Consider the following 144179-nt stretch of genomic DNA (forward strand, 5'->3'; position numbering starts at 1 on the left):
ATTAAATGGACCCTTGGTCTGAACTAGTAAAAGTCTCTTCAGCAGTTTTGTGTGTGTGTGTGTGAAGTTAAAAATTCACTAAATTATCTGCACTGTTTATGTTCTAAAAACATTTAGGGGCAAAAAAAAGGGATTCTGGTTCTAGTTCTAAAGCATCTATCTTGCTCATAATCCAGCTGCTTTTTGTTTCCTGAAACCCCGAATACCTGCAGATGGTTTTATCTTTGGGAGTCGTAACTTTGCTTATGGATGCCACCTCAGATCTGAGGGTTGACTCATTTTGCAATTATGGCTTGCATGTTACTTTTTTCTTTGTGTTTCTCTCTGTCAGGCAGTGTAACAAATTGTTCCAGTTTCTATACATCTGCAGATGCACAGCCTGTACTATGTTTAGTTTCAGCCATGATTTGAAAAACATGATATGAGATTTCAAATAAAGGTGCTGACATAGTTATGATTGTAACACTGTGTCTGGAGGGCAATTCTTCAATCAAATGAGTAGAACACTAAAAAAAGTCTAATTTTCTAAAATGTTTCACATACTATCTAGTTTGTTACAAGTTTCTCAGACTGTAACTTTAAATCATTTTTGTTTAGGAGGAGTGTAATGTGTTAGGAAAAAATAGTGAATTATCTTTTTACCTATAGGCTTCGGTGCAGGAAAAGATACCCAAGAATCATTTCTTTTCTTTTGGAAGCCAGCTGTCACTCCCTTCAAAGCCTGTGCTGTATAATGATTCCATTAAAATTTTTGTGAAGAAAATGTAATTGTTTCTTCCTCTTGTGGCAGAAGTTATTTTGTCTTTACCTAAAACTGAGCAATACGGATGCTATATATATCATCAGTAGAAATCCTCCAGTGGACGAAAGGGAGTGATGGAGCGGCTGCATGGTGCTTAGTTGCTGGCTGGGGTTAAACCATTACATATATACATAATGAAACTGTTGAAATCACATTCTGTAATGATACTCTGCCTGGCCTTTGCATACACAGGTGGAGGAGAAAATCCTACCCCATCTAATCTTTGTGAGTCTGGTTTTTCTCATGTAAAAATTGTCTTTTTTCTTAAATTTAAGTAGGAGAGGTTATGCTTTCAGCAATGAAAGATGTCACATTAATATGATGTCTCTGGACACTGAAGTACTTCAGCACTTAGGTAATTTTAACTACAGAAGAACCACAGCCACACTTGTGTTTAGAGTTTAGAGCTTTTATGCTGTCTATGTGATTTAATATTTGGTTGATTAGCCACAAATTAATTTTATCTATCAGGGCTTTTTAAAATTCAACTTACTTCTACAATACCTGAATGCTTCAATACCTGAATGCTTTCTGTGTAAAATCAATAATAAAAACTATTCTCTAAATAGATTTTGGGGGGTCTGACACCTTTTTCTTAAAATAAAAAATTGACTGGAACAAAAGGTTATAATTTTTATCCTTTCATATATTTCTACTATTCATTTCTACCACTTGTTTTTTTCTTTTTGTTTTATGAATGGTCACCTGAGTGGTAGAAATCAATATGATAAGTGTTTTTGTGATGATACAAAGATATTATTTTTATTTTTGAGATAGAAGTTTTTTTCCTTTCCTTTTTCAACTTGGCTTATTTGGTGGAGTGTAAAGTAGTTTGGCTTCATAGATTCTAATTTATTTGGAATGTATAGTTATTGTGTTCTCTGGCAATATTTAGTATATCTGGCAAGGAGCCAGGAATGAAAAAATACCTATGCTGTTAGTCAAGCTCACACTTGAGCTGTCCAAAGAGGTTTTGACTTTTTTTAAACTGCATTAGATAAATGTTATACATTGTACAGTTACTTCCTTGTATCCATGAGCACTACATATCCCTGCAAACATAATTTGAACTTTTAAATCTGAAAAGTAAATTCAAATAACAGCCTAATTTCCAAATTGCTCTCTCTGTCTCTGTCCCATTTTGGATTGGTTTTGTGTTTCTTGAAAACCCACCAGAGAGCAATTTGTGTTTCCATACAGATAATGGACATCAAACCTGTTTTGCATTTTGTTTGTTGTGTTTATGTTTATTTGTAGTGTTTCTGTTTATTTCTTTGTATAACACATTTAAGCAAAAGCTTTTTTAATCCCATTTCCTGTATTCTCCCGGGGAAATGCAACTTTGTCAAAGGTGGTTTTGGGGAAATGTGACTATTTTAATTTGCTGCATCAGCTCACTGTGGCCTATTGAAATTATGCAAAGTAATTTTATTTCAGATGTCAGTATGGACATGTTGTAGTTTTATTAATCTTCTGTGTAGCACTTGCACTGATGATCTGCCTTCTTTGCAATTGTCTTACACCTTGTGAAACAGGCTCTGTAAAGAACTAAGGCATCTCTTTGACCTGTAAACCAGTCCATTTCACTGAACCTACAAAATACACAAATACATGCCCTTGACCATCTCTTTGTGACATGTTTTCTAAGTTATCAACAACAGATTTGTAGACATGGAGCCTTGTAGCTGCCCCTGGCTGCTCTGCTGCCTCTCCCACTCCCTGCCTGACCTACTGGGGAGCCCCCATAGCCCTTGCAGAGCCCCAGCAGTGAGAGATCTGCCTATAGTAATGTCTCCATAGCAATGGTGCACTTATGATGGACTTCAGTGAGCCAAATTTCACTCTACACCTTCATCAATGAAGGAAGAAAAAGTCAATAATATAAATGACTTGGCAAACAATAATAAACCCAATAACAACAAATCATGAAAAAAAAATGCAGAGGGAAACTAGTACATAATGAATGTAAGCAGGGCATAACAAGTAAATCATTAATGAATTGCACTGGGTAGATATTTCTGGTCTAATGAATTATCTTTATTCAACAAACAACAATATGTGAACAATTCATAATTCTAGAACATGTTACTTGCTTCCAGTGAAACAGTTGTATCAATATTACATTACGTTACTCATGCTCTTATTCTGATAATAGTGTTTTCTCTACTTGCTAAGGCACAGTGTCTCACAAGGGAGAGTTATTATGGGGCTCTCTGTTAAATATGCCATGCAACTAACCCAGATCTGAGGAGCTAATTATGTTATCTGTAATATTATTAAATGATAATAGTACTTGAAATGGGGTCAGAAGTAACAGGACATCCATGTAATGCAGCATTCACAGTTCATATGGAGAGCTAGCTTAAAAAAAAAAAAGAAAGAGAGAGAGAAATTAGTGCATGTAGACTTTAACCCATTTACTGCTGTTGTCCATGGGTACGCTCACAGCTAACTTGTATTTGCAGTTTCTAGATTGTTGCTACGTACTGGTTCTGCAGTCGTTAGTCTCAATGTGGTCTGGAAAACTGATAACCACTTGTCTTTTATTAACATTTTAAAAGCTTTTTCTGGCTTCTTGGCTCCCAGTTTTTCTCTTCTCTTCTCTTCTCTTCTCTTCTCTTCTCTTCTCTTCTCTTCTCTTCTCTTCTCTTCTCTTCTCTTCTCTTCTCTTCTCTTCTCTTCTCTTCTCTTCTCTTCTCTTCTCTTCTCTTCTCTTCTCTTCTCTTCTCTTCTCTTCTCTTCTCTTCTCTCTCCCCCCCCCCCAGTGGGTTTGATCACACACAGACTATCTTCTGAGACAAATTCAGTGTAGAAAGTAGGACATGATTTCCAGGCGGACTTTACTATCCACCTTGAATACTGGTGATAAATGAGCTGCTGGAGAGCTAGTAATTCTTGCTTTGCTAACTTTGTAGCTATTTAAAGGGCTCTAGCTACACTTTCTGTCATGATTGTCATTAAAATACATGTCTTCACAGGAGTTACACAAACAGAGAGAATCAACTATAGCAGATAAAAAGTTGTTTTGAAAATGCTGACATTGTAATACCATTTGCTCTACACCATGTCTTTTGATTGTGTGTAGCTTCCTGAAATCTACTGCAAACCTCCCTCCTGATGAAATTATACAGTCCTAATATTTTTAGCATGATTATATAATACCAACATTGTAATATGTCTAATGTAATATATAAATCACATGTAGCACATAGTACATGAAATAAATTCCCAGTTTGTATCAAAAATTTTTAAATAATATATAAAATAATTAAACACAGGGGTATTGTTAGGATGGTATACCACACAACAGGATCATCATACCACATGAATACACAAGAATAAGTTAGAAGAGTGCTTACATGTGTTCCCACTTTGCAGTCCCAAACAGAGATATTTTCTTCAGCTGTGGTCTAAACTTCATAATGCTTTGTGCTGACTCCTGGAGTTCACAGTCTCTTGTCACCAGCAGACTATGGGAATTCTTGCACTGAGAATTTCTTATACAAACATTGCTAAACCTTCATTTAAAAGCTGTATTTGCCCTCTTTTTCTTTTAGTATTAGCAACATTATTTACTGTGCTGCGTCTGGCTGGGGTGGAGTTAACTTTCTTCATAACAGTCCCTATGGTGCTGTGTTTCATATTTGTGACCAAAACACTGTTGATAACACCATCACCACTTTTGGCTGTTGCTGAGCAGTGCTTGCACAGCATCAGGGCCTTCTCTGTCTCTCTCTCTGCCCCTCTGGGGGTAGGCTGGGGGTGGGCGAGAGGTTGAAAGGTGACTGTGGTGGGTTGACCCTGGCTGGACCCCAGGTGCCCACCAAAGCTGCTCTATCACTCCCCCTCCTCAGCTGGACAGGGGAGAGAAAATAGAACAAAGGGCTTGTGGGTCGAGATAAGGACAGGAGAGATCACTTACCAATTACCATCATGAGCAAAACAGACTCAGCTTGGAGAAAATTAACTCAATTTATTACAAATCAACCAGAGTAGGGTAATGAGAAATAAAACCAAATCTCAGAACACCTTTGCTCCACACTTCCTTTCTTTCCAAGCACAGCTTCACTCCCGGATTCTCTACCAACACCCCCAGCAGCACAAGGGGACAGGGAATGGGGTTTATGGTCCGTTCATCACATGTTATTTTCTGCCGCTTCATCCTCCTCAGGGGCAGGAGTCATCACACTCTTCCCCTGCTCCAGCGTGGGGTCCCTCCCACCGGAGACAGTCCTTCAGGAACTTCTCCAACGTGGGTTCTTCACAAACTGCTCCAGCATGGCTCCTTCCCACAGGTTGCAGTCCTTCAGGCACAGACTGCTCCAGTGTGGGCTGCAGGGGAATCTCTGCTCCGGTGCCTGGAGCACCTCCTCCCCCTCCTTCTTCACTGACCAGGGGGTCTGCAGGGCTGTTTCTTTTATATGTTCTCACTCCTCCCTTTGGCTGCAGTTGCTGTTCCACAGCATTTTTCATTTTGCTTCTGAAATCTGTTATCCCAGAGGAACTACCACTATTCCTGATGGGCTTGGCCTTGGCCAGTGGCGGGTCTGACGTGGAGCTGGCTGGTGTTGGCTCTGTCGGACATGGGGGAAGCTTCCAGCAGCTTCTTACAGAAGCCACCCCTGTAACCACCACCCTACCCCACCCCCCGCTATCAAAACCTTGCCACACAAAGCCAATACATTGACACAGCCAGGACAGCTGACCCCAGTTAACAAAAGAGAAATTCCATGCCATTTAACTCTATGATCAGCAATGAAATGGAGAGGATGGGCATTTAGGTGGTTTACCCATCTTTTGCTCAGGAACTGGCTGAATATCAGTCTGCCCATGGGAGGTGTTGAGTGATACCCTTTGCATCACTTATTTTGTTTTCTTTCTTTTTTCTTCCACTTCTCCATTTATTAAACTGTATTTATCTTAACCTATCAGCTTTCTTGCTTTTACTCTTCCTTTCCTCTTCCCCTGTTGCACAGGGGCTGGAGGTGGGGAAGCGAGTGAGCAGCTGTATTGTGCTTAGCTGCCCACCAGAGTTAACCCACAGCATTTCCTGAAAACCGAAAGTGCAGACAGAGCTGGGCAGACTTCACAATCAGTGAACTCTACCAAGACCATCTATTTATAGATGTGTGAAAATTTACTGATGTTTCATTGAAGTTAAATTGCACAACAAAGTGAACGCTTGTTGTGAAACTGTGGAATACTGTTTGTTATACAGTCTGAGTTAAAAAAACATTGTGTTCAGGGAGTTATACAGAAAAGCCATATATTCAGGTTAAGAACCGAGGGCTCTATTCACAAGGAAATGGATTATGCAGACTTAAGTCCCCAAAATGCACATTTTGTTTTGCACACGAGACAGCATGGCATTATTCCCTCACAGAATTATTTCAGCCAGTATAATACTTCTCATAGACACCATGTTATGTCTAAGCCAGTTCAAAGGTGAATGCCAAAAATGGCGGGGACTCTCTTGTGGGGAGAAGCTGTGCCTCTGAACACTTTGTCTCATAAACATTAATGTTTCATTTTGCAAGCACAAAACCCTGTACCACTGAATTATCCACAGAAAGGGAATAGTAAATTTGACTAAATGCAATATTAGAGACCTTTGGCAGCTAATTACCAGGTTGATCCTCTTGAAGGCAATGCTGCTGTTAGAGTGAGTAGGTGCTCAGCAATGCATAAGATGGGTTCACATTCTGGTCCTACATCCTTACGGCACTGTATAATGTCATTTTCATGTAAGGAAACAGGCAATGGTTCATATACAGGGATCTGAATGTTTTTGAGACATTTCTGATGGGTAAATGCCTGGCCTAATAAATTATGTGAAATTGAAAATACAGTCTGTTTAGATGAGTTACGCTTAATCATATGGGAAAAAACCATGTTTTTCAGCTTATGCCTGATTAAAATATTACAGTGGTCCATATGAGAAACTGCTCTAAAATATGCATTAAAAGCAGCATTCTAAGATGTTTCAAACTGTATGTTCTTTTATATTAAAAAGAGATTACTTTGGGTTAGAACATAAAAATAACAGGAGCTTATGATTTTCCCCATTTTGCACAGAGTAATAATTCAGTTAAATTAAAAATAAGGAACTGGAAGGACTAAATTCATTGGATATTTCAGCAAAGTATCTTCATTGTTAATTCTAGAACACCCAAGTGTCAAATTAAAAGGCTGCATATTTTCCAAGAATTGTGAAGTTATAAGCAATATACAACTGCATCCTCCTTGAGGAGAATGTATAAAGAACAATTTACTCTGGGAGGAATAAATCATCCTTTTGGAGATGTGGATCACAGACTATTTTCTCTCCTCGCACTATCCTTCTTTGTACCTGATCATGAACAAAATCACAACATATTGGTGATGTTTTCCCACCCAGCTGTCATAAAGATTGTTATGATGTCACAAAAAAGTTAAATCAGTTAGATTTATGTGTATAATTGACCCTTTAGTTTTCTAAGTTTAAAATTTAAGCTCTTGTAGCTTTCTCAAGACTTACTGCTCAGTTGTCCTCTGTTTCTTTGACTAAGATTTATCTACACCTTGCAGTGGAGTGGGAGGAAGAGGGATGATCAAGCTACCAGTCACCCACGCTAATACATTTACACAAGGTGTAACTGAAAGTATCACAAAATAATGGAAAAACAGCTTCTGTCTGAAAGCAGCACAATCACCCCAGTGCAGTAGTATATCATCATAGCTACTGCACCTTGCATTATGGTTACCATTTTCTCAGAGTATCTTTCAATGTCATTGCACCTATGGTGAAGAGGTTTCTCTGCTGGGGAACAAGCAGCAGCTTATCCTAAACCATGTTAATTCTTGGGATGTTCAGAAGTAGGCCTGGAACTATACATTCCATTATAACTTCTTTCAGCAAGGCCTGGTCTGATGATTGCACAGGGTATTTTCCACAAGCCAATCATCATGGGTATAGTAGTGTTATTCCTCTCTTACCTGGGTATGATATCATTCTGCCATGTAGTATGTCCTGCTAAGATTCTCCTGCTGAAGCTCTAACTTTCTGGGGAAAAAAAAAATAAATTACTTGAATAGAAGTGTAGGAGGGGAGGGAGGGAGAGAGATTGAGATGATAGTCTGCAGATTAACTCTGTGAATTGAGAGGTCAGAAGTAGGTACCTGTACTCAATCACTTGAAACTTAAATAATCATCTAAAACCAGCACCAACAGGCTAGAAGTGTCTCTCCCCAGGGATTCCAAGGTCTACAGGCTTGGAATCCTCTTCTGTTGTTTATGACACTTTAGTTTCTATTCCTGCTCAAAGTCAGCATAATGATCTGAAAATTGATTTCCCCAATTTCAAATCAAGGTCCTACCTACTGGATCCTCATCATATATTGCTTTCCATAGCTTTTATAGGAAACATCTATTCTACATGCCTAATTCTGGGATAAAATACATGGTTGGCAGCTTGAGTGAACTGAAACTTTGCCCCAGGCCAGCATTAAGCATTTAATTACATTTGGGGCTGCGAGTAGAGTCCTGGAGAAGTCTCTATTGGCTGTTTAGGTAGATCTCCAGCCGCTAGCAATGAGGAAACTCCATTTTAGCACCTGCTGTCTTGCTGTCTTGCATGGTCTACAGCCTCTGAGTAGCCCATGAGCTACTGTTCAATTTGGCATGGAAGTGCATCAGGACTAGTTCCAAGAAACCTCTTCATTGCCTGGGATTTACACGTTGCGGTGTTTCAGTTCAGGTATTCAGCCACCAAAGTTGAGATTTGAGATTTGGATTAGAGGTTTAGGCTGTAAGTGTGTAGCACAAAGAAACTTGCCCTCTTCTAAGATGCAGTTTTGTTTCCTGGAGAATTTATGGTCTCAGCCTGTCTTTAGTTGTTTGTCACTAGAAGAGAAGTGGTGAAACACAACTCAGACTTAATAAATGTATCCTGGTTTTCCACTTTTTGGACAATCAGTCTAGACATGTGACCTTGTGTAGAAATTTGGCACTGTTTCACAGCAGTGTCTTGTGCCTGCATATGTGTTGGGCATCCTCCATGCTCCAGCCATGCTGGTGGGGGCTCCTGGTATGTCCTGTCCAGACCAACATCATTGTGCAAGAAGTATTCCTGGCTCATATTGAGACTGGTCTTGATATGTGAAGGAATAAGATTTTAGTGCCCCAAAGAGTTTCATGTCAGGCAGGGAAGTAAATACAGATAACTGCAGTGTTATTTAGTGGCTGTAAGAATGTGGTGTGGCAGCTTACAAGACTGTGTGCCTCAGCTCAATCTGAATTCTCTTTCAGGTACCCAAGCTCTTACTTCAGATGTTGGTCTCTATTTCTTTGTTGCTTTTGTCCAAAATGATCATCATGATTTACTAGCATATTTAATTATATAAAGTACATTAATTAAAAGGGCTAGAATAAATGGGTGAATAAGCTAGAAAAATATTCAAAAATGTTGTTTCAAATTATTTAAATTTTCAAAAATTATATACATTACTTATTTGCATAGTAGAAAATTCTTTTTTTGCTAGTGCAAACTACTTTTTTTTTTTTTTTTTAATTTCCATTTCAGGCTTGAGATTGATTTGTTAGTTCTGGTTTGTGTATAAGAAAACAAAATTTTAAGCTGCAAACATCTAGTTATCCACTTAGATATTAAACTTTAGAGTATAGTAGCAGTCTCAAACACATTGATCATGTGTTTCCAAGTCAAATAAATGCACACTTTACTTCAGAATTGAAATCAAAGTCTTGAAAGGTCTTCCAGTTTGTTGGTAATTATTTGAAATAAACCTGTTGGAATATTATAACACTATAACATTATTATAACACTGTAACATTCTTTTAATATTTTAACTTGTTCTGTAATATCACCCAAATGCAAGTATATCTTTCCAAGAAACAGAAATATGACTTTTTTAAAGCCAAAGAAATGATCTTTTCTTTACATTGTGAAAACAGCTGCTTATGGCAGTGGCACTTGCCAATAATGTTTTTGATAATAGTTAGCTAAATTATTTTTGTGGGATATTTCCCTTTGGTATCAACAAGTTCTTGAAGATAGGCCAAAATATTCAGCAGAAAAGAAAATATCTGTAGCCATAGCAAACACTGATGCGAAACCAAAAGCTATAGAGTGACAGACCTCTCAATGGGCATTTGTAGTTTAAACATTGACTGAGTCAGATGTGACAGTCAGTATATGTAGCTGTTTTGATACTGTTGGGTCTACAGCTACTGAAAAACAAGTCTTAATCATGAGGACCATGTAATGCTAAAATTCAAGCCAGCTATAAAACAGTTGTGGTTGCAACTGAGTGGTAATAATACAGTGGGAAGGAAAGATTGTGTCGTGGTTTAACCCCAGCCAGCAACTAAGCACCACGCAGCCGCTCACTCACTCCCCCCCATCCAGTGGGGTGGGGGAGAAAATCAGGAAAAGAAGTAAAACTCCTGGGTTGAGATAAGAACGGTTTAATAGAACAGAAAAGAAGAAACTAATAATGATAATGATAACACTAATAAAATGACAACAGTAAGTAATAAAAGGATTGAAATGTACAAATGATGCACAGGGCAATTGCTCACCACCCACCGACCGACACCCAGCCAGTCCCCGAGCAGCCAAAATCCCTGCCCCCCCCCTTCCCAGTTCCTAAACTAGATGGGACATCACATGGTATGGAATACACCGTTGGCCAGTTTGGGTCAGGTGCCCTGGCTGGGCATGAGAAGCTGAAAAATCCCCGACCATAGTCTATTCACATACTGAACTCAAAACATAGCACTGCACCAGCTACTAGGAAGACAGTTAATTCCATCCCAGCTGAAACCAGGACAGATTGCTAAATGTCTCATTCTTTTACATATATCAAAATACTTTGAAATACATTTTTATTAGTATTTTTCTCTGGAAAAGATGGTTTTACTCCCCCCCCCCCCTTTCATATTTATCTTTATGTCTAAGTAGCAGCTTAGAATTGTATTGCTAGAGCTATTAATTCTGTTGACTGGTCTTATAGCCAGTTATGTATATTGAGTGTTCAGCTATTCTCCTTCTTCCTCACTGGAAGGAAAGGAATAAAACACCAATCATATTTCAGAATATTGAAAAGGTCACAGCAGTGTATTGCACTATTAATTTATTGAATGTATGTTGAACTATAATTTTTGAAATCTCATTTTAATAACCAGCACAACATTAATCTGATTTCATTAGTTAACCACTTTAATCAAATGAAAAATAAAAAAAGTTGGCACACTCATAACAGTTTTTGGATGACAGCTTTATTATGTTCACCTTTAACTAAACCCCCCCAAAAAAATTAAGATTTGGAATAACTGAAAATTCAGTGGAAGATTCAGATTGCCAGCTGTGCAGATGAATCTACTATCTGAGGTTCATGAATGCTTCTTTATGTTGCAATATGTTTAAATAGTTAAGAATAAAAGAAACTCTATCGCAAACCTGAAACTGAATGACAGTAACATTGCAGAAGGAAATTCTGAAATGACAGCCTCTGTGAATGATTCTTTCTACTTTGTTGCAACTGCCTTTTTAAAAATTAGATTTTCACTGTTTTTAATTTTCAGAACTGAGTCCCATCTTTTCACTATAAACTATAAAATGTGTTGATGCTTCTGTCTCTTTGATCCTGACAATTCACGTTCAAAAGGGTCAGAGTCCTTTTTAATGTTCTATGTTCCTTAAACTTTTTTCTTTTTCTCTTTCTTTTTCTTTTTTTTTTTTTTTTTCCACCAGGTAGTCCGGAGTAGTTGCTATATCTCATCTCGTTCTGCTGAAACTCAGCCAAAGGTCAGTCTGTGAGGAAGTGATACAGGATTAATCTGTCAGTAATTGTTCATCACTAGCTGACATGAGAAATAGCTAGACTGACAGAGTGCTGGCAGATGAGCTTCCAGCTAAAGGAGCTTTCAGCTAAAGGGGATTAAGGCTCAAGTTAAGCCTCTGACTGCCAGCCTGAGAATAAACTAAGACAACGTACTTTCTTTTTGTCAATTTGCATACTATTTTCTCCCAAGTCCAAATTTATTTTGATGAGTTCAAGTCTTCAGTGATACTTCTGGTGAGAAAATTTTGTCCAATAGAATTTTTCTGTGGTAGAATATCTGAAGGCAATAGTCTGTTACCTGCCAATATAAAAGAGAATTATTGATCTTCCTCAGCTTGCACTGCCAATTAGCCTGTAATTATTGCTGTCAGTACCCTGGGAGCAAAGGTGTCAGTGAAACTGGTAAAAAGCCTTTTTTGTCCTTTCATGAAAATAATTTGTTTTATTGTACGAGCATGGTCTTTCACCAGTGTGGCGTCAGTATATAACTTCTATGAGGGCAAAAGAGCTGTTCAGCTGCTTGCTTTTTGTTTGCTACCAAACATAGAGTAATGTGACTGAGACAGCACAAGTTACTCAATGGATTTAAGACCTAAACTGCAACATACTCTAACCATCCTTTTCTGTGAGCATTACTATAGGTGAAACATTAAACTATCAGGCAATAAGAATACAGTCATCACAGCGTAAGGCAACACAGACCCATGCATGAAAACACTGTTAAAGTAAAAAAGCTATAAAAGTGGGATGTGCATTTCTTATGCCAAATATATTTTAAGAGCTACAGTATGATAGTAGGGGTTCTTCATGTTCAGGACCATTTAAAGAAATTAACTAATTGATCCTTGTAACACTAATGCTTTAGGGTGAGTTATTTCAAGCTGGTTATGAAAGGTGGGTGAGAAGAATTTTATATACCAAAAAGGTGAACCAGGGATCCAATGCCTTGTGTAGCATTGTAGAAGTCAGTAAAAGAGAGCTGCAAATCTGCTCTGAACCAAACAGTTCCTACTGAGCTATGGTGTAGGTTGTAGAGGATGGATTGATTTCTACCAGATACAAATTCCTAAAAATTCTAAAATCGCAACAAAGAACTCACTTATCTTCAGCTGTTTCCAGAAAGCAAGAATTTCATGTGCAGTGGGGGGTACAGGAGCAGGAAACTGTCTGATGGAGACTATACCATAGCTGTGACTTTGTGCAATAGTTTTCTTAACAAATGTGTGCAATCATATTATTTGAGAATAAAAGCTTGTTAACAATTCCATTAAATATTATTTGCAAAGATATAAAATTATTTGAAATGATGCAAAGCAGCATCATCCAAAATCACTTGATGTTTTTTATATATGTATGTGACTGGCCAAAGAAACTGTACAAGTTTGCTGAGGGCCTGGATTAACACATAGAGGAAATAGCTTTTATTATAGAATATATAAAGCTTAAAAAAAAAGAATCACACTTTTAGACTCAGAGCACCTTCATATGTAAATGGACTAATTTTGCTCACAACATGAGTTCTATGTTATTCATTACCTTGGAAATGAAAGACCTACTTTTTAAAGTAATTTTTAACAGTCTGCATACAGGGCAGGTAGTTGTGAAGCAGCAAACTCAGTTGGTCTTCCATAAAATTATTGAAAATTTATGTTCCTAAAGAAAGAGCATATTAAGTCCTATATAAAGAAAGATACAGACATACAATTATAAACTCAGTATTCAATATTACCATTATAGCTTACTACTTGTGTATTTTACACTAGAACTTTTTTACTGTATCTAAAGCAATATATTGCATGTACAGAAAAGAGAATTAATACATCTGATTACTGTTGACAAAAAGGTAAACTCAGATAATGAAAATTTGGCACACAGAAAAATGAAATAGGGTTTTAAACATTAAAACCACTATGAAAAAGGTGAGAATGGGAAGCTGATGCAACAACAGTTAAGGGTAGGCTGGAAGGAGAAAAGGCAGAAACTGTTTCAAGGAGCAAAGAAAGTGAATGGGACTTTCAACAGTGAGAATGGGGTTTTGAACTTGATAGTGAATGTGAGAAGAAATGAATGGAGGTATTCAGACACATGAAAAATTCTTACAGACACAAAGAGAAGAAACAGCCTAAGAATAAAATTTTCTCCTGCTTGAGGATGTAGAGGATGAAAGAAGCAGGGCAAATTTGAAGGCATTTTAAATTAAATATTTAATTTAATATTGCTTTATTGAGTGCAGAATCAGAACACAAAGTGTGGCCAGTGCCAGGGTTTCTAGAAGTTCTATTAGAGTACAAAAGTGCATCAGAAAAGTATCACTATACAACCAAGCATATGGCAAGTTTGTGAGACTGCATTTAAAAAGATGAAAAGCAATGGTTGAAAGACATGTACATCAAGCTAAAGATTTTTTCTCACCCCCTTCTACATCATGAACAGAGGTGACCCCAAATTGTTCAAGCTTCTAAGGGACAGTTTCAAACTTCTATGCTGAAATCAGACTAAATAATTTGAAAGATAAATTTAAGAAGAGATAGGAAGTGAAAAAGTTAAACAAAGCAAAACAACATTAACTGATCTCAAGAACATATGCAGATATTTCTGAAGCAAACTGGGAAAATACACTGGTTAATTCATTTAATTTAAGAACATCTGTTGAGCCAGAGAGACCGAGTATTTCATAAATACATAGAACACATCAGTGTTCAAGAGACAGCAGTCAACTTAGTTCCAAGATGTGTTTTTGAAAAGCTAAAAAAATGCAAACAAAACCAACGTATATCAGTGTGTGTCAGACGCTGTGGTCATACATGCTTGACTTTGAAGAAGTTAGCTAAGAATTCTGAGATATGTACAATGACAGTAACTCATTGAGTTTTTCTCTGGCAGTGTATTATCTGATGAATGTAACTTTTTTCTTTTCAGTTTTGTTAATTGTTCTTGGATTGTGTTTTTAATGAATGCATTTATGACTTCTACTTCTTTGAGCAGCTTGTTCAAACACATTTCAGCCAATGGGTGGAGTATGAACTCTCCCCTTTGACATTTTTGCTATTCATTAGCCACTGTGTACAAATGGCCACCTAAGCCACATGAGGTTTTTTCCTGTCCTCACCAAGGTGGATAAAATGTTTTGAACAAGAGAATAACATATACTGAATGGCAGATGGTTCCCTCCACCCCCTACCCCCCACACCATTGCTGTTTAAGAAGAGGAAGATACCATAACAGGAGAAAAGTAGAAGGAGCAGAGTCCTCTCCCTGAAAGAAATGGAGGTAGGGGGACATGTAGAGTGTACAAGACAAATGAGAAAATACATGAGACACTTAGGGAGACAGTGGAGAGATGTGTAATGATAAGCCTGATGGATCAATAGCCCAGCATCCATTGTGACAAACTAAAGAAAACTTGAAGAATGTGAAAGATCAAAAAGATGGGAGGTAAGTGGGATGGTAAAAGGGGAAGGCCATAGAATCAGACAGATAACTTCAAATTGATAGGAGGAGTACAAAAGCAGCAAGTAAATCTATAGGAAGACAGCAGTAAACATTATTGCAGATAATACAATGACAAGTAAGAAGGCAGCTGTCAGTGTGGGACTTTAAAGACAAATTTGAAGACAGTCAAAAATGTAGCAGTCAATATGGGGGATACAGGAAATTTATGCAACTAATAATAAGACTGAAATTAACAAGACAAGAAAGCATGTAGTCTGACAGGTGGTAAGGCACTAGGCAATATGGCAAATGAAAGCCACTGAAAGTTGTTCTTTTTGAGCTTGCCTAATTTGCACCTGGCAAAACCTAATCCTGAATACAGTTCTCTGCCTTCATGGTAACTAGTTAAAAGAGATAGACCCAGAGCTGTTCTGTGAATTGATGAGGTAAGAGTTATACTACAGGAACCACAGAAAGGTGTCTTCAAAGGCTATTGTGCAACACCTTATTGAAACTGCTTCTTTACTAAGATATATGATTAACTACGGAGTTAGTCAATAAAAGTAGTAAAAGGAGTAATAAAAGGTCCAAGGTATTGGATATGACCAGGTGAAAGTAGGGACACATTTAAAGAGAAGTGGATAACATTTATACAAAAATATCTGGCATTTAATTTCAGGATTTTCCATATAACTTCTGTTTATCAGAATTTCAAAGGCTCAGAAAAGTTTTACTTTGCTTGAAATAAGACAACAATCCCAAATTCTTGAATTCTCAGTTGTGTTCTCTGTTGAGCACTGCTTTCACATACCTGTACATTTAGTTTTTATTACATTGAAAGTCCAGGTCCGTAAGAAGCTGCTGATACCTAACAGTAAATCAGTTTCCTTAGTCAGAAATAATTAGTCCAACACTTATTTAGAGAAAAAAAAAAAAGAAGAAGAAATGCTATATCCTGTGGGTATGTGTGTGTGTGTGTGCTTTCCTTAAAAGATATTTCTCACTGAAGGTGTCTACCAAGACACTTATAAGTCCTACCTCCCAAGGGGAGAATTGTTGTCATACAGTCACAAATGAGGACACAGGTGGATGCAGCACATTTTATCCACTTTATCATGCTCCACTTTCTATCACTCAAATAATCTCAAAATAATGTGCTGAGTTCCCTATAGACATGGCCTTAATGCCTTCCTGCATGTTTGAGCAGTGCATAGTAACACATGTTCCATGCCTGTAGAAACGACTGCTGCAGAAATGATTAACATTAATGACTATACTATATTCCTGGCTAAAAAAAAAAAAAAAAAAAAAGAAAGAAAGAAAAAAAGAAAATCCAAGCCCTTGTGTTTTTGCTGGAATGAAGTGTGTTTGTTTTGTGGAATATATGACAGAAAGCACTGTGACATTGATAGGAGGGATACTCAAAAGCAAAGAGGTTGAAGAATAGAGATTTTCATGTTTTGAGAAAAATATTGGTAAATCCAATTTTTTGTTTCATTTATGTTTACAATTATACTTTTATAGAGGTTTCTGCTTGCTTTTGAGCAAGTGGTGTTATTTTTGTTTGTATATGCAGTTAGGGATCTCATAAAAATTGTGAATGCTGGGTTCATGCTGAAAATATATGCTATGCTTATGCTATACATCCAGGTACTTGGTAGGAAAACATGAGGGAAAACAGAATACAAAATATGCTGTTAATAAATCTGACATATCTTCCTTCACTCTGTCATAGAAGGGACCCTGTTATTCTCACATATGAAACCTCCATAGACAGGAAAATACAATGTACTTTCTTACAAAAGGGACAAGGAAAACAGATGAAATCTCTTCACACATCTCTGACCTCTTTAATTCTCATGTCCAGTGGCTTGAAGGTCTCCTCGGCTTGTTCTTGCAAATGCTATTGCCTTCACATATTTCACAGGTTGAAAGCCCAGGAGTACTAAGGCTCCTTATTCTGTACTCCTTTTACCTAAATCTTTTCTATCCAACTGCATCTGTCCTAACTGTGTTAGTGACGAATTTTGCTCAAGTGAAAACCCGCCCTGAGGTTGCTGAAGAAATACTTTACATAGATTGTTATTGGGCTTTTTTAAACAGTATCTCTGAGGTGTCATCTCTTCTCTGCAGTTAGAGCTGTTTGAGCATAATTTTTATTCTATTATTTACTTTACTTTGAGCATATTACAAAAAACCTTCAGTGAAACTTGAGCAGCTGAGTATTTGAACTTACTCTTATTCCAAGTTTCAGAGCTGTATTATGAAGAAGCCTGAGGTGCTGTTCCTAAGAATAGTTTTTATTGTTGCTAATCACATTGGACTGCCACACTGAAATGAACTATAGAAATATAACATTTCTGTTAACACTTCCAGTCCTTACATGCTTTACTATAGTATGAATGACACTATCTGGATAAGCAAATTTTATTAACTATTTGCAAAGTTCTACTGTTTAAGTAAATTGTCTTAACATCTGTAACAGTATTTTCATAACTTCTCTTTGATTTATTAATAATAAGAACTACGTGCTGGAAAGAATTGATATAACCATCTGTTTTTCATCTGATTTATTTATGTGGCAACCGTCATTTGCAAAACCCATATTTCCTTCAAGCACAACACCCTTGATAACATCTTCGGGAACACCTGCCTATTAAGTTCTCATAGTTAGCTGAATACACAGGGTTTTGTTCCCTTTGCTAATTTATTTCACTTAGGGAGAAGAACTGATAGTGGACAGGTATTGGCTTGATGTTATCCTGTTTCCCTACATTCAGGAGAAATTATTTATAAAGGACAGCTTCCTCTTTAGAAACCCAAATCTCTTTCTCCAGTGAGAACTCTGCTCAAAGGTAGCTCTGTTTCCTGGCTTCACCCCAGGACTACTGCTTGCTTGGCTTTTTGCTGTGACTCTTACTTACAGGCACAGGCAGCTGTAACACATCCATTCTGCAACCCCTCTTATTATTAATAATCAGTTACCAGGGAAACACTTTTCCTCATACAGCTTAGGTACTCATCAGCTGTACCTGGTAGTGTATCCCTATGGCAATAGCCTCCACTTTTCAGCTATCAGTGCACAAAGGTAGATTTAAATAGTCCTTCCACTTAACCTGAAAGTATGATGCTTACTGCAGCTGGTCACTTTAATCATCTCTATGACTGGCAGCATGTAGTCTCCTAATAGCAGAAGAGTAATACCAGACGAGTAAATGCATGGAATAGATGTCTTGAATGTGCTTTATATTAATTCTGCTCCAAACATGAAGGAGTCTTTGGTGTGAAGATTACTAGAAAAACATCCTGACCCAAAAAATTCTCTAAATAACATATAGGGGTAAGATAATCATGAGTGTAAAGAAGTGAATCTATTGCTCACAGCAAACTATTTGCTTAAACTATTTAAAAGCAAAGTTTCATTCATGCACACATTGAAGAGATTTATGTGTCTCTATCAAAATCAGTGTTAGACCTTTTATGTCTGTATTTGCAGAGTAGAAAATACTTACATGTTTTCACTTGTAACATGTTTAGCAAGTGTCCACACAATAACCAAACATATCAACTTTCAGTATAGTGATGGAGTATGAGTAATTCTCACCTTACATTAAAAATATGGAGAGAAAGAAATAAAAGTCAGGTTATTTATCTAATTGATTAATGTGGTAACTCCCACTGGTATGAGTGCCCTTGCTCAATTCATTACTAGTCTCTGTTCAGTGAATGACAAGGAGTAAGTAATGGTACAGTGTACCATTTCCAAGTTCTTTCTAAACACACTGTCTATTCTCTTAGAAGTACAGCACAAGATGCAGTCAGTTCCCAATTAGAAAAGGAAAATACAGTGTGTTCTAGTTAGAAGTACATCAGGTGTGAAAATAATATTTCTACAATTAACAGCTGCTTGTAGTCAGATAAGTTCACTTTCACATTAGATTTCTAATATACACATTGTCTTTATTGACCTACTAAATGTAATGAATAATAAAGGAATATCATTGCATTTCTGCTATTTTTCACTTTCCTTTCTTCCCCAGCATATGCTTCAAAAGACCCAAAAGTTTGTTTGGTTTTTGGTGGGTTTTTGTTTGTTCGTTTGTTTGCTTGTTTGGGAGGATAGGGGAACTTGAGCATTTTATTCACTGGTGTACTAAAGAGGCAGTTGCTTTACAGTCCTTTAAAATAACAGTCTTTTAGAAACATTCTGCCTTAAGCCATACATGTCACATACTCATTCCAAGGGTTTTCTGGACAACCTGTGTTCTACTATACTTCTTTCCTAATGGAGCAGTTAGTGAATCCTAATTTTAGATGTCCTGACAACTCTGTTGTACAAAGAAAGCCTCAATCCACTGCTCTTTCTGAATTTAGGTTCCTTCAACAGACCTCTACCACAACAATGCCTTCTTTGTTTTCTTTTTTCAATATTGAGAGACCTTCAGCACTTTGAATAGTAGAGCACATTTATACCTCTTTGATATAACATGCACTATTTTTTTCTTACTTTATTTTTCTTAAAGAGATTATATCCTTCTTTATTAGTATAATGACCTGTTATATCCTTCTTTATTAGTATAATGACCTGAACCTAGTCTTTTTATGCCAATTAATTTATAATTTTGCTCATGAACTTGCAGCTTCTTCTCTTTGTTCCAGATACATTTTCCAACAGTATATGGACTTTTGGAGCAAAAGTATATGAAATAAAGTATAGAGATCAAAAAGTATATGAAAATTTTGTCATGAGTTCTTCTCAGTTTTCAGTTAAATTTCCCATTACTGTTGTTTTCCACCTCTGGTCATATGCAGCTGGTTTGGTTCATAGATAATTTTCCTTTTCATTATTTTTCTCCCTTTAACACACAACTTTTATTTCCTCTAGGTAGTCAGTCAACCTCGACAAAGTGTCACATGAATTCTGTTTTTAAATTAGTTGTGTAACTTAGTAAAATAAATTAATAAGTTTTTTCTTTTTTTTCCAGTTGTTGTGAAGCACTTTAATACTGAGATTCAACTATTTGTTTCAGTATTAGTGATTGGATTTAGGGTATGTTGCAGCCGGTTTATCTCTTTTTGTCTAAACTGCACACAGAATCAGAATGAAAAATAGTCCAGTAAGAACTTGCAGCCAAGAACTTTCAAAAGTTGTTTAAGATTAGTTTCAGCATATTCTACTTTTATCTTTGTAGGATAGTTGTCTAGTCAACAGTTAATTCACAGATACACTTAAAAGAGGAATGGAACTTATATTTTATCTGCAAGGTATTTTTGAATTACATTGAAGATTACTTGCAGGTTTACCATTTTTTCCTAAGTATCAATCTATTATCAAATCATTCAGACTAATTAAATATTATTCAGGTTTAAGAAATGCTTTGCAAAAGTCTTTTCTTAGAGCTTTGAGTTAAAACAAGCCGACTAGGTCAGGAAACTTGATGGATTGCTATTGTATTCAAAATTTTCTTCAGATTTTATCAGCATGCTGTATACAGGAAAACTGTTATGGAAACTTCTCAATATAGATTTTAAATTTTACACAAATTAATCAGCATTTTTAGACATTAAATACTTAAGTTTAACTTTACAAGTATTTTCTTTAATTGTTTGTTAGTGGATTAAGTTCCTGAAATGGAAAGGGATGATGAAGCAATTAGGCACAAGCAGTGTAGTTTTAAAGTTCAGATATAAATCTGGCCTGGATTTCAGACAAAACAAATGAGTTTAAATCACTCATTTCTCCTTGTTGGAGTGTAGGTCCATGGCTGATAATTTTTCTTTAGAAATAACTTCATAAGGCTTCACCTTGTAATATATGTTTGGACATCTCTTAACTAGGAGTATACATTACTCTAAACCTCTGTTGATTATCTGTGGAGAGATTGATGTTTGAAGATATGTTAGTGTTAATGAATTTCTGGAAGAAGAAAGTTATGATTTAATTGGTTTAATGTTAAGCCATTGAAATAAAGAATTAAACAATGCTCCTGCTTCTTTTCATTCCCGTGTGGTACTTCTTTCTGTCATATGAACCTGTGAATTTCAATGCTAGTTTACAGTAATACATCACTTCTAAAGCACACATTATTAGCTTGGTACAGTTCTGGTGTCAGTTTTCTTTCAAAATCAACTGTTAGGAGTTGTTTTCTGGCTTCTAACTGGTCATACCACAGGAAACATTTAATACAGCAGCACAAATACAATTGTGTATTTGCTGGCAAATACAAAATACCTTGCGTATTTTCAGGTATGTTTTACAGGTAGCTGCAATGATGTCATGAATACTTGAATAGAATAGAATAGAATACTTGAATAGAATAGAATAGAATAGAATAGAATAGAATAGAATAGAATATTTCAGCTTGAAGGGACCTACAACAATCATCTAGTCCAAATGCCTGACCCGTTCAGGACTGACCAAAAGTTAAAGCATGTTATTAATGGCATTGTCCAATTGCTGCTTGACCACTAACAGGCTTGGGGCACCGACTAACTCTCTAGGAAGCCTGTTCCAGTGTTTGACCAGCCTCTCAGTAAAGAAATATTTCCTATTGCCAAGGCTGAATCTCTGCTGATGCAGCTTTGAGCCATTCCCAGGTCTCCTGTCACTGGATCCCAGGGAGAAGAGCTCAGCACCTCCCTCGCCACTTCTCCTCCTCAGGAGTCTGCAGAGAGCAATGAGGTCACCCTTCAGGACACATTCAAGTACCTTCACATCCCCCTTAAATTGTAGGGCCCAGAACTGCACACAGTAATCAAGGTGAGGCTGCACCATTGCTAAATACAGCAGGATAATCCCCTCTCTTGACCGGCTGGTTATCCTGTGTTTTATGCATCCCAGGATGCAGTTTGCCCTCTTGGCTTCCAAGGCACTCTGTTGACTCACGTTGAGCCTGCTGTCAACCAGGCGGGGTTTTTTTTGTGTGTTTTGGGTTGTTTTTCTTTTGGAGGGGGCATGGGGGCATGGGGAAGCATTGTTTTATTTTGTTTTCAGGTAAAGCTGTTGGAGCTGTAAAGTCTGATTTCCCCTTTCACTTTTGGAAATTTCAGACGATCTACTTCTGATACATTCCACTTCAGGAAGTGTCATATTTTGTTATTGGTGGAAGATTCAGATATAATATTTTTCACAAAATTTAACACTCTTTCATTATTTATTTTAAGAGTCCTGTTCCTCTTTCAGATGAGCAGTTAGAATAGAATAAAATAGAATAGAAAATTTCAGTTAGAAGAGTCTACAACCTGCTCTTTCATCCAGTATTTGAATAAATGAAAAGAAATATGGTTTTGTTACTATGGTGAAAGTTTTGTCTAGATGCCTACTATGGCAATATGACAAGAAAATGCAGTAACAGGCTAACTGAATAGCTTTATTTTTCTTTTTTTTTTTTATTAGGAGAGAATTTATATGCTTATTTGTGTGTTTTCCAAAGCTAAGTACTCCCAACTCCCAGACCACTAGAATATTCAGAGCAGTACAGAAAAAAAAAAGTTATGTGAAATACGAACACAGATCATTTTGGAGAAGTCATCTGGAAATTACAAATGTTTCTAGGAGCCTGGTGAAAATAATTTACTTCCTATCATTGACTAAATCAGACATGTATATTTGCATACTTTGGTATTGTCAAAATGCAAACGGATTTCAAAATTTGCAGAATTTCAGTATCCAGCTGCATTGGTTTTCTAGGCCAGGAAACTACTCTGGCATGGAAAAACAGACTACCACCTCCAGTGTTTTTTTTCTGGCAAAGTAGAAACACTGATAATAATATAGCACTTCTCAAAGAACAGGGAGAAGTATAAATACGTTTGGAATCAAGGCAGCGGTTATTTTGCCTGCCAGGCTACCAAATGCTCCTTTCTTTTACTTTCTCCAGTCATAACTAAGCAAGCTCAAGTGAGAGAGGAACATCCAGCTTGGAATAAAAGAATTGCCTGCCAAAGTGATGTGAATGGGAGCCTGTGGGTATTGTTTCAGCAGACAAGTATGCATAGCTCAAACTCAGAATTGATACTCCTTCCCTGGTGAGTGGTCAACAGAACTAAAAAAGATTACATGGTATTTGTGAGTGAACTCTCTGTGACTGTGTGGTGTATTCTGAGTGCCATAACTGAATTTCTCCATGAACTTTACCTTAATCTGGCTTGCTTTACATGATTTTGAAAACAACCAGACAAGAACAAGAAACTTAACTGATCTGCAAATTAAGTCTTTTGGAGATACTAACAAATATCCTAATTACTAATATCCTTCATCACACTCAAAGGGTAGCAGATGGAATCCTGACATTAGGTGAAAGGTATGAGACTTAGCAGCACCAGGAGAAATCATTATCAGCATTATCAGACCAGGAAGTCTCACTGCTGTTCTACAAAATGCTCCTAAGTTTGGGAGAACCGACAGAATTTGTTACTCCAGAATACGATCACACCAGTAGAGAGGTGCTCACTGATCTGGGAGAACAGGCATAGTGCTGCAATACTTCTCATTCTTTTTTTTTCACACAGCAATAAGAAGACCAAAAATAGTTTTGCAGTGTAAAAGTGTTCTGTGTCAGTAAACTTGATGAGGCTTGAGCTGAACAAATGAAAAACACTGTATGTTAAGTGCATGAGAGATGTGTGAAAAGTGTGGCAAGTCCTTAAAGAATAAACCCTGTGTTTGAATACCTTTCTGTTAAATGGCAAAACCACAGGGTAACTGATTTAGGAAGGATTGCACTGAAGCCGGAATTTCTTTCTGATTGTGATAGGTTTATTATTTGGGTTTTGGTGATGAAAAACTTGAAATAGCATTTCGCACATCAAATAGTATGAAGATACTTTAAAGCAAGTTTTTAATAGAAACAAACAAATCAACAAAGGATTTGACATTTGCAAATTTAGATGTTTCAGTGAAGTTTGCTGGACAAACATGAAGTATTTATGCCTATGTTTTGGATGTCAACTTATATTCCCCTGAGTTTCTGCAATGCCTTATAGGATTTGTAGTCTAGACTAGAAGGATGGCTCCTAAAGAGAATGATGACATAGACGCATGTATTAAACCTACCATAACACTGCAGGAGTATTCAGCAGTATTGATGTTCAATTGATTTGCCTTGAAATTAAATAATAAATTCAGTTTGCTTAAAGATTATTTGCCTGAGGATCCTGCAGAGGGTAATATACAGCCTGTGTACATCACAGCTCGAAGTACGATACTGCACAAAGAAAATACCTTGTTCTGGGTTATCTCATTGTTCTCTAATGTTAAAAGGATTTCAACCCTTCAATTATAGGGGCAGCAATAAAAATAGAACTGAAAATCTGTACGTAGCTTGGCATAGAAATTAAAGAAAGTAATTTCTGTCTTCTATTTATTTATATGTCACAAAAATTAATAGAAATATCTTATATACAGGTTTCTTTCAGGTAGCAGCCAAGTTTAATCAATGTAGAGACCCTAACTACCTTTTTTTTTCCCCCCTGAATTATCTCAGTACAGAATTAAGCATAAAGCAGAGAGACATGTCTATGAAACCACATGGCTGCCTTTGTGAAAGTGCTGGCTTTAGGTAGCACCAGTAACTTGCCATTTTCCTGTAGTGTACTGCTCTCTCCAATAAGCTCAGAAGAGAACTATGTGAAGTCTGTTGGGGGTGAAGAAGGGGGAAAAGAAGGCCAGGGAATGGGGTACACCTGCATCCAGAATTGGTGGCAAAATTAATGTTAGCAAACGATGGCCCTGGTGGTGGAGGTCAGGAGGCTTTCATCATTGCTTTTCATGATATGGTTGCTCTGAGTAGTTAGATTTCAATTTGAAATAGGGACATTTCACTCCCTGTTGTTTTAAATGGGAAAGTGATTGTGTAGTTATGGAAAATTACTTTCAGAGCTATTCTCAGATTTCAGATACAGTAAATTACTTGAAAAAGAAAAACACACGTAAGCAATGCCTTTAGAAGTACATCTGAAGTCTACTCATAGAGTGGACTCAAGATCACAAAGAAAGGATTCAAACATTATCCTAATGGGGTGTTAATTCTTTGAAATGCAAAAACTGCGACTGGACTTTTAAATAGGATGAAGATGGATGCCTGCTGAGAATTTTTCAAAAGTTTATCTATAAATAAGATTCAGACATCATGTGCTGCTGAAAGCCCAGTTAAATAACAGTACAAATCTTTAAGCATTCAAATTACTTTAAAAATCTGGCTCTACGTGCATATCCTTCTAAAATCACTAAAAATTGGTCACATGAGCCCAGACTGCTCCCTGAACAAAAAGTTGAATTATGTTAGTTTCAGTCCTGAAGCTCCATTCCTCTTTTCTTGATGAAGATGTGCCTTTGTCAGCTACCTTATCCCTTTAGGTCTTATTTTGACACAGGCTGAGCCTGTAGGACAGTGATTTAAAGCTATTTGTTTGGTACCCAAAATCAAAAAGGATTTTGGCACCAAAGCCAGTGAGTAGCTTTCATTTTTACATTTTAGTTGGTGCCAAAAGAATCATGTTTTCCTTCAAAAGGCACTTCTTATTTTGGGAATTTGAGAGTTACCTTCTACCGTCCTGTGACTTAGTGCACCTAGACAGTCCCACAGCATAAGCGCTAAGAGCTCTGAAGCTCGCATGTTGGTAACTCCGTGTCATGACCTTTACTCATGTGGGTAGCTCCCTCAAGTGCAGTAGGACAGTGTTTTGTACACAGCAAGAGGCATGTTGCAGAGGTAATGATGGCCAAAGTTTTGCTGGAATGGAAAACTAGCCAGGTCCCAAAAGTATATACATGTATTGTACAAGAATACTGTATTTTCACAGAGCTCACAGAGTGGAAAGGGAAAAAGTGACATCAGAGGATTTCTGCCATCCCAGAGCCAACTCTATCACTACATAGATAGCTCTCCATGATGCTTCATTAGTTAGTGTAAATGGAATAACACGATGAAGCTGCTGTCTCTTTATTACTGTTAGCACAGCTCAGAAAAGGTTAAATGGGCAACTGCCATGCTATATGTCTCTGTCTCCCCAGAGAAAACTTAGGACACAGGAGCATGGAAAGTACTTAATCTCCCTTTCTCCTTTTCTCTTTCTTTTCATACATAGACTTCACATCTGTTCTAAAACATGCATGACAGCTGTGTAGATATACTGTTCCCTAGCAATAACCTTCCACTTTCTCAGGACAAGTTCCAATATTTTATGTCACTCTGTAAACAGTGTTAAAAGAAATATAAAAGCAACTTTTGTTGCATTAGCCTTTTCATCTACGTATATCCACCTCTTTTCTTCCTGCCTGAATTCTAACCTAAATCACATTTTACAAAGCAAAGTTCAAGTTTTGCACAAAAAAGAATTAGAGAAAATCTGAACTAGTATATTTTTGTATATTTGAAAGTAAATGGGGCAGCCTAAGATATTTTCTCCCATCTTCTACAGAAAATGAAAACAAAATTAGAAACTACAGCAGAACTGAAAGGTATCTCTAAGAGGTAACATTAAGCATATGGTAATACTGGTTATTTAAAGCTTGGTTGATATCTCTTGTACAGTAATACATAAAGTACATAACGGTAGTATTCCTGTACTCTTTTACAGTAATACTAGCATATAGTAGTTATATTTACAATGATTATTACTTCTTGCACTAAAGGTCAATAGAGGAGCTCCTGTGTGCTAAGTGCTATACAAAGGGGATGCCATTGATCTCAGTTTCCTAAGTAAACAAAGCTAAATCAAACCATTTTTTTGTTTATCCTCCAAAACCTTCTAATCTCATAGGCCAGTTTAAACCAAGCTGAGAAAGTTAAGATAGCAAGTTCTTTCAAATTTCATGAAGTGGTGAAGAAAAAACAAAAAGGAATTGGAATGTTGCTTTTGAATCATAAGTGCCTAGGTACATATTTTGTGTTCAGAGAAGGCACAGCAGGTACACTAGCCCATTGAGGTAATGGTATATGTACATATGTACACACGTATATGCAAAACATACAGTCATAAAACCAATGTAGTATTCTTTGACTCGCCAAACCCAAATAAAGAGCTGTGGAATATAAAGAACATGCCAATACCTGCACAAATCACTATATTCAAAGCTGAAATACCATTATTTGTGGGATATGGTGACGCTGTGGGATATGGTGCCTCTCTGTATCACCTGTGCTGCAGAATTTTTTTCTAGGAAAAAAACATCCTAAGAGTAAATAATAAGAAGAAACTGTGGCACAAGAATGTAATCATGTCATTCTCCAAGATACACTTGGGTGTTAGATGCTAGCTCTAAATGCGCCTTACATGGTTGCAGGTCATCGCCAGTGCTTTAAACACTTTCTAAAAGACATTTTTTATTTTTTTCAAATTGCTACAAATACAACCTGTAAATGATTCAAATTTGCTTCAGCAAATCTGAAGTTATTCATCATTTGTGGGGATGAAGGTTATAGGCTTTGGCAGCAGCAGAGATAAAACATCACCCATCATGGCAATATCTTTCTTTCATCCTAGTTATGAAATCAAGTCTTTAATAAGTTACAAGCTCTACCTTGAGAGTAAAGTCTGAATATTTCTTTTTTTAGTAAAGTAAAAATATAAATAAAATGTTGCATCAGCAATAATTGTTAGTTGATGTTTAAAGCCCTGTCAGGCATAAAAAAATTTTTAACCTTTTCCGTATTTCTTGATGACTAAATTCTGAGCCATGAACTGAAGCAGAGATGACATTTAGAGTTTCTGAATGTTAGTCAAAAACTGATGGGGACTGAAAGGGTTACCATAAAAATAAAAATAAAAAGTTTGCACATTCTGTCACTTTGGCAGAATGTGCTTTGACAGATAGGAGCAGCCCAGCTGAAAGAAATCTGTGCATGAGAAGCTGGGAACTGAATGACCAAGCAACTCTCTCCCAGTATGTGAAGAGTTATTAATAAACTGTGTATCTTTTCTTTTAATTTCCTTCAAGTTTCTCGTATTCCTTTGCTAGTCCCTCTCTCCCCTTCCATTCTGCCTTTTCTGTTTATTTTTTCATAGTACTTATTCATGCGGTGCCATTTCAGAAATGTCAGTTTTAGACCTTGCTACAGGTGACCTTAACTCTGATTCTGTCACTGAAGAGTATAGTGAAGCTTCATTTATAGTCTTAGAGTATTGCTTATATGTTGTGACATTTTGCTGGAGTGCTAAATTGGTAAAGGTAGGTGTGTGTCTGCATAGAGAAGTCTGTTTAAAATGAGTGAAAGTGAAACAAAGAAGTGAAAATTTGTGTGTGGATTGTTTTGCATAAGCAGTTACCTACTTTATGATTATCAGATTATGTGGTTATTATCTGGGCTTGAGTGAGATACAATAGGTCATCCTCCAGAAACAAAGATCAAGTAGAGATCAAGATAGAAGGGCCAAGTGCTCTTCTAACTTTGTTGTGGGGATGGACAGGCTGCATTAGCCTCTGAGGGACAATGCCTGGAAGTAACTCAATAACTGATTTTCAGTGGGGAGAAATGGTATCACGTGCAAAGAAAGAGAAAATTTTCCATCTATCATTGAAGAAGGTAGTTACCAGCTCAAAACCAACAGACTAGATATGGTGTCATCCTGTGGAAAATCTCCTTACCGTGGAGGAGAAATGGAAAATCAGAAACAGTCTTGCATCTGCTCAAGAAAGGAGATACATGAGAAGCTTCGAATATAGAGAGAACAGATTGGAGGAAGCTGAACAACCTGGGCTGAAACAAATCTTTTGGTAACTGGAACAAATCTCTTTATTCTGAGCTGGGGTTCACAACATTGACCTTATATTTCATTAAGGCTTCAAAGCAGCAGAAAACATTAGACTAGGATACGAGTCTGTGCTATTGGAACATGATGTTGGATCCAAAATGCTTAATGAGAAACAGACAGGTGTGTTCTTCTGGTGACAGATATATATCTGTGGACTTAGAAGTTTTTTCCGGGGGGTCCAGGACCTAGAGATGCAAACATTACTCTTTTTGCAAATATGGTATCTTAGCTTAGATATTTAGTTCCTTATATGGGGAACTGATGCAACATACAGTATAATTCTCAGATTCACATAACTATGAGAAGTAATATATAGTAATGCAGAAAAGCAAAGTCAAAGAATGAAAGACATGCTAAGAGAGACACATGTTTCTCTGTACAGCTTGTATCCTTAGTGTTGAAACTATTTGCTGCTTGAACATTACTTTCCTGTTTCACTGTTATGGTATGTTAGTATAACAGTTGCATTGCCAAACCCTCTCAATATGCTGAATTGCACAGTAACTTTGTAGGTAAAACTGTAATTTCCTCATTAGAGGACAAGATTTTCCTCATTAGAGGACAACAAAAAAACAGGTATTTAATAAGGCAGACTGAACTTTCCTTTCAGGTAACTCTTGCACTTGTTTTCAGTGTATTGTTGTGATAAACAGGTTCTCCTCAACTACCTGTGTTCTGACATCATGATATAACTCAAAACATTGGAAAGTTTTTTTCTATGTTTTATTATTTTTTTCTATCTATATATCAAATATCTTGTTGTAAAAACAGTTCTTTGAACTGCTTTAAAAATCTGATTTCAACTTCCATTTTTTTTCTTTCACCATATCCTTTCTACACACTAGAAAAAATGTGAAGGAAGGAAAAATATAATAAAAGTAGAAGAAAAAAGCTGTCTCATGATTTTAATGTTTTCCTAACAGAAAAGGGAAAAAGTATCAAAGTACTAAAAAAAAAAATCTAATCTCAAATTATATGCTTATTTTTTTAACCTTTTTTTTAGTAGGAAAACATTATCTTCCCTTATAAATTTTTGTTTTCTAACTGCAAGAAGAAGGGAAACAAAATCAGAAAGAAGCCAATACAATTTCTAAAATAAAAAACCAGTACCAAACACACCATCGGTATTGAAATGAGAATGGCTTTCTTTTTTTTTTTCAAAAAAAGCTGTAGAAAAAATGAAAGATTTTGCACATGGGGACCTGAAGTGAGACCGTTTTTTCATGGGGAACAAAAAACTCATACACAACTGAGTGTCCCTTTTTTGATTTTTTTTTTTTTTTTTTTTCCTTTTTTAAAGTTCCAGCCTAGACTTCTCAATGGGTTTTGTGTCAAACATATTTTGGAATTGAAATTTCTCTGTTGTAAACTGAGGTTGCGTCTTTCAAGCCAAAGGCAATTTTCTGGGTTACGCCAGCTACAGTTTTGGCCCAAATTTGATGTGCTAAGCACATTTGCATCCAGATGTCTTTCTGAGAGGAAGGGATTACAAATGACTCGTATGCAAAGTTTGCTCCAGTTTGGAGCATTACATGAGGGAAATGTCAATTTAGAACTGATCCCTTTCTAGTGTTGTTTATGAACTAAGTAATACAATACTTTATTTGTTCTTAGAATATCAATCGTAAAATAAAATTTTAAAAGACAACATTAGCAGAGTAGTTACTGTTTTCCATGAAAAGTAATCTAGGGAAGAGACTTTTTCTTTATAGCTCATGTTTATTTATGTTAGTAAGTAGATTCAGATGCCTGTGTATGCTCTACTGATACTCCTTTCCCATGTGAAACAAAAAAGATCATGTCATGGCATTGCTACTGTTTGCCTACACCTACTTGGAAATTCCTTTGCTTTTGTTTGAAATAAAATATTACATTACAGTCCACAGCTGAAAACTCTGTGCTCCTTGTTAAAATTTATTTTTCTTACTGATGTTTTCTCTTACTTTCTGCTTTTCCTTTCATAATGTCAAAAAAAGCTATCTTAATTTAGCAAAGGATATATTAAAAATTTTCACTTTATTTATTTATCAGAATAACCTGGAGTGGTTTTTAGACAAACAATGATATAAACTTCACAAAGACTGGCAAGGCAAGTTGATATGATTTCATTATAACTTTTAGAGAGTTATAGGGTACTAGAAATGCTTCCATAACTTAAGGTACACAAGAAAAATAAATGAAGATATTTACTTTCATCTGGGTCTCTGGAAGCAAATGGTGAGAGCCAGTTGACTATCCATCCAGCTTAATGCTGTTTTATTGGTATAAAGACCAAAAAGAACTGCAAACTACAAGAAGAAAGAAAGGAGACAAATGCCTGTTGATCATATTGGAATAGATAAAAATAAATGTTTGGATCTGTAAATTCAAACTGCGTGCTCCACCTAAAAAGAAAATCAACTCACTTGTGGCACTTGAAATGAGAAAATAATTTTAGTTTAAAAGCTAAAGGTTCGATGTTGATCTCACTGGAGACAAAGGATACCATTGTTTTTATGCAACATTTTTTAACACACATAAATGTAAAACAACAGGCCCATCTTGCAATCAACAGAAGCAGAAATTAAATTGAAAGACATCTTCAGCTGTTAGAAAAATAAAGGTAATAAGATCTCTTATATTTTTCACAATATATATATATGACACAAATGCCAGGCTGTTGTAGTTCATCAAAAATGTTATGCTCTGCAGAGTTTTGTGGATGGAAATGTCTTCCTGCTGTAAATGCCCTGATAGATGTGGATATTGAAGGCCAACTTAATAAGAAATTGGTATTACATTAGGAGAGTAGAAATGCTGTTCCTGGTAAGGGAACAGTGTGGGAGAAAGTCAGGAAATACATTTGTGGGAGGACAACCCAAAGGAAGCACGAGGGCAAGCAGAGGTGAATTTTTTATTTTTTTCCATCGGTTTCCTCAGGAGAAGATCTAGACTGAGCCCCCCCACGTAACTCTGGTTTTGTGTGGGTGATGGTGGGTTTGTGTGCTTCCTGCAGCTGCAATCCAAGCAGGGTGTGCAGCATCCTACTGCTCCAGGGCAGCAGCTGGGAAGCAGGAGGGACTGGGGTATGAGAATAACATGCAGCTGCCAAGGAAATTTAGTTGTAAAAGTCCTTCCACTTTCCTAGAAGAAACTTTCCTGCTTTGTGGGTGAATGCCCAGTGCATCTGCTGCTGCTTACGGTACAAAGGCACCCTTCTCCTACGCTCCTGACTGTCCACCCAGCTCAGTTTTCATATGGAAAAGTGGCTTGCTTGTTAATCACACTCCTATCTCTGTTTTTTTTTATTCATTAGGTGTTCCAGCTTACTAACAAAGTAGAATAAACATTAGCAGGATTATTTATAATATAGCATTTACAAAAGTATATGATATGTCTAGGAGAAGTAGGACATAAATCTGATAAATAGGAGTATACTATATACTGATGGTTGAGGTAGGTTAGTAGAAATGGATAAATTCTACTTTCTATATTGTCAACCATTTCACTACAGTGCCCAGGCTCCCAAAGTAGGTGATTTGGCACTTATTTTAGTAATGTTCCTATGAATTTATATTCTTATTAATTTCAGAGTTGAGAAGAGGTTTAGTCTATTTTCATCACATTGCAAATGCACAGGTAGCATAAGCTTCGAAAGGCAGTTTGTTGTAAGAAGAATTACATCTACAGGTTTCAAAATTACAGATTTTCTTGAGCCAATAACCCTGAGATAAGTCACCAGTGGCCTGGTAGGCACAATGCCATCAATACTTGTGAATGTGCTTGCCTCAATGTTGTCCAGGGTTGTTACGAGTTGTGGGATCTCCTGATATTTCTGGAGAGCACAGAGGAACACCATTTCCTCAGTTTATGGGGTAAAAGCTGGAATATGACATAAGCATATAATATGAAGCATAAGTTTCAAAGTGAAGGCAGATGGGAGGTGGTAGACATAGGTGCAAAAATAAGGACTGGAATACAATACAGAAGGGTTGGGGCGGAGAAAAGCAATTCAAGAGAAGAAAAGAGACAGAACAATTTATGATACCAGTTGTGCACAGTGAGGGTAGCTGTGGGAAAAGAAGAAATCTATTGCTAGCCCTTGGATACCAGCAATATTTGCTGGACTGTAGTTCACATAAATTCCTGTCCAAGCTGTAGGTGTCTGTGAATGACAGGGTCTGCAAAGGTGAGGTCATTTTTTTCACTGTGGTCCCAGCTGAGATGCTCCGATATAGTTAGTCTGTATATACTTCTCCAGTAACTCAAAGAAAATACGTCAGTGCCGTCATGTTATAATTAATGTTTCAATAATTCAATTCTTGGCATGGACACCTGTGCGCAACCTAACCACTGTAGAAGGAAAATAATCACTACAGGGATAGATTTCAGTTTCTCTCTCTCTCTCTTCTTTTTTTTTTTTCTTTAATCCCTGTTATTAAAAAAACATCTGTAGGCAGAGAAATAATATATAAAACAATGAAAGATACTTTCACGAGACCATTTTAATGATAGTGGTGTAGTGAAACACCTCTATGAGTGGCTTTAAAGGACAACCAGTGATGTGAGGATGAGTTTGTATAAATATGGGAATGACCAAAATACTTGGGCTATGGAATCTGTTTGGCTCCTGGGGAATTAACTTGTCATGCTCATCTGAAAATGTTCTATATCACCTGTTAACAAGTCTTATTTGTGACTCTAAGCAGTGTCTGATCTTCTGTCTGTCATGCAATGGAAAACAATTGTTTCAATTAACCCATAAGTTGAGAATTCAAGAGAAAAAATGCATGGATAGTTTCCATCCTGCAAATTTGCTTTGTCCCAGTGTTCTCAAATACACCTTTAAAGCAAACTATTTTTAAGTTGCACTTTTGACAAGCCTCTTGCTATTAATTGAAGACTGATTCTTCAAATATGCAAGCATAAAACTGTTAACTGTGTTGGCATGCATATTACTGTTTGCAGCAGTGAGTTGAGACACTAAGTGAAAATGAAGAAAAGAAGAAAAAAAGAAAAAAAAAAGAAAGAAATTCCAGAGTGCGTTCCATGGGAATTTAAAAGGTTTCTGGGCTACTTATGTGCAAATGAAGGCATTTAATTGCAAGGTGTCCTCAGTGATAAATGGTAACAAAAATATGCTTGAATAAGTTCCCCACTATAAAATGAGAAATTATATCATGACTTTGCCCTTTTCATCACTCCTTGAGAAAGGTGAACCTCTCTAAAAAATTTATACCACCAGAGCTTCAGGACTTTTGCACTGCTAATGACCTGAGTAACTGACAAAACAACACCTCTGCAATTAATATAAATGCAGAAGCTTGGCTTCCTGGCAAAAAGAGAGAACAATGAGGGAGACTTTCTAAATTATTAATGTACTACCTAAATAAACTTCGTAAAACGTCTATTTTCTAAACAATTCAGTCCTGCAAAGAACCAATCATCACTGTTAAAAAGTGTACAAAAAAATGAATGTAACTTATTTCTCAGTGGATAGAAGATATGAAACATGCACTTAAAGTACATCTCACCATACCTCTTTGAGTACGTTCAGTGGATGCCCTTCTTCAGTTCAGTCCCAGCTCAAAAATGCAACCTATGGTAAACTTAGGTTTTGTTAGCTCAAAATACCAAGAGGCACCGCAAGCTATGAGGTGTTACTGAGAGACAGCAGGGCAGCATCTTGCCAGTGTCTTATCCCTGTACAACAGCAGGAACGTTGCCAGATGAAAATGCCTACATTCTTCTGCTAAGGGTATGCTTGCAACTGTGATGGTCTCTGGATGAAAGAACAGTTAGATTTGTGGGACAAAGTAGTATGTTTTATTAGCCTAGATGGCATAGTTGAAGAAGTTCTAGGTTCGCAGTGCTTTTCACACATTTGTAAAGATGATAATCCTAGAAAGAGAACCATGCCCTGAACAGGAGGAAATAAAAGAGCAAAAAAGCACAGCAGTCTCTCACAGTCTGTCAAAGGGCAACTGCTTGCTGTTCCCATGCCCAGCAAACCACCTGAGAATGTAAGATGTGGCCAAGAGGCCCTACTTGACATTTCCATCTCTAGCATCACAAGGCAATATGTTGAAAACCAGTTACATTATAGGGAACAAGCCCTTTGTATCATTGTCCAACTCCTTTCGACTTTTGTGCTTTTTCAATCAATGCTGCAACTTGCTCATGTGGCAAATAGCAGTCGTCCCAGATCAAAGAACGTCTATGTGGAAATGGCATTTCAATGACTGCTTGAATGGAAGTGTAAAATAAACTTCAGCCAATATTCCATTGTTCAGAAAAGTTGCCATGACTGTTTATCTATCTATTGTAGTTCTGGGAAATGGGAAACTATGTACTGTGAATACTGGCTGTTTGTCCTCATTCACACATGTTCTATTCTGCATTAATGTACATAGGAAAAAAAGTCACTAGAAAGATCTTTTTTATGATAAAGACTGCATCCAAATTAAGTTGTTTTCAGAAAAAAAAGGTCATTTGATTCAGTACAATTTCCTGCAGTGCTGTATGTGGAGTAGGTTATCAAACCTCAAAGTAATGTTTATCAATGATTTGCCCATTGTAAATTTTTTGCTTCCATCAGCATATAAAATGCTGTGATGGTCTTTTTAATCTGAGCATATTAAACTGTAAGATGCATCCACAGGAATAGTTTACAGAACTTCTTGTATGACTACAGCAGGTTTGTTCCAAGAATACATATTGCAGATAATCTTTGAATTTGCTGAAAGTGTTTGACTATGGAATATAATAAAAATCAATTGTAGAAAAGGAAATCGACTGCAGCATTGCATAAAAAGACTCTTGCTTTGGAAAGCTAAGATTTTATTTTCTTGCTGTAGGCTAAGGATAATGTTGGCAGTGGTAAATTCTGTTTTGCAGTAAGTTATACTGTTCTGTGTAAATAGATCCAGATAGTGATGTCTCTGACTAGATGGTATTAGTTTAGGTAAATCACAAAAAACTCTTATAAAAAAAAGGTTTGAATAGGCCATGCAAAATTAATATTAAATTTCCTGTCGTCTACCTCATTACCTTGTTAGATGACTTGTATTAAAAGCAGTGAAGCAAAGAATCAGTAACCTGGGCCTTTGCCATTTCTGCAGTGCTGCAGATACACATATCACACAATTTATACAGAAATTATGTATGTTGAGTATGCTTTCCTGGAATATAAGTGCATCAGACTAGAAATTATGACTTTATTAGGATATTTCAAGGTTCTGCTTTTTTAAATTAGCCCTGAAAACCATTGTTATTAAGATGCAGGACTGGTGGGTATCACAAGAAGAATTCTTGTTTGTACATTATCCTTAGATAAGGCTGTATGTCTACATTTATACTGTATATACACATAAACCTGTGAATACATAAACTGCTATTCACAAAGACATGGAAACTGTATGTGACTGTATCTGAATAATACAAATAATTACTGTCTTCTAGGTTTTTTTAGAACAAAAACATTAAAAAACATTCCCTTTATCCAGGTTAAAAAAAAAAAAAAAGAGGAAAAGAGGATTATAAAGCAAAATATTTTGACTGCTGGTCTTGTTAAAAATGAAATTGCTGGAACACAGAGTCTGTCACTGAGAATATAATTCAAACCCAGCTTTGGCAACCCATGGTCTTGCCGAGCAACCTCATTAGAATTAATGGAGTAATTGGGGGAAAAAGGTTTGTAGGCCAGAGAAGGTAAATACATCATGAGACACTGGTTTCAGTGGTGAAGCTTTAATAATCCCTGGAACTCCTGGAACTGTAACTGTTCCTGTTCAGCCAAACCCATATTTCTGCCAACTGAACTATTTGTGGAGCTGCATCATAAAACAGGTAGGAAAAGATCATCTAAGTGTTGGATTGTTTCACTTGTTTTGGTTGACCTGTTTTCATTGTCATTTTGGCCCTTCTGAGAATTATACTGCTATGGCAAGGAACATGTAAGGTGGAGTCATGGAGGACCAGGAACTTCTGTTATCCACCTTTGCCAAAAGCTTCAGACTCTTACAAATCAATACCCTCAGAACAAAACCTAGCCCCCTAATATATTTGACTTTGAAGCTGGAGTTGCATTGTTATTCATACTCCCTCATTTTCCAAACATGGAAGGAATTTCTTTGGTTGGTGACTTAAAAAACTTAAAACATAATTGTCATAATATTACAGTTTGGGGGATGGGGAGAAATACTCCACTCTTCAAAAGCAAAAGAAACTTTGCAAATTACCTACAGATTTTTTTGTTGTTGTTTCAGATTAGAAGAAAAAAGACATAATCTGATCTGTAAGACCAGCAATTATAGATACAAGTACAAATCCTTCTTACTGTAGAGAAAAGCCAAAAAAGTTTAATGTGAATTATAAGAGAGAGATTTCATTCTTTTCTTATTGCTGCAAGTAGTAAATAAGACACGGTGAGAGGTTTCTTATTTCTGCTGGATAATTATGGTCATAGGGCATGTTCTTACTACAGTTACCAAGTGTGCCTTATGAAAACCATGTGCACATTTACTTAATTGACAGGATCTTCTGAGCTTTTCTGCTCTATTGATATACACATAATGGAGTACCAGTTTTTACGGAACTGCATAAATGCATTAGCTGGTGGACAGAAATTTCTCAGAAGTGCCACTATTGGTTATCACTTAGTAGTTCCAGCTATGATTTTTCCTGTTTCTAACACCAGAAATCACATCATCCCTGCTAAAAAATATCATGTGACATCTTCAAGAAAAGGTACAAATCCATTGAAGTATTTATTACATTGTATATGATTTGTTGCTTACATGAAAATATACCTATTCATAATTATGGTCTTAATGTACTCTTCGTCTTTTTAATATGTGAGTATATGCAAAATTGAAAACTGGTCTCAGGTTAAGCTGAAAGTCTAATTGTGATATTAATCCCTCAACTATTCAGATGTGATATTTTGATGAATTTTATTCCTTTTCATCTCCTTGTCTTCGCTTTTTCCTTCCTTTGTCTCTCCCTATTCTTTGTCTGTATTCTTTTTTTTTTTGGGGGGGGGGTGAAGTAGATTGAGTTTGTTCTGTGAAAATAGGAAATGCATTTTCTCCTTTACATTTTGAAAGCTGTGAAATTTGTTTTTAATCTCTTCTCATCTAATATCAAGCTGTCAGTTTACAAAAATCTGTAAATAGACCAGGCATAGGTTAATTGGAAAAGAAAGGGACTACTACCTGACTCACTTTAAAGATGGACGAGAAACATGCCCTTGCAGCAAAGAGGAACTAACAGCCTCCTGGTCTGCATCGGGAAAACACAGCCAGCAGGTCAAGAGAGGTGATCATTACCCTCTACTCAGACATTCCTTTCAACTTACATGTTTCTGTCATTTTAATATGAGAGAAAGAGTTTAAAATCACATGTCAGTTTATGACTGACACTGAAAGCCAAGCATAGTTCCTTAGAAGTATTTGGCTCCTCTTCTGGATCTGTGCCTAAATTAAGATATTTTTATGAAATGTCCTTTTAAAAAAAAAATCTTTATTGCTAATGGAAACTTCTTTAAAAAAAATAAGTATCTATAATCATTGCTGCTTTAAACTTCCTGGTTTTCCTCCATGAGTTCCTAGAAGAGACTTTCACACTGTTGTCTGCAAGCTTCTGGCAGTGCAGGCAGCATTTTTAAAGTGTTTCCAAAAACCTGTAGTAACAGCAAGGCAATAGAAAAAGTTGTGCCTCATATAAGTATATAAAATTTGTAAAAGGTTCCCCACTTCTTAGGGGGCACAAAACCTGAAAATGGTGTTATACCACTCCTAAACTTAGAAGCACACCTTGTGATGAAACACGTCTGTCTGTGCTGTGAAAGGCAAGGAAAGTTTAGAGAAGGTTGTGGAGGGAAGTTTACAGCAGAGATCATCTACTGTCACCAGGAAGCTTATCTCAGAATGCATCTTACCCCCCACCAACTGCTTTAGGTTATTTGCTACTTAGGGGATTAAATGATTGGGAAGAAAGGCAAATAATGGTGCTTTTTTGAGAAAGAGCACTGAGATGTTCTTAATCATTCTTATCTATGTATTATCAGCTTAGTAGCTGCTGTATTAGAAAAGTAAATAAACCCAAAGAAACAGAAATGTTACAATCAACAATAATGAATTTGGCATCTAAAAGAAAGTCAACATGATATTATCTTTCTAACCAGTAGATACTAAGTTCATCATAAAACGTCTTTGGGAAGTTTTTATAAGTGTAATAAACTTCAAATGAAAAGTCTCAGCAAAAATAAGGAAGGCAAATACATAGCATTGACTAGGGCACTGATATAAGATCCATGATGTCCCATTCAGTCTTGTACAAGAGGAGAAAATGTACCTCTTTATTCAAGGGTTGATCAATATTTATTCAGTGTAGATACCTACTAAGGATCAGTGAAATGATTAGGAGAGGCAGACTTCCCAATCTGACACATAAATGTAGTATAATTTGAAAGCTGCAATGAACAATTCATTTTTCTTTTACAGTTAATTCCCATTTACCATATACAGTAAAATTACAAATGTTACTTATTTGTATTGACGAGAGAAAGACAAAAAACTTAAGTACATTTCGTCTACCTAGTTCATAGATTTCTTAGTTTTTCCAAAAGAACAAGCCCCATATATAAGGTATGGAAAATGAAAACTATATATTTAAATATCTATTCCTACATCATTACAAAGCCACAGAGTATCTTGGATCTGTTGATTCATCCACAAGACACTTTCAGATTTGTTATTGGACTTTATTTGTATTGTTATACTGCTATGTAGATGGAGAAGCCATCTTTCCCCCTTCCACAAAATGAATCTCTCTGCCTTTCCTCTTTCCAAATCTACCCTTGCTTATCTCATACCTTCTTTCATTTGTGTTGGGTTTGTGCTTCCAGAAACAGATGTAAAGTAAAAAAAGTTGAATTATAAATTTAATGTCTAATTTAGTGGGAAACATTAGAGACACTGGGTTTTTTGAGAAATCATAAATGAAATCTATAAAATCATGGCTAAATATGGCCTTTCTCTTTTGACTTTACTTCAAATGCCATTGTTCCATCAATAAATCAAAATACATAAAAAAGAACCAGGCCTGGACATACTTCAGACTGAACCTGTTGTTACAAACGCCCAGAGGCAATGATACTGCATTGTGTTTCCTGCCTAGTATCCAAAGAAAATATTACAAAATAATTTTTATTTCTTTACTTTGATGTGGACTTTAAAGTAAGCTTCTCTACTTTTCTATTACATCTCAACAACACCTCAACAGTTACTCTAGTTTGATCAAAACCAATAAAACTTTTAATAGTAATTTTGCTGAATTATATTTGACTTTACATATTTTACATATATGTATATATTTTAGGTTTTCCTTTCAAAAAATGCCAAAGATTTTCCTTATAGAGCCAAACCCTCATTTTAAGAAAAAGAAAGGCTATAGAACATTTTAAGTATAACCCTACTAGTATTATAAAATAACAATTTGCTGTTAACAAGTCTAATCCAAGTGATTTGAAATGCCTCCCACATACTTTTTCTATGCTCAAAGGATCATCACTACTATAAAGACAGACCTTTCATATCTGTCATAAGAAACTAAAAAGATAACTCATCTTTAAAGATTATTTGGTAATGGTAAATTTGTTGTACATTTTGACATTTTTTCTGAAATATTAATTACTGCAAATGTATTTTCCCATGACTTGGCAACATAATGATGGCTTCCATAAAGACACTGTACATTTCTAATGGAACTTGAGTAAAATCTGCCTATTAACTTGGTAGTGTTCTGAGTTTGGTGAACAAAGCTATGGACGAAGCATTTTTTCCTTTGGTGTAGTAAAATTATGCCAGCAAAACCCATAAGAATTCATTCTGAATATTCTCAAGAGGAAAATAAAGTTATTGTTGAACATCTGGCTTAGGATTTCAGCAGTTCTGTTCAAGCTCAGTTTTGATAATGTAGCAACTTTAATTTCTCTTTTAAATGAAGGGGAAAGTTACAGTTGATAAAATAAGTAAACAACATTTTCAGTTCTAGCCAAATCTCTGTGCTTTCAGAAAGAAATCCTCAGTAGGACTAATGAATGTAATTTTCAGTGGTTTCCTCTTTTGTTTTCAGTGATAAATTGTCAAGATAGCCAATATATTGAAAGCTGGAGATTACATTGTTTCTGAGAACTCTGATATCCAGGGTTTAATATCTTATCCTTTAGAAATTGTATTATTCTAAGACATAGAAGATTGAAGTGGAAAAGTCCTATTAGATAATTGACACTATCAGAGTGCAAGATATAGTCTTGACAGAAAATACATGAAGTATTAATCTGTTACTGAATGTGACTGAGTCAAGAAGGCAAGAAGTACTTCAAATAGGATTCGTTAGCAGAGGAGAAAATTGTTGCACATAAAATATGTCCAAGGAAGATTTCATCTCTCTTGGAGACAGCAGCTAAAGTTTAAGAATTTGGTGAGTGATGTGAAGGTTTAGTTCTGCATCGGTTTTGTTCTGTCATGTGCTGTACTTGAGCTACTACTTCAGTTATGCTCTTAAGGTAGGTGTTGTGTTTTATACATTCCCCACTGCTTGGCACCTTGTGCATTTATGGTACCACTTAGCCAGGGAAATACTGTAATTACATATTTCAGTCATTCTCTGGGAGGACTTACTCTCCATACTTTTAGGCAATATGTAACAAATACTTGTAATAATAGTAAAGAGGTGTGCTAATTCCATCATTTAAGGAATGTCCCAATATAACACAAATAATATAAACTACAGTTGCATGGCAATAATTCTGAGTCTGAAAAAATATCAAGGTGCAAGATTTTTATATATTCAATACTTAGGCCATATTTTTCCTATCAGTGTTTATTATCCGTGTAGTAGAGAGCCATTCAGACTAAAAGTTCATTGCCCAGCAGTACCTTTGCTGACATTTTTATTCTAAATTCCTACTCCAAAGTTTTCAAAGAGGAGTTCAGAAGCTGATTGTTGCCACAACTATCATTGCATCTCCTGTCTATCTGCAATGACTTGTAAGGAAATAATCTGAAGTGCTGCTGTAGGCTCATCACTACAAGGACAGTAAAAAAGGGAGAATAAGGGAAAGATTAGGACCAGCTCTTCCAGATATAAATACCTTCCTTCATTAAGTCTTGCATTTAAATTTTTACTGTGACTCAGAATGCCACAGGGAATAAAAATGTATTTGGGAACTATAAAGGAAAGGCATAAGCAGAACTACTAAATGGATTGCAGACAGGATAGTTATGTCAAATCCCTGAGTATATGTTGGGCTTCTATTCATTGGAATAAGAAGTTCAGGTTTAGGTTGGATAAACCTAATCCTGTCTTTGATGTGGTTGTGCTGCAGTATTTAGAAATATTAGCTAAGCTAACAGACAAAAGGAGTATATGGGTCAATGTTGTACTTAAATGCCTTTAAAGAAAAAAAATGGAAAAATGATGGTTTTGTTCAGAAGAAAACATTTCATAATACCAGTAGTAGCTAAAAAACACATTGCAAATGAGGAGTGAGAGAGTGAGTTCAACTTGACTGCAAAAGCTGTGAATATTCTAATGCAGTTCCCTTACCCAGGCTTTGCAGTTAACATTTTCATTCTCCTTTGTTATTGCAGAACAGCGCTGGAACAAAGACAAGTCTACTACCTATAGGATAAATGACAAAATCACAAAAGTAAACAGTTGCATGTAGAACACAATTCTTGTGTGCATGTATAATAAAGAACTGTATGCAATCAGCAGACAGAGTGAAGTTGTTTGGTATGTGTCTAATTACAAGGTACAGTTTGTGTTGAAAGAAGGAAAAATGTTACCTATTCTCTGTTTTGGGGCTGAGCTGTTTCCTCTAAGTGGTTGAACTGCCTGCAGCTTAGGGGAGTTTGTTGGAGATTTTGTATTGTTTGAGGTTACTTGTATATGGAAAAGTTGTTTCTATCCAAATTAAAATATTTGTTATTTAACCTCACTCTTCATAGTTTCCAAGGCGCTGCCATCATTTTTTTAATGACTTGTACAAAAAGTGACTAGGCAAGCTTAACGTTGAGACAGCTCCATTGTATTCGTTTCGTCAGGAAAGGTTTACAGGGCTGATTTCAGGTTAGAAAATGCTAAATTCTAATTCTAATTCTACTTCTAATTTAGCTCCTGCTAAATTCTAAAGCCAGCATTCAATCTTGAACATATGAATATAGTGCTTTTGCTGCACTGAGACTGTGTATTTCAGAGACTGCTGTTCACCCACTTTGATGACATTACATATGTTATCATAAACTATAATCTAGTAGTTTATTGGTTTCACATTTTTCTTGAGGCACCTTCAATCCATTGCTGAATATATGAAATTTAATCCCCTTGGATGTTCAATAACAAACACTGCTACAGATCATTTAATTTGTCTGACTTTATATAAAAGCTGATGCTAATCAAAGGAAGTAGGAAAAAAGAACATTAGGAGACTCTTCCCTCTGCCTCTGGCAACTGAAAAGTTCAGGGCTCATATTTGAATATAGCACAAAATGTCATTTTGGCAGTCTGTTGTAACTGTATTGTGTGTTCTTTATAGGGACTTGTTAAAAGTTATATTACTATAATGTATAAATTTTGTTTTTCACACAGTAGTAAGTATCAGTTTGAATAATATAAGCAGTTATAACTTTCTTTAAAAGTATTAGATTGTAATTAATTATTATTATGTACTTTGTCAGTATTATGCTGTAGGAGATGAGTTACTAACTAAACTGTTCTACTGATGCATTTAATTCCTGATGTTATTTCTTTGCAGAAACTTGATTTTAGATAAGGCATGAATTTTGCCTAATAGTGTTTTTGGAAGTGACACAAACAGATGCTAATAAGAATTTGCCATGCCAGACATTTTGTACCTAGAAATCTACCATTAAAATATATGTATACCTATATGTACGCATAAGTGTATATATATATATATCAATATAAAAATAAATATGTGGTAATTGAAGAAATGTAGGAATGTAAAAATTTGGAACGATATTGCTATAACTCTTCCAAGCCTTGTTTATTCAGTAGTTTCTTCTTTTCATTTCATGGTCACGTGTAGTTTTTCAAACAATATAAGATATCATAAGATAGATGCTTGATATTTTTCTTTCTAGGTACACTTTGCATCATTATTCCTGTATTTTTTCTTTATATTAATCTTCCTATTACTTCAGCCTAGATTTTCTTTTGTTTAACTACAGTATAGTTTCTTCTGATCAGTGCATGAATTCAATACAAACTGGATTATTCCTGTTCCTTAAGCTGGGGCATGACTGACATAATCAGAAGTGGGAGGGAAGAAATGAACTCTGTCATGTAAGGCAGAAGAGCAGTTCCTTGTGGGGTCTGCAGGGTTTGAGCTCTCCCTATGCAAACTGGACAGGTCGCATGGTGCCAGACTTCCAGCTCAGCTCTGCCCTGGCACTGCTCTGCCATGCTCAGGTCTGAGTGCTCTGCAGGGTCACCCTGTAGCGTGCACTGGATTTTTTTATACTTGTTTCCCCAAGGGCCTGATCTGTTAAAATTTACAGTTGGTGCTTGGGAGTTTTTGTAATTTAAACCGCTTCCATAAGAACATTATCACCTGGGAATGTAGGAAGGGCTAGAAGGCTGTCCTGAACATCCCTGTGGCAGGCAGCAGACAGTTGTGAAGATGGAACTTCAAAGACACTGATGGAAAGGAATTTTTCTGTGTTGTTCTCGGTTCCAACACTGAGCCACAAAAATAGGATCAGTCACTGATCACTCCTCTGGGGACACTGTGAGAGGACAGGAGGCATTAACTAGATATTAAACTGGGACCACATAAACCACTTCTTGTTAAGAAGACATATAATATGTATGCTTTATATGAATAACAAAAAAAAACCCCAAACCTATATAAAAAGAGACAAAGGCTTCTGGGGCAGTTTTGAGCTTGGTTGCAGTGGGTAGAAAATACAGGAGAATTATTTGAAATCTGTAAGGAGTAACAGTGAGTGAATTAATTTGTCATAGAATCTAGCAAAGACAGGAAGGATGAAAGCAGTAAATGAAAAATCACAAGAACCCCCTTTGGTTGGCTGTTTATTACTGTAATATTACACATTCACTACTGTAGAAAAGTGAGAGGCCTCCTGATACACACCATGTTGGTTTATGGTCAGATGCATAAGAACTGTGTCTGTGTTTGGCATCTCCACACTGAATAAGAATAAATACTTCAAAAATAAAGAAGGACATTTTCCAAGGAAAACAGCAACTGTGGAGCTGTAAATTAAGCTTTTTCTAAAGCTGTGCCACAGTTAAGTTGATGATACATTTACCTTATTTATCATATAGGAGAGTTAGCCAAAGCAATAATAGAGCTTTTGCCAAGTCATTCGATCCTACTGTTCTGCACAGCTCCCCTAACACCATCTTTAAATTACGGCTACATTATGAAATTTTTTAAAGAATAGGGAACAAATTATTTAAAACACATTTGGAACTGCTGTCTTTTGAAAATATTGCTAAAGTTATAAAAATAGTAGTGATCTGAGACCAGCAACATTTGACCATATACTCAGTGTTTATATGACTTCAACAAATTTTTTTTTATTTATGCTCCTTTTCTTTTTTAAAGGAAAGGCTTTTTAACTAAGTAACTATTTTTATCAATTTAAAAAACACAGGTTTTGAGGAAAAAGTCTGTGAAGGCAAGCAAAAATAATTTTAATTTTATCAACATCTTTGATATTTACACTAGATGAAGATTATTCTCTGAATACCAACCTGAGTTATCTCACTGGAGAATAATTGCTTCTGTTCATTCTCAGTGAAGGGAAAGCTGATGAAGTTATCTTGAAGTCACTGATCATACCCTAAAATACAACATTTACATAACATTACAAGAGACCCAAATCAAACACACAGTAATAATAAAAAAGAAATCACAGAAGACACTAAGGCAAGTACCCAGAAAAGTTTTGTTCTCCTGCTGTTCTTCCACCTCTTCTTAATTCCTTGCTGGATGCCAGTAGCTGTTTTTCTTAGTGGCTATGACCAGCTGAGGCCATCAGCTCCAGTTATCTCTTCCCACAGAAGCCAAGTCATGGATTTTGTCCTGATGTGAAGGGAATAAGAATAAAAGCACAAAAGCAAAGCAAACCAAACGGACTATAGGCCAGACTTCTTTAAAAAAAAAAAGAAAAAAGAAAGAAGAAAAAAAAGAAAATCCAGGGAGGGGAGAAAAGGAAGATCTGTAAGAGTAAAAAGAAAATTTACATGTGTTGGTCTTATCAAGTGTTGGTTGATCCAGACCTGAATAATGGCAATAAACCAGTTCAGTCTGTGTTAATGCTAAGCAAATTTGTTACAGAAGTCTATATAAAGAAAATTACTCTGAAAATGCTAAGATGTGACAAAGTTGCAAGAATGTTTATGTCAGAGTATGAAAAATTACCTAAAATGTTTATATTAAGGCTTTGATGCTTTCTCTCTCTTGTCCATGTCTGTCATCAGTAAAGGTCACATTTCTATACACCAATGTATTGCTCTGTTTTCTCTGTTCTAGAGGATGCTGTATTTTATAAGAAGGAGCTCACTTATCTCTCAGGATGACCCACTCCTATGCCTTTGCCTTAAACAAGTTTCTTGCTCAGCAGCCCTCAAGAGGAAAGGGCTAAAAAAAAAAAGAAAAAAATTCCCCGTTTCTCTTTAATGTCCTTTTTCAGCAGCTCAGCTACTGAATAATTTCCATTTACTGTTTCACTTAATGACTTCCTGAGTTCAAGTCCATTTCCACGGGGATTGGTGCGGGCTTTCTCCCTCCAGCACCACTACCAGCTCTTAGTCTAGGAAAGGCAGACATTACAATTTCACCTTTTCAGAAGTTAATTCAATGTCTAATTATTTAAAATTATATAAAAAAACATGTATCTTACCACAGTAACAGCATACAAGACGACCAAGGCAAGTGGGAAGACAGGATACATTTTATCTTTGTCTTCAGGATATGTATTATCTTTGTCTTCACTATAAAATCTGGTGCTTTAAATATAGTAGTGACATAATGCTATACATTATTACTTATATGAGTAATAGGAGATGACTTATATTCAACATCATGCCACAGCCTTGTACTTAGCTCTCATCCACTTTATACTGCCAACCAATCAATGCCAAAACAGTTTAAAATTTGATCTTTGTAATCACTGATCAACTAACCACAATTAGAGGTATGTCAGCTAACTTCTTACTGCCCTATTTAAGCATGAGAAAATTACCAAATACATATGGGCAACAAGTGGCAGATATGCATTTAAAGACATCTGCACTTGGGGAAGAATTTACTGTCTGATGCTTTGTCCAGTCCTTCTTCCCCTGATGACCCAGACCAGGATCTATTGAAATAACCTACAGTTCCTTCTCAGCTCCTTGCCTGTGCATTAATGTTTCCTTCAAAAGGGAAAGAGATGCAGTAGGACCTGACCCTGATAAGGGTGTACACCTAGGGCCAGGGTTTCCATCTGTCCCACAAGTGACTCACAGATTGGTAAAAGAAACAAGGAAATTCTCAATGATGTGAAGCATGAACAAATGTAAGAGTCTAAGCCAATATGTTCTGACATACTGTATCAGTTACCTGGAAGAAATGAGATTTGCCTCTGGGATTCATTCAGTTATTAAAACAAAGCCATTTAATTTCTTGGTGAAACTTAATGCTAACATTGATTTCAAATGACAAACAAAGGCCCCAGCTAACTTTTTTTCCTTTGCTTACTTTGCATTTCAATACTTCTGGCACTTCTGGCAATTCTAAACAACTGAAGTTTATAAGACATGATAAATTATCTAATAATTTTGAAGCCTTTTTTTTGTATCTAAATTTACAAGTGATTTCATTTTTAAAGCATTTACCTGAAAATGCATGAAATATGTCTTACAGTAAAATCATAATGAGTGAAAAATTCATCTGCTTAGCATGACTGCCTACATTTCTACTCCTTGTCAGGAAATGACATATGCAGATTTTGAAAAAGTATGAAAAAGATTTACTAACCAATGCATTGAAAGCTGTGTTAATATCCAGGATATAGCAACCCATATCCATCTTGGTCATGTGGACAGAAGCTAAGTATTGAGTCAACTGATGACCACAATGCAGCTCCCAGAAGCTTTCTCAATATAGGAAAAACATAACTGTAAGCCAAATACATTGTTTCAATTCATTCAAAACAATTTTTGTGTTGTTGCAATGGAAACTTGTCATGGCTTTATGACCAGTGCTGTGAATGTCTCTGCAGCCCTGCAATATACGAAGATCAGACATACAGCATCTTTTCAATTTGACTCTTAATTCTGATTTGTTTGCATAAAGTTAATTGACCTGGTAAACGGAACCTCTCATGAAACACACAGACAAGAAATGAATATTCACTGCTAAGTCTATATGATGAGACTCTGGGAGATTTTTTATGTTAAGGTAATGGCTTTATGCAAGGAGGTAGCCTGAGACATACCTTCCTCCATCCAGTGAACTGAGACCAGAACTGCAGCACATGTTATGGAAGTGGTCTGACCCACAGTATAGACTCAGCCTCTGTGGTCTTACCAAACTTTTGCCATCCTGCCCTATCAGCATCTCCGCATTGCTTGCTATTATTTCTAACTGCATCATGTTTAAAATGAGTTGTACAATGTCTAGGTCATGCACTAGTCTATTTCTTTTTATTTATTGTGTAATGTATATAAGATATATGTCAGTGCTGAGCAAATAATAACATGGTATAATTTATTGTAAGCATTTGTTAGGTATTACCATATAATTTTTAAAGACCTAGAAACAAGTACAGGAAAGGAAAAACTCACTGATTCCTTTGTTAACTAAATCAGGAGGAGTTTCCCAAATCTTCTGCACATGTTGTATGTTAGTGCCTTTTCCAAAGCAGCAGTCTCATTCTCATTGTCTTGGCTGTGCCTTTGTTCCTGAGAATAGTTACGGGTCATTTGTTGAACTACAATTCAGTTAGCTTTGAACCTCAGGGGGGGAATTTGCCATTTTTTTAATATTTATTTTTTCTTCCCAGTTAATAGCCATTTTTCAGTTTCCCCTTGCACTGATTTCTCAGCTTCCCAGTTAACAGGCATTTTTCTGTTTCCCCTTGCACTGATTTCTCAGCAGTTCCCTTGCTATTCTCTCCCATCAGGGGCAGGACATGAGGGATGTGTCTGAAATAAGTCTTAGCTGACAAGAGTTCCAGAGAGGGTCACGAGGTGAGCAGCAGTGATAGTGGAAAGGCAAAAGTGAGGAGTATTCCTATCACATATATATTATATATGTTCAAATATATTGCAGTTGCAGAGCTATGTTCTTACTGGGGCCACAAAAATGTAGTGGGATGGCTCCCATGACTGGAGTGTTGCAAAGGAATGATACAGGCTCTTTAAGAAGGACAAGAAAGGAAGATGGGGAGGGGGAGTTGCCCTTTATGTGAGAGAGCAGCTAGAGGGCATGGAACTCTGCCTAGTGATGGATGAGGAGCCAATGGAGAGTTTATGGGTTAGAATTAAGGAGAGGGCAGGTAAAGGTAACGTTACAGTAGGTGTCTCCTCCTATAGGCCACCTGACCAGGAAGAAAAAGTGGTTCAGACCCTCTATAGATGAATAGGAACAGCCTAAGTTTGAACGCCTTGGTCTTCATGGGTGTCTTCAACCACCCCAGTATCTACTGGAGGGACAACACACCAGGACATAAGCAATCCAGGAGGTTCCTGGAGTGTGTTGATGATAACTTCCTCCTCCAAGTGATGGAGAAGCCAACAAGGACAGGTACTCTGCTGGACCTCATGCTCACTAAAAAGAAGTATGTAAAGATCAAAGGCAGCCTTTGCTGCAGTAACCATGAAAAGGTGGAGCTCAGGAAGCTGAGGGAGAAGGGTGACAAGCAAACTCACAACCCTGAACTTCAGGAGAACAGACTTTGACCTATTCAAAGATCTGCTTGGAAGAGTCCTTTGGGATAAGGCCCTGGAGGGAAGGAAGGCTCAGGCAAGTTGGTTAGTATTTAAGGATCAGCTCTTCCAAGGTCAAGTGTAGTCCATCCCGATGAGCAGCAAGTCAGGCAAAAACAGCAGGGGGCCTGCATGGATGAACAAAGAATTCCTACCCAAGCTCAATGTCCAAACATCCAGGGATGACATTAGGAAAGCTAAGACCCAAATGGAATTGAATCTGGCCAGAACTGTCAAAGACAGCAAGAAGGGCTTCTATAACTACATAGGTGACAAAAGGAAGACTAGGAAAAATGTGGGCCCATTGCTAAATGAGATGGGGGACCTGGTTATACAAGACATGGAAAAAGCTGAGGTACTGAATACCTTCTTTGCCTCAGTCCTCACTAGCAAGATCAACCTTCAGGAATCCCAGGTCCCAGAGACCAGAGGGAAAGGCTGGAGCTGTGAAGATATACCCCTTGGTGTAAGAGGATCAGGTCAGGGAATACTTAAGCAGTCGGGATATACATAAGCCCATGGACCCTGATGAGATGCAACCACAGGTGCTGAAGAAGCTGGCAGATGTCACTGCAAAGCCATTCTTGATAATTTTTGATTGATCATGGCAAATCCAGTCTTCAAGAAGGGCAAGGAGGATGACCCAAGGAAGTACAGGCTGGTCAGCCTCATCTCCACCCCTGGAAAGGTGATGGAGCAGCTAATTGTGGAAACTATTTCCAGGCACATGAAGGACAAGGAAATCATCAGGTGTAGTTAGCATGGCTTCAATGAAGTAAAGTCATGCTTGACCAACTTGATAAACTGCTATCATGACACCAGTTGTGTACCCCAGGTGTAAGTCCTGCATCCGGTCCTGTTTACCATCTTCATTAATGATCTGGATGATGGGGCAGAGTGTATTCTCAGTAAGTTTGCAGAAGACAGAAAACTGGGAAGAGTGGATGATTCACCAAAGGGTCATGCTGCCATCCACAGGGACCTCAACAAGCTGGAGAAGTGGGCTGACAGGATCCTCATGAAGTTCAATAAGGGGAAGTGCAAAGTCCTGCATCTGAGGAGGAACAACCCCAGGCACCAGTATGTGTTGCATGTCACCCAGCTAGAAAGCAACTTCATTGGACAGAGTCTGTCCATTGGATGGAGTCCAATGAAGGGCCATGAAGATGGTGAAGGGCCTGAAGTACATCTATGAGGAAAGGTTGAGAGATCTGGGACGGTTTCACCTGGAGAAGAGAAGACTCGGGACAGATCTTACTAATGTGTATAAATACCTGCAGGGAGGGTGCAAAGAGGATGGAGCCAGGCTCTTTCCAGTGGTGCCCAGTGACGGGACCAGAGGCAATAGGCAGAAACTGAAACATGGGACGTTCCCTCTGAACATCAGGAAACACATTTACACTGTGAGAGTGACTGGGCACCGACACAGGTTACACAGAGAGATTGTGGAGTCTCCACTCTTGGAAATAAACAAAACCCATCTGGACATGGTCCTGGGCAACTAGCTCTAAGAAGCCCTGCTTCAGCAAGGGGGTTGGACCAGATGACCTCTACAGGTTGCTTCCAGTCTCATCTATTCTATGATTTTGTGATATTCAACAGAACTTTAAGCCATGGTAATATGCTGTTGTATATTAATAACTAACTGTTTATGCAATATGGGGGAGGGGAGTGTGTGACAGCTGCCACTTTTAAGGTACTTAACTCTTCTAGCTGCACAACTGCTTTTCTTCTGGATTCTGACAGCGATTATAAAAGTAGGTTCAAGCCACTTGTTGGAAAAGGTGTTGCATTAGACAGATGTGAATTTAGGTTTTACCATATTGGAAAAGAAAGATATGGTGCCTCTAAGATATTTATGCATGTATTTAACCTATCAAGAAACGACAGGTAAGAAACAAGAGGGTTTTTTTTTATTTATTTTGTCAACACACTTTCCTCTGAACTTCTTAAGAACACAGTGACTTTTATTGTGTTAGCTACATCAGCTCGGTAAATCCTTTACATGTATTTAAGCTAACATGTTATAGAGGTAACTCCTTACCCAATCTTATTTACCCTGTAAAATTATCACTGTTTACAAGCCTGTTTACTGTTTACAGACAAAATATATTGAAGAATGATACTAAGTCCACATCTGTGATGGACATGTGCTGTCCATCATAAAAAAAAAGCCGACCTGAAAGTTGAATCAGAATAAAACTGATTGATGAAGACCTAAAATAATAGTCGTAACTACCCATTTTGTCCAGTAGCTTGCACACCTATAGCTTTGGTGTTGAGCTTACACTGCATGCCGTAACAGTGCTAGCAATTATTAATTTGGCTGGTTTTAACAGCTACAGTACTTGCAGAGAAACAGAGAGAGAAATAGGTCCAATATAAAAAAAAAATGCATTAAAATGAGGTTTGTAAAGAAGCTACAAAAAACCCAGAGTTGGGGCTAACAGAGAGATAGATGGAAAAAATATAAGCAGAAACTCTTGGTAATTAACTAACTTATGGAAGCTCAAGGCTAAAGCTCCAGTAAAAAGATTTCTTCAGTCTTTCCATTTGTTCAAGTTGAACATCCTTGTATGTAACACTGCAGCGCAGCTTTTTCCCCCAGAATGTTCAGAGTGGAGCATCAGCCTTCAGTAAAAAGTTATGAGAAGGTCCTTTCATTTTTCTCTCTGCCTCTTGATAAAAAATAATGAATAGCTGAACTAAATGTTATTACTGGATGATCTACTGCTTAACCCTGTTAATTCCTTTCTCTCTACCTTATAGGAGATGTTTAAGAAAGGCGCTAGAGGAGCACATTTCTTACATTACTTTCTTCAGGTATCTTCCTTCTGTTCACCATAGCCACAGGCTTAGATTGTGTGCTGGTAGATGGGAAATCCATGATATGGATTTTTCCTATACCAGTCTTCATATGGCCAAAATGCTATTGCTATTTTTGAGCTTTCTTCCCTTTCCAACAAACTTATAAAATATAAAAGCCATTTTCAGGCTATTTCAACTGTGATAAATTAACATCAAGCTAGTAAAACTTATTTGGTTGCCTTGCAATAAATAATTGGAGTTGAATATTGATAGCCTGCAATGGAGCCATGATTTGATTTGTCTTTGTATTTTCTGCATAATTTTTGTGTCTCTCTGCCAAGTTTTACTGCAGGAATGTTGAATGCTAAGGAGATTTTTTTTTTTAATTTAACCCTGACAGAAATAATTTGTTTAAATTCTAGATACTTCCTCTGAGTGTTGGTCAATATTGGAGATCTGGAACACCTAAATTTTTAATTATCTGATAATTGCATCTCATATATTACAGAATTTTCTTTCAGGATTTCAACTTACTTTGAGTTTCTTTAGGAATGATAATGCAACAGAAGTTCACTCGTTAGTGAGATGGTGGCCAGGAAGGCCTCAGCAGCCTATGATTCCCTGCCTCTGTCCTTAGCTTGCTTCTGTGATTTTTTGTGTTCCTAACTCCTGTCTATTTGTTTATTTCCTGCTATCAGAAGTCCAACAACAAAATATAGACAGTTTGAAGTCACTAAGTTGTTAGCTTATGTAATTAGTTTTCTACTTCATACTTTTCTGAAGTCTCAATCTAAAGACTTGTGGGTGAGATACATCTTCCAGGTCTTCTAAGATACAGTTATAAGACGTACTAAAATATGCTCAAGAGCCTAGAAGGACTGACTATGACAACACTTGCTTGCTACTGTTGAGAGTATACTTTTATGATCTGGTTCTTAACTGGATTTTTAACAATATAGAAGTACAATAGAAATTTAACTTCCTTCCTGTCATAAAACTCTGTATTTCTAAATTTCCTCTTTCTATTGTAGGATACATGAGCCAGGTACAAACACAGATTCTCTCTGCTGAACTTTTCACTAGACCCAATACTGCACATGACATGATCCTTATGTTTTCAAGCTTTTTTTCCTTGTTAGTGAAAGTTTTCGATACACCTTTCTTACTCACATTAGTGCTTGGACTTCATTAATATGTTTGTGTATCTTCCACATCTCAGTCAGCCCTTAACTTTGTTTCACAAGATACTGTGACAAATATGTGTATTACAAACTTGGAGCAAGCCTGGAACTGTGTCTGTATTCACTGCCATGTTCTCATCACACTGTAAAGCTCTCATCACCAAATACCACTGCAATTTTTGTGTAATCTTTATGTAGAGGAGGTACTACATACCAACTACTGTTTACCTTTGAACTTAGTTAAAACCTTGTCTTCTTAAATCGAAGGCAGGATTTATACAATCTTGCATTTTACGTTCATTAATTGCATCTTTTATTTTGTTCAGTGAAAGGAACTATGTATTGATCTATTGATGACAAGTGCACCACAGAAGCTAGGTATTAGTATAATACATCAAACTGACTAAAACCAATTTTGGCCTTTTTTTGGTAATATATAATATTCCCTTGAAGAGGCATAGAAAATACACCCTACAGCCTGCCTTATGCACTTATTTGCATATAGAAATATTATCTATGACAGGAAAAGGCTTATTTATGAAAAATAGTCTAAAATTTACTATAGTTCCCATACAGATTTTTTCTGTTCTCAAAATTCTTAGATTGACCACATTACTATAGAACCTTGGTATCTTTGAATCAAGCTAAATAATGTATTTGTTTCTATATGTAGAAACTACTAAATATCTGCTGTACTACAGAAGACAGGTTCAGAGAAGTGTGTTTCATCTAGAGAATATACATGATTCTGTCAGTGATGCGATGATGTCGCATAATTACTTCCATAATTTGAGCCTGGCTGCTGAGGAACCTCTGTTTGACTATTGCATGTACTTTCCATAGTTTTCATTTACCTTAATTGGTAGTAATTATTTCATTCCTAAACTACATAGGCAATTGATGACTCTGTTTTATTCTACTCTAATCAAGTGTTCATTTACTGGAAATAAAGTATAAGATCTTGCTTAGAGCAAAGCAGGTTTTTTCCTTGCAAGTGTCATTTTGAGCTGCCATATGTACTCTGGGTCCATCTTTTTACTCCTTGGCTACACCTAAGCCAAGCAGGCTGACATTTATACCTCACTGACCACCAGCATTTTAATGTGGATAGGTGCTGAGAAGAGCCTCTTTTTTCTTCACTGTAGAACAGACGCAGCCTTTTTTTTTACAGAGGAAAAATAACTAACCAGCTAGCTCCTGTTGTGCTTAGTTTTATTCTGCCAGATAAAGATTTAGAGAGCTAGTTTTTTTAAGAATTATATCATACATCCCAGATGCTTATTTGTGAAGGTTGTTTGCAGAATTCATGTCAAGTACTGAGAGACTGGAAAAACTCTTGGTATATAGCTGCCTAGACATCTTTTTAAAGTGCTTATATTATGCATTTAATTGCCAATACAGTTGTATAGCAATTCCAATCTATTTGCTAAATAGCAATATTCAGGATATTTCAGTTTTAAGCACAGCATTTTCCCAACAGCTGGAGATGTTTTCTAGCTTATGGTGTATTTATATGTATTTAAGCTGACTGCTGTGCAAAATCAAATTTCTCTTAAGTCTTTAGAATGAAATGATAAGATACAAAATAGGAGGCTGATCTGAAATTTTAACCTACAGTCAGCTGAAAATTATATTGGAATAGAAAGCGAAGTTATTATGAGTATTTTTTGCTTATGGTATCTGCATATTTCTGAAGTCAGTGTTTTTTGCTGAAGATGGGAAGATGGGAAGTGCTGAGCGGTGCTTTCCTTGTAGCTGAGAGTGTCACTTGTTATTACATTCTCTTCTGTTCTGCCACACTCCCAAACTGTCAGTCCTAAGTGAGGATGGGCTCCATACCTTTATGGATAATGCGACATGGCTGGGAATCACAGTTCCCGGTCCCTGGACAATGTTTCAAGAGAGTACACCAGAATTTCAGCTTTTGAGAAGAGAAATACAGACCTTTGGTGGTTTTTTTTCCAGCTAACACATTACCACTGCTCCACTTTGCTTCTCTGCATTGTCTATTCATTGCACATCTGTTGTGTTGTGTCCAGGTAGTCAAGGAACAGATTTACCTGGCTTGCTGGTCTTTTAACCCCATGAATACGTTTCATTATTTCACTTGCAATAGGGACAATTGTGTGCATTGTGTGTGCATTAACAGAAAACTCCAGGAGATCAGTTTGACATTAGAAAACATCAGTCAGAACACTTCTGGCTTTCTGAGCAGCATTAAATGGCATCTAGCTAGCAAATACAAGCTCTTGCACCTCTCTGGCTGTTTTTCACTTAGTCATAGAGGATCACAGATGTCAATGAATCATTCTTTGTTTTATGTTTGAAGAATCTTTACAGAATGTAACTTACAAGGTAAGATGTCAGCCTATCTTCTACAGTGCTCAGTGATGTTTCTCTTACCTTCACCAGAGATATCAAGCAGGGTTTAACAGTGCCAGGGATCACAGGCACCAGTCCTTTTAGCATTTTTATTTGCTTTCCAGGACTCAAGCCTGTCAAAAGTATATTGTGCCTAATTCATTAACAGATAAACATGCCAAAAAGTTAGGAAGATGAGACACAACCTTAGTGGAGGGTACAACTAAGTTTAACCCATCCCTTGAAACCCAGTGATCCATTTGCTGCTTTTCCACTGACGTTTAATCTGTTGTTTCAAAGTGGTTCCATGGTGTGTCTAAGAGAAAGCCTTTTCCACAGCATTTAATGAGAAACATGGTCTTAAGATATCATCAAAGATATTGTTAATCTAGAATACTCTGTTTTCATCATATTTTTCATCAATTACACAAAAAAATTACTATGTTTATTATGAAATTCTGTGGGAAAAGGCAATAATTTTGCTAACACCAGAGAGTTAAGAGGGAAGTAAAGATTTAACAGGGACTTTTAAGAGTACTTAAAAAGCCAGAGTAGGAAATTCAGCAAATCACTATTAACTTTTCTTTGCAGTCAAATGTAGAAAACTAATATTGCAATATACCCATATAGGAGCACCTTAAATTAGAATCTTCATTTATTGCAGGAAAACATCCCACCCCTAACTCTCAATCTTGTTCAATTTACAGATAGAAATTTATTTAAGTGAGGCTACTCAGTTCTGAAGGTGCTGTAGCAGGGCAGGCAGTGGGATAGTCCAGCAGCAGGTAAGCCACAATTATTTTTTAACCCACATGAGTAAAATTGTGTGAAATTTATGACTTCTAATGTGAATGATGAGAGGTAGAAAAACATGTCTGTAGCAAGACACAGGAATGTGTGAACAAGGAAGACTTGTTGTCCTCCCCTGCTTGCTCCTCTTCACATACCTTTCAGGTCTTCCTCTTTTTAGTTTTTGGCTTTTTATTTCTTCTTTAATATTCTCAGAGCAGAAAATTTGTCTTCTTTTTTACAATGAAGACTATGTATATTTTACTGTAATAATGGCAATAAATAATAATAATAATAGAAGTGTGAATATTATGCATTTATATTTACCTGTACTCTGCTACTGTATATTGGTTTTATATTTCTGGTTGTGGTAACAGCAACCTACTATGATGACTTGCTTCTGCCTACAAGCATAGTTTAGAAACTGTAATTATTTATCCTTCATTATCAAGCTTAGATATGAAATCCAGGACAAATTATCTGTGTATTATGTGAAACCAATCAGAGTTTCAGTATGTACCAGTCCTTCTGGAATAGTAGATATTGCTACCGAGGTCATTATTACACCACTCTGGATAGCATGCACCTTTGCAAAGAAACTGTTGGTGTTTATCCTGTTTCAGAATTAGCTCTCAGTGTTTCAAACATTTAAGCAATCCTGTTTTGATCAAGCTTTGTGTTCACATCAAGTGGTTTTGTAACAAGGTTGACAGACATTATAAAACCAGAAGAAGACAAAAAGTAGAAAATAAGGAATTAATTCCTATCTCTACCATTTCATTTTTCTTTGCTTTTCACAGGCAGACCTGATATTATGAATCAGTGATTAACAATTAGTATGTAGCATTTTGTCTGAGAAATCTGTGCATGAACTGACTTTTGAAAGAACCATGTAAGGCTGTACTTCCATTGCCAAACTTGATATTACTAGTATTACGTCTGAAGTTACATGGAGCCAAATAATGTTTCCACCTTCTGGGGAAGGTTTTACAACCTGTACTGCTATATCTCTGTCTGCACTCAGGCTATTGAGGTTACAGCTAATTCAGAGTCTACATAGCCTTCATTGTGAGAATTTACTAATGTTCCAAACTAGGAGGATTTTTAACCCTACACACAAGTGTGCCTGTGTATACCTATATGTATTTATGCATACAAAAATTAAATATCTATATACTGTGAACAGATTTAATGAATACATGTTGTCTGTAATGCAGATACCAATTTTAGAATGTATTTAGCATGTGTATTTCAGAATCATACTTTTGGTGTTGAAATTTTTTTTTTATGTAAATCATCAATAATTAATACTACCCTACAGAACAGCGACAAATTATTTTCATATTTTATGATATCTTTTATTGTACAATAGAGGTTTTAATTATACAGATACTGCTAAGAATGTAGATCTAATTATTAGATTTTTGTCTGATTGCAAGAGCTGCAAATTTACTAACCTCAAAGAGTAAAACAATCTGTCTTTTGTAGTTGGACTTTGTTTGACATCCCTCTGCTTTTGTATGATACTAAAGGCAAGTAAATGTTCAACTAGAGACTAAGCATCTGTTGCCTGCAGAAACTTCTTTAACTCTATTTGTTTCATCCAGTAACTGAGGTAGATGACTAACGAGACTTACATTCTTGAATTCCTTTAAGAAACTTCATTCTTATAAAATGTATGTTCCATGAATGATTTTCAAAGCAGAAGATACTTTAAAATGTGCAGAAAATTATAGATGTATGCAAGAAGTTAGCTCAAATATAGACAATTTTGTTTTCTTTATAATGGGACAAATGCATGTTGCCTCCCCCCCCCCGCCCTCCCCCCTTCAATAGTATCAGGGAGGTTTGATTAATGTTTGGTAATTTGAAAGAAATATAAATATCCTTGTAAACATGTTACTGTCTTTTGAATTTTTAAACAGCTATTTTTTCAAGGCATAGAGCTGAGTGTTCATTTGCCTATTTCCTGCCATGGTTTTTCCTTCTTGGAATGATCTGTGTGGACTAAGTGGTGTTAAAAACTGTCAGCTACAGTTTCATCTCAGTGTACTGTTTTATGCCTGTATTTTAGGCTAGGTCTTTTATTACTTCATCTTGGGATTTCTGAATGGATGACAGCTATTATGTATATTATATAACTTGGGCTGGGGAAACAGGGAGGATTGTTTTTGTTCTCAATGCAAAGAGATCATTGGTCAAGTTCTTTATTAATAAGACTAGAGATCCTGCCTTGTCTGTATTACAATAATCAGAGTCACCATATAAATAACTGATGACTGGACTGTACAACTTCACCTCCCATGACCTCTATTTGGATAGGATGAAAACTTTTTCTTCCAGGTTGAAATACTTAAGAAAAAAAAAAGATCATTAATAGTGTACAGTGTGACAAGAGCTTACGCTATTTCCTTGTAGCTGACTACCTGGAAACCATATGTTATTTTAGCACATATGGTTTTGATTTTAAGCATAGTGGATGGATCCTAGATAAGAACAACCAAAGTTTTCTTTTCATGGATTAATCTTTATATTAAAAATGATTTTCTAGGCAAGAAGAATTAATTAGAAAATCACAAACTGCAGAAAGATTTGCTTGGGGTTTTATTAGCGTGATCAATATCTTGTATTACAAAATTTCCTTTACTAAAACGCTTTGTTAGGGAGATGAGAAAAGTATTTAGATGATGTTTGATTTGTATTCAGACCTGCCTACTCCTACACCTTGAGACTGTGTTTTGCATTCATAGATCTTATTAATCCTTACAGTTAAACATGCTGCACTCATTTGAGCTTGGGTGGGAAACATTTTTTTTGAAAGCAGATGAATTCCTATAAATTGTAAGGAAAAAACCCTATAAAATCTGGACAGTTTATTCTGTGGAAAAACACATGTTAAAATGTTGCAGGTTCTTCTGATGAGAACCCAAAGGACCCACATGCACATGAAGTGTATTCTGCGCGCATTCACAGTAAAAATGCAAATAACACTAGCCATGTTTTTTGGCAGAGTTTTCTGTTCCTCTATCACTGTCTTGACATTGAAGATATTTGCATGTGAAGCACTGATCTGATGGATTTTGTCAAGAAAATATATAATTTGCTAATATTCTTATGAAAACTTATTCTCATGACATTCCTGATGTAGAAGATAATATAAGCACATTTTGTCAATGCATTTCAATATGTGTGTATAAGATGGCTTTTTTCATACCTCAAGAAATTAATAAAGAAAATAGACTAATGTTCTTTCTTAAAGTTGCATAAATGGAATTGGTTCCTGTAGCTTAACTGTCTCAAATCCACAAAATTGATGTTGTTATTGAGGAGTTGGATGATTCTTCTGACTCTTGGTTTTCTACTTCTCCGCAGCCATGGTCTCTGCTTAGGACCCATGCAATTCCAGTCCTACAAAAAGTTTCCTGTTCCTTACAGGGGTGGGAGAAAATGTAATGGATCAGAAATATGCCTACATTTTACTCTATTGCACATGTAAACATAAGTGAAATGCATATACTGATTTGTAATTATATTGTGGGAATGAGATTCATGACTTGTACAAATGTAAGCTGCACTGAAAACCACAAAAACCTGTTTCAGTTCACTAAATGTGGCAGAGAAATGCATCAAGGGAAACTGCTATGTTTACTTATATCTTGAACGGTAGTAGTGTTGTTTGAACACTTATAATTGAAACGAGAGGAAATTTTCATGGGGTCTTCTCCTCCTCCCATTAAGGTCAAAGTTTTATCTTTCATGGAATAGTGGGAAGAGGGGCCACCAGAGTAGTAGGAGAAGATCTCCACAGAGAAGCTCCTTGTGACTTTCTAAGGCTGTCTTTTTTTTTTTTTTTTTTTTTTTTTTTTGTCACCAGTTCTTGCTTTAGTGTAGCTTAAGCATTTTTGCAGCTCTTGCAACATATGTCTGCTGTTAATCATTGCCTGGGGATTGCCGGAGCTCAGTGCACTCTGGCTGTCTTTTCCCAACTTTAATGTGCTTCCTCCAAAGTGACCTTTTCTAGTTTGGGGGGCCACCACCTTATTGCTCTGCCAGTTGGAGAGTGCAACTGATAGGAAAGATAATTTTTTTTTCCTTTTACTGGAAAACTACAGTTTCTCTGGCTTATGTGAGAGAGCAAACACCCATCTTAAAGAATAAAGATTGGTCAGAGAAAGGAGACAACTTTTTTTCTGCGACTTATGTATTCTATTTGTAAAAAAAAAGAATAAAATCATGCACCAGAAAACCACCTGCAAAATGATCTTGCATCAGTTAGCTTCTGAATATATCAAATTGTTGGGGAACTGTAATTTACAGAAGTTTTGTACTTGTTGTAAATGTGGCTTACACAGTGTATGAAAATTCGTGTTTTCTTGAAAGGGATAAAAAAGGGATGGTTCCCCGCCCCAAATAAAATATATTGTCAGAGCTTTTTGAGCCTTGCCAGGTGCTTTTTGCTGCAACTTTTCTGTTCCATTTCATTTTGGGTGCATTATTTCTCTATCTTATGTATTACCTATGTTATTTGTGTTATATTTTTCAGCAGCTAGGAGGCCAAACCAAAAAAATAAAACTACTGTTTTAAGAAGCAGGAGGAAAGCAATCATAGTTGCAAATGATGGCTATAATAAATAAGAAGATTAATTCAACTAAATCCTTCCTTTACAGCCTGCAGGGTAAAGTGAGACTGCTTTAACGGCATGGAATAAGGGGACAATTTTGTTGGCAGAATTTTGATTTGATTACCATGTATTTTCCCTAATTGCTCAAGATCGTGTCAAAAAAAACCCTACCCTTTGTATCTGTTTGAGCAAAACCAGTTTGGATTTTTTGCTGAGTCCGGAAATCATGACACAATATTTTTGGGGCTGTGTATGTAACATTTATTTTGTTTCCATCTGATTCTGAGATATAATGTCTTTTTTGCAGATCCTCATTCAGATGAAACCACTTAGACTGAAAAATAGAACCTGGTGGGGAAATAGCGATTAATGATGAAAGATGTATTGCACTGCCATGAGGAAGTTTGATTTGACCATTATTTAATTGAAAATCTACATTTTAAGTAGATACATGGGAATTTTCCTCCTGAGTTTTTAAGAAGTGCATAGCTGCATGATTAAATAAAAAAGAAAACTTGAAGGGCTGAACTCTTGAATTATACAGTAAGTACATGGAGAAAGGCATAGGGTAAACTGCTGAATTAATTAGTATTATGGTTAAGGATATGCTATAAAATAATTAAGCATTGTGCTACAGTTAGACTATCATTACAATCTGAAAGTGGGAATGCCTGCAGTCTTTCTTTAGAGACTAAAATTTCTTTTTCTCTCTGGCTTATGAAATGGCATCCTTCCTGACATTTTCAATGTACTTAGGCTCATTGTGAGAGGAGTCACCCATGCAGAATGGGATTTGCTAGCTTGCTATAGCTGAAATGGTGGCTGTCTTTCTCCTGAGTGCTTCTCGTTCTCACCAGTAGTGGTTAGCAGTCCTGCAAATGCACCAAGTAACGGTCGTTGTTTCTGTCAAGCGGAAGTGCTGAGACTGTGCCTTTCTTCCATTTGGTCCTCTCTGCAGGCTTAAAACAATTTGGCATATACAAACCCAAGCATTTTTTGAAAACACAGCAAAATTATGTGATCAGAAAAACCTGGACTGTGAAAAGCAAGTGTTTTTCAATGTTAAGTTTTGTTTTCTCCATGACTGGGAGTCTGAGAAACAACATTATGAATATCTGTTCAGGAACTCCATTCTATGGTATCATAAATCTTCAAAGAAGTACATTTTTCTGCCATATGAAACTTCCCAAGGTCATGTTGTCACTTGCTAACAATGGTATGACAACCTTTAAAGAAAAGCATTTTCAGTACAGTAAAACTTGCTGGAAAGTCTTTGAGCTTGAAATGTGCTGTAAGAATAGGGGGTCCTCAGTGATACAAAGTCTTCTGAGTAGTAGGTGGAAAATTACATTTTAAAAAAAATAAAGGATGTACAAGACAAAAATAATAGCAGGAAACTTGTTCAAGGACAATGATTTGGAGCCAGGTTTTCCCTGAGAGGAAACTCAATTTGACCTGTTTCCAATGTCACAAAAATTATGAGTTTGGAGCTGTGACTCTAATGAGTAAAGTGTTTTGGAGATAGAACTGTACCCCTTTCAGATTAGAACTTGTAGTGCTCCTGCTTGATGCTATAGGAGCAGTAGAGGGGGAAAGATATGCCTCTCCTTGTCCTCCTGTATCCTGGATATCTAAAATTAAAGCTTGATTTTCTGTGACAAGTAAGAATGAGGAAAAGAAAAAACCTGCCCACAGAAACGGGCAAGGAAGAGGGTGTCAAGAAGCTTTTGAACCATGGTTTTCCTGATGCACTTTCTAGAGTGACATACTTAAACATCATATCTATCTGATCTTGAAAGTCACAGTCTGGTCCCTTTAAAGGTACTTGGTTTATATCGAAACAGGTACTTTTCAAGCCCACAGGGTATACGTCAATGTGTTCTCCTACCAGAGCTTTGTAAAATTGGCTGTGTTCATTATGTTTGGATTTCTTTTTCTTTCCTTTTTTGTCTTCCTCTCTAGCATCACAGCTGTCTGTGACTAGGAGTAGATCCCCTCTGTATTATTAGGTAGATTATAGCCCACAATGTGCAAGATCTTTTCTGAATTTAAAGTATGATATCCTAAGTGTTTAAGAATTGCAGAGGATAAATGGTTCATTCTGGTACAGCAAATACCATTTCACATTATTCTGCCTTTAAGTGTGAAAAGAGAAGTTATATCTCAGAGAAAGCATACATTCACTTTTTTTGAACCTTCACTTTTTTTTTTTTTTTTAAACTAAGTGAAAATCTGTGCCTCACAGTGATAATAGGAAATTTACATTCCTGCCCAATTCACAATTTTTTTCATATTCATTGCAGGTGAAATTTGCTTTTGTGCAGAGAACTGGCACAAGATCCAAGTACTCCTTAAACGTTGCCTGAAAGCATAAGTGTTCTTGCCTGGTTATTGCTTACTACAATCTACTGTGCCTTGAGCTCAGTGCAGAGAATGCTAGTGGCCCTACTGCCGTTCTTGTCCCAGGGTTAATGTCAGATCAGGACTGGAGATAGAGGAGCCCATGCAGCTGCTGTTGCAGTGTGATGCTTCAGTCAAAATCAGTGCTCAGCTGCTTCAGGCGCCATGCAGCTTTTGGCAGCTGTGGCAAAGGGATTAGCATCCATCTAGAATTCTTAAGACCTACTGCAGTGAAATATTGCAGAAACATGTTGTCTTATGGTATGTTGGAGAAAAGATAAAGGGGAAAGGCAGGTGGGAAGTCTTTTCCAAAAAAAGTAGGGGTTGGAGAGCTGCAAGATGGCATGAGACAGACGTACTAGAAGGAACAAGTGGTGACACTGTATGGAACAGGGTCACATCACATTTTTTTTGCCTTTTACAATACCACCTTTGAAAACAGTGAATCCAACTGCTCAATTCACTGACATGACAGAAACTGTCTAAGCTAATCTGTACTCTCTGGTTCACAGTGAAAACACAAATTGTTTTTGAATATCCCAAGGCACTATTGTATCAAATAGATGGTTATTCGAATATACTTAGTCTTAATCATTTTCCTGCAGTCCTTAGTCCTCATTTCAGCCTCACAAATACTAAGATTTTGCAATGATTTTGAAGGGCATTACTTATGCAGTAAAAGGAAATATGGTGGTATATTTTTTTAATACAAAAAGAATAATGACTTTATAAGAAATTTTATTTTAAATAATGAAATGTGGTATATTGACACCAAAGAAATCAGGAAATCATGCAAAACTAGGTCTCTTACTCCCTGAAGTTCAATGGGCCAATAGCTATAGCATCAGTCTTGCAGAGGCTCAATGATGTGGTTATAAAGGGTCTTTCTTTAAAAGTATTCCAGATTTCACAACAGTGTAGCACTTGTGATTATAAAGAGGTTCAACCCCTTACAGTAAAGAGAAACAAAATTGCTGGAGAGAGTAGGACCCAATACGTAAGTCTATTCTGACTTTCTCCTCTCCATCCCACCACCCTTTTTTTCTTTCTTAGCTATTTGGTTAATCAACAGCCTATCTGCTTTTCCTGAGGTTCAGCTAATACTAAAGTGTTCTGTAATAACTTGATGGCTTAGTGTTGGGTGTGCAGGATAGCTTTAGCTACTAGCTTTTTCTTTTCTGCAATAATTTTCCAACAAACTGGAAAGAATAGTGAATCCATAATTGCTCTAATTGCTTGTCTTGAGGGGACATATGTGCTTGTAAGTTGTAGGTGGATAGTATATGTATGTGCACTAGAGATGCATGGAGAGAAACGTATACTGAGTCACTTTTCTGCAAGTTCATATGTGAAGTCAGTACATGATCTCCCAAAGTCTGATATGTAAACTGTGCTGTAGTATTTGAGTAGTGAATTTATCATGTTTGCTCTTCTGGATGCATATAATCTTCCAGATGCTATGTTAGAGTAAAGTACCTCTATTTACCTTATTTTACTGGAAGAAGTTACTTCAGAGTTTGAACAGAGGGAACTCACCTGCACCAGTGCTTCAGTTCCCTCTGAAATGCACTGTGTGCGTTACTATGCTAGGTGCCTGTCACAGGAACTGTTAAACATTTCACACACCCTCCCTTCTCCTGTATAATATGTTCTGCAACCACATTTTGCTTACAAAGTATACTTAGAACAGATAGAGGTTCTTTCAAAGACAGCTAATTTTGTCTGTTGGCAAAGAAACGCTGGGTTTAATCCTAATTCAGTTTGTAGGCTTGATTCTTTTCTCCCTTGTCCATCCTGATCTCATTGTCTTCTACTATGGGAAAACCTGCTTTAAACTTGGTTACCAGGACCAAGGAATTCTAACCTGGTATGATATTAGTTGGTCAAGTACTTAACTGTTATTCCATGTTTTGTTTCCCTGACTCTTCCTTGACCTTGTCATACCCAAATGTTTTACTCCAGTGGTGGCCCCAAGCAGCTACATGTCTGGAATTTCCTTTTCTCAGTCTGAGCAACACAGCTTGACTTAATGTATAAAAACTGTTGCACAGCAGTGCTCTAAACCAATGGTTTATTCAGCTGCATATCCACTCTGTCACCTGTAGACTGGTTTCTTTTGCTGCCAGAATTATGCTAATACCTGCTTCAGTTTGTGCAAACCAAAGAAAAGCACACCATCAGAATAAAGTATATTGGTCTCATGGAGGTTTCCACATTGATTATTCTTTAGATTAAACTTTGCCATTTCCTCATAAACAGATCTTACTCGCAAACAGTTAATTTCTTGGTTTTAGCTTTATCACTGTCTCATATTACTGCTTAACTGTAACCATTTCACTTTTGCTTGGAACCCAATGTTGTTCTTACTGGATTTATCTTAGCAAGGATTAAGCAAAATGATGAATTGGAAGCTCATCTGTTTCCCTTCTTTCTCCTCCTACTTCTTTCAGTGTTTGTTTTTCTTGTGTAAATCTCTCTTCCAGCAGCCAAAGAAATGTAGGATGACAAACAAGCCCTCTGACCTGCCTAAGCCACTCTGCCCCCTTTGTTCTCCTTGTTTTGTGGTGTCCCACTTTTGCAGAAAAATTGCTGGAGCATATAAACCAAAACTGCCAAGCTGATTGTTATCTTTTTTGTCTGGCTGTTCTGGGTGGCACTTAACATCTTTATGCATCATTCATGGTCACTGGAGAACACTGAAGTAGAGCTGTCTGGCTTTTCTGGCAGATTATTAAATTTCCTCCCAGCAATTAAAAAATTAGAAGTGAAGATTACCCTTGCAACTACAGTTTTAAGTACAAGTGTCACTTTGTTGAAATTTTTCTTTTTTGTCGAATACTCCTTTGTATTGTGTGAAACCAAAACAACTACCTGAGATTTGTAAGACTAACATCTTGAAGTACAATCTGATTTGAAAATAGAAATTAATACACAAATATTTCTGTCCTTGTTCAGTCCTGTTCTGTCCTGACTTGTGTCTTTTTGCATTAAGAGTTGTTGACAAGAAGAAATAGGGTCTAATGGAAATTAGAACTGACTAGTGTTTTTTGTTCTATTTGGTTGCTATAGATGTACATTCTGCTCTTTCTTTTGAAAATGTTCTGCCTATATAGCAAATTATTTAGTTTGTAAACAAAGAACTATATCATTATGATTACATTGTAGTGCTCATGATCATATGCAAATCTCTAATACAAATAGCAGTACCTTGCATTAAAAGCTACATAATTGATCTAAGAAACACATTTTATTCTGCTTGCAAAGCCATATTAAAAAAAAGACCTAATCCAAACAATGAGTTGTATTGAAATAGAAAAAATACATGAGGCAGGACTGCCAAATTATTTATCTTTCATTAAGGGAGAAAATCACACATAATTATCTATGCTATATGAACACATTTGCTGTAAGTTGGCATGGAATTGAGCAGTAATAATCATAAAAAATGCAACCCACAACTAAGCTGAATCTAACTAGTTGTTATTAAGTAAATGCTAGAAAAGGGAATATCGAACAAGGAGAATATTCTCTAAATAGTTATATATTCTCCAAAGCCAGAAAGGACTACTCATCATTTTGAAGTATAGAAACAAAATTATATGCTTGGAACTTAATCAGTGAGTGGTTATAATGTACATCTTTGTAGCTTCCCCATAAACAAATAACAATTGAGCTGCTTTTTAAATTAAAGGAGTTTGATGCTTTGAAATTAAGCAGGGCTGTGATGTTTTGTGGTTTTATTCAGACACTTTGGAAAGATTAAATAGTAAGTATAGAAGGAAAATACGAGATCAGAATTTGCATTTCAAAACATCCTTTGCTTCTTCCCTAGTTAAAATCTGTTCAGTAGCTGATACATCTGAGCAGCAGAGGGTGACATCCAGTATAATTTCTGAGCTTACAAACCTCTAATCAGGAATACAGTCACCTTAAGAACTGTCCATTACCTGTGATTAGTATACGAGGGTTTCATTTTCTTCACCATTACTAGTTCATTGGCAGCTATAAATATATACAAAGCTAGACGTATTTTGAATGGTTCCAGTAAAAGAGAAATTGCAGGTCTTTATACCCTTTCAGTGAGAGTGTATGCTGTAGAACATAATAACAGGATAAAAACCTCAGTTTAGACACTTTACAGACCAAAATACTTGTTCCATTAGATTGATAATTTGTCTCCATGTTTCAAAGTGAGATTGCAGAAATTGTTTAAATCGGTTGACATATCGAGTAATAACATGAAAAGCATTCACTTTCATTATGCTGATATAAATTATAACAATTCCTTCAGGGGGTCTGAACCAGAATATCAGAAATTTAGAACTGTTTAGTCAAATGATTCATTTAGATCAAAACCAAAGAAACTTCAAGATCTTAAAAGTTTGAGAGAGCTATAAAATGTGTTAATGCAATAAAATTTTTTGTAAAATGCAGTAGTGTCTCTTCCTTACAATCAGTGGCTTAGCATTTTTTAATAGAGCTATCTGAGGATGGAATTTTCGCCAGTTAATATCCTGCTCTTATTTTCCTGGGCAGATCCTTACTGAAGTAATGCATTTTACCTGTAGCTTCTTTAATGGTGACTGAACACCTAAGATGAGCCTGAAAGAAAATTCTGTGGTTTTATTTGCTTGTTCTTCTTGTTGTCCCATCGTCATGTATTAAATGCATTTAATTTTATATTAGAGATGATTGGGTCTTGCATGCATAAAAATCAGTTTGTTGGAACCAAATCCTTTCTTCAAGCAAAACCTGGCAAAAATGTTTTAAATGTATCTCATTGACATTTTTAATATTCTGCTTATACAATAAATTTTAGTTATAAACCAAAACATACTTCATATTTTTTAAAAAGTTCTTTGTAATATGAAAAAATACTTTCAATGTACTCCACATAGTACTCTCCATACAATTAATCAGTTGTGAAAAACAGCCCATTTCTATGATCAAGCCCAAAAGAATAAAGATTGTGCTATCTTGAATGTATTTTTTTATTCCAGTAGCCTTTTTAGAAGTGATCTGCCTTATATTCTAGTTACTTTATATACATAGAGTAGCTCAAAACAGAATAAACTAGAAATAATGAAGATTTTTTTAAATTTATCAAAGCATATGATTCATATTGCAAAATCTGGAAGCTTTCATGAGCATGAGCCATTGCTACTGATTTGTACACAGCTGCATGTATTCATGTCAGCACTCCTGCAGGCTGTAGGGATTCAAAAAGGTGGTTTGCAGGGAGGACATAGCCTCTGGGGAAGACAAAAAAAAGGTGATTTTTACATTGCTTTACTACTTTGCTATGACTTAGATGATTACATGATTCACCATTATATTCCCTTGACAATTGCAGCACATATAATGAGTGTTACGAATAGCTTCTGTCACTGCAGCTGTGCTCTCAGATGACTTTTCAGAAGGCTACGTGCAAGGTTGTTGCTGGTGCCTTATTTGGCACAGTTTGTGTTTTGGATTCCGCTAAATCTTTATGCTCTGGATCTGGATTATTCTGTGGTTGAAATCCTGCAGAACAAACCCACACATCGTTGATTATGTTGTTGATCAGTGCATGAGGATGAAATTTGTGACTCCATGTATTAATTTTCAGCCTAACTTCACAGTGATTTCTCTGAAGCAAGCTGACCAGGGTGGAATTAATAGTGAAATCTTGCTCTCTACAGCAGAGGTGTTTCTGCAGTACTGCTAAATTCTGCTAATACTAAGGAATACTTGAATTTGGCTACATTTGTATCATGCATGTGGCTGAAGAATACTACCTTTGTTTTTATTTGCTTTGAGATATTACCAAATTTCTATTGAATGCATAGAACAACACAAGTCTTTATCAGGAAACAACATGAAATCTATTAATCATGACCTCTGACCATAAATAGGAAACTTCAAATGTAGTTTTTACTGACAGTCTATAGAAAGAGCAGTGGGAAGTCTTAAATGTTTTTCTCCATCTGTCTTCCATAGGCCAAATTTTAGGCAGACTTTCCTTATTCAGTTGTACTTAGATCCAGCTTCTATGAGTTCTGCTGCTTTTTTCAAAACATTTATATTAGTTTGCCTTATGAATGATCTTGTGTCTTGATCAGAAGACAAACTGTATTCCTTTAGCTGTGTTGCTTTGGAAGGAAAGGCAATCTATGAACTGCATATGAGGTGCTTTGTACCGCAGGTTCCTTGGAGAATGCATACCAACAGACTTTAAAATCTTTTACAGCTGTTGATGGTATATCTATGTGTGATTTAGGGCCAGGGTATTGGGAAAAGGGGAAGAAGGCAAGAAATGCTCAGAAACGTCACTTCTGCAAGGTAAATCTCAGTACATCTGTCAGCCTGTAGAGCATAGCAAAGAGCTTGCTTTAAAGTTATTGCTATTGTGGCTCAGTCCTACTTCTCGTATTCACGTGAGGACTGTTTACTTCTGAGGCTACAGTGGAGGACTTCTAATACAATACAGAGAAATAGATTCTTTCATGTGGCTGGCTGACTCCAAAGCCACCAATAAAGCTGTCTTTCAGCCAGTACTTTCAGTGAACAAATTAACTTGGGCTTGTACAAATAAATGTACAAAGTTCAGAGCAGTTCTGGTCATTAATATAAACCATCTGGAGAAGTTCTTATCAAAACAAGGACGAAAAGTATCTTCCCAGCAAATGCTGACTAAGGTAGAATGATATATCGTTGTAAATGCTTGTATTCTGGGCAACGATAGGGGGTGGGATGGATTGTTGACAGTCAGACCTTAATCTAAATTGCCATTTTTCAGTAAAAATTTTATAATGCCTATTACACCACAGCTAGGTTTAACATGGTTTGTAATATTTGATTTACATAAGGATATATATTTTAAGATATTAATTAAGCTTAAGAGTACTAGAATATTAATGCTTTTCATGGTTTTAAAGTCCTTCACAGGAATTAGTCATAGAATGCTGTTTTATTCCCCACATCAGATATAAGATATAGAGTCCTTTTTGGATTCAGCATATAAACTGTCATAAATAGGACCAACCAATCCAAATAGGGCTCTTTGCATTCTTTTGAGTAAAGATGCACTGATGCATGTGGAACTGGTAATTATTACATAATGTAATTTCAAGAGACTGGCTGACCTTGAATTTTTAGTGTTCCTTCTTCATGCAGTGTATACTGGAGGGACAGACAAATTCTTCTGGCTTTAGTTAATTAAGCAGTCAACTTGTTTTGAATCGGCCATTGAAATGAATTGAACAATTAAACATGTTTCCCTCTCCCATCTGCAGCATAACTTTACTCAAAAACACATTCTGGAAAGAGTAAATCCCAGCATATTCTTCTTACACCCTTTGTCTGAGTTGAACAAGGTTATGAAACAGGACTATTTGCTTACTTTCACATGCCCTGGGTTCTAAACACTGGGCTAGACTGCTGTTGGTTAGTGTTAACTTAAGATTACTCATTTTTTAGTATGAAAATGCAACGCATACAAAAGAATACTGTTACTGCAACAGTAGTGAGAATTAATAACTTTAAAAAATATATTTTTTTGAAAAAGAACAGAGAATTCACAAACACAGTAAAGTAAAAAATAGCAAAACATCACTGCTTGCTTCAGGAGGTAATGATGGGACCTTTGTATATTTGTTAGAGAGGATCCTCTGGCAACATGAGGATTCAAACATGAGATTTCTGCAATATTCATTTCTTGCAAGAAGGAAGTGTCACACTTATGCTCTTCCAGACTACTTTTTCACTAGGGTTGCTGGAGAGCAAGCTAATGATGAACCACTTGCAAATGACAGTTTCTAACAGAGTATTTGGAAGCTTGAGTATGTATATAGTAGACAAAATAATGGATAGAAGGTCAATTCATCTTCATCAAGGCAATGCTACTATAAATTAGGACATAGATAGCTTAAGAAGTACAAAAGAATTTAAGTACCGAACAGAATAAAACCTAAAAAATTAGGCCTGTTGATATTATCTTTCTGTCTTTAACATGCAGTTCAAATGGTAGGACCTACTTGCCAGCCACAAATCTTTGCAAAGACCCGCTTTGTCTTTCTGACACTGAAAAGGGTAAATTAACCATCTACTAAGGTTTTGTCAGGACTGAGATACCACATTCCTGTTTAATCTCATTCAAATGGAAATAAGTTCTGAAGACAGGTGATTAGGGCAAGAATACAAATTCAACTTTACTCTATATACATGTCAATAAAGAAAAGTAGATCTACCAGAGGTGTAATTTTCTTATAAATCTTTACAAGATGTGGCTAAGGCAGAGGAATGACTAAAAGTTGTACTTTGTTCCTGACTATATGTGCTCACTGTGTGTCTCTGTGTCACAGCTTCTTGTTTTACTGTAAGGGAGAAAAAAAATATCTCCACAGACTGAAACAAGGGTTCTTGGAGTGTACTGTTTAGTGAACACCAAACTAAAAATTTGCATTTTCAGTCAATTAAAAAATAATACAAATTTGGAAATAGCCACATTAAAGAAATCAAGTCCACACTCAAATGAAACATTTCAAAACATACAATATATAGATTAAGGCTGTTTAAGCAATTTTCTTAAATACTACTTTTCATGAGAACAATATTGAGTTATGCTATACCCAGCCAGTCAATGCTATTCTTATGTCTGCACTATTTATATCTCCCTCCCCCGAACACACAAGTGCAACCTTGCCTTCATCACAAAGTTACGCTGTGATGCACTGTTAAGAGTAAAACTGAACTTGTTCCAAATGGCCCCAAAGTACAGGTTCCCCATCTGCCCTCTGCCCCACTTCTGGGAAATATCTGCTGAAGGAAACAACTGAATATGTTAAAGCTTAACTACCTGTTTAAATGTTATTAAAGTTTTGTAAATGTTAAGCATATAACTAAACACGTGCATGAATAGTAATGTTAATGGGAAACACCTTCTTTTGTCTGCTGTTGCAGACTGCAGTGGTGCACAGCCCCAGAAGACTGATTCAGTGGACAGCAACTGAAGTTTTAAAGTGGCCTGTAAGCTAAGAATGGGAGAAATCTGTAGTCCATAAAGCAAGTGCTTCCTGAATTCAGCGTTTCTAGAAAATGTGTGAATCAGCCTTCTGGGCCACAAAATGGTGTGCACATGGTAAGGAAGCTCTCTTCATGGGGTGCCTTAAGAACCATGATGGATTCACTTTGCAGGGGAGTCATCTACAATTTTTCACTTCTTTATGTGCTCCACTCAGCTTTCTTCAGCTGGTGCTGAAGCCTCAGCTTTGATTTTAATATGTTTGAGAACAACAAAAGCTTACCAAAAGATCAGCTCAGAAGATGCTTTACTGTGCGTCTGACATCACAAGGCTTCCTAGGCTTAGTGAAATACAAACATGAAAGTTATGATACAACCCCTGTGGATTTACACTCAAGTCATTGCAAAATTATCTCTCAAGAGGGGTATTTATATAATTTCTTAGTAATATTTGGACTTCATGGCTGTCCCAAGACCCACACTGCTCTATGAAGGTGTCCTGTTGACACTAATATAATCTGTCACCTCTCTGGCTTTGCATGGACGTAGTTTGAGTCTTTTGTGATGCTGTTCATTTCCATTAAATTGAGATGGAAATTAGAAATGCACAAGGCTAACTAAGGATAACTATAAATGCTCATGATACTAACTTTTTCCACTTTACACATTTTAACTTCAGATGGCAGCATTTCAAAATGCCAGGGAAAAAAATCATGTTAATACAATTTGGGAATGAATAAATTCCTAAGCCTAATGATCTTTTCTCTCTCTACTCTTGTGTTTGCAAGAAATTTAAAATTGCACCCATTTGTAGGCTTTGCTTTCTTAAATGAAAAAGCACAACCTTTTCAAAACCTCTCCCAATCATTTCCCTTCAAAATAAAGGAACCACCACACACATCTGGTCTGACATACCAGATTCCAATTTAATGTCATTCAAATGGAGATAACTGCTGAAGACAGAAGTGTTTAGAGGAAGAATACATATTCAGCTTTGCTATTTATACATTCCACTTCTGTCTATAAAACCTGGAACAAGTAATTTATTATAGCCTTTGATTATTCAGAATTAAGTGCCACCTTTATCTGAAATAGATTTAACCTCATTGAGAATAAACATTTTGTAAATTAGAGACTAATTTAGATCTTGCCCCACCATCCTGTTTATACATTTATTTACACTGACATTGCAGCCAAAGCACTCTTATTCTTAATCAGGCAAGGGTTTACTGTGATATTGTTTCTGGCATTTGTTAATACTTCAGCCTTTGATGGGGTGCTAAAGATTTTGAACAGAAAAAACACACAGCATGTTTCGTACAGAATTTTCTAATAAAAATATGTAACACCTCTTACTTTGACAATTTGAAAATTATTAAAATACACTCAAGAAAACCTAAAACTTTCACAGCTTCAATGGTTCCCTTGGAAATTTATGCGTTATACTCGGTAGATCAGTGACCTCGTCTGAATGTCCTTTTAGGTTTCTGTAGAAAAGTGCTGAATGCAGACATAATACCATCTCTAGTTTCTTACCATCCGGTCAATGAAAAATGTGTGTGAAGATCTTTTTGGTCTGACTAACATGATTTTCTTCAGTGGTAACTAATTATCCAACTCCCAGGTTTGTTGGAAAATAACATGGTTGGAAATTTGATAGATTGTATAATAAATGACATCTTGTTTCTCCCCTTTTCTGGGATCAGTTTTGCTTATGATTCATAGTAAAGGAGAAATACAAAATTTTAAGGGGCATTTGACCTCAAGGCTTTAGGTTGCACTTCTTCCTGAAATGTACTGGAGGTTATTGTAATGCAGTGTTACCTGGTATTACAGTGTGCAGTCACAGCCCTGGTTTTCCTGACTCGTAGTCTGACTCAGGCACAAATAACCCCAGATGACACCGTGCGTGCATGTGCATGTGTGTGTGGAAGTGAACAGTCTGTGAAGAACTGTGCTAGAATTTAAAGTTAGTGTTATGACTTATTAAGTAAGACTTTCCAGATGCAGACTTTTCAATTATCATACACGGACATTTTAAAGAAGCAGTTGGCATCATTATTTTAATTCTTAGCTCAGATCTGCTGCTTTACAGAGCCTAAAAATGGTAGAATATGATTCAGATTTCACATGGCAGTTTAACTGCTTGTGTAGGATAATCTTTGGCAAATGATTGGTGTCTCAGAAAAAAACTAGAACCTAATCCAGAGATCACTGAAGCCAATGAAATTTTTTGGTTTTTCTTTGTAGAATGAACTTTCCTGCTTTGTTCCAGGTTTACAGCAAAAAAAAGAGTTAATTTTTGTCAAAAACATACCAATATTCCATGTGGACAGAAACGAGTGAGCTCCCAAATACTAGCATCTGGCCTAGACCCTTGGTTATCTTTCACAGTGTATCCGTTTAGATATTGCACCTCTGTATAGTGTCTGAAATTACTAAGTCTGAACCAGGATTTTAGAGGAAACCTATGTGAAAAATGAAGTGTACAGAAAAGTTTGGAAACATGCACTGTACTTGAAATTTCATGTCATTAACTTTTGTTAAATATCCTCCATCAGCATTTTGTCTTTAAAGCAGCTTCATGCCAGTGATTACGGAGGAAAGTCTTTTCTTTTTGACTTTTTTAACACTCTGCAAGGCATTAAACCTTTTTTTTTTTTTTAATAAAAAAGATGAAGAAGTTGTGTTATTAAGATATCTTTGAACATTTCAAGAAGCAGTGCTGAGAGCTGCAATGCCAGCTCAGTCAAACCTCTGATATTTTCTGTTATCTCCATGCATGTTTACAGCAGCTGACATATGAAAAAGCTTGGAAATAATTTGAGCTTGCAGGCTATGAAACAAGCCCATTTTGGATCTGAATCTGGCTGTCAAGTCACTTCGTTGGGTTAATCTGACACAAAATGAAAGCATACAAATGAAAGGAAGTTTTGGCAAGCCCGAAAAGATGGGCACACGTCTGCAAGGCAAGTGATTAGCTTAGTGGTGTCCTTTCAAAAATAACCCAGGAACCCCTTCCCCCACCCATACAGAAACTAGTCCTTTTTGTTCTTCAAATGTTTATTTATAGGATTATAATGGGGAAATGGAGGAGAGAGGGCTTGGGACTTTGATGATAGTGAAAGTCTGTATACCCCAAAGGTGGTAAAGGAGATAAGCATTATAGGATTAAAAGGGTATGACAAATTTGTGTTTTAATTTGGGACACCATTTCAGCCTGAGATTTCCCTTTGGCTGTCAAAGTAGAAGATTTAACTAATATATTCCACAATGGAAAAAATCAGGAAAGGTGGGAGGTTTTTCACTGACACGTGATTGATTGCCTTTGGAAAACAAAGGAGGGAATCATGCTAGGGGGTTGTATTGCTCCTCTGCAAATGTCTTGTGGTCTCATGTCTTACACTGTTGTTTAATTTTACAAAGTGCCTCTCAGGCAAGTGTGCGCAGAACAATATATATCAAGAAGAAGAAAACATATTTGAGGGTTTGGACCCAGAATCTGTACAAAGCTGCTTGCTAACAGTAAATGTATTTTCTGCTCAATATCTTGCTTACTGTTCAAAAAGAACAGAGAAAGCAGCAGAGGAGGAGAAATGACAGGTGAAAACGTATAATGGGGTATAAAGAAGACCAGGAATTTCAAAAACTGAAGGCTGAAAAGATCAGTTTAGTAACCTTGGTTGTTCTCAAAGATTAATCTTTCATTTGATGGCGACACAAGAGCAGTCAATGGTCCCTGTCTCTTTAGAGCAAAACAACATCCTCCTCCTGAGTTATGGGCACCGAACATCAGTCTTTCTGGGACATTGTGTTCATGTCGCACCTACTGCAGCAAGAAGCTGTTGAGCTAGAGCAGAGTTTGTGAACAAACTTGCCTGTGTTTGACAAGGTGAATTATTGTGTGTAAGCTGTGAGCAGGTTTTAAAAAATCAGGACACACAAGAAATACTCTGCATTATATGTCCTCTATTTCTAATGCCTGCTGACGAAGAAGGCACATATTATGGGCTGTAGCAGTTGTCAATGGACTTAGTGGACAGTATACGCTGAGTGGGACTTGTCTTGCCTACCTTACTGCTGACTTGAGCTTGGCTAGCTGCTCTTCGGTATCACAAGCAGAGAGAGTGGGAAGAAGCAAGACAGCAGCGTAGATGTACTCTGCACCCCAAGGATGCTTGTCTGGGTTGCACAGAAACACAGGCAGACAACTTCTAGAGGTTGCTCTCCCAAGCTCTGGTTTTACAGCAGAGGCAAGAGTTTTTTGCGCCTTACACAATTTAGGCTGTTAGTCACAAGAAAAGGGGGAGACAGATTCTGGGAAAGGGCTTTAAAAAAAATTAAAAATACCACTGAGTTTATTTTACTCTGAATCATGGCAAGACAACATGTAACTAATGGTTAATTAAAAATGAAAGTAGTAAGCAAACTCTTCTGTCTTACTGTGAAAAAACCCATGTTTTGTTCCTCATTGTACAAAATATTTCACGTTGGTATGAAATTCTACAATTATTTTTCAGACTTTCAGTTTATGGGGGTAGTGGTAAAGAAAATAGGCTTAGTAGATTTTCTTGATTGGTCACTAATTCTACTTAAAAATTAGGTGAACTTTTATATGTACAGATTTAGTTATCATAGTGCATTACTTCACCACACTACTAGAGAGTCCACTGCAGACCTTCCTCTATTCTCTGGTTTATGTGGCACACCATCATTTTGCTTACAACGACATACTGCAGCTCCAGATTTACTTGAAGATGGATTCCTGGTCATTGGATATAGTACAGCTGAAACCGTGATCAGTAAAAGAAAATAACAATGTGTCCATTGTTACAGTGATTACAGCATGGAACCATACCTAAAACACTAAATACAAATGCATATACCTCCCTGAACACACTAGATGGAAATAATTGGATAGAGATATTTCAGGAGAGGTATGTTATTTTTTTATCAGCTTTTCTTTCAGATGTTTTTCTGCTTGCTTTTCTTTGTTCTCTGCACTGGGTGTCTTGCTCTCGCTGTCTTCTGTTTCATTTCACTTGCTTTTACAGGGTGAAATGGGGCGGGGAAAGATAGGAAGATAAAATAAGCGGTTTTACTTTCCATGAGCATTGCTTTGTGTCTTGGCAGGGGGTCTGACTGGCTTTTTGCAGAGTTTTTAAGCTCCTCTTAATATTATCCTTGAGAGAGGAAGTGTGTGCATGAACTATTACAGACAACAACAAGGAAAAAAGCGTTTCAAAACACTATAACCTGACTGTGAATTTCACTTTGCTTATGAATATTCTGCATGCAACATTCTGAGGAGATTTAATAGTGGTTGTTTGGGATTTCTTTGTTTTTCAGGAATAGACTGGAATATCTGAAATGGGAGCCCTAACACATGGTTGATATTTTCTGAAATTTCTATGTCTATGTGTCAATCAAGATTAGGAATATTTTGGAGAGTTTTATTATTAACACAGAGGTTGTCAGAATAAATATCAGGCAGGGCTGTGAACATATAAGTGAAAGAGAAATGGAGAGAAGTAATGGCAGGATAAGACTATAATAAAAGGTGAATTGGTTGCATCCGAGACCCTGAGAGAAGAACTTAACTTCTATCTTATGGTTTTAAAAACAGAAAAGCACACGATTTTCTTTCTCTGTTTTTAATGGAAAGATTGATATTCTGTTTTATGGTCAGTGATGAAATAAAAAATTAAATATTTTAAAATCCACTTTCTATAACATTTCTTAGAAAACTTGTTTTCTTGGCTAATTTTGAAAATATTTTATAAAATTACCTATGGAGTTTGCAAACTTCAAGCACCAGGGAGTCAGCTTGCTTTTTTATCAAAACAAGTGTTTTGAGTGTGTGATCTGGAACTCCCTTTTGCAAGAAACAGGGTTTAGTAAATGTCAGGGTGATTACTGCTCTTGGAACAGGAGTGTACAAATTACCCAGGCCCTATTCTGCACTTAGCAGGAGAGTTCTGTAAGCCAAGTTGACGTGGATGGCTCTGTGTCAAAATTCAGTAACTAACTGGCTATAGTGTGCTTTCAGTTCTCAACCTGAGACAGCAAAGAGGATGTGTGCAGCTTTGCATGTGAACAGGATAAATAAATTAGTGCACTAAGGCACACCTGTCAGCTCTTGAAAGCTGTACTGTAAACAGAAGCCCTTGTTGAGGAAGAATACATTTTTAAATGCTCTTAGAAGTTGCTGGACTGGAAAGGCTTCACAGAGTAAGAGAATGGGAGGGGTGTAACACAAACAGGTGTCACTTTCATATGTCTTCAAATTCACATTTCAGTAACCTTGTTTTTCTGATAAATTTGTGACCCTAATGCAAATAAAAAGGTAGGCTGAGAATCAAATTCTTGACTAATATCTTAGTTCCAACAGTTAATTTTACCTTCTTCGGTGACAAAATAAATTAATATCTTTGAAACAAGTACATATTCAATTCAGCAATTTACTCTTCTGACTGACTCTGAAGCTATATCTGAAAACGTATATCAATTTACTGCCAGGGGAAGTGGGTGTTAAAAAAACAGTCCTGTGAGGAAAAAATACACAATCAGAAAATAAAACTGCAGCAACAGACAGCCACTGTTATTAACCCACAAAAAAATAAGGTTAAAGTGAATTCACTCTCTGCAACCATACACAGCCAAGGAATTTCAGCAAATCAGCTATGGCTGTAGAGATGTGTCAACCTCTCTGTCAAACACCCTCTCATATTCCATCTATATTGACTTTTCTTTCATGTCAAAGCTGTAACACTGTGACCTGCACAAAGGAAGCATGCATATGTATACAGGGCTTTCCAGTGTGCTAATACACAGATTTTGCCAGCAGCATTTGCTCTGGGGCAAAGGACTCCTGTGAGGTCTCTGTCCTCTGGAGAGTCTCTTCACTGTACGCTTCCAGAAGCAAAACTTCACTTGCTCCTAGATGCCAGAGCAAAATGCAGCAGTGAAAGAGTGGAGCCTAGAGAAATAGGTACGATCTTAGGGTTTAAATGGACTGAGTATCTGTCATTTATGTGCAATTTGTGCAGAGCCCTACAGTTGTTATTACAGCTCAGAGTCTTATACCAGCTATATCAGGAAGGAAGGAGAAAAGGGAATCTATGGCTTAGGGCAACATGTAGGATATGCCAGAGAATGCAGATTTATGCCTTGGACACCCTCCACTTCACTGGCACACTGTCAAAACACCAAGCATTTCTGTCCACAAGTGTAGGAGGAGGGAAAAAAGTGACTTCAGATTCACTTTGTAGTCAATTTATTAAAAGTCTTATAAGGAATACATAAACAAGGCTAGAATCAGGGTATTCATACTATGAGAGAAAAGACAGTTTAGGTTTCATCATCCCTGCAGAGATGAAATGGTTAAAAGACAGATGTTGTTTCGATGTCCTTGTTCTCTTCCCAGGCCTCCATTAGATGAACTAAGGCATTTTATAGCACTTAAGTTTACATTTACTGTCTCTGCTACCTCAGAGCTAAATCCCTCTTCTGATATACGTTCTCCTTCTTTTACCATGAGAATGTGCCAAATTCAACTAGCAAGGTTGTGACACAAGTTTGCAAGTCACAAAATAAGTGACAAAATGTTTTAAATTTTAATATTATTTTGGACTCTGCAAGCAAGAGTTTCCAAGTGAAACGAATAGGATAACAGCAAGCATTTTATTTCTTCTTCTATGGAACAGAGAAAGAATTCCACTAAAATGTAGGTATGGAATATATACAAAGATTCTGCTATTGATTTTAACTGACCTGTGCATGTGGAATATGATGTAATACCCTTAAACAGGAAACATGAAATGAGTAATGCTAGAAATCTAGTTTAAAGAGGGCAAAATCTACCATTTCAGATTTTCTTCTTACTGTATATCTGATTTATATTGAAGTTAATATGATACAATGTTTGCTGATGCCAGACCAGTGAACATCATTGTATGAAAATCTAATAGTATGTAATGTCAGTTAATAAGATGAGAACATTGCATTGTGTTAGACTTTCTCCCAGGGAAAGTCACGTCACATCTTATTACAGTCTAAGACCATGTTGCACAACCATGCAGCTGCATGATCTCTTCTATGCCCAGGCCACACTTTGCCTCCCACCAACGCACTCCTTCAGACCAACCCACTTGCACAATGTGTACTATTTAGCACCAATTCAAACACCACAGCAAGAAATCAAAAGCCCATGTAATTCGCTGAGTAGAGACTCCAAATAAAAGAGTCAACCAGATTACAATCTCCTGTCTCAGACAGCAGGGAAACTTTACCTGCCATCAATTTTGTGTCCTCTGTACACTATTAAGGCTTATTTATTATACTTGATGTGAGGTAAATACAGTCCATCAGTGTCCTGGTTTCAGCTGGGGTAGAGTTAACTGTCTTCCTAGTAGCTGGTACGGTGCTATGTTTGGAGTTCAGTATGAGAAGAATGCTGATAACACTGATGTTTTCAGTTGTTGCTCAGTAGTGTTTAGTCTATAGTCAAGGATTTTTCAGCTTCTCATGCCCAGCCAGCAAGAAAGCTGGAGGGCCACAAGAAGTTGGCACAGGACACAGCCAGGGCACCTGACCCAAACTGGCCAACGGTGTATTCCATACCATGGGACGTCCCATCTAGTATAGGAACTGAAAAGTGGGGGCAGGGAATCGCCGCTCGGGGACTGGCGGGGTGTCGGTTGGCGGGTGGTGAGCAATTGCCCTGCGTATCATTTGTACATTCCAATCCTTTTATTATTACTGATGTCATTTTATTAGTGTTGTCATTATCATTATTAGTTTCTTCTTTTCTGTTCTATTAAACCGTTCTTATCTCAACCCACGAGATTTACTTCTTTTCCCGATTTTCTCCCCCATCCCACTGGGTGGAGGGGGGAGTGAGTGAGCAACTGTGTGGTACTTAGTTGCTGGCTGGGGTTAAACCACGACAATCAGGACTACCTCACAGGAGACATTGCAGTCTGGATAGTGTTCCCTGATCGTGCAAACTGTTTGATACTGACTAGCTATGTATGTTGCAGACAGATAGTAGATACCATTAAAAGTGCAAAAGGTAGTGTTTGCAAAGCTAACATCTGTATCCTAGCTTATGGTAAAAGCCACAGAAACCTCTTCTTACTCAGGAATTCTCTAAACACATATACACATACACAAAATATAGCAAGATTTTCCAAATTTTCTATTCAGGGGAAGTTTAATTTTCAAGTTGAATCTTTGGATTAGTGGATCTCCTTGTGGCTTTGACTTGATGTGGCAAGAACATGCCCTGTCTCTCTGGTCTTTTTGTCATCCAGATTAGGGATGTGGTAGAAAAACACTGACATCTGTCCTGTGGGCCTGGATCTGGAGACATTATGGAGAAGGAAGGGAGGGGGACAGTGCAGCTCATATCAGGATACAGAAATCTAGACACAGCAGTGCATACAGATATAGGATATTGGATTAGCAACTGCATTTTCTGTCATGTCTCTGTCCAGTACTCTTTTTCTCTTTCTATTCTGGTTGCGAGGTCCATTTATTCAAAGTTTTCTCTTTTCATACACATAGGTGAGTAACAGGCAGGAGGTTTTCAACCCCAGTGCATTTTCTATAGCACAGTGAATGTTGGAGCTGTCAGCATGGAAATGTGCATACATGCTGGCAATTCCCATTTCTAGGTAAAACCAGTCATGCTAGAGCAGATGCCCTAGGAATCAGAGATTTTACACATATATATATATAAAAAGGTATTTTTTTACCACTACTTTATAAAGGAGGTAGTTTTGAAAATTGTTTTCAGGAACATGTGTCCATACTTGACTGCAGAGTACAGATATACTCACTGAGCCCTTATTCAAATGTCTCTGTGGAAAGACCTCTCAGCAGACTCTTAAGATACATAGCATTATTAGCATGTGACTAGGTAGGAGACAATGCATTGAGTGTCCAGGACACAGCTCTGAGGGGGACAGAGTCTCGTCATTATGTCTCATACCCACTGCTTCATGAAGAGTATGTACATCTGATTGTAACCTCAGTCTAGGATTTCAATCTTTTTAACATTAAAAAAGAAAAATCCCCTTTGACTGACTCCTTTTCCCAGGGGGAAATCTTGAATGTAGACTTCATCTGGAGAAATTTTGTATCTCATAGTTGCAAGATTCTCAAAATAAAACCTTGTTAACAGTAAGTCTGACAGGCCTTTAACTACAGCACAGTAGTGCTGCCAAATGCAACCAACACACATTGCTGTTTTCCTGTGGCAGTAAAATTGATGCTTTAAATGAGTCTTACAACAGGATTTCTCTGCTAATTGCAGAAATAGATAGCATGTGCCTTGAGCAGCCATTATTCATTTGACAGTAATTTTTCTTAAACTGTAAGTGGCATTTTGTTTCAATAGTGCTCGAATGCCTGATATTCCCACAAGAAATGTTAAAACTCTTCCAGTAAGGAGATCACTGGCTTGTGGATTCTGGCTTTTAGAACTCAAATTACCTGAGGTGGTGTGTGTTTGGCTTCTTTTAATCAATGGATTTCATATGCAGAGGCAAATACCAGAACTTGCTTTCAGAGCCGTTTTTTGTCCTTTCAGAATATTTCCTATCCTATTAGCATATGGTGTTATTTAGCCTGGACAAAGTATTTCAAATATAGGAAGTAAAAACATCCATGTTAATTTTTAAAAAAGTGAATTTTGTCAAAGAAAGAAAGGTAATACCTTGATGAAAAATGAACATAAATACTACTCTGTAGATGGAATTCTTTTTACTGAGCTGTTGGGTCCCAGGAGTAGCATGACCAGCAATCTTGGCTTCCCAAGGCTTCCTTAGTGGTAGGAGAACCCTGCATGGTGTGAGGTGCCACCTCAGCTCTCAAGAATCAGCTCAGGTTTTCTGCCCTTGTTTTCCAGGCCCCTTGGTTTCCATTGCCCAAAAGAGATCTGCCAAACCAAAGTGATGCAGATCACATTTTGCATCCCCCATCCTTTCAACTCCTTTTGCTCCATCACTTGTGTGACTTGAGCTATTACTTCATATATGTTAAGAATATGAAATTTGGGTTCACTGTAGCTTGCCTGCTCAACTTAGAAGAACCTGAGTTTCTAAGCAATTAAGCGAGGAGATAGAACATTAAAAGCTTTAATGTGCATTAAAATCCACCTAACAGAGAGGTTTTTTAAATTTTGTCTCCCCAATAAAAAAAGGAGAGGACTTAATCTGAAAAAAACATGGAGCTGAGTATAAACTGTCAGTAACTGTGAAATACTGAACTGCTCTTCTATCAAGAGCATTAGATGCATGTAATAAAATTAATTTAAGATTTATCATAAATGACAGTTTAGTAGATTAGGAAAGAGAAAACTTGCATAAGAAAGCACTACAGGGGAATTAAAAGTTACATAAAAGAAAAGGAATTTGAGACAGCAACCACTGTCTCTTCATAAAAAATTCTTTATTGGTTGATCTGCTAGCTGATTTAAAATATACGTTTATACTAACACTTGAACCATTGCTTAAGATGTCATAAGAAAAAACTCTTATGTACAATAATTAATGTCATTAACATGAAGAATGATTAAATTGTCTTCAGGATGGCTCTAGAGAGAAATTTAAACAGTTTGGAGTTTTGAATAGTGAATAGTGAAATGCTGCATTTCAGGGCTTCTGAAGAAAATGCTATTAATTGGAAATGTAACCATCGGATTTCATGTGGCAACATTCCCCTGTCTGAAATCAAGACTAATTAAATTATGATTCCTTACAAGAACAACAGGTGATTAAAAATAGATTAATTTTTTTTTGTTACATCACATCAAATAAAAGATGCATGTTGGAATGGCTCTAACAATACCAGTTAATCTTTAGCATTAGAAGTTTGAAAAACAAACATGATACAAAACCTCTGAAACAGGCTTTATCTGAAAATTGCATTTCTATGAAAGAAAACTAGCTGTTAAGGAGAGTAACGATTCCTTTGCCTGCTTGAAGTTGCCCAGATGAAATAATATGGCAAGAAATAAATATTTATACTTGATTTAGAAGAGAATGAATTGCTAAACTCAAATTTGTATAGATCCATGCAAGGAAGATGAGGAGAAAAAGGAAAGCAGGGAAACCTAAAGAAAAAGACTACCATCTCATGCTCTAAAGTCTAAGTTTTCACCTAACTGATGACAAATTTAGAATATGTATCTCAGAAATCTCAATACCTGTAATAAATTATGGAAAATGTGTTTTAAAGCCTGACTGGGCAGATGAGTGTCTAGATGTATCCTGCATCTGTTTAATCTGCCTTTTACGGTGACACCTGGTAATTGAACACGAAGTTCTCTGTGCAAGTGCCATACAATATGAATAGAAGGATGGTCCTTGTTGTAGAAAGCTTATAACTGGAGCATAAAAGAAGAGATGCTCCAGGTTAACCATTCAACTGTATCATGCTAGACTGACAAAAAGATTAGTTCTGATTTAGCTTGAAGTTTTACAGTGATGGCCACCGCAATGTCTGCTGGAATCAACAGTCATGAAAGACAAGAATAGCTAGTATTGTTAAAAACCTAGAAGTAGGTTACTTCGGCAATACATAAAGGAAATCTTTAAAATTAACACAGCATCTGCTGAATGGAAATAAACATCTTTAAATTCACCCCCTTCTGGAAGACATGACCCTTCCTCTGGGCAACAGAGGAAGCATCTGCTTGAATTTGCAGAGACAAAATCCTCTCCTGGACTGTTCTTTGGCTTCAGGAAGCAAAGGAAAGGCTAACAGAAAAAAGCAAAGAAACATGGAATATCCTCCCTTTACAAGAAATTCTGTGGAAAGCTCTGAGAGAAATGCAAGTATTGCATTTGATGAGAACTATGAGCAAGTTCTTTTCCTATTAAAGAAAGAATGAAGTTATTTTTTTATCTAGCACCTAAACCCATGTGTTTTGACAATGACTGGGGCTCTGAAATTCATGGACCTGGAAATGCTCTTCATTAAAGAGTCCATGTCCTCAGAAAACAGACTTCCCATAAGCCTTCAAAATCTAGCTATATCTCAGAGTTTCGTAAGTTGCTTGCTCCTGGCATGAAGTGTAAGAGTAGTATGGAAAATAATCTATATGAGTACAGTGTAATACTGTGCCAAGAATATATTGGTGGGATTTGCTCATATGTAATCTCTGAAGGATATTGTGTCCATCCCATCTTTATCATTTGACTCTGGTGCTGAGGGTGGGAGAGCAGGTAGTCTGGGATGTTGGATGGAGAAAATCTCCAGTTTATCGCATAATGATTGAATGCTGTTATAAATACTGAAATATTTGCTATAAGCATGTTACAATCTGGTTATGTTTGGCAGGTCTCCTAGGCTTTCCTGGGACTACCTAGCTGTTTTGAAGGAAGCAGGCAAAGCAGCATATCATTTGCATAGCTCCACAAAATTTAATATAGTCATTTAGCTGCTAAGTGTTGTCAAGCCTGATGAGGTTCTAGATGGGCTGAGAAAGAAAATGCCTAATCCAAGTTATATGACAGCAGAATAGAGATCCAATGCTGATCTTGCATGTCATTGCAAACACTGTGTGTGACTCACCTACTATCTATATGCTTTTCTCTTCCATCTGAGAGGGATTAGTAAGGATAGATACACTGATAAAGTGGTGTTTAAATGTTGTGACAGTCTTACAACATGCTGTCTAATATAGAATAATGGAATGTTCAAAACAAACCTAAACTTTACCATAGCATGGAGATGGTTTTCAAAATGTGTATTTACAGATACCAAATGCCACATAGTTCCATGAAAATGTCAGATTCATGATCAAAAATACTTTGAGATCAAAAACAAATGAAACATTGGAAATTGTTAGGAAAGAATTAAGCAAAACAGAGGACCTCATTTTGCCAGCTGTCTCTTCAATGGTGTGCATAGTTCTGATCTCATCTTAAAAACAAAGTAACAGTAGAAGATATAGTAGCAGTGTGGAAACTTCAGAAGGGGACAACAAGGAAGATCAAAGATACCAACCAGCTTCTGTATTGGGTCTGGCTGAGTAAATTAGGACTCTCCAACCTGGATTACAAAGATTTCAGGAGATGGGTCCACACATCATCATGTCATGGAGGAAGTTAATTGATTTTCTTACCATCTCCAGGACATACTAGTAGAAGGCTAGTTCAGAACAGCCAAAGAAGGTGGCTCCTAATCAAACAGATAGCAAGCTGTATTCTCTGCCAAAGTTTGTTGTGGAGGTTTAAAGTTCACATGAAGAAATGAAAAGGCAGATTGAACAAGTTCTTAGAAGAGATAGCCATTTAAAGACTTGGGATACACATATGGCTACAAAATACATGTCCTCCTAATGACTCAAGCAGTCCTCTGTGCTGAGTACTGTTGAAGTTCAAAGAAAGTTGTGTTTGGAAGAAGAATCACATGGTTGCCCTTTCTCATTCTTTCTAAGCTGATTGCTCACAGATGCAGCTAGAGACAGGAAACTGGGCAATGTGCACCTTTGGACTGACATAGTACAGCTGTTGTGTTATAAATCTAGAGCCAAAATTACTACAAATTAAATAACAATTGCATCATATGACTGAAAAGAGGTAATACCATTTTAGATACCTGACATAAACTTTGAAAAATTCAGTGCCTCACTTCAGTACTATTGATTCCTTCTCATGCTTGTATTTCACTAATTCAGGAAAGCAAACCCTAACATCAGCCATCAAATACTTCCGTAGGACCCCAAGCCAAATGGCATTATTAGGAAAATTTGTATGTGACACCAGTGAGGTGTGCAAATTATTGTTGTATAGAACTGGACTTCTGAATTTTCCATTATTTTATATGTAAGCAGGTGATAATGATAAAGCATGTTACTAAAGCTTTCCTTCCCTATGATAAAAATGCAGCAACTAGAAAAATCAAGTGGATGCTCATAAGGTGTTTGAGTTCTTAATTATGGTTGACAAGTGGAAGACTCTCATCAATATACTCTCCCTTAGTAGAACCTAAGACTACACATAATTATTATTTCACTCAGCTCCATAATGGCATTTGCTATAATTAACACAGCAATGATTTTTTATTCCATTTCTTTGTTCATGAGTTCATAATTTTAAATCAATATTTAAAAAAAAAAAGAAACTTTATAATATTATTAAGTGCTGTAGCATTGACTTATGTATATTGCATTTCCAGCTATATTCTCCTTGCTTTTCTATTGCAATGTCCTGGTTTCAGCTGGGATAGAGTTAACTGTCTTCCTAGTAGCTGGTACAGTGCTATGTTTGGAGTTCAGTATGAGAAGAATGTTGATAACACTGATGTTTTCAGTTGTTGCTCAGTAGTGTTTACTCTAAAGTCAAGGATTTTTCAGCTTCTCATGCCCAGCCAGCAAGAAAGCTGGAGGGCCACAAGAAGTTGGCACAGGACACAGCCAGGGCACCTGACCCAAACTGGCCAACGGTGTATTCCATACCATGGGACGTCCCATCTGGTATAGGAACTGGGAAGTGGGGGCAGGGAATCGCAGCTCGGGGACTAGCTGGGTGTCGGTCGGCGGGTGGTGAGCAATTGCACTGTGCGTCATTTGTATATTCCAATCCTTTCATTATTGCTGTTGTCATTTTATTAGTGTTATCATTATCATTATTAGTTTCTTCTTTTCTGTTCTATTAAACTGTTCTTTTCTCAATCCACGGGTTTTACTTCTTTTCCCGATTTTCTCCTCCATCCCACTAGATGGGGGGGGAGTGAGTGAGCGGCTGCATGGTGCTTAGTTGCTGGCTGGGGTTAAACCACGACATGCAGTATTCTGATAGACTCCTTTTTTGGAAACTGTTGCATGAGGATAACATGGTTTTGGTTAGTGTGTGTTCAATGGATAACTCAAATGGGTAAAAAGTGCTGTCACTTTTTTCTCCCCCAAATGAAGCAGAAATAGCTTGAACTTTGAAGCTCCATCTTTCTGATGTCCTGTGTGCTAAAAGCATATGCTGACATTAATTTTGATTAAACATGGCTTCTGAACCCTCATCCTTCTATTATTCTCAGCAAGGCAGCTCCCACCTGCACTTTTTCTGAAAGGCATCAGCACATGCACATTAAAGTTTTACATTGCTTTAGTTCCCCTCTGCACAGGGAGCCACTTCCCAAGTGGAGGTTAGGAATCTGTTTATGTATAATGTTGAATTCATCCCTCTGATTTATACCCTTGGCCCCTAAAGTGAGAGAACATTCATTTTTAATGCAAGGAACCAGAGAATGGAGCATGGTGAAGGTTTTTTTAATGTGAACTTTTGAGTTAAAAAAAAAAAAAAAAAAAGAACAAATAAATCTTTGTTATCCTGCCTTCACGTTTGTATGCCTTCCATTTTGAATCACTAAAAGTTAAAGGAGACTAATATTCACAATTCATTCTATCTTATCTCCAAAACGGGGAAATTTCCTCCTTCTGCATTATTTCTCTAGTACTTTAGTTTATGTATATTGATTTATACCAGTAGAACAACACTGAAAATTCTTATATGCCAGTCTCCTGGATATTTTTCCCCCTAATCACACAAACAGCAGACTACATCCAGAAACCAGCAATGAGTTTTGCATCAATATAAACCAAAGACCCCACATGCATCCCTCTGCTACATGATATGGAGAGGAGCATAATGTGCTAGGAAAGCCCTGAACTTCTGGAAAGGGAAATGCAGAAGTTTTATGCATGTTATTTCCAGGAGACCTCTCTGCACTGCCTCAGGTGCATATGACTGAAGTGTGACCGGAATATGGAAGACCTTCATAGAAAGGAAAATAAGCCCTCATTTCTTGTATGTTAAGGAAAACCAGTTAGAAGTTACTGCCATTCATGTCTATTCATTTTTAATTCCTTTTGAAATACTATAAACCCGGAGTCCAAACTAAATGAGTATGGGTCACAACAGATCAACCAGAGGGTGTTCTTAAAGGGACATGAAAACTGGGTGAATATCAAGGATGTCACTCTGCCCTCTGTATATTCACTCCCCCTGGAATGCTTCTCTTGCTTTTTTGCCCCACAAAATATACTTGATCTCAATTATCTTTGCAATACTGAGATCTTATCACTGCATTCATGTTTTGTACTCTGTCAACATAGGTTGAAGCTCTCATTTCTATTTTACAGACTATTCTAAAACACAAAAATCACTTTCATATGTAATAGGAGAACCACACCAAACTTTTGCTCATTTTCATTTAAATGTCATTTACAAAACCAATTCATTCTGATGTTATAAATCACCAGTGCCAACTCATTTGGAATAGTTTAATGTAAAAACATTGAGATGATTGCAGAAAGTAGAAAAAAGCCAAAGCATTTCACTCCATTAAGGTTAAAAAAGTTGATGTCACTGAATTGTTTTGTTTCTTTTTCTTCTTTTTTTTTTTCTTCTGTCTGTAAAGTACTTAATCTGAATAATAAGAGGCTTCTGATAGAATGGTATCATCTGATGGGAAAATATCTAAAATTTTCAGCCAACTATAATACCTATTGTAAATATATATAAACACATTAAACATAATATGCAATAAAAATGATCTGATATTGAAGTTATCTTATATAGCTAAAATATAAATCCTAGGGGAAGTTCACACTGTGTGAAGTATTGGACACTGCCAGGTATTGAACATTTCTAATCCAGAGATCAAGACCAAAAACTATCTGTATTCAGGATCTCAGGTCCCTTTCTTTGTTACGTAACTTATTCCTTCATTACAAGATAGGTGGGAAAAATGGTTTCACTTCCATGGTACCTGCAGGGAGAAATCATAATTTAATCAGGCTACAACACAGAAGTCAGACTAATAAGAGTGTTCTTTTGTTATTAAAATTATGGGGTTTGATCACACATTTTCTTCAGCCTGGCATGCAGGAATTGGTCATTAAGACCAATTGTGCACATAGAACATTTATGTATGTGCACATACATTTTGTCATTAATGTATTTAATTTAAGATGAATAAAAAAACTTAGCTGGCACACGAAATCAGGCACAACTTGTATGGTGGAATAATATATGAAATTAAAGTACCTCATAAAAGTTGTTTTGTTACAATTATATCATCTTTCTCAAGATTAATTTTTTCTCACCTAATTGAGATGAGATGTCCCATTGTCTTCCATACAGCTACTATTTGTATTAATAGAAATACAGTTTGATTTAATGTTAAAACAGAAAAGCTAACAATTAAAATGAAGCAATTTCAGAACAATTAGTGCCACATCGTGAAACCTGAAACCTAAGAAATTATATGATTAGACATACTGAGTCAAAGCAGTCAACAAGCTGGCTCAGTTTATGCTTAGACTAAAATTATTATTATGTGCTAATGCACAACTTATCATACTAGCAGGTGAAGGCCTTTTATAGAATTTTAGCATTTGAGTACATTAAGATCATAAGCTGTTTTATGTAAGAGTTAGGTGAGATTAAAAAAAGAGTTTCTGTTAAGTAACTGTCCTCTAAACACCTGTTATTTAATGAGGCACATAGCATCAAGCTGTAATTTATATTCTTAAAGGATGAAGGGATTCTTCAATTAGCAAGTTATCAAAATGCAAAGTATTAGCTTTATAAGCAATTTGTGTTGCAACGAACAGATGTAACACAGATGTGGGCTTTCTGCAAACCACTTTAGGAACGATCATCTTAATGCTTTCTAAGTCCTTTTGTAACATTGTTGGAAAACTATTATTATCTTTCTCTTCCATCCATCTATCATTATCTTTCTCTTTAGTGAATCTCATTTAGATCTCACTGAGCTGGGGCCTGTTTTCAGAGCTGATTTATGATTGTACTCAACCAAACCAACCAGCAACTCACAGGTCAGTACTTATCAGGGCTTGCACTGAAAGATCGGGAGAGACGCCCCTGCTAGTGAGCAAAAAAGTCATCTGCAGGGACTCCTCAGTAATGTTTCAAGTTAGGGAAATTGTCCTTATTATAATGCTATAAGAACTGTAATTAAAACTAGTGTTACGCCCTGAAAGTCATTCCATAAAAGCTCTCACAAAATATACTTAGATTGTCACCCCACAGAATCATTAGAAGGTGAAATTAGGGATGTGATGCTAACACAGTCTTCAAATCCTCCTAACTTTGTGTGGGAGGAGGTGAAAAATGACAAATATCAAACCAGTGTTCTTGTTCTTTTGTTAAGCTCCATGAAAATTACAAGTTACTTTGCTTTGTGTAGATGGCAGATAGCATTCTATAGTGCTTTCAAATAGGTTTCTCTGCCCATTTTTACTCTGGACTTGTTAATAAAGAACTTCTCCCAGTCAATGTGCATGTATGTACCATTCTCTAAACTGAAAGAACTTTTCTTGTTTTTTCCAAGTGTCCGCTGGATCAAGGCCTGAGTGTCTTGTGGGCTAGCATCCTTTCTGATCGGGGTCAGGTAACTAACTGTCCAGGCCAGTGACAATATGCCCAATAACAAAGAGAAAGCTTTGTGAGACTCTCAGCAGTACTGGCCTTTCAAAAAAAAAAAAAAAGGAAAAAAAAGAAAAAAAATTTAAACAATTCATACTAAGAAGCAGGAAAAGTATGTAATAAAAATACAATGAAACATTCTTCCAGGAGTGATTTTTTAAGTAAGGGAGAAGTCAGAAAAATGTATCTAAGACAATTTTCAGGAAGACAAAGTGGGGGAAAAACAGCCCTACACCAACACAAATATCTTTCTTTGATGTTAGGAAATGCAATCTTGCAAATACAGTGAAACTCGACACTGGTCTGTTATTTCCAGGTGATACATAGCTAGCTTTCAGGTACACAAATGTTCATTTTTGTCAATCTGAAAATCATTTTGGAAAGGAAAACTGTGTGGTTTGGGGTTTTTTAGTGCTGTAACAAGTCTCCAGATGAATTTTCACTTGTGCAATCCTGTTACTTTGCAATTGTGCCCTTAATGGCACTTGATAAGTCTCAGTTTTTTAATAGTTTAGTAACTTTGCATTGATAACTTTTTTACTTTTAGCTCTCAATTTTTCAGAGATAATAAGAAAAGGAAATAAACTTATTAGTCTGCTAATATAAAACCCACAAAAACTGAAGGAACTAGTGGTATTTTATAATATCATGTTTCATGGAGTAATTGCACCAATTAAAACAGATTTTTATTACCTGGCTAGCAGACAAAGATGTGAAAAATCTGTTTGACGTTAACAGCAGTGATAAACTCTGGGCTAGGACTAGATTCACACAAATGTCTTATGGATCCCACCGGACACAGGTGCTATAGATAGACCATTTCTCAGTAATGTTCACTTCATTTTCCTTTTTGTCACCCAGACACAATGATGCATTGTCAAAGAAAAATGTCCTGTTACTGAACAGACTCCAGCAGGGATGTGCCACACTGGTGTTATACGTGTAGACAGGACTAAATAAAAGGGGCATTGGATGTATGAACTCTGAATTCATGCAAATAATGGAGGTACAATGCTGTGAAATCTGCAGCCTTAACTCCCCATGCCCCTTTGAGCACAGAAGGCAATGTACTCAAAGAGATGGAAGTGGAAATAACACCAGGTTTCTACAGCATCACTGGAATATTGTTTCATCTGCCTAATCATTAAGATAAATAAATGAATAGTATCAGTTTCATGAACGCCTGAATACTTGGGTGAAGAGAATTGCATAAATACTCACTTATTTTTACTAGTGGTGAAACATAATAAATGAAGGGAAAAGGGAGTTCAAAAAATTCCTTTTAAGAATCTTTCTTTCCCTTATAGGCTTAAGGTCAAATCACTTTAAAATCCTATTTTTTTGCCTTTGACCAAAGCTCTTTGTAATTGGAGTTCTAAGAAATGCCTTCTCTCTCACTTTCAGATCACAACTGAAGTAATGAAGTCTCTTCCATTTCAAATTTAAAATGTATAAAATCAGGATACTGGTTTGTAAGTCTGCTTGAGTTAATGTGGGACATAACAACAAAGTAGAGCAAAAATACCAAGATGAATAGGGATCCTCACTACATTGTGTCAGAGAAATTTGTTTCTTGAATGTTTTTTTCTTTCAAGGGCCTATTTAGAAGGTTGGAGTGGCTGGAAAATGATGGCCACGGATCCTCATTTCCAGATGTGTACAGTGGATGCTGAGAGGGACGTAGCCTGGAACTTGTCAGTTTCTGAGCCAGGTGGGTAGCCCCGTAGCAAAGCCTGAGGAGACTTTGGTAGCCCAGGAGCTTGCTACAGTGCTTCAGAAAATCCACATAGCAGATGTAAGAATTAAACGTATTTTCACTATCTTGATATAAAGATATTGCTGTACTTAAAGTGCCTGATATGTTGTGAGGTTTTCTGTGTATGCTTCAAACACATTCTCTGGAATGTGACTGTGGAAGTACCTTTGCTTATTGATTATAATGGGATTTCCATATAAAAAGATAACAAGAACAAGATGCAGAAAAGTAAACTAGTGAGAAACAGAAAATATTTTATTTTCACAGTGTGCAAGTCAGTATGATTTTAAGCAAATCACAAGTTGTCTTCCTGAAGGTGACTTTCTCATTGCATTTATATATTGCAGAAGAGTTAATAAATCTTTTTCATCACAGACATGGGCTCTAAAATATTCACCCACATTTGACTTGCAAATATAAATTCATCTTCCTTTCACAGAATTTTAAAATGGTTAAGTAGCTGCAATTCTGTTTGTTAGAGACCAGGAGAGAAAATCTGGTGTAATGACAACAGCACTGCGATGGGAACCCAGCTGTTTCTCTATGGTGTTCTCATTTGGCTCTGTCTCTTTTTGCTCTGACTTGGAATAAATCACCTGGCAATGAAATTGGTAACCTAAAGTTCAGCAACTTAATCTAACTTTTACTCTCACCATGAAAAAAGTGTTCATTCTGAAAGTATTGCTGAGTGGTGCTAGTAATTTTTACCTCTCAAAAGAGTGGATTACACAGAGAAAAACATAACATTAGGTACATAACTTTGTGCTACACTGTATGGTGTGTTTATTCTTAAACCTTCCTAAAGCAGTTTGATATTTTACATAATGGTACCCACTTATCTACCTTGCAAATGGACAGTTAAAGGTCAGTAGCATAATGCTTGTGAAACATGGAGAGTATTAATTATTTAATGTTATTGTTTTGGCTTCTCATAAAATTGAAGAAAACCAAGATGCCAGAAAGTCCCTTTAAAAGTGACTTTTTTTGTTTTTTCTAGTTATATACTCACTCTGAATCATTCAAAGACAAGACCTTTAATCAAAGCTGCAGTGTCAGCCCAAGCAAATGATTTGTTTGTGTGCTTAACTTCAGTAACTGAGATCACTTAATGAACTCAATGTTAAGCACTCTCTCACCATTGCAGATCATCCCTGCTCAGAAAAAAATTAGGTCAAAATATCACTAGCTCAAGGCCTGGAGTGCACAGGAAGAGATAGGTCAGAATCTGCATTACAGAAGATAAATGTGTGTTTGTATTTACATATGTATATATGGCGTGATTCTGTGATTTCAGAATCTATTCTCATGGGTACAATAACGTCAAGCCTGTCTTTCTGTCCTTGATGCTGAGGGCAAGTTTCCTGTCACAAGTGCCTTAATGAATTAAAAGTATCATAGGAAAAAAAAATTGTGACACTTGTACTACCAGCAAGAAGTATGGCTAACTAATGTACCTGGCCTTGAAAAAGTCCTGCTCTGTACATATTGCACAAAACAGCTGAAAGCATCAGAAGTTGGATAACAAGGTGCAGAATAGCAAGTCAGCAAAAGAAGGTTACACAGGGGGCCTAACTATTGTGTGCAGGATAGTGAAGACTGGTTGCTTGAAGCCACTAATGTATATGTTTCTGCACACTGCAGTAGAAAAGAGGTAAAATGGTTTATTATGTTGGGCATGAAAACATTCTGAAATGCAGAGGTTCTGGGAAAGATATTTCACCGTTTGTCCCTACTTCATTTCTTTCACAGTGCTTATGTAAAACAAAGTAGATATATTTCTGAGGGTTACATTCACGAGAAGCAAATTACAGTAAGTCAGATATGCCGTCTTTTAGTATCCAGCTATCCTTCTATTTTGAAGAAATCCAGCCCAATTCGTCTCACATTGTTTTCTGTATTCTGTGTGTGTAATGGTGGTTTGCCTTTTCTTTACCTAGGTAGGTAGTTACTATGAAGCATCAGCATAAAGATTTTGTTTGTTTGTATTTGGTTTTGGTTTTGGTCTTGTTTTTTGACATGGGTTTGAATCAGCTAGGCAATTATTTACATGTTCAGTATCTCTTGCTACTTTGTTGGTTTTTGCTGTAATCTGTTGGAAATGAAAATGATGCATAACAGTTTAATCGAAGTCTCTTAATTTTATATTGTTGCTGTGAATTGCTCAAACTGAATGTGGCCATGTTAATTAATTATGCATTGCTGTGTTCTTTATGTTATAGCTTTAATCTGGTTTAGCATTCCTGATGATTGAAGGTGGAGTTGTCTGGCAGCCTGAAAGATACAAAGTTAAAATGAATCTGTTATGACTAAAAAGAGTGACTGGCTTACTAAAAGGTTAGCAATCCCTAAAAGGCTTCATAGCTTCTTTGAACTCTTGACTCTTGTAACTCCATGAAAGTTGAAGTCACAATGTAATTTGGAAAGAAGGCATAAAAGTTGAAGTCACAATGTAATTTGGAAAGCAGGTATGTCTTTGTTAATCATTAATATACTTTGTGACAGCAACACCTCGTTTGATTAACTGAAATTTCTGGCCCTACATCAGTGATAATTTTATGTATGATAAAATGTAAACTTATGATTACATGACCAAATTAGGTGATCACAAGCACATAAATGATCAGTTGCCTGGGACTGACCCGGAATTTTGAAAAACAGTGAAAATTATAGCCTGTTTTGGTTAAGCCCCTGGAGAAGAAATTCAGAATTAATTTAAACCTATGAATACAGTCACATCTGCCTCAGCAGAAAAATACAGGCAGATACCTGCAAACTGTCTTTAAGCTAATGATCTCAGTTGTGACTTCACACAACAGTGAAAATGCACCAAACCTTCTCTTTTGTTGATATACTTGGTGAACTTGGATTTTCTCTTTCAGTATTTCTCCTAGCATTTGGAGGTGTACCAGGCAAGACAATGTCTAAAAGACAATGATTTCTTTTAGTGTGTGAAAGAACATGTCTGAATTAGGTTGTCTGATGCAAACCTCATCTAAGTCACTGGTGATATTTCCCCATGGCTTTGGATAGGATTTAGATGACTTCCCAAAAGAGGGTCAGAACTGACACAGACAGGTAATGTAGGTCTCTATTTATGCCTAAATGCTCAACTTTCTACTGCTGACCTAATTGAAATGTAACCATCTGTCCATCTGCTCTTAAATCAGGATTAAATGCTTTGCTTTTAATATATAACTCATAGGACCCTCCCCAGAGTTCTCTTTACTTGCATCTCAAGGGAGCAGGGACATGCAGGTCACAAGGAACAGTCTGTTATCATTGGAAAGATATAAATTATCTCTAAGGCAGCTTTAATCTGGTGTTAATGCTGACAGTCAGCTCTGCAGACTCTTCAACCTCAAAGGCATCACAAGAGTAAGAGGAGGGTTAAGAAGAAAGGAAGTGGATAAATGATAGGAAAGATAGATGTACTCCCCAAAGTGGTAATGAGGTTTGTAGTTTTCCAAAGGAATAATTTCAGACAAGGATCATAGAATCATAGAATCATTTAGGTTGGAAAAGACCTTTAAGATCATCAAGTCCAACCATCAACCCAACACCACCATACCCACTAAACCTTGTCTACGCGCTTTTTTAACACCTCCAGGGGTGGTGACACTACCACTTCCCTGGACAGCCTGTTCCAACACCTGACAACCCTTTCAGTAAAGAAGTTTCCTCTCATCCTTTCGCTGGTTACTTGATAGAAGAGACCAACACCCACCTCACTACAACCTCCTTTCAGGTAGTTGTAGAGAGCAATAAGGTCTCCCCTCAGCCTCCTTTTCTCCAGACTCAACAACCCCAGCTCCCTCAGCTGCTCCTCATAAGGCTTGTGCTCCAGGCCCCTCACCAGCTTGGTTGCCCTTCTCTGGACACGCTCCAGCACCTCCATGTCTTTCCTGTAGTGAGGGGCCCAAAACCAAACACAACACTCGAGGTGCGGCCTCACCAGTGCCCAGTACAGGGGAACAATCACCTCCCTGCTCCTGCTGGCCACACTATTTCTGATGCAGGCCAGGATGCCGTTGGCCTTCTTGGCCACCTGGGCACACTGCTGGCTCATATTCAGCCGGCTGTCAGCCAGCACCCCCAGGTCTTTCTCTGCCGGGCAGCTTTCCAGCCACTCTTCCCCAAGCCTGTAGCGCTGCATGGGGTTGCTGTGACACAAGTGCAGGACCTGGCACTTGGCCTTGTTGAATCTCATACAATTGGCCTCAGACAATTGATCCAGCCTGTCCAGATACCTCTGTAGAGGTTGATACATTAAGTAGAGAAGGAACCTGGGAAAGAGATGGGCAATCCATCTGTTCGTGCTTTGCTTTCCAGTTTCCTCTATTCTTTTCAGCCAAGGTTGCCCCACATTCACTTCTGTCTAGACAGAAGCTGAGGCATTCAATGCTTTTTTGCCTCAGTCTTTAATGATTCTGATAGACCTTGGGCTGCCCAGTCCCCTGAGTTGGAGGACCATGAGCATGGGAACAGTGCCTTTCCATTTGTGGACACTGAAATTGTAAGGGACCAGCTGTATCAGCTGAATGTTCACAAGTCCATGGGGCCTGATGGGATTCATCCCAGAGTACTGAAGGAGCTAGTGGATGTTACGGCAGGGCCCCTCTCGATCATCTACCAAAGGTCTTGGGAGCCTGGGGAGGACCCTGCTCACTGGAAGGTAGCCAATGTTATTCCAATCCACAAGAAAGGCGTGAGAGAAGGCCCAGGGAACTACAGACCTGTTAGTTTAACCTCAGTTCCTGGAAAAAATTATGGAGAAGATTACACTGGGTACTATTGAAAGGCATTTAAAGGCATAGTCAACATGCATTCACAAAGGGAAAATCCTATTTAACTAATTTGATATCCTTCTACAATAAGGTCACCCTCCTAGTTGATAAAGGGAAGGTGGTGGATGCAGTTTTTCCAGATTTTAGTAAGGCTTTTGATACTGTCCCTCACAGCACCCTTCTGGACAAGCTGACCAACTATGTGACGAGTGGGTTTACGCTGTGCTGGGTGAAGAACTTGCTGGATGGCAGGGCTCAAAGGGTTGTAGTGAATGGGGTTTACATCTGGCTGGCAACCGGTGACCAGCGGTGTTCATCAGGCCTCAATTCTAGGGCCAGTGCTGTTCAATACCTTTATCAATGATCTGGATTCAGGAGTTGAATACACCATTAGCAAGTTTGCTGATGATCCCAAACTGGGAGGTGCTGATGACTCTCTTGAAGGACAAGAGGCCTTGCAGAGGGATCTAGATAGATTGGAGCATTGGGCAATGATTAAAGGGATGAAATTTAACAAGTCCAAATGCTGGATTCTGCACCTAGGATGGAGTAACACTGGGCACAAATATAAACTGGGAGAGGAGTGGCTGTGGAGCAGCCCTGCAGAAAGGGATCTGGGGTGCTGGTTGACAGCAGGCTCAACATGAGTCAGCAGCGTGCCCTGGCAGCCAACAGGGCAAACCGCATCCTGGGGAGCATCAAACACAGGATAACCAGCCGGTCAAGAGAGGGGATTATCCCTCTGTATTCAGTGATGGTGCGGCCTCACCTTCAGTCCTGTGTGCTGTTCTGGGCCCCACTTCAAGAAGGACATGAAGGTCCTTGAATGTGTCCGGAGGAGGGCAACAAAGCTGGTGAAAGTGTTGGAAGGCATGTCCTGTGAGGAGTGGCTGAGGACTTTAGGTTTGTCTAGTTTGGAGAAGAGGAGACCTAGGGGTGACCCCATTGCTCTCTACAGCTTCCTGAGGAGGGGAAGTGGAGAGGGAGGTGCTGAGCTCTTCTCCCTGGGATCCAGTGACAGGAGACCTGGGAATGGATCAAAGCTGCACCAGGGGAGGTTCAGACTTGACATTTTGCTACTGAGGGGGTGGTCAAACACAAGAACAGGCTTCCTAGAGAGGTGGTCAATGCCCCAAGCCCATCCATGTTTAAGAGGCATTTGGACAATGTCCTTTAATAACATGCTCTAACTTGGTCGGCTTTGAATTGGTCAGGCAGTTGGACTAGATGGTCATTGTAGGTCCCTTCCAATTCCCTTCTATTCTATTCTATTCTATTCTATTCTGTTCTGTTCTGTTCTGTTCTGTTCTGTTCTATTCTAATCTTAGACATGAAGGCATCTACTTTTCCGGAGTGAGAGAACAGGAGAGGAAGTATCTGAACTGTATATACTGACTTCCTTTTCCATCAGAATTATTTATTTCCCTTTTTCCAGTGCCCCCTCCCCCCCCCCCCCCTTTTTTTCCCCTAACCTAAGAAGGATGCAAATTCAGCAAACTACAAGGCTGGGATTAGCTTTGACCTTAGGCTGTTCAAATAGGTTTTTAATTTAGCAAAGGTAGCTCAGTATAGCCTAGATTTCAGTTCACTTCATATCTCAATATAATCATATAATGATACTGCACTACTGACACCATGGTACCAAATTTCTTTGTAGTAAATTCCTTGAGTGTTTGATCTCCACAGAATACCATCACCTGTAGGGAGTCCAATTGCTTCATTCTACATGCTGAACATTTCCTATGCTTTTTGGCGGGGTGGGGTGGGAGTTTTTGGTTTTGTTTTTTTGTTGGTGATGTTCTCATCTGTAACCAAAATTGGAGGAGGATGAACAGTAATGGAGAGCTAAGACACTGCAACTTGTCCTTAATGACCATCACATCCATTCTCACATCTGCTTCTAGAAAAAAAATCATGGTTGCTGCACAATCCCAAGCTTGGTTATTCTGACATTCATTACACTTATAACACTTTGTGTGCATCTAGTCTTAATAAAAGATGGTAAATGTAGACACAGGTCCTAGTCTAAAAGTGTCATTCAACTAAGCCAAATGAGAGAAGACTTATTTTGATGTCCTTTTCTGAATCCCTGGCTACAGACGAATATTGTCTCTCCAGCAAAGAGAACTGAGAAGTCAGGACTATACAGCTTTGGGGCATGCAGTTGCAAGGTTAACAACAGGCTCGAGGTTCCTGCATCATTAAGAATGTTCCCATTAAAGCAGTATTGAGGTAACCCTTTTACTATCATCCGGCTCTACATGCATAGCTCCCGTTTCAGTCCTCTGCGATGCTCTGACTGTCCTTGTTCTAGTTATTGCATACTAGAAACCTGGTAGCTCCAGGGCCGACAAGTCCTGCTAGGAGTTGAAGGATTTTGCCACCACCACAGTGCTATGCTGACATGGCCTGGTTACTCCAGGCCAGAGCTGGCTAACATCGAGCTGAGAGCATGAGCAGGGAAAATGCATCTCTTCCTGCAACGTTGTGTGTAGATGTAACCTTATTAGCAATCTTCTCCTTCCCATATGTCTCTCTTAAAATAGAATGCTTTGAGTTGCTGAACATAAATTGTATTTGGAAGGTTATTCTATTAACATTTATTTTAGACTCTAATAACTTCAGGGAGGGGATTGTCATTTGCTATCAGTTTAAATAGCGCTTAGCAGAATGGGGTTCTGACCTGCTGTGCTCCTTACAGCTGCCATATATAGATAAATAAGCATCTCCTGGTTTAACAAATTTCTCTAAATCAGCATTTTTAAGCACAAATAGAACTAAAAAAAGCATAAATATGCTTTTTCAGTAAAATGAACGGTACAGTCGCCTTTTTCCCTTTTAAAGGGCCTATTGGATTTAGGGAAAAGGGCAGTGCTTCTGTCCCTGCCTCTGCCAAAAGGATTCACTCTTCCTCTGAGCACATTACTTTCCTTGGTCTTTCCTATTTATAATTCATGATGGAACATGAGTAACTCAGAGAATTCAGTTTTAGGGAGAAAAGGGAAACTTTTCTTTCCTCAATGATATGCCCGCATATCACAAGGCAGCACATTAACACTGCTCTCTGCCTGCGTTAATGAACTTTACATCTCCGTAGGGCTAACTTGACAGAAAAAAAGGGTTGAAAGGCAGTGTCTGCAGAAACCTTCATTCAGGGTAGTGTTCCAGCATCTTGGGAAGATTTTCATAATTTTTTTTGTACAGGTCCAGCTGTTTGCCATGCAGCCTAAGGGGAAGTCCTTATTTATGAGAACTCTCCACCACTGATTGTAATCATGTGTAAAATGGTCTTTTCATCCCATGCTCATGAATACTTCTTTGTTAGACTAAACGAGAGCTGCCGACTCAACATCTGCCCGTAATGCATGCAACTCACCTTTTGATCTTGGCATCCATTTGGATGGCTAAAAGGATTCTGTGCTTCGAGGGGACATTTCCATTAATTATTAGGAGTATTCTTTGTTCTTCTTCTAAAACAGGAAGACAAACTTTAACAAAAATGTTTCCCTTTGATATCCATGTAAAGCACACTACTTAATATATTCTTTCATAGAATTACACTTTCTGTAACTTATTAGGGGCTTTGTTTTATGAGTTTTATATATGGAAGGCAACGACAGGTGAGAAAACATCCAAAACTGTAGAGAAAGCAATAATTTATTATATCCTGTGGGACTCAACAGCTTGTTATAAATTCATTTTCCATGTAAATGGGCTTAAAAAAAGATTAAACTTCGTGCTGGTGCCGTAATTGTTATTCACACGAACTTCAAACGAATTTCATTCTTTGACTACCCTTTAATGCTAATGTCCAGAAAAATCAGTTTTTGTTTTTTCATTCTTGCATTTGAAATAAACCTAAGCTTACTGAAGTTAAGGGATTTGGATTATTGGCATGCCTGACAAAGCATATTTGGTACACAGAGATTTAAATAGGTGACCTCCATTTAACTAGAAGTTCAGGACTCAGTAGTCTGCTAACATATCTGAGTACTTCAGGTGATTCAGACCACATAAAAATTAAAGAAGATACACTGAATACTTGTTCTAATCTTATTCTTACATCCATGATCTAGAAAGCTTTTAGAGAAGCCCTTCAATGAGTTGCATGCTCCAACCTTGCTCTGTGGTCACATCAGCTGTCAAACACCATCCTGTGATCCAGGATGCAAGTCTGGTTGTAAAAGGGATACTGGGCTTAATGGTCAGAGGAGAAGATGGAGGAGGACCTGTGCACGGCATTCATCTTGCCTCCTACTGGTGTGCTGGAAAGTAGCTTGATGATAGTACTGGAAGCAATACAAACCTGTGTGTGTTGGATTTGCCCTCTTTGGCATCCTTCCATCTCTTGCTTGATGAGCAGTCCATGTGAGGTACAGGTAGCAAATGGCAGTCAGTATCCTCCCTGCTATGCAACTATGAAGCAAAACCAGGGCATTTGCTTAAAGGGACAGCAAATGAATGCATAATCTTCACATTTAGAAACTCCTGTGTACTTTAAGGGACTGATAGTCATGCAGGATAAAGTTAGATTATCTGAGTTGAAAGCAAGTTTCCAAAGCTGCTCTTTCCAACATCTTAGTGAATTCGGAAAATTATCTTAGTTGTCGGCAAAGGTAATAATACATTAACTTGGATTATTTAGGGGAGATAACAGGGTCAGTGGCAGTGAAAGTTATGAAGTCAGATTTGGAAGTGAAGAAACATTGGGATCAGGGTAGAGTTTGCTGCTCATCAGCAGCAAACTTTAATTACTTTCACTGCCCTGTAAACCAGCTGTAGTGTATCATAAAAGAAAAACTATGGGAAAAGGTTGGAGCCTGCTTTTTCATGAAATTGTCAAGTGTTTGAATGTAATGTTTTAGCTTTTTTTAAGGGAATGTTAAAATTGCAAAATTGTTTACATCTAGAAAAAGTGTGATCAGAAAATAAGGGTGCTTACACTTGAAGTTTCTCAAGCCCTTATATATGTCCCCCTGAAAGAGAATCTTCCCATAGTTTCTTGTACTTTAAAACAGAATTCTCAAGTAGCTATGATTTTTAATCAGTTAAAAGTTGTCTTTAGTCCAGTTGGTCTTGGATAATAATTTTTCCAGTATATTTCTGTTCATTGCATGCTTCCTAGTTCTAATGAGGCATATTAGAGGTCATGCAAAACTGGCTGAGATGATTCATCTTCATGTCTTGATCTGTGCAGTTGCTTGAAAAAATAGGAGTGTTCTGTTACCATGCTGCTGTTATGCTTAATTTATGAATTCTCAGCGATACGTTCTCAGTTCCCAGATGTTGGAACAGACAGTCCTTTTCAAACTACTGCCATACAATAATAAGAAGGCTAACTGCACGCACAAAATAAAGTTTTTTTCAGGTGTCAGAGCTGAAGCCATTAATGATCAAGTTCCACACCTCCACAAACACTTCTAAAAGTACTTCACGAAGGAATTTGGCAAAGTAACACATGATATGCCCAGATGGTTAAGGTCACAGATGCCATCCTTATTTGTTTCACTGGCTAGACTATATTGTTTTTTTGAATAGTAAAATATAAGTTGTATACTGAAGATAATTGACAATGATTTCCAGCTGCTGGCAGTCTGTACCAGGGTAGAGTTCACAATCTAATACTTAAGTCGTTTTGAGGGGAGAATATATTTCTACAAAATCTGTTGAGATTTACAGGTGTTTACTCCATATTTATATATTACCAATAAGACAGTTTTGTTACAGAGTAGTATCTACTGAAGACCCTGTAGTTCTTGTCCATTACAGAGAAAGGAATGATTTAACAATGAACCTTCTCTGTATTCCTACACAAAAAGACTTAAAGGTTCAGATTCAAAGTCACCCTTGTCATTTAGAGACAGAGTATCACATCTTTTATGTGTGGTAGTCATCTTTCATAGGACTTAAACAGCAATGTTAACAGGATTAAGTCTCATAATATTACTAGATTAAAGCCTCTCAGGTTAGGTCAAAGATCCACCCAGCTGTCAAAGTTTTCTAGAGAATACTTGGCAGAGTTTTACAGTCATTATAGAGAAAATACCAAAGGTATTGTCTGCACAGGTTCAAAAGTCCCTGAGCATCACAAATCTATGTAAGTCTCTCTGCAGCTCAGCTAGCTCTGAGAGGAGGTCCTTCGCCAAATGCTTGTGTAGGTCTGCAGACCATCATGGTTTCTGTATCTTAACTGGGATTCTTGTACTAAGTGGATACACTTGAATGATTCCAACCTCTCCCCAGAACAGGCTTTTATTATATACGAGGTCAGATTCAAAATGTACAGCCGCTCTTCCTTCTGTGCCTCCTCTAGGCTCATGTATCATTGAGTAACCAGCTGGAAATAGCTGTGTAAGCACAGAACTAGCTGAACCATTCAGTCAGGATTCAAGGATATAGGCAAGGGCAAGAATTCATCTGGTTAGGTCACGAGTGATGAGCCAAGGTTAGGCGCTCTCACATTTCTTTCCTTTATCACAAGATTACTATTACCATATTGCTAACATATATTAAAATTGTGTGAAGCATTTGTTTCAGTAATAAATATAGCCCTTTTGATCTGGTCTTTCCACAGCAAGGAAGTCTTTTGCTCTTGGCTTTACATAGGTATACATCTGATTTAAGCAAAAGAAAATATTCTTTCCTCTCTTTAAGTGCATTCTTACAAGGGTTTTCATAGATGCTCACAATACTTAATGAACATGCTAATGGTTAGGTCCCCAGCCTATATATGCAGGAATGAGAGCAATTTCTTTCTGTAAGGTGGGAGGGAACACCGCTGTTAACCTGCTCCCTGCAAAAGGTTCTGCTGGCATTAGGTCAAGACTGAAAATAAAGGCAGGCATGATAGTAGTCAGATTTATGTGAACTGAAAGTTAGAACAATGTTTCCAAGTGTTGTTTTATCACCTTTATCTATCTGTAGGGGTTTACAATACATCTTGCCTTACAATAATCATTTTCTCTCAGACCTGACAAAATAATAGGACATTTTTCAGATAAGCCAGAGGCTTTTTACCTCCCAAAGATTCTGCCCTATTCCAGCCATGGTGCTGAAAATGACTCACAGGGAATGACTTGGTAGTTTGTAGCAATAGCCTTCTGAGATTCAGATATTATGAAGTTAGTTGATACTTAGGTTTTTAACTTACGGTAATATAGTTCTACCGGAAAATACGGTTCTAGGATGAATATAGACTATCCAAATTGAATTATACAGTTTCCTCGTAACTTTACATCTTCCTTGTTTTAAAACTACGTATTTTTTAAAACAGAAAAATGCTGTATGTGATGAATACTTTCTTCTGTAAAATCTGTATTTTAATAACAGGGAATTAAAACCAGAATCCAGCCATACAAACTGAAATCTGTAAAAATCATGTTAACTCTTTCTGGCTGAGACAGCTCTCATCTCATATCCAGTCATATTTGTTATAAACAGCAGGTAACATAAATGGGTGAGTGGATAAGGGTGTGGCAAACAAAGACAAAAAAAAGGAACAGGCAAGATGTTTGTTCCAGTACAATAGTCTTTGATTGTGTTAACTTAATTAATGTGTAGGTACCTTCACATGACCTCAGCTGGAAGGCAAAACTCTGTGAGAAAAATGTTTTTTTCAGTGAGAAAAATGGTTTCTGCAGAGTCTGACTAGCCTGATTTTCCCCAGTACTTTTTTCATCCTGCAGGATGCAAGCAATTGCCACTGATTTGTTGAAAAAATCACGATTCAAAACCACTGAAAGTCTATTTTATAGACCTACAAGATTCAGAGAATTCTGCTGTGCTTAATAATCTTACTTTTTGTTTCAGTATTAGTTTTTGTATTATATTATTTATTAACTGAAGTTCTTTCTCATAGCATTCTCTAAGCAACAGTCAGCAATAGTTTTCATAATTTAAAGATTAATGCAATGACAGCCTATGAAATCTTCAAGCCAGTTGCTGATCAAAGCATCTTTTTTGTTTTCCCTTGTTTTTTTATAATGCAAGTTAAAGTGCCTGTATTTTTTAATTGTATCCACTGAAACTTCAGGCTGATTTTTAGCCTGAGAAATCCTCAATTCTTTGTCTTGCCTATATTTAGTGGTGTCTGGCACTTCTCAGATTCAATTAACTTCAGTTCTGGTGAAATCACATTATAAGCAAAATTTGCCCTCATAAACCTATTTTATATAAGCCATATTTTTAAAGAACTGTTTCAGCAGTGATAGAGCACTCTTTGACACAATTCTATGACACAGATCTTAATTTTATGAGCAATGGCTTGCTAGCATGTTATTCCTATTTTTTCTTCTTCGTGTGATATAAAATTACTGTAAAGGCTAAATATATCTGTAACAGACAGGAACCCTACAGGTTGTTCTTCTCAGTTAATTCACGTTCCACAGCATCATGACAGGTGTTTAGCAAAAAGGTGGCAAATTATAATTAAATATATTGGACCAATTCTTGGTTTTATTTATATCTGTTGAACCTGATTAGTCCTGTAGAGTTTGTCTGGGCATAAATAGAAAGCAGAAATAGCTGAATATGTTTAACTTTAACTTGCTTTTTTTATTCCAATTGAACATCATAGGCTGAATTTTGCTGTCATATATGACTGCCTAACCTTGTAAATCTGTTGCAATATGCAATTAAAAATAAGAAATGAATATACTAGCAGGAATTAAAAATATATAATTAAAACTAAAGTTTCTTGAAATGTTTCTGCAGATTTTGGATTGACCATAAGAAATAACCCTTTCAAAAATCTTAAAACCCTCAATTTTCATCAAAACATTAAAATAACTTTCTGAAATTCTGAAGCGAAAGCTGAAATCATATATATAAGTCTAAACAAAAGCAAAAGGGACTGGTGTTATTCCTACCTGCTTTTCTATTTTCTACTTTAAAAATTATATAATTTTTGCTCTAGACACAGGGTACTCAAATTAAGAAGCGGAATGAAGCATGGAAAAATCTCCGACCTCTTTGCCATGTTCCTAATTTTCTGCAAATGTGTTTTGGTTGAGCAAAAGATGAGATTGATGCAGACAAAGGAAAGGGTACCAGTAGAAGGTACATAGAGGAGCATTATCATCAGATATGGTAAAAGAACAAAAGAGGTCAGAGGAAATGCTGCAATTGCAGTGGAAGCAGCCAAATACAACATTAAAGTTTGTACACTATTAGCATGACAGGGGCAAGAGCAAGTGCTGTTATCAAGACAAACAAAATCGGAAACAAATATTGCAGGAACAGGCATTGCTGTCATGATATGGGTGAAAGCAACAAAAAAATGGCAGGGGGAAAGCATCAGTCTTGAAAACGTCAGCAGTGAAAACAGTATCTTCTTTATTACATCTGTTAGTCCTTCTACTAACAACAGAACCAAACAACAACTCAGAGGAAGTATATCATCTAAATGCTAACTACAGGAAAGTGTGCCATCATGAGAAACCAGATACAGTGAATGCAAAAAAAGCCACTCCAGCACTTTCATCTTTGTAAGTATTATCCAAAATCTTCTGAAATCAAACAGAATCCTTTTGCATATTGATTAAATAGGTTTTGAAGAAGTAAAGATCCAACCATAATAAAGTCCTATAAGTCCAGTGCTGCAATAAGCCTTTCCTGTTTTAACCTTGGGTTAGACATCCCTCACTCTTACACCCAGAAGCTGCTGGAAAACTCCAACATTGCAGGTGTTCAGGGGAAGAAAAGTAATTTTGAGCCTACACTGGGTCTACCCTAGGTTGTTTCAAGCAAGATCAAGCAGCTAGAGAGGAGGAAAGATCTGATGCTTGCCTGGGACCCTGGAAGCTCAGGGCAGATGAAGGATTGGGAAAAGATGCCTATTCTGATGATTAATATTGATCATGTTTGTGTGAGCTGGAGAGACATAAGATCAAATCTGCAAGGAATGAAAAAGCAATTGTTAACAATTTCTTTTTTAAATGTTCTGTGCCTTAACCCCAGACAGGGGGAACAGTCTGAGCTTCATCTAGATCTCTGGTGCAGTGGCTAAAACAGGCTGAATGAGTCTTTTGACACTGGGGATCACCCAGCTGAGGGTCTGGGATGTGAACACAACCCTAAAGAAGGAATTCAGCTAAGTATTCTATAGCATCTGTTTTCTTCATGAGGAGGTTCTCTAGAATGACTAGTCTGCTGAAGTGCCCATTTATCATTGAAATGATGTACTATTTGAGGTTATCTATATAATAGAATTACAATTCTGCTGTGCATTGGGGCTCTTTATTGGGCTTTCTGGTTAAAAGAGTAACTGTATGAAATATAAACTTTAATATTTGAGCTATAAAAATCGTGAAATGCCCTTTCCTCTCCTTGAGTTCATTAAGCCTCCAGAGAAACTTTCAAAGCTCGTTAGTTTATTTCAGCTTGGGTTTCTCATCTCAATCTCAAACAGCAAAAAATGTGATTTAATGACTTAGGAGGTCATGACTTCTTTGTCACATACAGTGTCTTGATTTGGTGAACAACTTCATTATGACCAGAACTTTACTAGTTGTTTATTCCCCAAACACTCAAACTGAAAATATTCTCTTTCTCACTTTCAACATTATAAATACAGTATTTTTTATTAATCATTATGAAATGAAGGCATAAGCTATTTAAGTAGTTTGTTGAAGTTCATGGTATAAAAGGCTTTACACTATGGGATCCAGTTTACAGTTTAAAACTATCTTTGCTTTATAATCAAAATTATACTCACTTTGCTCACAGTCCTCTCTGTTGGAGAAGTGCATCAAGCTAGTATGTAATCTAACAACCGGGTATGTGCATTAGAAAAGAAGGAAATAATAACAAAGTGTCTACTTTTTCAAGTACTTAGAAACAAACAAAAAAACCTTCTAGAAACTCCTTGGTGAGGGAGGTCTGTCAAAAGGTAGCCTTTTGTCAGTAATTAGTGCAGATAGATTACATAATTCCCCCTGCCACCCTCCCCTTATTTAGGTATTGGTAAAGTGCACATCAGAAAAAGATTTGTGTTCAGAAGTGGTTATAATATGAATAAGCAAATGTTATTTTGCCTGTTTCCAGCTATTTTGGAGAAAGCTGTATTTGGCAGTGTCCTATGCCTCACAGAGGCTCTTCTTCAGCCCCATAGCTAGTGAAAGCAAGTAAATCGAAATCTACTCTAATGACTATCCAGACTTTTATGTACATTGGATTCTCCTGTGTGCCCTTGCCCCACACCATGGTGTAGCATCTCTGGGGTGGATCCTACCTACAGTGATGGGCTGCCTTGGATCTTGATCATCAGGAGCAAGTCTTTGCTCATGCTTCATGGCTGGAGTACTGTGTTGTAATGTATGTCATGTACACATTTTACCATTGGCTCAATAAGACCACAGAAAAATTTAGGTTGAAAGGGGCCTCTGGTCTCAAAACCAAGGTTAACATCACAGTTACATCAGGCTGCTCAGGGCTGTGTCCCATAAAGTTTTGGAGGTCTCCATGGATGGAGATGCTACAGCCTCTCTGGACAACCTGTACCTGCACTTAACTACTTCTGTTGTGCATGTATTTTCCTTAAATAAAGCCAGAATATGCCATGCTGCAAACCATGTCTGTTGCCTCTGGTCCCTTTACTGTGCAGCTCTGAGAAGAATCTGGTTCCATCTTCTCTATAATATAAGCCACAGTTGCCCCAACTTTATGTAGAGGAAGACAGTAATTAGCTTGCTTCTGGCATTTTTCCTTCTGGGCCCAACAAACCCAGTTCACTTACCCACTCCTCAAATGTCAGCTGCCCCAGAATCCTAACCAACTCTGTAACCTTCACTGGACTCACTCCAGTTTGGCTGCACTGGGAAGTCTAAAACTGGATACATAAATTCCAGAAGTAGCCTTGCCAATGTCCAATAGAGGGAAATAATAGCTTCCCCAACCTGTACCAGTGCAAGGGGTTGCTCCATGCTAGGTCCATAACTTCACTATGATCATGAACTTTACATGGTTCCTGTTTGCCCATTCCCCCAATTGATTGTGGTCCTGCAGGTAAGTTGCTTTTATATCCAGTGTTATCAACGCTTTCCCCTTTCCACAATTTGACATCAACTTGATAAGATCATGTTCCTGTAAGGGTCATTGAAGATGTTCAACAGCTTGAAACCTTGAGCAACACCGCCCACAAAGAGCTGCCAGCTACACTAGGCTCAAGGATTCACCCACTGTTTTCTCACTTAGAACACTGTAAATCTTCGAAATGACTGCCATAATACTGTATTGAAACCTTTGGTAAAGTCAAGGTAAATTACATTCTTTGCTCTTTAATTTTCCAGAAAGCTGTAGCCAATTCATCTTTAGACCAGGTTGATCAAGCACTGTATGTCCTTGGTAAATTCAGTCTAACTGTTCCCAATTGTATTCTTGTCCTTTTGAGTTTGGAAATGGTTTCTGTGAGGACTTATTTCCCAATTTTCCTAGGGACAGAGGTTAAAATGAGACTGACTGGCCTGTGGTTTCCCAGATCCTCCTCTAACTTTTGCCTTTTTCACTCATTTGGGATTTCTGCTTGTCAAACAATTGTTCAAAGATTACAGAGGTAGCCTTACAGTGAATAGGCCAGCTCTGTCAACACCACTGGATGCATCCTGCAGGTGCATCTATTTATAAACCCAAGCCTAAAAAACCAAGAAAATGTACATTCTGTTTACTATCTGCCAAAAGGGAAAAAGGTTAGTATTATTAATGTCAAAGTTTCCCAAACTTAGCTATAAACAAGGAAGATTACATCTTGCTGGCAGAGCATGGGAAACTGAAAAATCCTTAACTTAGCATGAGCTCTGCTTATCAACAACTAAAACATCAGTGTGTTATCAACATAATCCTCACACTAAATCCAAAACACACTGTACCAGCCACTAAGAAGAAAATTTACTCTATCCTAGCAGAAACCAGGACAATTGAGGAGAGCTGTTCAGGTTTTACACACTTTTGGACAAGAGTAAGAGGGTAGTGTTTCAGATGGCCAGGAATAGCTCATGAAGGAGAAAAAGTATAACTGTCTGAGTTCATTGCGATTGACTAGTTCCCTTATAACCAAGATATTTTTTATTTACTTGAACTGCAGTTGAAACTCTCAAGAGAAAGCAAGATTATAATAATGACTACATTTTATTTTAAAATAAGCTAATTAATGCAATAGTTTCCTGGACTTTCCAACAGCTGGAAAATGACATTTTAAAAACAGTGTGATTCCTAAAAGGATAAAATGCTTACGAGTAAAACTTTTTGGTAATATAGCCTTTCAGGGACTTTATTAATATGTGGATAAACCTTCAGCTGGGTCTCTAGTCTTTGAAAATTGACAGAAACACAGCTTATTATAATATATAAGGTAGTGAAGGATACTGTTTTAAATAAGGTTCAAAAATAGTCAGAGTTTTTGGAATCTCAAACTGAGCTTCAGGCAGAGATAAGTGTTATGATAAAGTGTTTTGTAAATTGTTTTTATATTTCCATAACTAAGTCTGCTGTATAATTATTATTTCTTTTTTCAGTGAACAGATTGAATTAATATGTTCCTAAGAAACAGTATAAGGTGTGAACTAGACAGTGTTCCTTTGTCTAGACTACTATTATTAGTAGCTTCTTCTGCATAACAATCAGCAGAACAAGTTGAGAGCCCCAAATACTTCACATAATGAACTAGCTGCCTGTTACCAGTTTCAAATCCTCACTTTTCATCACATTCAATATTTGAAAGTGGGTGCCAATTTGATAGTAACTGTGAATAAACACTATCATCTTTAGTTTCCTAATAGATAATGAAACAACTTGCTCTGCTTCTGCTGATGCTGCAGTTGGGTTTGCAACTGCCTTCCAGCATTATCATAGGGTTAAAACTCCTGGTCGAAACCCTGTGCTGCTATCACAGCTTGATTTCCGTTTTTTAAAAGGAACTTTCCATACTTTCATATCAAAGCATGAAGCTAACTTTTACAAAAAACAGCTATATCTGCCTTGATGTTGAGGCACAACAGAGTAGTGGTATCAGAATCCAAGATCTCTGAAGTCCACAGTGGTGGCAACTAAGCAGTATATTTCCTTTCCTCAAAAGTAAATTTGAGATAGCTGCATTTGCTAACCTACAAATGTTTCATCATAGTCAAACCTTCTTGATCTAAGTAAAGACAAATATTTCATTTGGGTCATTTAAAAATATTTCATTCTTCTTTGTTTCTTTTTTCTTTTAAACTTGACTTAATCAAACCCAATTTCAATCAAAAAATGAAACCAGATAAAAAGACCTCTCAAACCAAATGCAGTCTTGCAAATGACTGGGATTTGTCAAACTCCTAATTGTAATTCAGGATCTTTGGTCATGTCAAAGTTAGGCAAATATCTTGGGGGAAAAAAATCCACTGTCTTCAAAATTTTAAAGGTATTACCTGGAACAATGGGCTTATCTCTTGTGATAAACTGATATAATAACTCAGAAAATACAATCTGACCCATTAAATGTTAATCTTTTCCCCGGAACATTTGCATGTGGAAAATAATATTTATTCTTTTGAGACTCTGCTGAAATGGGATTAAATTCTGTATTAAAAAAATCTATTTTTGATCTGCCTATGCAAATAAAGTCCCCATCCCTTCTAATTCATCAGTCCTTCATCAGTGATGAGGAGTTTTTTCACTGCTTTGCCCAGAAGACCGTAATAACTCTATTGTTTGGATAAACATAGATTATAAGTAAGGGCACGCTGTTCCACAATGTAAAAAGGCTCCTTCATATTAGCATTGTGCCAAGGCATTAAACATTGTATAAAATCAACACTGAGAAAAGTGACAGAAATTATATAAGCTCAGTAAGATCACTAGTTATTAAGTTCTATCTCTTCCTGTGCTTAAGACATGTTCCTGAAGAACAGCCACATACACATATGCATGTGGTTTAGGAATGCAGAGTCTTTTAAGGAAGTAACCACAACTTCTGCCCCTTTTACTTTTCTGCCTTGTATTTCTTCTGTTTCGACAGCATAGTGGCAGCCAAAGTGATTGTGTTTGGCTGCCAAGTGGTTGACCCCATGGTCATGGTCAATACAATGCAGCCTCAAAAGAGCCTTTGGTCCTCTCTCGATGTGAGTCCCTTCCCCTTGGCTGCTTTCTCCTACGTGGTTTCCATGATTCTTACCAAATCTCCTGTCATGCAGAGACCTGAAGCCTTCTCAGGTACTCTGCAGGGGTACCCACAGGGATGTAGCCTTTTCTTCTGTTAGATAAAGGTCTGTAGCACAGTCGAAGTGGGTCTGATGTCTGATGTCCTGTTTGACCTGGGATCATCATTACTTAGACCAAATCTCCTCAAAGGCACTTTGAGGCTTTATCACTAGACCACTGCAACAGTTACCCTTAAAATTTCAAATTTCAATTTTTAACTGAATTGCAAATCCTCACAAACTGTGTTTCAGCCCAAAGAAATTTAATGGCTGTTATAATCCCCAGGCAAACAGGATTAGGAAGGCTGTGTCAGCATCTCCTTTTCCATTAACTGTAAGATTTCCTCACTAGTAGATAGTGTTTTTTTATTTCATCCTTACCAACCATTTCAGCTGGTTGTTGTTTGATATATAAATCAGAGACAACTCTAAAAATTTATACTTATTTTGCTGTATGCCTATTTCATGGAAATAAAATAGAAATGTAAGTAATACTGGAGTACTTAAGGTTTGGTTCATTCAGGCATTAAATGCTCTAAGAAGTGAGTGACCTTCAAAGCTTTTCATGTGGGAAAATTACTCTTTGCTTTTGTGCACACATATCAAGAGAAAATGAGTTGCTAATCTGGACTTCCTAGCATAATCATCCACATCAAATATCTGGTTATGCTTTTTGGATGATAGCTCTTCTACTTCCATCATTGAATGGCCAAATAACGTGACTGGTATTGAAAGAGAGAAAAAAGGACTGCCTCCTCAGCTGCTGAAAATTGGTTTGGATCCAGTAAAATAAGTGCACATGCACCAGTCATAATGGGCCCCTAGTACCAGAGGAATGAGAGCATAATATGATTTTGCAGATCTGTTTACTGAATCATATTTTGGAGTAGCTATTTGATTAACATCAATACCTATTTTATTGGTAGAACAGAAATTATTCAAAAGATTGGAGCTAAATAATACATTTTGAGAGGACAGAATTCTCTTTCTTGGAAGTTGGGAGCAAGGTACACCTCGTTATCTAGAAAACAGTAAAAAACAAATCAGGCAAACCTTTTCTGTCTAGCAATACTCAAGCATATTGTTATTGTATTTCTTGCCTCCTGGAAATTTTTCAGCTGTGAGAATATTTTGCTTTCAAAGAAGGAAATTATTTTTCAACATGTTTGTATGTTGTGCAGAAGATAACAAAGTTAGCTAAGATGTTCTTACATTCTATGCATGTACATGAAGCCAAACAGATTGCATGTGTTTCTGTGATAGAATTAGGATGAATTTAATCAAATGAGTTGATGACAGTAGTACTTCACTTTTTTTGTAGATGCAGACATAGAAAACATAGAAGATGGCAGTGCCTATGGTGCCTTCCTCTCTTTCCTCCTCTCTCTGCTTCCCTCTCATGGGTAGTACACTTCTCTGCAAAACCATTGAAAGAGAGCATTGTGGGCCTGCTAGAAGGTCCGCTTACTGTTCAGACCACCCAAATGCTTCTTTCTCGCAAACATGGCAGGACAATAACAGCTGTGTAACTAGACCACTGAGGGATTTCTTGTCCTCTTCATTTGTTTCTTCACACACTGTAATAACCTGATCATGTGTCATTTTCATGACAATGTCCATAAGGTCATGACAGGGTTAGCTGTATAAAGCAAGATTTGCACCCTTTTTAACTACTTGCTGAAAGCTCTCAGAGGAGCATGAAGAGAAAGAATGGCCTTCTACTTTACCAGGTTTATAAATTGAGATATAAATATCTTATTGAATAGAACAAATAATTGTGATGAAGTAACTGTTTCCAATTATGCTTTGATCTGTTTAGAATTTCTACTAAAATAGTTCAAACTAGTCACTGACAAATACGTACTTCTTAAAAAATCAAAACTAAGATAGGTTGCATTCATTTCTGAGTCAAGCACCAGTGATAAATATAAGTCTTACTCTGGGACTAACTGCAAATGACATGGGTTCATCATAACCCCACCCTAAGATGAAGGTGGTTGTCATCACAATTATGCATGTAGTATCTTTTCTAGAAAATCTGATAAACTTTCAACTTAAACTGACTCAAGCTTTTTCAGTATACCAGATGTGTTGCTAAAGCAAGGTGTTCTTCAGTTGTTCTCTCCCCGTCTGTCATGACCCAGGCTGGACAGACCAGGGAGGGGTCGTGGTGAATTCAGAATTCCCTCGGGCTAAATTAAGGTGAAATGACACCAAATGATCAGTTAGGCATTCTATTCATGGCAGAAGCAGCCTGAGCTTGGAAGGTGTTACGGTAGGTGGTGGGGTTTCTCACAACAGGAAATGAACTGCTATGAAACTACCTCAGTAAACCATGTAAGCCGTGATAACCATACACCTCAATTCAGGGAAGAAGGAGGTCTCTCCCGTTGAGTCACGAGGTTCAGAGTGGACCCCCTTGCTCTCTAGACTCCTTCTCAGAGAAGGGCCTGGGGGCGGCTGGATCCACTCCTAGTCCCAAACTTGGTCAACACTTTATTTCTAAAGGGATGAGGTGTAGGGATTATGGAAAAGGAGAGAGAAAGAGAGAGTGAGACAGAGAGAGGAAAAGGGATAGAAAAGAAAGATTTCACCAGTCCCGGGTGCAGGGTTGGTTCAGTCAGCCAACAGGTCCAGTTCCAGTGGGTGTGCGTGCGGGGCTTCTCGCATCTGTGTCTCTCATAGCCCAGTTCTCACCTTTTCTCACGTCAATCTTGCCCCTCTTGGTCTTCTGCACACCGCCCCTAAGGACTTATGTTGCTCTCCATCTTGTGTGCTATTGGGGGTGGGGGTTGCGAAGGGTCCCTCAGGCGGCCGGGAGCCCCTTCCTCAAATAAACTTTACATGACCTCTGGCCCTATGTGGTGAGCTGCCCCGCTCAGCGTATCAGAAGACAGAACTACGCACCCTCCAGCACACCCTCTGTGCCCTGTTGCTGTGGCCTGTTGCTGACCTGCTTCTCACCTACAGTCTCTTGTTAGGCAGAACTTGCTTCTTTGTTATGCAGGATTTGTCCTTAGGCAGAACTTGCCCCACCACAATGTTTGAGACATTAGATCTTTCAGTCTCTCACACCATCCTCTGTGGTTACAGAAATGTTGAGCTTCTTCAGAAATACTCTTCCTTTGATTAATTTTGATTGTATACACTCTGGTCTTTATTGTCCTGGTTAAAAATGGAATGGAATATGATAAACAGGAAATCATTTTCCCCTCAGGTTTCCAGCAAGCAAAAATCAGAGGGCAAGTAAAAATTTCATAAGCAGTGCAATTTTATTCGAAACTTGCAAGGGAGATCATAGGACACCAGCTCCTTAGGGTCCCATGCTAAAGCCTGGGCAAATTGAAGGTTTGGATACCATGCAAAGCTGGGAATAATTGTTTTACACATATGGACTGCTTATTGTGGAGTAAAAAGCTGTTGTGTCTTTGTTGATCCACAGAAATCTTCTATGTACCTACTCTAATTTTTCAGTAAACACTAGATAATTCAGATTGGATTAACCCTAAAAGACAAACTAGGTTTTTTTCTAATTCAGTTATTAATCATGCTGGTTTTTGAGTCTCTGCTGGATGAGCTCTAGAAAATCCCTTGCACTGAAATCAGAAAGCTGCCTGTTCCTTTAAAAAGATGTCAAGGCAGAGACAACTTGGCAAATCATGGTACATTTTAGTGGAATGAGGCAGCAGGTGCTACAAACATCTAGTTTTGTTCCACAGCATATCACAGCCAGAACTCAAAGACATTGGAAGCTGAGCAGGAATATTTGAGACATGACCTTTCAGTAAATTTTGCAGAGGAGGTGGTAAATTGCAGCAAGAGTGGATAAGGAAACATCTGAGATGTTCTTTAAACTCAGTAACTATTATTTTAATCAGAGAGGAACACTATTATATTGTCTTTCACTAAGACATGGTACGTGAATGGTATCAGTTGCCTATAGCTCTCTCATGAACTAGAAGAAACTCTGATCAGATTATTGGATTTTTAGATCACACCTCCTTTAGGGTGTTTCCATATAACCTCCAATGACTGCACAGGGCATAGACATACAGGAGGCCTGTGAACTGGGGAGTAAGTGATAGATTAGGTTTAAGTTCTTTATGAAGTCTGCTTAAAGGTCCAGGTTCACATGAAGGAAGGGAAGAGTTTTTCGCAGTGTTTGGTGCTCATTTGTAAAGCAGGCTGTGGATAGGCTGTTGAGCAGGCTGCTGACCAGCCTGCTGACTGCCGGAGCCTCCCTTTGGTGGGAGTTAATGACAAATTCTTATGCTGCAATACACCCGCAGCATACACTGGGAGGTATCTGTTATTTTTCACACCATTTATTCTTTTTTCTGCCTGTCCTTCATGGATGCTCAAATCACTACTTCCTCTTTGTCTGATGTTAAATACTAAAAAAAAATTCTCCCTAGGCCAAATGGGAGGAAGGAGCATTTGAAAGCTACTGTGTCAATGGCCGAAGCTGGGATGCAGCAAGAAAACTCACAAGAGACTTCATTCTTCATCCTTTAGCAGGGTTTGCACTTGGGTAAGTGTAATTAGTCCTTGTGGGCTATGTCCTCACTGGCTATTCACTTTAGAGTAGTAATGTGGTTTTGAAATAAATTTCCCAATGTTTCAACCTACCATGTGTCAGTTTAGCACACGCAGTCTAGACTCCTTCCACAGCAAATTTTTTAGAGATAGCTTAGAATCACTGTGATTTTCCTGTCTAAATAGTGATGCTAAGCCCTCTCTAAAAAATTAAGAGCTATTACCTTCTGTCTTACTTTAATCAAAGGAGTGCCAAACAGAAGAAAGTTGTGTTGGACACAAGAGCATGTATTCACAACCAAGAGATGATTAACAAACTAGTTGATATCAGCAGTTAACCTGTAGCAAGTGTCAAATCATGTGTGAGATAGATGTCTGTGGCAGTAAAATGCAACCATAATCACTCATGTGGTGTGATTTTGATACTTTTGACTTCATCCGGGATGATTCTAGATGGTGTTTACTAATATTTTCTACTGAATCTTAGCCCACTTAAAGGACAGACTCTGACCTTGTTTGACTTATGAGAAAAGAAGGCCCATGGTGTGAAAATAGAAAATGTATGAAGGCTTTATTTCCTTTCCAAAAAGCACATGAATAGGTCAACATGGTGTCTGTTTAGAAGGTAATCTCTTACATAATTCTTCTTGCCATAACAACATTGCTTTGCCCTAGAAAAGATGTCTGGGATGTAGTCTATCAAGTTTAAAAGTGTTTTTAGCTATACCATGCTGACAGCACATACTAGCATTATAATTGCTTTAGGGCTTTTCAGAACTGCTAGGGAAAATAATACTTCATTGAATGAATATTTCAGTGAAAATCTCTTTTCCAGTGAAGTAGGTCCACTGGCACAAAACAAATACCAGTATTCTGCAGACATATCTATGGGTTATGCAGGAACATTAGCAGAGGTGCACTTTCAGTTGCTATCAGCATCTCGTTAACTGCTTGGAATAAAAGAGACACCCTGCTACATGGTGATCTCCTTTCATTTCCAACTTACAAAATTATAGACTATCTTTTTTCCTTGTTAAAACATACATTGTATGAGAAAGTTGTATGATAAATTAGCTCAAAATAATTTGCAGGCAATATGTAAAAAGGTAACAAATAATTGGTTACTGCACTGACAGAAAGGTTCCAAATTTTCCTCATGGAGTTAGTTCAAAATACACCCATTTTTTCCACATATAGGACTTTTTTTTTTTCTTTAATTTGGAATGAATCTCAAGAATCTGAGTCAAAGACGGTGATTTTTTGGCTTTGAATGGGAACTCCATTGACATGCATTTACTTTTTACTCAGCTATGATTGATTAGAAAAAGAGTTCTTTCAGGTGCAATGTGAAGACAAAGAAAGTATGGGGGGAGGCTATGATACTGTATTTGCAATAAGCTGTTTGATGTACTCTTGGTTTTAAAGGAGAAAATGTCTTCTAATTCACATACAGCTACTTACCCAGGTTTAACACTTTATATATGTTCTTGTGAGGACTTGCATATTCGTATAAATCACCCAAGGCAGCATTAGCATTTTTATAGAGAAAAATCAAATATTAATAATACAGCCGACAAGATACTCATGCTTCCTTAGGTGCCTCACAGGTGCCAGGGGAGACTTGCAGGATCCAAATGAGTCACGATCCATAAAAGTTCCCTATCGCAAAGCTACTTAAGTAATTACAAAATTTAACAAAAGCAAAGCAAAATAATATTTGACCCCCAAATAATGGAAAACATTAATGTCTACAGGGTACACAGGTCTGCTTAGCCCATGGCCCAGATACTCACGATATGTTTGTGGTAATTAGAATATCTTATTAAAACTAATTCGCCTCCAGATCTCCCACAGAAATCCTCCAAGCAATAAAGGCAGTCTTGCCAAAGCAAATTCCTAAATTATATCATTCTCTGTTGGGCAAGCCCCTACAGATATTGTTTGAACATTGTTGAAGAATCCTACAAATGAAATGGAAATGTGTTAAAACATTAAACTCATCGGGTTCAGAAATAAGTCACTTCAGCCTCTCACTTGTTTTTCAAACACCCCGTTCAGACTCTGGTGTGCTTTCTCAATGTTATTTATCTGCCATGATGCATTGAGTTTTACAGATTTCTTTTCTTTAATTGCCAGCTTTTCAGTATTTATTTTATTATTCTTTCTTGTACATAGAGCTTTCATTTTGGTTCATCTGACTTTTCTGTAATGGATATTTTCCTGCTGCTCCATCTGTCTGTTGCGTTTCTTTCCTGACAGCATAACACAGAGGTGAATTTTGAGATATCTGCGTACACTGATTAAGAGCTTGAATGGCTGTGTTCCATTGCCAGGTCAGGCAGGAAGGAAGCTGTGGAAGGCTGCTGATGGGTGTGCATCCCACTCACCCCCACCACTGGCCTGGGGAGAGGGTGCACTGTGGTTCAGGGATGCCATGGCAGGGACTGGCCTCTCAACAGCCCCAGTCCCAGCTGGCTGAACAGGACCATAGTATCACCTCAGGCCTTGCCCAGATGCTGTCTGGAGAGGTCATTAAAGTAACAGTCCTGTTGTCATACTTTCCAAGCCAAAATCTATTAACGCAAGCCACGTAAATGGAAGTGTGAATACAACCCACGCTCACAAGTCCTGTTCTACTTGGATAATGGAATGTTTCAGCAGCGCTCACCTGAGTACCAGCCCATGCCCAGGGGGTATCTTCCAACCCTTGCTAATTGGTCTTCATTTCCTGCTCTTCCTAAAAGCTCAGTCTTACAAGGGAAAGGAGAGAAGATAGTTTCTAAGTCCTAAAAGAACATTTTCCTCCCATCCACCTCTTTTTCTGGTTCTCTAACGTACTGAAATCTTTCTAACATACATTTAGTTCACTTCCATTCAGCTTCACATATTTGTTCTCCAATATAATGACTTGCACACCAGTACCAATAACTGTCACCAGCAACACACTGGATTGTGTCCTGCTTATGTTTAATAAATGACCCGTTTGTTTTCAGACTGTCTGATTTCCTTTGGTTGTAAACTTGTCCTTTGGTCCATGGAGAACTCGTCATACCTGGCTGCTGCCCATGCCCTCTCTGTCTGTGCTCTGCCAGCTTCAGCAAATGCTTGCAAATTATCCTAATCCCTCAGAATTCTTCCACTTTTTTTCCAAGGAGATGGAAATTATTTTGGATTGTACTACTTGATATCTTTTTTCCCCAACTAAAACTCAGCCTCAGACTCTGCCTGCCTGCTGTCCACAGTGAGTTTCCTTTCTTGCAGCATTTTGGGATGTCATCTTAGTCAATGTCACAATACAGTCACCTTCCAGAAACTTCTGTTTGCACTGAGTGACTTTTCACTGGAAAACTGATTGCTTTGTTGAGGTTTAATTCTGGCTCTTGTAGGAATCAGCATTTGAAATTACGATGGTTCATTTTTAAGATTGCCATGAAATCAGACCAGGTTCAAGGATCTGTTTCTCTCCTGCCTCTTCCCAACCTCTCTGCACCTGCCAGCTTGCCGATTCCTTGTCTAAGGAGTCAGCCTCCAGCTTTGATTACTTAAATCAGTGATCAAACACCACCTCAGTCATGGCAGTGGATATTACTCTGTGTCCAAAGAGGCACTGTGAATGTTTTGGTTAGATGCTTTGGGGAAGATGCAGTCAATGCCCCCTACAGCTATAGCTGAGTACACACACACAAGGAACAACCACCAACTCCAAGGATGACTGAGGTAGCAAAACCAGTAGGTACAATTCTATTCACACTCAAGCCAATATAAGCTAAGTGTAACTTTGGTTGTTCACTGGAGTCTACAGGTTACATACTGGAGAAGAATCTTTGTAACTCGACCTGTAACTGTACTTGCAGCTTGCTTAAAAGAAGTAGAATGATGAACATCCTTTTTGTGTGGTTTTGTTTGGAGGCCACAGAAGATCAATAACAACATTATACTAGCAAATATAACTTTGCACCCTGGGTTGATATGAATACCATTTGACTGGATTCATTTGTTTGGGCTAAAGTTTATTAATTGTTTATATAATATTTTGAGGCAGAGAATGAAAATTATATTCATGGGACAGAATCGTGTCTTGGCTAGATACTATGAACAGTGGAAAAATACACTGTGCCCCAAATGACTGTCATCATCATGTGAGGCAATAACCTGATAGAGACTGATGAGAAGCACTGGTGTTGGTGAGCTGGCAACTGTTTCAGTGCAATAAGCATGTATCAATTGAAGCAAACTATTTGCACTTTGAAACCTAGAAAATTGGGCTTGGAAATTTCATAAGATTAATTTTGTTTATTAAGTCTGATTTTTATGTGACTTGAAGTGGAATGCAAATAAAATAGGCTCTCCTAATGTGCTTTAACACTTTCAGTTTAATACCTTCAAAAAAAAAAAAAAGGTGGGAGGGGAAGCATTGAAAGTCACCAGGTAAGATGAGGTCTAGGGATAAGATTTCTACTAGGGCCAAGCTGGCTTCCTATTCCTATTCTCTGATGCCTAATGTTACAGTTTTCTATAAATTCTGTCTATTCTCCTTTTTTTTCCCTCTGATTCTGACTGCAGCCATGTTATTCACCAGCTCCCTGTTCACGGATATTACATAAACAATCAGAAAAGATAAAGTCACAGTGGGGAAAAAGAAAGCCAGCATCACCTGAGTACTTCTCACCTCTTGCCTTTTTCAGTGATATAACTGAAATCATTGACTGCCCTATTTGCCTGCAGTACAGCAGCATACAGTTCCTACCGAAGTCCCTTAATGGGTCAGATCATTAGAGTGCACAACTGAGTGCACTCAAGCATGCATCCCTCATACTAATTGTGTCCAATCAAATAACAAAATCAGTACAGACTCTAAATCATTTAGACTTGTTAAAATGCCATTGCTAAGGCTCTTTGTGCCATTTTCAGGGTGTAGCAGCTTCACGCTGTGATATGCTCTAGAAATACAGCAAGGAGGAGGAAAAATACGAAGTTTCCCTCCCATATTTGTAGATAAATTTCATCTTTTGTTTCATTAGCAATTTGTTAGATTTCACCCCTATCATATGCTCTAGTTTTTGTGCTTTCTTTCCTTAAAGTAAAGAGTGCTGGTCTGGGTTTTTAGTTTTGTTTGTTTGTTTGCTTCTTCTTTCTGTTCTATTCAGAGAGCTGCAACACTGACTAGCTGCTAAGGGCGATGGCTACATATATGTGAAACACACAGTGCATTGTCTGCATCTGTTGTGCAGATGCAGGAGTCTGACCTATTCTATTCCTCTAAACCACCTCAGTTTCCTGTAAAGATCAGGTTTATACTCCCATATCACAACAGAAGTTCAATGTGTTTAAATCCTTTCATGATTAAATCCAAATGTATGATATCATCTTCACAACTTAGTTTTTCAGCAATAACTACTCCCCAAGTGAATAAATCCATCATCCTCATCTTGCCTTCTACAGCCACATGCCTGCACCTCTGAAACACCAGGTCATCTCAGGTAGCACAAGTGCTGAGAAGTGACCTCAAGCAGAGAGAAACTCCATTACCTTCTCAGCAGGCTTCCTGCGATTACTGCAGGCCAGGGTTCAAGTGCATTAGCAGAGAATAGAGGGAAGCTAACAGCTGAATGGTAAAATGCTTCTAGCACTTCTCCCCCTTTTTCTTGCTAATTCAAATAGCTGGAGGGGCATACACAGTTATACTTCTGTTAGACAAGCTGAAGTTGATTAAAATGTCGCGTATGCTGGGTATTATCCATTAGGTTACTTTAAAAAGTGCTATCTACATAACCTTTGTGAATTACTTCTAATGTCCTATGAAACACAATCACTGTCAGATGATAACGAAGCATTAAAGTACCTAAAAGGTCAAAGTGTGAATTTAAATTTCTTAAAATTGCAAAGGTGGCTTACCTCTCTGATTCTTTCTATTTAGCTGAAGTGATAAAGTCACTCTGCTGGTAGTAAAACATTCAACTCTACCTTCTGTAAATCTATATTAGTAATAATACCCTGGAAAACAGAAGTCAAGGGGAAAAACAATATCCCTGCTGTTTACAATGCAGTGTTTGGAAAATATTTTTCTTAAACCCTGTGCTCAATCCCCAAAATTTCTGCAATGGCTTTTTAGCGTAGAAGTAGAAAGAGTATCTATGGTACAGCTCTGACTAAGGTCTTGTCTTAGGTAAAATGTAAGAAAAATTCTTCTGGTACAAAAGAATATATATCTAGTTCTATCTGTAGTGGGAATTTATGTAAATGTTCATGTGTTCTTTTTTTAAGTATCGTATTATTTGTGACTATATTTCAGCACAAATAGTATGAAAAAAAAAAAATTTAATGCTCCAAACACAACAGCCCTCATAAAAGAGGAACCCATCCATCTATCAAGTGTGTAAAGTGAAAAATCAGAATTTAGAAACAGATTTTAGTCTCAAGCCTCTCAGGCACTATTAGCAGAAAAAGGCTGACTCTCTCAGCCATAATGAGAACTTCTTTCAGTCTTCTGCACAAGCTGTAAATCAAGCAGTGGTCTTTATTGTGACCATACCTGGCTCTCTGCAAAGTTGTAAGAGCACCAGGTGCTCCTCCCAGCTCAGTGCCAGTTGCAGGGGCCATTTGCAGTAAATAATGTCGGACTGTGTGAAACACAGGTCTGGGGGTGGGAACAACAAAGTACCAGTTTTCCAAAGGACAAAAAATGTCACTGCCCCAAACAGGGACTGTAGAAAGGAAATGAATATATTTAAGAGAAGGCAAACCCACCAATGTATTAGCTGCCCGGGACCCCAGCTGAGGGCTCCTCCTGGGTGTCAGATGCTGCCTTTAGTAAGCACTGAACATGTCTTTGTATCCCTATATCTGTGTTGTTGCTTCTTCCCTCCACTCCTTACCTCTTTTATCACAGTAGACTTTCTCCCTCTTTGTTAAATTACAAGGAGGGGCATAGATCTAGTTGCTATGAGTTGGTAAAGGCACCAAAGTGTTCAAATAATGCAAATAATGTATAATAATGACAAATTGGCTTATAGTTCTTAGATTAATAAACATAATCTGTGAAGAATCTTTCTCCAGTTAAGTTTTCTGTAATGGCCTTCTCACTGCAAAATTCAGCCGTCGCTGCTGAAGACCCTCAAGCCAGAGAGAGCGGACAGCACTCACTCTGAAGCCCAGCTGCACCAACGCTGACACAAAGTGTGTCCATAGCTGTCAAGGATGGCTAAGGGCAGACAACCTCTTTGGGCAGCATGATTGCTATGCCTCCTTCTCGCTGAGATCTGATGTGAGCCTGTCTTGGAAGTGCTGCCATAGCAGAGTCGTTTTACCTTCGGGGATACATGTGTACAGAAAAAAACACCCTCCACGAAAAAAAACCCAACAAACTCCTACTGTGACTCCATGGTATCATCCAAGATTTGTTTGACACAGATAGTTCATTTGTAATAACCATAGTAATTATGATTTAGACTTCATCTAAGGTTCTGAAATGACTTAGCATACATCAAATAAAACTTACATTGCTGTGCTCAGCTATATTGTGCTTTTACACCTGTTTGACCTACATACAGGTAAAATAGAATCTTTTTCTTTTTTTCAAATTCAGAAATTTTGAGACCAGAAAGGATCATTATACCATCTGTTTCCTTGTCCATTACATTTCTGCTGATTCCCACCCAACCGAAGCCATTAAAATTTTGTGTAACTAAGAGTATACTCACATTGTTATGAATGTTTGAGTTAGCTCATTTGAAAAAGCCATCCTCCTCCCAATTAAAATGGGGGTGGGGGATAGACCTAGTCCATTGCAACACCTTAGGTTAGTCATCTTATAGCACATTTGTAACAAATTGGTCTGAATGCAGATTTAGTTTCTGTGTCAGTACACCTTCCAGGCAAATGCTCATAATTTCTCTAAATGTCCTATGTCTCACACCTGCAATCATATGCATAAACCCAAAACCACATTTTCCAGAAAGGAATCACTCCTCACTTTTATTGGTAGATTATTTTACTGGGTAATCAACATCATTTAAAAAAGTGCTATATTAGTCATTTGAATGTGACTGGCTTTAACTTGCAGCAATTCACTCTTGTTATACACTTCATAGGTAGTTTAAAGAGCTCTTTAGTTTCAGGTATTTTGTCCCCCTGAAGCACTTACACACTATAATCAAGCTGTCTCTTCATTGATATGATAAAGTAAACGGATTAAGCTCTGTATGTTCCTTGCCAAAACCCATCTTCCCTAGTTCTGGAGTGTGGTTATTTGCCTTCTCTGATTTTCCACTACTTTTACATCTATGGGGAAAAAACTGTATATATTTGTGGACAGTACTGTCATTTGCCACACAGAGAGGTTTATGTGCCTTCTTTATTTCTCCTAGTTTTTTATTTCCCTGCTTATACATCTAAATATCGCCTCAGACTTTGAGTCATAGAAGTTGATGCAAAGTTGTTTGTCTCCTATGATCTTTAAATCCTTCCAGATCACTGCTTTCAAGAATATACGTACCTATTCTGTATCATAGTGGTGGTTTTTCCCCCCCTAGATTAGTGTCTTTTCCTGGATTCTGTTAAAATTGTTTTTGTTCTAATATCCATTCCTGTTAAATGACATATGGCTGTTTATCAATATTTACAGATACGGTTTACTGTTACTGTGTTGATACAGTGCATTTTATCAGAATTTCATGCAGTTTTAAGCCTGACACTTGAAGGCTAAGACTATTAACTACAGAATTACCTTTGTTAGCCAAGCTTTTTAAATACTATCAAATGAGCATAATTCAGTGGCTGAATTAGGAATCACAGGAAAACTCTGGTGGGGAGGGAGCTTGGGAGGTGTCTGGTGCAAGCAGCTGCTCTCAGCAGAGCCAGGTATGGGGGCTGCTCTTCAGTGCTGCCTGAGCCACCCCTTGACCAGGTTCAACCTGCCCTGGTCCTTCAGCCTCTCTTCACAGGGTGAGTGCTCCAGCCATGATCACCTCAGTGGCCCTCTGCTGAGCTCGCTTGGCTTTATTGCTGTCTTTCCTGTACTGGGGGTCACAAACTACGTGCAGCATCTGGGTGTAGCCTAATGAGTGCCAAAGCAGTAGGGACAATCCTGTTCTTTAACTGACTGGCATACAGCCCAGGATGCAGTTGGCATTCATGGCTGCCAGAGCACACTGTTGGCTTCTGCTCAGCTCCCTGCCTGCCAGGATCCCCAAGTCTTTCCTCCAGAGCTACTCCCAACCAAGCAGTCCACAGCCTGTGTTGCTGGTGGGGTTATCCCTCTCAGGGGCAGGACTTCCATGTGTCCTTGTTGAATTTCAGAAGATTCTATCGTCCTGTTCCTCCTGCCTGTCCAGATCCCTCCAGATAGTAGCCCTGCCCTCAAGCATACCCACCAGTCCCACCAACTGGGCATCAACTGCAAGCTTGGCATGAGTGCAATCCCTCTCCTCCTCCAGGTCACATAATCACAATCAGGACATATCCCAGTACAGACCTCTGCAGTAATCCCCTTGATATTGGCATTAACCCTCTGAGTCAAATCATACAGCCAAGTGTTTCATCCATCTGGTTGTCCACCCATGCAGGCTGTAATAGCCTGCCTTGGTTTCAAGATTATTGCATGAGACATGGTCAGAAGCTTTGTTAAAACTGAGGAAAATAGCATCCACTACTCTCCCCTCATCCACAAATCCTGTCACATTATTACACAAGCAATTATGTTGGTAAGGTATGGTTGATCCTTGGCAAATCCATGCTGACTCTTCCCAAACAATCCTCCTTATCTGTGTGGCTAGGACTGTGTTTGAATTAATATTAGACTAATTACAACATCTTTCTTAATGACCTTCTCATTTTAATATCTTCATTAAAGGACAATGGGGTCAACTGCACCCTCAACTTATTTGCTGACAAAAAAAGTTGAAACAATGGCTGAAACATGAGAGGGTTGTGCTGCCATTCAGATAGAGCTGAACAGGCTAGAGAATTGGGAGGACAGGAACCTCATGAAATTCAACAAGGAGACATGAAGAGTTCTGCATCTGGGGAAGAATCACTCGGGCATCAGTAAATGCAAGAAGCTGATGGGCCAGAAGGCAGCTCAGCAGGGAAGGACCTGGGGCCCTACTGAACAACAAGCTGTCCTTGAGACAGCAACGCTCCCTCATGGTAGAGAAAGCCAACAGCCCCCTGGGCTGCATTAGGCAGAGCATTGCCAGCCAGTCCAGGAAGGTGATCCATCTTCTCTACCTACCTTTTAAACTGCTGAGTACAGTTCTGGGCTCCCCAGTGCAAGAAAGACATGAACTTAGTGGAGCAAGCCCTGTGTAGGGCCACAAAGATAATTAAGGTACTGGAGCAGCTTTCGCATGAGAAAAGGCAAAGAGAACTGGGGTTCTTCATCCTGGAGAAGAGAAGGCTCAGAGGATCTCATCCACGTGTACAAATACCTGACGGGAGAGAATGAAGACGAGAGGGCTAGTCTCCTCTCAGCAGCGCCCACTGACATGGGCAGTGGGAGCAGTTAGAACACATGAAACTTCATCTGAATAAAGGAAAAAACTTTTTTACTGTGTGGGTGGTACTGAAAACCCAGCTGGACATGGTCCTGCACAACGTCCTCTAGCTGAACCTGCGTGAGCAGGCAGATTGGACTGGAAAATTTCAAGAAGTCTTTTCCATTCTAAACCATTCTGTAAGTCATTAATTTCAGATTCAAGTTCCATCTGTTAACCTAAATAAATTGTATATTTTTAATTTATAAATATTTTCTTATCAAGATTGTCATATAGTGTCTACCTATATCTTTTTAATTGACCATACTCAAAAGTGGGAGTTTATTGGTAGGAGTTTATTCAAGTTCAGAAGCATATTGGCATTGTGTAGATGTTAAAAGCCTTGAGGATAAGCCTATGAAGACTAACTGTGGCATTTCTAGCCTTTCCTAGGTTATAATCTTTTTGACATAATACTAATGTCCTAAGCATATCTAACCTCATGGCTGTTTTCCCAAAGTGATTTATATTCATGTGGGATGCTCATAACACACAGAGCAATGGAGACTCATTTTATTAGTGGGAGGGGGTTTGTTTTGTGTGCGTCTGTTTTTTTCTAACATGGTTTTGGATCGAGGATTAATTTTGCAGGAATAAAGTTGTTATTTTGCAGTTTTTATTAGATATAGTCATGACTACCTGAAGACATTACTGCTCCACAGGGGAAACACTGGCAGACACAAGGCACTCTGACAGAAATACATATTCTCCCTATGGGGCAGTAACACACACAAATGATCATGACTATAGAGTTGTATTTATTTAGTTATTTAGATTTATTTCTGCTCCCCACTGTATCTTGTAGACCCATTTTTGAAAGATAAAAGGAAGACTGTAAACATTAAGGTTGAAGCTCTCAAAGCCAGTGAGTCAAGATATATACTGGATTAAAAAAGAATCTGAGTGGAAAAGTTTTGTGTTTTTTTTTAATTTCTAAACAAATCATGAACACATCTACTTTCATGTACCTTCAGGTACGTTTGCCTGACTTACCCCTTTTCTTTCAGCCTCAACCTGCTCTCTCCTCAACATTTCATCAGGGCAAAAGTTGACCTCACAACCTTGTCCCTAAGTGCTCACACTAACAGATGCTTTGTTTCTAGATCCATTTGATAACCCAATGTAATACAACATGTGTAACCCCAAGTAAAGCCAACTGACCTCATCTTCTTTTCTTTCCATATGGGAGCAAGGCAGTGCCTGTGATTTACAGCACTGCCTTCCCTGTTCTTGCTGCTAAGCTCACCATGAATCCTCTCCCTCCTCCTCCATTCCCCATTCCTAGCACCAGGCTCCCCCACCACTCAGCCCCCCCAATCTGGAAAGTCCTCCACACACTTAATTGACTCTGTGGCTCTCTTCATTTCCCATCAGAGGAACTATCTTTTTTCCCTGCCTTATAACCTTAACCTTCTCTCTAATAAAACAATCAAATTCTCCTTCCCACTTTCCAAGTGCTCAATCAGTCTCCCTTGCCCTTTTCCACCCTCTTCACCCTTGCCCCACAGCCTGCAGATGTCATTCCTGTTATATATCATAATGAATGCCTGTGAATGTTTGTGAAATTCATATAAAAGGTAGTAGCTAAAGGCTGATTTTCTGCCTACTGTAGAGGGAAGAATCTGACAAATCTGTCTTGTCTACTTTCAGGGTAAAAGACTGACAAAAAAGAGGTTTGGTAAAAAAGACCTCAGTATTGCACATATATTATTAAATGTGCACATATATGTATCTTTCCATCTAGTTCTGCTTTTTTTGTCTAATCCCTGTATTGATGGGCACAGAGCTGATCCAAGCACAGAAAAGCCCCAGGAAATACTGATGTTTCTGAAAGCGTTCATCCTGTCTTTGCTCTTCTACAGTGCAACTGCAGTACAGAAACCTTTTGTTTGGTGCACATTATATCTGCCTTTGCATGTGGCCTGATGCCCTGTTTTCCATCCTAAACCACATACTCTTTAGAGCAGGAATTTTGTTGAGCTATGCCTATATTTGAAGTAGGACCTACAGGCTTGGTAAGGGGATTGATAGGGCTTTATCACTATGTACAGTTCATAAGAAAAGCAATGCACTGCACATCTCACTAAATGGAGCAGGGAGTGTTTAAGGGGCATGTCTTTTACCTTTTAATTTTGTGGGCAAATTTATAAAAGGCCTTTTCATTTTTCAACTTTCCATTTTATCTATCTCAAAATGGCTTGCTATCATTAGAATGATAATCTTTGCAGACTATGGGTGGTTTGTTGACCATAGACTGAGAGCCATTATCAGGACTGATACTAGATATCTCATCTATAAATATACATGCTTATTTAAAAGTACTTTTTTTTCATTTTAATTCATTTTCAAGCCTTTTCTTGTACAAATGTTACAACAATTTGGCTTTATTTATTACTCCAGTGGCTTTTTTAAAGATCAAATACATTAATATTTCCTAAAAGCAAAATGAAAATTGTCCTTTTGGTTACATCATTCGCTATTGTTATTGCTCCATTTACTTACTGCAGCAAAGGAGCAGAAAGAGTAACTATAAGAGTAACTATAAGTAGTACAGACATGCAATGCTCATGGACTATATGGCTGTGCCAATTTTACTGAAGAAATTCACTAATAAAGGTGATAGATCCAGCAAAGGATATTTGTGCCTGAAAGTCCAACTTTTGAGTGCTTAATTCCCTGAAGTGGCATCATCAACCAAGGTGATGTGTCCAGGCTTCCTGTAGATAGTGGGCTCCAGCATGTAGATGATCACTCCTTGTCTTCTGATGTTCCTCACCAGAAGGTGCAGTGCCTCCTTCTCTGGAAACAGGGCACCTTCATCTATCCCAAATCTAGACACCTGTCATTTCTTGAGAGATGGCGTCAACCATTCCTCGGGGGAGCTCAGCACTGCCCAATCTTTCTGAAAAAGAAAGACACGACCAGTATGACTGCTGTTAGCAACAGGTCTCTCTGTCACATAACAACTGGGTTAAAAGTGGGTTGGCAGATCTTACAAATCCCTCTGCTCCACACAAAGCAATAAGCCCAACAGACTTTGGATTAAATAATAAATGTTTTCTAATTATGACAGCATGGAAAAGCATAAAACTAGTGGTGTTGCAAAAATGTGTCTCATTTTCTTGTCTTTTAAATAGAACATCAGCTGAGCTGCTTTAATACACTTATGAATAAAAAGATATTTTTACAATTGAATAAAAGCAGTATCAGTGTTCTTAAAATAAAATTAGACTTCTAGGACTCCCATTTACAATGCAGAAGATTGTTCCTTTTTCTGCTATAATATTTCTGAAAACCATCATTCATTTACTTTGTTGCCTGTAAAATCATAATCCCCTTTCTTTATGTATCTTAACTAGCAGATCACATAAACAAACAAACAAAAAAGAAACTCCAACTTTTTTTTTTTTTTTTTAATTTCTCTGGAATACAAGGAATAGCAATGGATTTTTTTTTTTTCTTTTTTAGTTAACACAGATTGCTGGAAGAGAACTGGAAATCTCCTAGCATAGAAGTGTCTGTTGCATAGCACCACAGTAATCTGTACATCTAGATTCATTTCTTCAGAGTGACAGAGGGAAGAAATTAATAAACACTTTGAGAATGTATAAAGAAAAGTATGTTCACAGGGCCCCTTTATTATGACACAGACTTAAACCCCCCCTGTAATACCACAATTAGAAAGGGAGAGCTGTTTGCTATGCAAGCTGTAGCTGGTCAAACAGATGGAAGACACCACTGAGTCCTTTACTAGACACCTGCCAGTCTCTAAATGACAGCACAAAGTCTGGACTGTCCCTTAATGGGACATCTGTGTCTCTGAATTTAGAACTGCCACACCGCAAGATCACACACACACTGGAATACCCAGAGCCACTGCTTGGACACATACCTGATCATTATTACAGTATTATTCATGTGTGCCAGAGCTTTAGAGGGAAATGATTAAATGATATTATAAACCCACCACTAACTGCTCATGGCAGGATAGGGGATTTCTGAGTGGCTGGCAGAATATGATTGTAGTCTAAGTGAAACAGATTTGGTAGAATAGTTTCAATTATGTACCTAAAGAAAGGTTCTGGACTGAATACAACCTTATCAAATGCAGTTCACTGAGTCTGAAAGCAGCTGTAAATTCAGTGGAACTAGGAACTGCAAACCATGTAATTTGAAAATGTTCATCATCCAGTACACCCTGCAGATTACAGACAAGGCTATTTTAGTTAAACAAGTTAAACAGAAATGTCTCAAAATGATGGCTAATCACAAAGGGTCAAAACAATTGTTGTTGTTACCTATTGCTTTAAAAGCCCCACCATTTAGTGCAAACACTTGCAGCGATGTGAGGCAGGAAGTTGAACAGTTCTCATTCTATTTACTCCTAGGGTCCATAAATTTTTGCTATTGTAAGTGGTGCAAAGACAGAAATAGACATGATGAAACACAAAAATGTGCAAAACCTGCCAAACTCTCTCCCTTGCTCACAGTCCTCCTTGGCTTATTCTGAAACATATGCCATTGTAAAACTGTTAGGAGCCCCTTAGGACCCCTGATTCCAGTAAATTAACAGCCTACGCCACCCCTTGAATATAGGAAGATGTAAGAGAGTCCTGGAAGAAGCTCTAAAAGAGTGAACAGTGGGAATGAGGGAGGTAAGGGGAGGGCAGAAGAGGAAATGTCCTCCTGAGGTTTCCAAATAGGAGGTTTTCTTCTAAAATCATTATATTCACCCTGTAGAAAAAAGGGCCCTAGAAATTTTCTACAGATGTCTCCTAAATGCTGCCTTTGTTTTAACTCCAGCAGGGAAGCTAATTTGCTGACAAAGCTTAGGGCACAGGTGACCTAAGGTTTTCTGGCTCCATAAATAGAGGGAAGCCCAAAGTGGCTGCATACCTCAACAGTACTTTCTTTGAGCCCTAAATGAGGATTGAAAGTTTTGAAAGCTACCAGTTCAGCTGAAATGCTGGGGAACACATATGTGTTACATTTAGAAATATAGTCAACCCATTCAGCTCCTCACCTTCAATTATGCTTGAAAGGCTGTAAATCATTTTATAATGACGTGGAAGTGGTTTCTTCACAGATGTACTTTCACGTTTGTTACATATTCTAAAGAAATGCTATGATTGCAGAAGAGAAATCTACATGAGGAATTTACTTGCTGCAAATTTTTGCATCTCACTGTGAAGACAGCCTGCTTTGCGGGTTAAAGAAGAACAGAAAAGGCAGTCATAGACAATTGTCTTTCAACTCTCCACTTGAGACTGCAAACTTGAAGTCTCTGTATTTTCCCAGGTGTGACAGGTCCTGGTGTAGGATAAATGCATAATGTCCCCCCTCCTTTCCCTGCTTATTTGCCCTTCTTATTCCTGTCCCTAACTCTCTAATGTTAATGGTCTGCAGGAAGCTGTGTAACAATACAGGTAAAAGGCACTGGGATATTAACACCCTACTGCCAATGAACTGGACTTGCTTTACTTCACTGTATTTATCAGATGCATAAATTCATATTATTTTTCAAAATAAAAAAAAGAGACAATACTTGATGGAATATCAACACCTTATATTAGTTTTAGTTCTTTCCCAAGATTTGTAATTTTTTTTAAATGTGATACCTTCACCACAAATTACAAAGCATAATAAAACTGCTTTGTCCTCATTACATGTTATAAAGTGGAAGGTTTACAGACCTTTTTAATATCTTCTCTGCCACAGTCTTATACTCCTGCTCATTGCTGCTTCAGAAGTCTTTGCTTCCAGGTGTGGCAGTCCCAAAGGCTGTATTTTCCATTCCATTTGGGAATGGAAATACAGAGAAGGCAGAACAGGTTGCTTGTCTCTGCACTGAATTCATCCACAGTCGGTGCTTATGAAAAATAAAAACCTGTACCCCCTGCTCATAGCATTCAGTGTAATCATAGCTGCTGCCCATATTAAAATAAAAAAGAAACCTCTTTCTTCTCTCTTCATGAGAATACTGTAAATCTAAAGAATTCATGTACTAGTTACATGACTAGTTACTGACTGCCTGTTATTTTTTAATTCTTTTCTTTAAGGAAGTGTAAATAAGAATTGTTAAGTGTTCCTAGAAAAAAAAGAAAAAAATCTGTTTGGCCCTAAGTTTCTCATTATAGCACGTCCTGCTAGAGTATTCCATGTATTGGTTTCTGAGTTAGTTGAAAGACAGACTTGCACAGGTTCACACTACATGTAAGATTGTGTTTAAAAATGAAAGTAATTAAGCTTTGGGACATTTTATATGGGTCTTTATGGGGCAGGTTCACAAAAAGATGTAAAATTTCAAAGGATCAAAGCAATCCCAGGGATGCCTAAACAGTTTAGTAATGCCTATTCCTGGACACTGCTTTGTAAGTGTAGTGTAGCTTCTGAGTCAGGAGTCCAAAAGATCTTCTGAAGAGACTTCTCAGAACTGATGTGAAATGTTTCAGCAACTGAAGTGTGAAACTTCATGGTGGAGAAAGCTTCGTGGTCCTGCCACAGAGAAGACCATAGGTACCGCAACAATTCATTTTTAGGTTTTTGTGCATCATCTTGTTCTCCAAGTGGCACATACCATCATAGCTCACTGGCTAGAGGCACTGGCTGATCTGCATTTTAATTTCTGTCTTCTGTCAAAGGAATATTCTCACACCAAGCTCTAGACTGCTTGGAAAGTGGAGCTAAATGATGGTGAAGCAATAAGGCTGTAAAGAAATAAAAGGAAAAAAAAAAATCAGAATTACTGTAGAGCATAAGTAACTATGTGACACGTTATTTGCATCCAAAATGAAAACATCTGGGGAACATAAGGTCTCTTCAGAACATCAGTCAGAAGTTTCAGTCTGCCATTTAAGTAGCTTTCCTATTATAACTAGAATATCTGGTCTTGATGAATTTTCCATTGCTTGAAATCATATATCAGGCTAGGAAGGTAGCAATTTAAAAGCCTTCTAGTAAACAGATGATACAGGGCATGATAGAATGACAGTTAAAGAAATTAAGATAATGGACGAAGATAGAGAAGAGTTAATTTTGCTGGCTGGTTGAAGTGCAGTGATAAGTTCAGGAAAAGAAATTTATAAATCTGATACTAAGAGATCAAATCAATAGGAAGTACCTAAAATGCAGAATGGTTTTGATTCAGAACACACAGCTGCAGAGTCATAGTTCCTCACTTCTTTGTATGATGTGTATGTTCAGGACAGGACTGTTATATTGTGGTCCCTTCAAGCCACTGAAAGTTTTCAGAAATCATCATGATACAGAGCTCACTTACATAACTCATAGTAGATTAAGTTAATATGCACAGTGGCCAAGATACATTTCTGCAGAAGAATAATGGTGTTAAACAGAATCAAATGAACTTGATGGCTGAGTCTCACTGTGTTTTTTCATGACATGAAGGACTGTGGAAAGACTCAATGCATCATCTCACTTGTAGTCCTGCACACTAAGTTAGTGAGTCTGATGCCAGTCTGATAAATCTACTACTTCTTACTAACGTGAGATAGCTCAATAAGACCTAAAATGAGATGGTATTCATCCTAATCTCTCCAAGTAAACCAGTTTTCTGAAATCAGTTCATCTTACCTGATAAAAACAGATTAAAATTTCAAATCCCAGTCCAATATGGCACTTAGGTATAGATATGGTCACAAAAAAACTCTGGTATAACAAAATTTGGATGAGAATGCTGGTTCATGACCAAGGCGCCAGACTTTTTTTTTTTTAAAGAACAGAGATCTGCACTTTAACCAAATTCAAGACAGAATTTTGGAGCAACAGCAGCTCTGCCTTGGGGTTTGAGATGTTGGAAACTGGTACCACTGGCTTTGGTACAAATGTGGACTTATTTTGCAAATAAATAATTTAACTGAGGATAACATATAGTGTTCTGTAAAAGGGAGGATTTTGCTAATATCTCCATTTGATTAGGTATTTGTGCATTTCATAAGGTTTGCCATATATCTGGAGCAATTTCTTTTCCTGGCCAGGGAACCTTCAAGAATACAGTAAAACACTTTTTCCTTTTTTTTTTTTTGGTGGTGCTTCTTTGCTTAGTTGCCAACTTGGGTTAAACCCACAGGATAAGGTAACTACATTCTTTCTTTGGATAATGGTTGTAAGTCCCAGGAAAGAGGGACAGCAGTGTGAAATGGTGTATAGTTGAACTTAAAAAATAGGCATATATTACTCATCTGTATCTGCTATGAAAAAGAGCTGGAAAGAATCAGCACTGTTGCAAGGACCATACTATGTAAATAAGGTTTCTCTGCCATAGAACTGACAGAAGATATACTTTAAATTTTACAGCATAGGAATTAGGAATGTTTTGGGCTTCTGGAGTGCAATAAAAGTAGATTAAACTGTTGTCTTTCTGTACGAGCCTTGGCTGAGATTGGGAAGATCAGGGACTGGAAATATGTGTTGTCATTTCTCAGAGATACAATGGGGGATTTTAAACGTCATTTGGAAAGAGGAACAGTTAAACTACTTCACAACACAATCCTAAAAAGTGCTCTAGAGGTTTAGATAATTGCCAGGGAGACCCCATTGATTGCACAATGGTTACATCAGTCACCAGATACACAGAGGTGTGACAGTCTGAACAGTACAGGGATATGGTTTGAATGATAAACAGCAAGAAAATGATAGCACTCAAATGAATAGATGCTGCTGGTTAAAATTTTTTCTTTGCTCTTAAACTGGGATCACAATTTATTTTCTAGTAAAAATAATAAATACATTCGGTTACTCCCCAACAAGTTTAGAAAGAGGGAAAAATGCATTCTGGTAGAGAAAAATAAATGATTATGTTTTGTTTACAATGAAATACTGTGGATGTCCTAAAGCTATACAGATAAATGTAAACACTGCCTGCGCTTGCATAATTTCATGTTACCACAAGTAGTATATTCCCAATAAAAGTAATGTGTGACTGTATGTTTCAGAGATCTGAGGTTAGAGTATAATGCGACATTGATAGCTTGTAAAACCCAATACCTCTTATGAATGCTCCCTGCATCCTAAAAGCCTTCACAGAAGGCTGCTGTTGTTACCTAGCCAAGCTGGCCACACCATTACCCCTCTCTTTTTCTATGTGTATGTCTGAAATATTTGCCAAATCATTGGCCAGTGTTCCTCTGCCATTGCAAAAAAGGCCATGGTTAGAGCACTCCTACTAAGGGTGCTAGGCAGCACATAAAAATCACATGTGATAGTAGTGAAGGTTTACATAAAGGCTTATATTAAGCATATGCCACTTTCATTAGTCTCGACATCTCTATGCCTAATGCATAATGTCTGGTATTACCATTAGCACATACCATGTGCAACTTTGAACTAAAATAAAGGTGAAAAATCCCACCCTGAACATGCTCTTACAGAAGCTTCTAATAACTGAAAAAGTCATAAAATATTACTACAGGATTAGGTCATTTACAGCTATTTTAATATTTTCAAAGAAGCTGGAGGAAAACATAAAAAATCTGTGCTTGCTGTATACACTATTTCATATGGAGATGTCTACAGAGATAAAGAAAAGGGTACTGGGTGTTTGTCTATGAGACATCTACTGAGTTCTGACAATACAGATGAAGTAGTACATACTCACTTTGTTTTCAAATTAAAGGTTTGATATTTGGTTTTGGAAAAAGAGTTGGAAGCAGTGCTGAAAAGCACAGGACAATAGGTCTTTGTATTAGTATACACTCAGAAGATACTGTCAGAGTTCTGCTAGGATTCCTTCCATGTGAATTACCTGGGCAACTTCTTATAGTTAATTACACACAGAGGTGAGCTCAGTATAAGCACAAACCTTGATTGCTTTAATAGACTTTTCAACTTCCAACCTTAAAATTTCCTCAATGGAGAAAAGGTGACTCACCTCAGAGACACCTTCTTACTGTAGAATTGTGTTTTGACTCTTTCTGTCTTTAATTTTTGCAGTGAGTCTCAGTTCTGAGTCCTTTTACTGGAGCAGAAAATCTGATTCTGTCGAGTAGACATACTTTCTTCAGTAGTACCTCCAAGGACTGTTCTGATTTTAGAAACTTGTGCAGGAGGTCTGCCAAACTTGTTAGATAGAAGTGTAGGCACTATATAATGCTTGCTCCTTATGTAGGTTTTTCACCTCTGGAATTCATATGAAAGAATGTTAGTTCAGGTTTTGGAATTTAAAGAATTCTGGTCTCAAAAGGAGAACAATAACTTGCTGAAATGGCATGGTAGTTACTGCTGAAATGAAAACATAGTCCAGACTAGTAGTTCTCATTCTAACTGAATACTGAAAGATCGGTCTAGCCTGACTGGATCTGTATTTAGGTTCACTTCCTTAGCCGTGAGTGAAAGCAAATTTCTTCTCTTCTTTCTCTCTTGAATCTCTCATGTAGCAAGTTCAGAGTTCATTGAAAAATGTGCATTAAGAGTGCATGGTAAAATGGTTTTATTGTTATTTTTTTCATAAATGAGCTGTGTCCTAAATATCCTTTTTTTTCCTGTTCTGATGCAAAGTTTTCCATGGCTTAGAACATAGGTACTTTCATGACTATTATGGCAAGCAAAGTCTTCAGAGAGAATTGCATTGTGCTTTTGAGGGAGAGTTATGCTCTAAGCTTTGCTGATTTCTTGGCTTTTTACTAAAGGAAAAAAAAAAAAAAGAACATTACTTTATCCAGTTTGGGCTCATTGTGCTTGCTTATAACATTGCAGACACATAAGACTGTATCTATGACTAAGATGAATATGGCATCAGGTAATTTGGAACAGAAACCTAATAAATAACTGGAGCTTTTAATTCTGCTCTGTTATTAGCCAATCACATAATTAAAACCAATCTTAAAGTGGATAAAGGAAGTTATTTTTTTACAGCCAACATGATCAGAACTTACAACTACTTCTGTTATTACACTGATGTATGGTAAATATTCTCAGAATCATAAATTTTAACAATAAGACTTGAGATGTACAACAAATATCTGTATGCAGTGATATGACTACAGACGTGTTTAAATTCCTGGGTTGCTTACGTTATTTCTGTGTTTCTCATGCCCTTTTTTTTTTTTTTTTTTTTTAATCAGGAGCCATAAGCACCCTTCGCTCAGAACTTTAACTCTCTTTATGTTATGAAACTGCATAAAATATTTTCAATCAAAAGTTTATAGAATAAAATCCTATCTCATGGTAAATGTTAATGTCATAAAAGCTCCTTAGCATTTTGTAGAAGTGTAAGTTACTTCTAAAAATCCCATTTGAAGAGAAAAAAAGAGTTTTAGGTAAATAATGAAGTATAGTATCTTTTTTATCCTTCCTTCCCACCCACTACCTTGTCTTTAGCTATTCACTTGGATATTTAGTATTAAAAGCATTGTAGACTTCTGCCTACATCTGTAGTATATGAGCTGGTATTTTGTTGAAGGACAAGTGAAAAGACCCTTCATTATACAAAAACCAAGAGACAGTGAGCAGCAGCACATACTATTTTGTTTTTCCTTTATAATGTGAGGCTAGGTATAGTGCCCTTTGTACTGAGTTACTGTTTCAATAACTTTCATGGCCTAGTCTTTTCTGCATCCATTCATCAATGAGGAATTTCCAACTGCCAGTACAAGTATGTAGAACTTTCTTGAAGAAATTAGTAACAAGTTTGGATGCTAGTTTCAGAATTAAATGACCTGACACCCAGAATGATGGAAGTTCCACAGTCTCTTTGGGGAAACTAAGCCAGATTTCAGGGCAATAGCTGAAGGATTTCTACATACTCCATTCTCTTATGTTTTCTTGTCATCATTTGGGGCAGTAAGTCTCACAGGATAGAGGTGCAGACTGAATATGCCTTTTGCTTTTCCACTTCTATTACAACTGGTGCTTTCCTGCACTTGTGTAATGAAGACCAAGCCTATACAGGGAAAGGGAAGTTATGTGAAACCCTGTTGGCAAGCCCTGGACAGGCTCTGCATAAAGCTGGGCTGCACGCAGGCAGGACTTGCACAGGCAGCTGTGCCCAGGTGCCAGCTTCAGCCTCCTGCATGTGAGGCAGCCTGCTGCTGAGGAGAACAGCCTGTTTTGGTCAGCAAGCACTTCAATAATAAGTTTCAGAGCTAGGCTTTAAGCAAGCCCCACTGCCAGATGAAGATGTGAGTCACTGAGCCAGTGTTTGAGAAGACAAGAAGCATGGCTCAGTTGCTAGTATATTCTCCCAAAGGATCAGTACCTCCTGCCTTTGACATTTAAATCACCTGAATGGTAGCAAAAATGCTTCAGGGGATTTCAATTACAGCTCATATGTAGGGAAGGAAAAAATATCTCTTGGGCATAAAACATAAAACAACAATTTGTGGTCTGTGTAAGTTTGGGGCAGGAATGGAGCATTACAGGGTACAGCTCAACCAGGAAGGTTATCTGCTTAGGAGTAAGAAGTGTACATCAGGTTTGTATGATGGAGCATTGGGTTCTTATTTGGATACTGCTATGGTGTTTTAGCATATGACCAACTGCAAGTGAACTCTGGATGCAGTGTTGTAGCTAAGAGAGTGAACACAGTTCTTGATTATGAAATCTGGTATGGTTCAAGGCTATACTCCATCAGAAAGATCACTGACAAAGCACTTTGTCCTGCTCTGTTATATTCAGTTCAGTAATGTTACTTAAAAAATGGAATGTCTCAAAAAAGAGCTATTCACATGAGTAGAGCTGTATGTGTGATCTTGAAAGCATCCTTACTGTTATGGTTGAAAGGTGTTCAATCCAAGAAGCTTTGAAATAAGTCATGCCTTTTATGACCATGTCTTCTAAGTGTAGAGAGCGCTTTAATCTAGCAGAAATTGTCATGAGACACACAACGGCTTGAAGGTAAAGCTAGACTAAGGCACAATTTTTTTTAAAACGTGGATAATTAAGTATTGAAAGAGTCTACTTGGGGACATGCTGGTCTTTTCATCACTTGCAGTCTCTAAGTGAAGGCAGGATTTATCTCAAAAATGTATCCTGTAGTTATAGTTTTGATAAAGAAATTACTTTGTGACTTTCTACAGTCGTGTTGTGAGCCTATATGATCATAATGGTCCCCTCTGGCCTTAAAATCCATTACACTATTCTTGATTAACTAACATTGTCAAATGCCACAAAGGGATGAAGGAAGATTTACAGATCCCAAATCACTTGTGGATTCCATATGGCAGTTTTACATATACCTTGGCAAAGTTCTAGCATCACAGAATCACAGAATGATGGAATGGCTGAGATTGGAAGGCACCTCCAGAGGTCATCTGGTCCAACCCTCTTGCTGAAGCAGGGCCACCTAAAGCCAGTTGCTCAGGACCATGTCTGGACAGCTGTTGAGTATCTCCAAGGATGGAGACTCCACCACCTCTCTGGGTAAACTATGCCAGTGCTCGATCACCCTCACAGTGAAAAAGTGTTTCCTGATGTTCAGAGGGAGCCTCCCATGTTTCAATTAGTGCCCATTGTCTCTTGTCCTGTCATGGGGACACTGGAAAGAGCCTGGCTCCACCCTCTTTACACCCTTCCTTCAGGTATTTATATATATTAATAAGATCCCAATCCCGACTGAGCCATCTCTTCTCCAGGCAAAACAGTCCCAGATCTCCCAGCCTATCCTCATAGCAGAGATGCTCCAGTCCCTTAATCATCTTTGTGGCCTTTTGTTGGGCTCTCTCCAGTATGTCCGTGTCTTTCCTGTACTGAGGAGCCCACAAATGGACACAGTGCTCCAGGTGTGGCCTCACCAGTGCTGAGCAGATGGGAAGGATCACCTCTCCCAACCTGCTGGCAATACTTTGTCTGATGCATCCCTGGCTACCAATAGTCGTCTTTGCAGTAAGGGCATATTGCTGGCTCATGTTCAACTTGCTATGCACTAGGACCCTCAGGTAACTTTCCCCTAAATTTCTTTCCAGCTACGTAACCCCCAGCACATACTGGTGCCTGGGCTTGCTCCTCCCCAGCTGCAGGACTTTGCACTTCCCCTTGTTGAACTTCATGAAGTTCCTGTCAGCCCATTTATCCAACCTGTCAAGGTTCCTCTGGATGGCAGCACAACCCTTTAGTGTTTCAGCCACTCCCCCCAGTTATTGTGTCATCTGTGAACTTGCTGAGGGTACACTCTGCGCCATCATCCAGATCATTAATTAAGATGGTAAATGGGACTGGACCCAGTATTGACCTGATGCTCTTCCACCAAGGGTACATCTTCATGGCTCCAGCCTTCCTGTCTGGTCTCTGGGACCTGGGATTCCTGAAGGCTGATCTTGCTAGTAAGGACTGAGACAAAGAAGGCATTCAGTACCTCAGCCTTTTCCATGTCTTGTGAAACCAGGTCCCTCATCTCATTGAACTATGGGTCCCCATTTTCCCTAGTCTTCTGTTTGTTGCTTATGCACTTAGAGAAGCCCTTCTTGCTGTCTTTGACATCCTCGGCCACATTCAATTCCATTTGGGTCTTAGCTTTCCTAATGTCATCCCTGGATGTTTGGACATTGAGTTTGGGTAGGAGTTCTTTGTTTATCCATACAGGCCTCCTATTTTTTTTTGCCTGACTTGCTGCCCATTGGGATGTACTGCACTTGAGCTTGGAGGAGGTGATCCTCTCCAGCAAATGATGGTTGAAGCCACCCATAAGGACCAAGGCCTGCAAACTTGAGGCTACTCCTATCTGTCTATAGAGGGTCTGATCCACTTGTTCTTCCTGGTCAGGTGGCCTATTGAAAACACCCACTAATACGTCACCTTAGATATTTAGGTATATGCACAAATAGCCTTTGGGGGATATAATGCCAACTGTGTATTCCAGTGTAGAGGAACATCCTGAACATTCTTACAGTGACAGCATACTTAGCTACTTAAATATTTTCATCTAAATGTTAATATCTTTTTAGCATGGTGCTACCTGAGAATGTTAAGGTGTCTTAATTGTA

Source organism: Buteo buteo, chromosome Z (genome assembly GCF_964188355.1).
Source record: "Buteo buteo chromosome Z, bButBut1.hap1.1, whole genome shotgun sequence".
Taxonomy (NCBI): Eukaryota; Metazoa; Chordata; class Aves; order Accipitriformes; family Accipitridae; genus Buteo; species Buteo buteo.